The following is a 144179-nucleotide window of genomic DNA, read 5'->3' on the forward strand; positions in this document are numbered from 1 at the left end:
ATTTCTACTATTTTCAATCTAATTAATAATTAGAAATTTAAATAAGAATACAAATACTAGTCAATAATTATGAGACAAAAATACTGCATTAATGTATTATATATTATTAATTTATTTGAGTGAACTAAAAATGCCAAATAAAATATGCACACCTTAACAGTGGCAGATAAATCTGCCAAGTTAAAAGTGGGGACAATTCCCTTGACAGTTATATTATATTTATAAGGCCTAACATTAAGTCCTAAATATTGTATTTACAAAATTATATAATATGAAAAATTTTAGGAACCCCTCTTCCAAAAAAAAAAAGAACATCTTAGATCCGCCACTGCATCTGAATGATAGGTATTCATTGCCCATTGGTTATTCATCAAAAGATGTTCAAATATTGTTTGAGCATTTGGATAACCACAATTTTCCTAGCTACTATGTAACTACACAGTTCAATTTAAACTAAAATTGAGTGCCTATATTCATTTTGAGTGGTTTTTTAATATTTTCTTAACAGTATTTTGAATAATTGGATACTCACACCAAGTTTTTCAGTACTTAACTACTCAATATTATTATTTATTTATTATTATCAATAAAGAGTATAGTAATAGGTAAATACCTATTTCAATGGTATAGTTTTTTTTGAACTAGTGAAAATAACATGGTAATTTTTAAAACAGAATTTGTATGTAGTTATTTCAGTTTTTTATATAATAATAATTTAAAAAATGTAAGTAAGTACTGTACTACTGCTCTGCTGTACATTATGTATGAAGTACTCGAGTAGGCCACTATCATAAATTCATAAGTCTGTTAAATTTGAATTCAATGATATATCATTATTATATACGAAAAACTATTATCATGCTGTGAGCGTAAACGGTCTATCAGCTTAATCTCTCAGATAAATTTTTTAAATAAAGCTTAAAGCTACTATAAAGTCATTTATTTTAATATTTTTACTTTTTGACTTAATTATTATAGTAATAACTAATAAGTAGGGACCCTGGATAAATATATTATCTAGGTTCTACTAATAGATTAATAATTGAAATATTTTTTTCCGAAAATATTGCATTTATTATATTTTTAGTATTTAATTATTATAATACTTAAATACGCAATATATATTAATACTATATTATTTTATCAACTTACATAACTCACTCAAAATGTAAAAACATCTTTCTATAAATACCGTAAAACAATAATAATAGATTCATAGTACCTATAGATAGATAATATATTAAAATAAATAAAAATTGTTATTGCGTAAGTAAAATTCAAATTATAATATAAGATCCATAAAAGTTGTATCTTCCACAAATAATGTTTTTAAATTATAACAAAATAATTAATATATTGTTATTTATCTTTTAAATAAGCAAATAGGTCTAAATTGGAACATAAAATGTCAATAAAAAATAATTGTCCAACTATATTTTTTAGATTTTATGGTTTCAGTATAAAATACTAAGAATCTTGTAAGTTTTTATACATTTTTAATCAAAATCATTTTTATATTGAAATTATAAATATAAAATATTAAAAATAATAATTAATACATTTTAACTTTAAATTCATAAAAAAAATTGTGTCTATATATTTTTATATAGCTATAAGAATAACTTTTGTGGGATCTTTAAATTTTTAAAAAATTTTCATCCATCAAATAATTTTTATCGCCTTTTTTCATAGGAAAAAAACTATAAAAATGAAAAATTTCTCATACCTATAAATAATTAAAAAATAGTTGAAATATTTTGAAATTTCATAATTTATAAATAAAAAAATCTTAATATAAACATTTGGTATTAGTTTTAGGTATCTACAGTTATTGTTTTCGAGTTACAAGTAAAAAATAAAATCAATTTTATTCAAAATTGAATTAGCGTAAAAGTTTCCGTTTTTCCATAATTGTTTGGTTTTTCCGATTTAAAAAAAATAATTTACACAATATAACTTTCTATCCATAATCACACTTGTTAAAGCTTTTTACTGATAACTCATGTACTAATTCACAAAATAAAAAACATGATAAAATCAATACATTCATCACTCCGCTTAGAATCTAAAATTATTATTTAATAGAATTATCAGTTAAGGCAGGATTAATTTGTTAATTATAAAAATTATTAGTATTTAAAGTCTCTTTAATTTTTGCAATACATTAAAAATATCAAATTTAAATAAATAATATATACGTTTATTCACTTTCAAAATTAGGCATATAATATTTAAGGACAGTTTTAAAAGAGAAGAGACAAATAATTCTTATTATAATGAAAAAAATAAATTATTAAATTACAAGAAACAATTGATTGTACATTAATATAATATTTTAATCCATAAATAATTTTAATCTAATAAAAAGCGTGACTACATATGAACACATCAAAACTAAATATTTGAATATGTTTTGTTACAGAACATAGTCTTAGTAAAATTGTATTAGGTTAAATCACAAGGCCCACAAACATAATATAATCACAACTTTAAAAATATAGTTTTAAACAAAAATAAAAATTGTTAAAAAAATATAATGAGCCAATGTAATGGTTCACAATCTACAGATAAATTAATTTTTTGCAGCATTATCTTAAAATGTTCCGAGTATAGAGTTTTATCATAGTTAGTAATTTGCCCAAAACAAAATTTTAATTTTCATTAGATATAAATCAAAATATCAAAAATATTTATAACCCCAATATTTGTAAAGTTATATTTAAACATCATTAATACCATGTCAAATATTATTTAGATTAATTTATTTAATAATTAAGAAAAAGGAACAAAAGTAGACAGATATATTAAATTATTAAACATGAATACTTTGACATTTTTTATTAATTTATCTTATGTAGCTTGTAATTTACATTTGAAATAAAAAAAGTTGTGTTCAATATTAAAAAATTGCTAAAAAAATATATTAGATGGTAGTAATTACTCTTAAACTGTATATATTTAATATTATTTGATTTCCATTTGTATAAAAAAAGAATCTGATACGAGCATTATATAATTATATTATGCTAGAAGTATACATTTAGATGAATCGTTTTATTTACACCGCCTTTTAATTAATTTTCTGAATTTTATGTTTAAAATTAAATACAGGGATAGGTTATGTAATATACTGAAATGTAATAATGAAGCTGATTTTATCACATTTTAATAGATTAAATTAATAATTGCAATTGCGCGTATAAACATATTGAATTATACTGTACAAACCAGCACACCCTGTAATTAACATTGGTACATTTTTTTGGTAAGGTAAAAAAAATAATAATAACATTAAATGTATATTAGTACAAATAGTATAAACAAGTTTAAAAATTGGCAAGAATGGATAATGGAAGACCTCCTATGTATAACCAGTTAGTAATCTCAGTCATTAAACCCTAGTGTTATATTTATAATTTTGCAGTCAATTAAACATACAATACCAATGAATATATTATAAACAATTTTAAACTGTTATTTTCTTATATTTTTTATTTATTTATTAATTTAATTTAATTTTGAACCAACCTAACTTTAGTTTAATTAAGGAATTTTTATTAAGACAAGGCGTCAACATTATACATCAAGTATATCTACCTATATTATACAAAAAATAATTTAAAATTTGATAACTTTACTAATTGTAAAATTTCAAATAGACTAGTATAAAATAATCAGTACTATATTTAATAGTTTGTTTAATTAGATAAATTAACTATAAAAATCAACTAAATTGTTTTATGAATAAAAATTATTTACAGACACGTGTTTGATGTTTAGATAATGTGTATAAATATTTTGAAAAACTATCCCTTACATATTGTGGGTCACTATCAAAATTATTGATGTGGGGTATGACCGTAGTATTTGGACCCCACACAATTGGAGCCATATCTGCTTTAATAACAGCTTCCATATTACTGTCTATATAATAAGCACTTTCGCGCTTAAAGAAATTGTGAAGATAACAGCAGGCTTTAACGATGATTTGTACTTTTTTTGCTTCTAAGTTAACAGGTGTTTGAAGTACACCAAACCTCCATGCCATAATGGCCAGAGTTTTGGCAGCCCTTTGATTGGCTCTGACTAATTGTCTATTAAAAAGTTTATTAGCGTCCCCGCCTTTATCATTCACTGCTCTATAGGGCACCATAAAATTTTCTTGAAGTTTAAAACATTCATCAGCTACAAATACGTAAGGTAACTGATTAGAATTTAGCTGGCATGGTAACTTAGTCATTCTCAATTTGCGTTCTAAAATTGTATTTGGTGGATTATCTTCAGAAAGATGCCCACTTGGGCAAGTATCTACCAAGAGGAACTCATAGTTGGAATCAACTACGGCTGATAGTAAAACACTTGGTCGACGGCGTTCATTAAGATAATCTGAATCTGCTTTAGATGCCTTACGAAGTTCAATATGACGCGCACATGCAGCACCTAAGCATGATGGAAATCTTGTAGTACGTTCAAAAGTTGTTGACACTAGCATCCATTCTTCTTCTGTTTGAGGGCACTAAAAATAAATAAATCATATTAATTTGTTCGTTTGTAACAAAAAAAAAAAACAGTTTTAACTCTATGCAACAATATTAGACAAACAATTTCTAAACAATCTAATAAAAAATAGTAACATTAAAAAAACTGTCAAAAACTACAACACAAATTTTTATTTTATAAACTATTTAACAATAAAAACATAGCAAAAAAAAGTTTAGTCAGCTGAACTTAAGTATGATATGAACTACAATTTGTTTTTGTTCAAGACTTCTATGCAGAATTTAAAATAAGCTCAGGGTAAGTATCAAAGCATATTTTAACATATAAAGTAGGTGGCATGAGTGCCACCTAGTGAAAAATTAGTGCCACCTTGTGGTTTTAATGAATGTGTTTTGTACCCCATGGCCCATGCCCCAAGTCCTGGGGCACATAATTATTATTATTATTTCCTTATGGCTTATGGTGCCACCTAGTAAAAAATTCTTAAAATATGCTCTGGTAAGTATACACTTATTTCATTTGAAATTAAAAAACTCTTGGTTTTATGTAATTTGTAATATTATAATCATTGTAAATTGTGTCATTTTTATGAAGAAAAACATTGTGTAAACCGTTGGGTGCATAAACTGTTAGCAAGCAACAAGACAGTTGCTGAAATGAAGATCCGCAATGACTTCATGTTTCAGTTAGTAATAGCTATACAAGAGGGTATACTCAAATATAATAAAGTTATATATTAATAAGTAGTAAAATATTTTTATTATTTTATCTCATAGTTATATTTAGCTGATATTTTATGCATTTATGATTATTTACTTAAATAGTGGTTTATTCTCTAATTCTGCGACTAAAAACCAACATGAATTGATTTTAAAATTGAGAAATAGATAAAATATAAAACATTAGAATTTACAAATACACTATAAGAACATTCTTTAATGTATATTATGTATACAGTTTTATTTTTAATTAAGCAAATATATTAAAGGGAAGAAAATAGTTGAAAAAACTTTTCAAATACCTATTGTGTTTAAAAGAAGTATAGTGGAGTGAGAGGTGACAACCTTTTCTGCCTTTGTCCTCAAACAATTTATCTATATATGTAACATTAAATAATATATCTTAAAGATTTGTAAAATTGTAAAATTAGTGAAAATATTTTTGAAAAGTTAGAATTATCTATATATTATATATAGATACAACAAGTGTATCAATATGCAAAAATGGGTAATTAAAAAGTTAATTTATTCAGCTTTTAAACTTAACTGGTGGTTAGTTAATTTTTTAATGAACTTAATAACTTAATTTAAAAATGTATAGGTATTACAATTTAAATTAAAAATATATTTATTGTTTATAAAAGTCTATGATGGTGGTTAAAATTACAATTAGTTAACTAATTATTTATTTTATTATAATGTAAAAAACTAATGATTTTAAAGAAAAGTAAACAAAAAATTCTCAATTCAATAATTTAGTAGGTAGATACAAATGTATAATTAACTAAATCATCAGTAGGCAATAAAATGATAGCAGCCAGAAAAATATTAAACAACCAAACAAGTAATGGGCTTATAGTTTTTCATAGTTTAAATTTGGTTAGGTTAGAATGTTAGATTAATAACGTCAAAAGTTTATTAGAACATTTATATGATTTCAACTTAGTAGTCAGAGAATATAGCATAGATATAATTACAAGTTTTAAGTTATTAAATATGTCAATAATTGTTTTCATTAGGTAAATAATACCCTACTGTGATTTGGAAATAAAAAAGTATTAAGAATACCTAAAGGTCTGAAGTAATAATTAAATTATTATTAGTTTTATAAATAAACACAAGGACACTGATCTAGTTTCTAGACACACAATGATACTAAACTTTTTTTAATAAGGGAAAATGGGTAATATTGCTATATAAATATACATATATTTAGTATAGGTATAAGATATGAATAAAAATACCTTAATGTAGTCTTTGAGTGCTTCTATAATACAGTCACAAGTTTCTACAATGATCTTTGCTAACATTTGAGGTGATATGTGGGTATCAACCTTAATTTCTTGTAATGTAGAGCTGGTACCTAGAAATCTAAGAGTTGCTGTCAAACGTCTAGCAGCACTCACTTTTAGTCCGTTTTTAACTTTAGCCATGTATGGGTGCAATTTCGACAATAATTTGTGAAATGTCTGTCTATCAACACGTAACCTTTTGCCACGGTCTTCCTTAGCCAGCCAGTCCAGCTCTTTTTCCAGTAATGCATCTCTAATGTGACCGTCCCGTTGGCCAAAGTATGGACGTTGTTCCATCGACTGATGTGATGATAACGATGAGGAACTACATTCAGATAGTTGATTTTGGGTACTTAACAGCAGCAAAATCGCGGTCCATTCAAGATGGTCAAGTGAGGAGTCTTCAGCTAATAATGCTAGTAATAACAATTCGTTGTTGGTTAACATGTCATCATTGCACCAAGGATCAGTGTTTGTATATGAATAGATCCTTTTTAATTAACAGTATATAATTCAAAATAAAAAGTATAAAATTTAACAATTACATTAAAAAATGAATCACAATTTGTATTTTGTATTTAATTTTACTCTAATAATAAAAATTGAATAAAAAATAAGAAACTTTTTTACTCGGAGAATAATGTATACTCAATACTGTAAATAAGTTACTCTTTCGACGAACTGAACTAGAAACAGGAAAATGCCGAGCTGATGCCGAAAACTGATAATGCCAAAATAATGATTACGCGATATAGTTTACAGTGTTGATATATTCTTAGCTTCACTTAAAAAAATATATTTAGAAAAGGGAAATTTCATATTATTCATCTACATATAGATTTATAAATAAATGTATATTAATTGTAGATTTATAATTAAAAAATAATAATAAAGAAGTAAGTACCTATATGTAGCTGTTATACTGGGTTACACGAAAATACGAAATACGATACGATCCACCACTTCCAGCCTGAGATCAATTATGATTATACAATTGTATGAGGAGATATGGTTTTGAAATCTTGGTTGGTGGTGGATCATCGAATTTAGAGTTGGATCATAGAATGTTCCACTTTCCACTATGTCAACCAAATACGGTTGTAGATGAAACTCTGTTACTCACGGACTAAGATGTGAGTACATGATTTATATCTATTAGTACGTGCTACTACCGAACAATGGTGGTAAACTATAATCCCATAAACCCTAACTGGCCTAACTTACATAATATGTATTTTATTAAAATAAAGTACCGCCACACCGGTCCAATATATGTGACCTAATAAATACCAAGAACAGTACCATGAAAAAAAAAGGTTATGTGGGGAGTTCATCCCTCATATCCTCTTGTGTCAATGCCACCCATGCTTCACATTGTGCAATTTTTGTGTCAGTAAAGTATTTTAAAAATTAAAGTTAATGTCTGAATTATCGTCGTTGATGTTTATAATTAACCTAAATCAATATTAAATCAATTTTATTAAATTATTAAATTTTAGTAATCATAAATATAAAATAGTTCCTAAGTTTGAAAATCAACTGTTCCATATTCTATCACTCGCATACATATATTATTTTCGATCTCCGTTTGTTATGATCAAATGTTGTCTCTCTTATAACTTATAACCACAATATAGAGGTGCCAAAGTATCTGTCTAAAGATCTGTCATCCCACAAGTGGTACACGTGATCTTATTGATATTCGTCAAATGTTTTTATATGCATTAAATATTATATTCTGCCTATTCTGGTATAGAATATAATAATTATAATATATATAAAATATAAAATATAAATTATATAATAACATACATATATAAATACTGCCATACTGCAGCTACCAATTGGCAACTAGTCCTAATTATTTAGTTGTCAGTTGAAACAACCATCAGATTTGACAGTTAAAGTTTATTTAATGATCCAAAAGGAAATACTATAGTTTTTGAATTTGAAATAGTAGACATTATAGTGAAAAAAACGATATGATAAAGAAACTAGATGTGAGAATCCAAGCAGGAAATAGAGCTTGATATTATGAACTTGCAAAGCTATTGCAAGATCGCTGTCAAAAAAGATAAAGAAAACAAAAGATATCTATAATTTACACCACCCCGATACGACCTGTAATACTGTTCAGGTGAAACTTGGACACTGAGGAAATCAGATGAAAATAAATTTATTGTACTAGAAAAAAATACTGCGAATATTTTTTAAGTCGAAAAAATATGAAATAGTAGAAAAGCGGAGACGAAGAAAAACTAGAAATTTAGAAGAAATGTGTAACGGAATAATTTATACAATTATATAATATAGTATAGTAGGTACCATCTGCTATCTAGTTATCTTATCGTTATTATACGGTATATACACCTATACACCTATCACACGGTTATTGATATATCGATCAATATATTATACATATATAGGTAGGTATAGAAATACACAAAAATAGGTAATATACAGAATATGACAGGATATAAATAAGTAACTGAAAAGTTAAATGGCCCCAATTAAATACTATATTCATATCGATAAGACGATAAGACTCCGCATAGCACATACAATAACACCATAGTAGTCGAATACTTAATTGTACTTGTACATTACATTTAAATCGTATAGAAATTACTTTGTGACATATCGGAGAATATAATTATAAACACTATTTTTATAACATCTATTGGAAATCACATAGTAGTAGTTGTGTGATGTCACAATTGAGACATAAAAACACAATCCCTGAGATACTAAAATCATCTTTTTATGCACACTACCACTCAGGGAAAGAACGAAGACCGTGGTAGTCTATAAAAAGAGGAAGATTACGCTGAGCAGGACATAATATAATGAGAAGTCAGTATTATTCTTTACTAAGAGTGGTGTGAAACATATTTAACATAATCTTGTAGGGAAAAACATCCTTGGGAAGACCAAAATTGAGATGGGAAGATACAGTTAAAACTTAAAAAGGCACGTGAAAGCATTAGGAGGTGGGTCAATTTAGAAGGCTCTAGAAATTAGAAATTGATAGATATGGTCCTAGGAACTAGATACCCCCTCACCTCCCATGGCCAAAATAAATAAATAAATAATAATAAAATAATAAATTGTATATTAATTTATTGATATTAAAATATAGCATAAATAAATATCCGAGTAGATTTTTGTTATTTTTTATTTATTATATGATGGAAATTGTACTTGCATGGAATTTATATGCTTTTGGGTTTCAATTTTTCTTTAAACACTACTGGTTCAACATAATTTTCTCCGATTAAACATTAATTTGTTTAAAAGCGTCTTCTATATTTACTCTTCTTTATCTGTCTTCCTTTCTTAACCATAATCCTATATGTTTGAAAATTATATAAATACCTTATACCTATATACATCCATCATAAATATACATAAACATTAATACACAACTTTCTCCCTGTATTTTCCTGATAAAGTCTGTACGACACGAGTCGTATCTTTCTTGACCTACATCTCCAACAAAAAGACGACATTGCAGGACGTCCATTTTTTATTACAACTAAACGAGGTGGTGTATTGTGACCGGTCATAATTTTACATTTGATGCAGTACGAAGGTCGGCTGAACTCTATTATATTTATATTATGACTTTCACGTATGTAACGAGAATTATTTTCAGGGAATGAATTAATGATTTCGTCTGAATCTTCATCAGCTGTATTCATTTTAGTACGAATGTATAGTAAGTCTAGTATAATATATCATAAAATATAATTTTCTGAAGTTAAGATGATATATTTATCGTACATAAATATAAAAAATTAAACAGTAAAATAAGAAGATATCTAAAAACGACTTTTTTTTTAAATTTGATTACGAATAATTATTTAATGGTTAATAGTGTTAATACTTAATACTATAATAACATCATTATAGGTAATGAAGGTAATACATTTTATTTATTTTTTCATTTTTATTATGACTACAGACTAATATATTTACAATTTAAACATAGTTATATAATATAACAGCCAAATACCTTATCTAATAATAACAATATGATGTCCATAATACGTTAAATAAATTCAAAGTTTAAAGACAAAAAACAAAATATTAATAGCATCATCGTGTGGTTTAAAAATGGTGAATTTTTTTAATATTATAATCAATATAACACTAAAATAAGACATACTTAGTAGGTATTCTCTAAAAATGTCAAGTTTCTTAAGAAATTAAAGGGTGTGATTGTGTGAACAAATGAAGTACCTATAATATACAGCTTATCAATAAGTACCTACTTTATGGCTTACGACTTATACTTATCGATCTATACTTTTAATTTATTCAACAAGGGTTTTTCTTAAATAGCAAGTTTTGGTTCAGATGGTAATTATTATAAAATATAAATAATTTTAAAAGAAACGATTTTTCTTTCGTGATTAAAAAAACTAAATTTAATTATTTCACACTTTCGCCATTAATATAGAATTGAATTAATAAAATAATAATTAATTTTCTTTTTTTATATTGTATATTTGTACCAATAGTGTAGGTACTAGATTTGCGTCAGAGAAAAGAGATTTTTACATTACAGGTAGGTACATGTTATTGGCGACTGCAGTCAATTATGATTAGAAATAAAAAATTATTAAATAAAGTCAAATAAATGAAAAAAATGTAATCAATCCTCATCCATATACAAAAGTATATAAATAGATATTTCATACGAATGCAAAAAAACAAAATAAAAAGAGGTCTTTAGAAGCAGGAGCTTTTTTTTTGATTTGATCTTTGTAATAGATGTGATAAATTTCAACTTAATGATAAATCATTGTATATTTGCATTCTGGTATTCAAAAAACGATTTAGCAGAGTCGGTCGTCGGTCGTTGGTCTATAGTCTATCTGTTAGCCTATATTATAATTAAGTATATTTTGTGTTTTGTTTTTTGGTATTGCTAATAGGTAATTTAATAATTTATTTGTTATTATATTTAATTATTTTTTACCAAAAACATTATGTTTGTAAAAATCATTGCGAGTATAACATAATATAATACTATATGTAAAAGTTATGTGTCCATACGAATACGAATAATGTTTTTGATCTATAACAAAGCATTGAATATTGTTATTCATAGTTTAAATAATATGAAATGTACTAATGTAGATACTAGAAAGAATCGGACATACTATGCGAATGTGGCGAATATCAATCGGATGAACGCACTTTCTACAGTGCGTAGTTCTAGCCCCGTCAGGATGCACAACTGACGACTTGACTCTAGCCAACGAAAAAGCAATATCAATTGCTACTGGCTAAAACAAAATATCTAAATATTTATTTTATATTATATTCTATACTTTAACCTACTTTATTTTTAGATTACTTTAATTTTATATGTATTTATTAATTTAATAGCATAATATAGAATTAGTTCCAGCTAGTACGATAAGAAGAATATGTAATCGTTCAAATTTAAACTTAAAATATCCATAAAAAAAATATGCTTAAATATACATTTTTAGATTTTTTAAATTTTAGTATGCACTACTTATGAAGAATCTTGTACGGATTTTTTAATCTTGGTGATATAAAAATAATTTTTTTATATATTTTTAAATTAACATTTTAAGGTTTTAAATTTTAACGATTATAAAAGTATTGTAACCATGTATTTTTAATATTTTTTCAATTGACATATGAATAACTTTTGAAGAACCTTATACTAAATTTTCTAGTGGATACTAACCAAAAAATACATTTTTATCGATATTAATATAAAAACAAAGTAAAAGAAAAATGTTTATAAATAGCTCAAGAAGTCAAGAGGAGTGAAATATTTTATGTACATAGAAAATAATGAAATAAATATTTTGTGAATTTATCAAGTATTTTCAGTTATTCGTTTTTGAGTTACATTAAAAAAAAACGAAATCAAATCTTCAAAAATTGGACTTCCTTTGTTCTTTATTTTTCCCGATCATTTTGAAAAATATTGAACATTTTTAATTTTAATTTTTTTAAAGTACAAATTACTAATTTTAGTACTACACAATTCGAAATTCCGAAACCACCCTCAAAGTTAGAAAATAAAGCATTTTTAACTACTATTATAGTTTACAAAATTGATTGTAAAATCAGTATATTCATTGCATTGCTCAAAAATATTAAAATTAACTAAGCCACGTTATTAAAACTTAATTTTAACTTTAAGTTAATGCCAATAAGTAAAATAGGTCAGGTAGATCAAATGCTAGTAACACACTATTAAAGTTAGAAATTTTAATATTTTAATTGAAAATTATAAAAAACCAGATGAAATATTTTTAAAAGGTACTTATGCCAATCAATTAGTATTTTCTTAATATTATTACTGTAAACAATTCACATTTAAAAATGTATTTTCCACAGAGTTACTAAGGAAGATTAGTTAAAGTATTACAATTCAATATTTGATATATGTATCTTTTATAACCTAAACACACTTGTCAGTAATAAATTATATATTTAATCAATTTTTTACTTAAAAAAAAAAATTACAAATTGTAACTTGTAAGTCAATATTATAAGCAGTCTTAAGCATAATATCTAAGGTTGAGATTGTGAATGGTGTTACAATTGTTGTCGTTAAGTGTTTTTGATATACTTAAAAACGTCTATCATGCTTTTTGACAGAATTTCTTATACTTATAAAAGAACCTATAAATAAATGTGGAGGTCATGGCTATAGTTTATAGTGACTGCAGTAGGATTATGAAAATTTCATAATGGTATTTAATTTATTGGTCGAACTTTTTTCTGTAGAGACGCATGGTTAAATTTAATTGTTTTATTAAAATAGTATAATGAGCACTATGCTCTTCATAACAGCCTTAACATATTTGAATTTATAAATCCTTGATTAATCATGATCCCTTATACCCATACTTTTTTGTATGGGAATTATATATATTTAGTACCATATTATGATAAAAATCTATTAGGTAGGTACTTAAGTTACTTAAATACAAAACTTTTAAGATATACTGTATTTATATATATACATATGTTTTGAAAAAAAAGTGAGGGCTATTCCATGAATTTAAAACCGTTTTAAAATATATCATCATTTACAAAATGTAGTACTGTTATGTAATTAATTGATACATTTTTATTAAAAAAAAACAGAAATCACAAAAAAAATCTTCTTCGACTGGTTTCGATTTTATGTCTTTTATCAGTCATTATCCACCTGTATTCACCGCATTTTGGATCGTATAAACCTTCTTGAAGATATTGTAATCTTAATGTAAACTTAGGTCCCAATTCTCTAAGAAATGGTTTATTTTTCAAAAACTTATATCTGTGATGTCGGAAAAATATGTAATCTCTCTGATTATGCATTGTCACAACATGTCTGCCTTTAAATTCTGCTTCTTGATGAAATACTGCACCCAACATACGTGCTACAGTTTTACCTAATCCTGTTGTAAAATTTGTAGTGATTACTTCTGGCCTATGGTTAGTAAATTCTTTGCGCTGCCTTTTGTTTGGAAATATAACATTACTTAAACGGAAATATGCTGTTGGTCCATCAGGTAAATGTACAAGAATTAAACCATTGGGTTCATTGCGGTCCTCATTTATTATTATTAAATCTGTATATCCTTTATTAATAGCAGCTTGAATTGTTTCTTTTACAGAAGCGTCGCGACGAAAAATTCTAACAGAGTTAGGAATTATTTCAGTTAAAATTTTACCAAATTCTCTAACCTTCCTCAGAGGCTTTTCTTTATATGTAATCAACACTTTAGGTTTATAAAGGTCTGAATAATAATCAGCAAACTCATCATGTTCAAACTCAGTAGCTAGATCTTGTGTTTTTTGATCATAATCTTCATCATCAGAGTGGAATATTGTTGAATCTGGTTCCCTGGTGTTTTCAATTGTTCGAGGCACTTGCTTCGGATCACCACTAGCCTTTCTAAGTTTTCTATCTCTTTTCTGAATTTTTTTTTTATTTTTTAAGTCTTTTAACTTCTCTTGTCTTAGTAATCCTTTAGGTTTCTTTCGAGCTAATTTTGGTAACTCTGGTTCTGCCGGGCCTTCCTAAAAATAAAAACATTTATATTAATTATTTAGATTTGTATAGTAAAAAAATGTAAAACAACTATATTAGTTTTATTTTCCATATTTCAGATATTTAGTTCATATATTAATATATTACAATACAATGTCATGTTGGTAACATACTATGCTATTTGCTATTGGTCACTGAAACAATAGTCAATAAGTGTTGAATTTTTTAAAGTATATAAAACTGTATTATCAAATATAAAAAAGGATTTTAAAGAGCTTTCAGGATACAAATATCAAATAGCCCATTTTGGCTCTGCTTTTGGAACTTATACTGACTAAGTGGGAACTTCTATTAATGCGTTTTTTTATTAAAGTTAAAATTTTGAAATTGAAACAATCTTTGATTTTTTACACAAAAATGAAGTTTGAATATGGAGACACTAAATATTATGTATATTTTTACAATTAAAATGTATTAAAACCAATTTCTCTTTGTTGCCTGATATCATAACTGTTTTTGAAAATGGAAAAGGGGTAATACTTGGTGAAGCAATTTATACTAACACTAGAGAAAAATTAATTTCAATACAAGGTGAAAATTAGTAGAGTTATAATAACAAAAATTGATAACATAATATATAGAATATTTATATAAGATTGAAATTGAAATTTATAAATATTAACTAGCTAAAAAAATAGGTACTGGTTTAGTTGATGCCCGCCAGCACACATATTCTTCCTCCACTCAGGTTTAGTTAATACATGCCACTTATATTTCACATATTTTCGATTTGCTAATTATCTTTTATACAATTTTTTTTTTATACTGCAGATAAAAAAATAAAAAATCTGTGGTATTAAAAATAATAATAATAGCAACACATTAAATACCAAAAGTAAGATAATATACATAATATATATATAATACTGCCATATCAGTATATATTGTATATTTTGTATTTATTGTGCTATTATTATTATTTTTAATACCAGTGGCTTGGTTTTTCATACCTTTTTTATCTGCAGTATAAAAGAAAAATTGTATAAAAGATAATTAGCACATCAAAAATATGAGGAATATAAGAGGCGGGCATCAACTAAACCCAAGTGGTGGAGAATACGCTGGCTGATGAGTATCAACTAAACCAGTATCAAAAAATAATATAGATAGGTTGCCAGAAGCTAAGAACATTATTGCTTAGTTTACTTTAAAAATGCTCAGATAAATTTTGTGAATGTTGAATGTTCATTATCAACCTATAAAAATTTAAAATTTGCTTGTAAACAATCAACAATCATTCAAAATAAACAATTTTCAAAAATGTTTGATTAATTGATGATAAAATGATTTAATAAAATTAATTGTTTGTGTACAATAATTTATATTGATTCAGAAACTAAAATAGATTAATATAAAAAGTGTCATATTTAATATTTTTATTTTTAAAACATAAATTTTGTTTTCTATATTTCAAACAAAATTAAAATAATTTTGTTAGTGCTTAATATAGATAAATTAAGTGCTCAATTTTTGATTTTTAGGGCCAATAATTCCTGAGCTCTAATAATTAAGAAACAGATATTATTAATTAATAAAGTATTTATAAATAGAGAAATCTTTTATTAAAAACTGATTTAGGATTTGAAAGCAAAATCATTAATTATTTAAACTATATACAGATTGCAATTGGCAGAGTATGTTTTACAAAAAAGCACTCATGTATTGGTAGGTACTACTAGATAGTTCAGTGTTTCCCAACTGGTGTTCCGCAGAACCTAAGGATTCCGTCAACTGGTGCCAAAGGTTCTGAGAGAAATTTGGGAAAATATAAATTAGGTAATTAATAATATTTTTGATTTGAATAATGATTCTAACATAGACTACCTCCAAAAATTATAATGGGGGTTCCGCAAAACATTCAAGATCCTGCAAAGGTTCCGCAAGTAAAAGAAGTTGGGAAACACTGAGATAGATAATATTTTACTTTGAATTACATGTTTTCCAATTGAAACCTTTTTAAGCTATTGATATTATATAAACGTATTTAGATTTTATTTTAACTATTGGTAAACACCTATTTAACATGATAATAGTTATTAATTAATACCCATAGTAATAAATAATTGAACAAAAAATATTACTTACATCAACTTCATTTTCTGGATCTATTTCTTTGAAATCCATTTTTGACAAACAAAGTGGCTATTTATTCGTTTAATGCCAATCTGTGGACAATTCAACTACACACTACACAGAGCAATTGACTTTATTGAAAAAATAATCACAGAATAACTAATAAAATAAACGGTTACAAACTTTATATTATGTGTGAATGCCACATGTGACTACTGACATCCAAGTCCATATCAATGTTGTTTTTCAATTTTTCATAGATAACATGATTTAAGATTATCTTAAAACGTGATAGATAATAAAAAAAATGGAAGAGCTCAGCCTATAATCCAGTGTTGCCAGAATGTACACGAAGTTAACAATTTATCATGGACCATTGAACGTTTGTATGATGAATTACCTATAGTATGCCCCTTAAACCAATAATATCCTCTTTTCGATTTTTTTTTTTATATATCAACCCTACCTAAGGTTGGTTTTGCAGTTTTCCGAAATTTCTCCACTCTTCTCTATTCTCAGCTAGCCTCTTCAGCTCCTTATAATTTGCTAGACCCGTATCGGAAATCATCCTTTTTATGTATGACGTTCTTGGTCGTCCTCGTTCTCTTTTGCCATTTATCTTCCCTTCTATTATGATATACCTACAGAAGCTCTTCTTTGTGTCTTAAGACGTGACCAATCATATTCCATCTTCTTTCTTTTATGGTGCTAAGTATCTTCCTGGATTCATTTATTTCGTTCAAAACATGTTCGTTAGTTCTTCTTTCTGTCCAACTTACTCGCAACATTCTTCTCCAGCACCACATCTCGAAACTGTCAAGGAACTTTTGTTCCGCTCTGTTTAGTACCCACGATTCGCATCCGTAAAGGGCGACACTCCACACATACTTTTATCAGCTGTTTCCTTATACTTATATTCATGTTTTTAGAGCACAGTAGGTTTCTTTCGTTTATGAATGCAGTTTTTACTTGAGCGATCCTTGATTTTACTTCCATAGTACATTTTCCATCTTAGCTAATTATACTACCTAGGTATCTAGAGCTTTCCACTTGGTCGAGAGTGTGGTTATCAATTTTAATTCTTAATCTATGAATACGATTCTTTTTTTGACACATTATTACCTTGGTTTTATTCCAGTTGATTTTAAGATGATAGTTTTGGAAGCACCTTGCTATCTCTTCTAACGTTCTTTTGATATCTTTTTCGCTGCTTGCAACAAGTGTTATGTCATCGACGAATCTTAGAAATGATATCGATTCTCCTCCTACTATCACTCCTATTTTGTCTCTGGTGAGTGCTTCTTTAATTTCATTGATAGATTGTTCAACATAAATATTGAATAATTTTGGTGACAGTGGACACCCTTGTTCAGTTGTTTTCCTCTCTTAGATACTTGGATAAAATTATTCAATCATTATTTACTTATTAAAGAATCAAAATTTATGATTTATAAAATTTCAAAGCATAATTTTATTATTACTAGTATTTTTTTTTTATGTTTCGTGTGTCCCACGACTTTTTAGTTGAGCGTGAAAAATATGCGACAAGTTTTAAAACAATGTCAAAATTTGATTTATATTTTGTATTGAAATTTGTAAAAATATTATTTTAGTATTTATTTTTACATTAACATTTTTTGCATTTCTAAAAATATTTAGAAAAAATCCAGATTTTAAATTTTTGAAGGAATAGGAAAAAAAATTCAAAAAATCTTCATTGGGCCAAAATGGTGAGTATGCTTATACTACTGACCTCATTAATTTCAGAAACACCTTGAATAGTGAATAATAATTAGTTTTGACAAGTTATCATTAAAAATATAAAACTACATAATTCACAATTTGATGACTCAAGATACGTAAGAACAAAATGGATATACAAGGAATGGACAGTTTCTACGATACACGTGTATCCTTTTTCCTGCATGGCTGTATCTTTTGACAATTAATAATCGTATCTTCTATTAAACGGTGTGTATATGTTTTTATAAATAATACTTCAGTAACTATAATGTATTAGATATATAGGTCAATAATAGATAATAACACACTTACCTATATACTTATTACTTAAAACAATAATTAATACACTATTCACAAATCACAAGTCACCACTTATTACTTATTAGTATACCTACTAATACTATAGATACATATCTATTTATTATTTTAGTATGTAGACATTTTTTTTCATTTTTACAGAATCTTTATGTAACTTTTTTACATATTATACGTATCATGTATCAAATATTATATTATTGTAAATAGTAGATTATTGTATATTTTTATATTATTTTATATTATATAACTGTACTACCGTCTACCTGACTACCTAAAATTAATCTATCTTTCTATCATTTTCAGTATCATGCTTTAGTTTAAATATATAATTCACAATTACAATAATATTTTTTTATATGATTTTCCACTTTATAATTCTGTACATATTTTTAAAGTAAACACAAACAAATTGAGATATGTTTAACGAATACCTAAAATTATCATTAAGATTAATATTCGTCTTCATGTATTTACATAAAAAATATTTCCAGAATGAACAAAGTAAATTATAAAAGTAATCATTGTAATTGTGTATTTGATTTCAAGATTTGTTTTGGATTTTAAACAGTGTAAAAATTGTGATGTATTGATTTTACAATGATGTGCGTTTATTTTTTTATTTTTGTGTCTGTTAGCTATCACGTTTTTAAATAGTAATAGTGCTTTGATTTTTAACTTCTGCTCCTTTTTGAAAAATAAAGTGAATTAAGTTAGTACTTTTGGTGGTCAAAAGTAAAAAATATCTACTAGTTTTCAAAATCACCAGGAAAAATCCTAAAAAAATAACGGAAGAACAGGAATTTTTACGCATAACCAATTTTTAACAAAATCGATTTTTTTATTTTGAGGTAATTCAAAAAAGATCCATTGTAAATACTTGAATTTTTCACCAAATTTTTACTTAAGCGTTATCTATATACAATTAAATTTTCAAAATATTTTGATTTTTTTTTAAAGCTATTTATAAACTAATGACATTTTTGATTTTTCTAAGTTTTTTTTTTTAAATGCCGATAAAAAAAAATCGGCATTCCAAAAAATCTTTCAAATTTAATACATAGAAGGTTTGTTGTTATAAGTTTCAGTACTTATCGAAGTAAAAAAAAAAATCTAAAAATTGTTAGTCATAATTTTTATTTATAAGCATTTAAAGTTTAAATGTTTACAAAATATGTCAAAATCACAAAAATCACAAAAATTTGCATGTAATTTTGAATTTAAAAATTCATAAAATTTTTGTGAATTCTACTTAAGGTTAAAAAACCCAATTCAAGGTTCTCCATAACTTTTTCTTCAAATAACTGTAACAAAAACTCCAGCGTCAATATAGAAAAAACTTTATGAGCACATGAAATTTAATTTTTTACGAAATCGGGTAAAATAACGATATATTACAATTTACATATAAGTAATAATATAATATATCCTAATAATTATCCTAATATTCTAGACTGACAAATCATCATTCAGAATTTTTCGTATACAATGATACCTGTCATTGCATTAAAATTTAACATATCCATTATATAGTGATCTACTCGGCTACTCCCCATCTCTACTATACAGCAGAGCGATACCCACTTGCCCACCTTTTAAAAAAAATATATACTTGTAAACATTTTTATTTACCATATTTTTACCAATTATAATAGTGATATAATAATGGGCTAATAATGGTAGCAATTTAAATAAACCAAAAAATATTTAATTTTCATTTGTCAAAGATAAATTCGAGTAAGATCCACTCTAAAGCAAAACTTTTAGCATTTAAAAAGAAGCTAAAAACACCATTTAAGTCTCAAGGAATTTATTACGTAAATTGTATTAACAATGGTTTTGTATTTTTTTGAGTCCTTAACGATAAATAAAAAACATTTATTTTTAGGTTTATAAACAATAACTAAATTATTTATTAATTGGCTATATTATTCTATGCACTATGCAGTAAACAAACAAACGTATATTTTAAATGGCTCAAAACAATAAAATTTTAATTTCTAGGTAACAGTCTATAACAAACAGTATAATTCGACAGTAGTCTATTAGAGAAGACATTTTTAAAAACTATTCACTGAAAGCTAATTTTTTAAAAGTTCATTTATCTTTCAATACTCTTCATAATAATATATATTATTTAAAATGGCAAAGAAAGTAGGAGATTCGGCTGAACTCAATTACGACATGAATTACAACTTGTTTTTGTTGAAGACTTCTATGCAGAACTTAAAAACAGCACAGGGTAATTATAATATGTATAGAAGTATTAGAAGTATCTACTTTGTAATATACATATAAAGAAAATTAGTATATTTGATAGAACACATTATGCAATTTTAACACAAACAAATTCTGCTCCTCCTTTTTCAATTTTATAGATCTATTATTTTTTTCAATATTCATTAGAACTTATGTATACATAACCATCATACACCTTTTCCGATGCCGTCACTTATTTTGTATATATAATAATGTATACTCCCATTTACCGCCCTTTTATAATAATCATTTTCGCGTCACAGATAAACATAACGTGAACCGTTGGGTGCACAAATTGTTGGCGAGCAATAAGACAATTGCTGAAATGAAGCTTCGAAACGATTTCATGTTCCACCTGGTGACGGCCGTCCAAGAGGGCGAGCTTCGCCCACCGTTCAATCAGTACCCGCCGTCGTTACCCCTCAACAATCTGACGTACCTACTAACGGGAAGCGCACCCAGTTCTAGTGGCAAGGACGGGAAAAAAGGCGCCGGCGCTTGGGAATGCGATTTAAACAGTGAAGACACGGAAAAGCCCATGTTGTACAGACAGTCACCTGACGGCGGAGCGTTTTTGGCCGCACAACCTATACCAAAGTGTGGAGCGTTCTGCTACTTGGCCGTGGTCAGTAAGCCACCAGCAAAGGACGACAAGCCCAAGTTGTAAACGTAATACGTGGGCCATACCTACCATGTCTGATATACATAAATTTTACATGAAATAAATATGATTATAGTTAAAACATTCGTTTTAGTATATTTTTATAGCTGCATGATATTTTATTATGCATACCTATTTTTGGGTTAGCGTTAGCGGTTAGCCTTTACTATAGGCACAGTGATGTATAAAATGTATGTTTCAGCATTGCTATAATAAAAATTATACCGGGAAGTAATGTTTGTAATAAAAAGTTCCCAACGCTTGTGTATATAACATTTACATTTTGTCCATCAGCAAAATTAGAATCAATCATTACAAGCGACTTCGTTATAACCATTTTAAGTATACCGATGTGTTAGATATCTACTAAAGATAGTGTGTATATTATAGAAAACCGATTGTTTTCGTGTCGCTATCGCCTGTTATATAGTATATAAAATTAATGTTGGTTTTGGTGTGTGACTCATAGGCAAAATCGGGGTGAGGGTGGAGATTTACCTCCTAAATATTTTTATAGACCCTCCAAAAATTGAAGGTAATATATGTTATACTCTTATACTTATAACTTATACATTTATAGAAAGGGGGTGCGAAGGCGAAGCTACTATAGTCCTGTGGGTCACTTTATATTGGATTATTATAGCCCCCTTAAAAGTTCAACCAAATCTCCACCTGTGAAATCCTTTTAGTAAACAATTTTTGTATACGCATGTTTATATCTTTATATATATAATTCTACTGTACGTGTGAATGTCACTGAACTCCTCCCAAACGGCTGGACTGATTTGAATGAATTTTTTTGTATGCGTTTGGGTGACACCCTGAATGGTTTAGACTTACAAATCAGCCCGATAAAGTTAATTATTAGTCCACCCCTACATTGCTTAAGGAACTTCTGTATACAAATTTTCAAGTATTTTTAATTGTTTGTTATTTTTTCTAAGCGGTTGTTAGGATACTAAAAATATCAAAAAATAAAAAACAGACATATTTAAGTGCACATTTAACATATTTATCATTAAAGATTATTAATTTTTAATAGGACATTAGAATATTTAAATGTGAATGCGGATATGGTACCACACATCGTTGTACCTTTTACAGGAGATGGTGCCTATTTATTTAATTCGCTCTTCTATCTTATGTACGAAAAAATTTAATGCTGAGCGGGACAGTTATGTTAAGTTGTTGTGTCAAAAATATCATCTATACACCAAATCAGAAAACCAAAAATAGTTGTTATCCTCACGCTAAATATTAGCAATTTATCTTTAAATACTTTTAAATAAAAATCACTCGTGATATGAATGTTTAAAATTTTTAAATATCTATAATAACAAAATATTAGGGAAACAATCTTGTTGTTAAATTCTCAAGCTTTGTGACCAAACAAAAAAACATTAATATTTATAAAAAATAAAAGGTGCTATAATGTTTATAAATAGTAAAAAATATTTAGAAAATTAAATTGTGTGAAGGAAATCATAAAATAAACATTTGGTGGAAATTTTAAGTATCTACAATAATTTGTAGAATTACAACGAAATGTCAATAATTGATTATGAAGAAACAGTTGTTTTACAAGCAAATATTCAATCTAGAATTTCACACGCTCATAAAAAATGTATGTGACTTTTCAATAAACTTTTATTATTATTGGTAGAAAGATTCTTCACAAAATCGTGTAGTAAATTTTCAAATATTAGATATAAAAAGATAATTTTTTATGAATTTCTAACTGCAAATTATAATTATCAACTGCAGTCATAATAGTATACATTCATTGTTGGCTATATTATTGATTATGTTTTAGAGCTTAAATATTATAAAATAATAATAAAATTAAAAATGGCATACTGCGGTGACGGAAGTATATAATTTTGTACTTATCCAGACTGCAGTATTTTATTTTTACGTAATAATATATAGGTTATTTTAACATTTAATTTGTGGACGCACTGCAAATAAGGCGCCAGCGGGAAATCTAGGAAAACTCACACTCTGCAGACGGGGTAAAGAGGGCTGGAAAAATCGATTTCCATGTCAACCAGCTGATATGGATGATAATTAGAAAGAAAAATTGTGATGTGCTAATATTTAATATTCATTTCACATTTTGGCCCGTTATTTAGTGTTATAGTATGTTATTTTTAGTTATTTTGTCGTTCAGTTATTGTCGTTCGTACAGCAAGGTAAGTACGAATAGTGAAATTACAATATGAACATTAATTCATTAGGTATACATATATAGTTGCTATAGTACACAGTTTATGTACTTATATTATTATTGTTATGTAATATTAAATATTTAAAGTTAGTAAGAAAATAATAATTGTATATATACCTACCTATATTTCTACAGCTAGTTATATCTACATTTTACCAGTTTACAACAAATATTATATACTAATATTGTATTATCATTCGCGCGAATAGGTGTAATAGTACGTTAGTATATATTTACCAACATATATATTATATATTGTTCTTATTTCTTTATAGTATTATAAAATTAATAAAGTTGACATACTACCTATAGTATACTTGTTCTGTACAATATATCAGTGGTGCACACAGTGGGGAAGAGGTGTATGGGACTGAAGCCCTCCAAAAAAATATATTTTATATTAGATTACGTAGTATTATATTTTATTAAAAATATTTTATAATGACAAATGATGATTAATGTAAAAAAATGATTATTAAAAATTAGTGGTAATTATTGAAAAAACTAGTGCGTAAGAAAAGTAACAGAATTTGTATAAGCTTTCCCAAATAAAAATCCTTTGAGCACACCTACCATACGCGTAAATTGTGTTTTAAATGGGTGGGCTACAACTCTTTTTAAATTAAACCCATGGGGGCTACACCTCTCACACAACGTTTGTTCAAATTGTTTAAAAAAAAAATCAAACATATTTTCATTCATCGTATAACATATAAGTACCTAAATAAAATAGTTTTATTCCTGGTTGCAGTAAAAATTGATTAATTTAAAGATTCATTAAAATTTAATAAGCTAATCACGGACCACTAAATCATATTCAAGGAACTATTAGCTTACTGTGAAGTATTGATTCATTAAATATTTATAGTGATTGTTCGTATACCCCGGAAATAGAGTCTGTAATTTATTATAACGACAGTAATATTATTATTATAAAATATACCTTGTTATTACTATTATTATTTCAGAATCTCAGCGATAATTTATAATTAAAAAAAAAAAAACAATATTGTAAAATAGGCGCTAATATTTTATATGAACATTTATTTATACTGAAAAAAATAGCAATAATTAGGGTTGTGAAATTAATGTATTAACATTTTACATTTTCGGAAAATACACTAAAAACCTTTTAAATTGATTAGAGTTTCAAAAAAATTGAATGTAAAATGCACTGTAAGTATAAATTAAAAACCACGATTTTAAAAATGTAAAAATCTACAAAGTACATAATATTTTAGATATAAAACTGAAAGTATTTAAAAAAAATTTACTAAAAATAGTTAGTTATTTGAACAAATGTAGTCAAAGTTTTAACGTCAAATGTATATCAAAAATATTGTGATGACTATATATTTTAACAATTTTTATACAAGTATAAGAAAAATTTATATTGCATGTTATATTCAATTTTAAAAAATTTTGTACCAACGAATATTTTTTTATTAGCATTTATAGAAAAAATACTAAACATTTTCTTATACCTGTAAATAGATCAAAAAGAGCCAAAATATTTTGAAAATTTTATCATAAATAGAAAATGATAATATAAAAATTTGATGAAAATTTTGATTTTGATAAAATTACTAGAAATCATATCCAATAATGAAAATCGAAGTATTTTTACTATCCCAAAAGGTGATTGTAAACAGATAAAACACACATTATTGTAAAATTAATTCTTTCATCCCTCAAAATTTAAAATAATTCATAACATAAGTGTACAAAATTTCAATTGACAGAAAATATTAAAAATATCAAAAAAGTACTTAATATAAATAAAAAATAAACTAATCTAATTTAATAAATTTAAAATCTCAAAAATTGCAAGATAACATTTTCATTATAGAATTTATTAATACCTATTTTAAATGTTGTGATAAAATATCGTTTAAATTTATTTTAAGCTTAAAAAATACATTTTTCTATAAAATCATAGACCAAGTAATAATATAATAAAATAATATACCTATCCAAAATACGTTTTTTTCTTTTTGAGGGAGGGTAGATTTGAGTAGCCTCAAGTATATTAAGTTTATTCTATTATAATATATTGTATTGTATATTAAGTTTAAAAAATAAAAACGAAATATATATATACAGGTTTATATTTAGGTAATACTTTTATATAAATATTAAGAAATTACAAAAGCTTTCAGAAGTGTATATGATATGTCTATATATAAGTTGATATGTATAAATAATCATTTAAGTAGAGTGAAACCAGAAGTGTGTCAATGTCAAAATTGTAAACAATACGGGTTTACATGATACAAGTTTCAACTGCTTACAAGTGCAAAACATACCTGCTGACAAATGTCTAGGTTACGGATTACAAAATGTGGTTAAGATAAAAAATAAAAGTTATCATACACAAAGCTTATAATTATTTTATTTTGAATAAAATTTTAATCAATTTAAAAATATTTTATTATTAGTATTATACATGTATAAATTATATAGTTTGTATTTAAAAAATACGTGTTCTAACAAAATTTCAAAACTTTTTTTGCTTATGTAGTTACATATCATAGATACTTTTTAGAATACTAATATTGCATAAAATGTTGTAAAAAATAAAAGTACCCATTATATATCTACAAAAGATACAATATTCTAATTATTTAAATTATTTAATCTTTTTTCACGTTATGTAATTTTATTTTACAATAGAGCCTTTTAAGTTCTACTAATCATTTAAAATAAATTAATAAGTAAAATACTTAAGTACCTAATATATATGTTTCATATTTTTAAAAAGATGTGGCTTAATTTATTATTATTACTGAACTTTATTTTATGTAGTTTACTATGATTTTAAATAACATCACAAATCTCAATATTAAATTGTTTTACGATTTACTATAATACTTATGTAGTATGTAACATTAACCAAAGTAATGACGTTTTTAAGGTTTTAAATAGAAAATAAAATTGTACGATATAAAATTATTAAACAAGGCGGAAAAAATAAATAAAACATTATCTTAAAAAAAAAAGTTATTTTTAAATAGACATAGGTTGTAATATTAAATACGCATGCATGTAGCTCTCGTAGTTTTATTACTCAACTTTTTTTCTATCTTTTACCTTTATACCCAATAATCTTTTATAGGTAACCTGTAACCTGGTTAACCTTTTCTCTGCCTACATTCTATAATACTAATAAATAGTATAAAATATATAAATAAATATTATAGGTACATTCTATATTTATTGTATTATAGAGTGTAAGTATATTACTAATAGTTGATAGAATAATATTAATCTATAAATCTATTAATATGTTAATATATAGTAAGGTATAATAATCATACTACTAGTTTTAATTAACGTAAAAACAACATTGAACTTAACGTATAGGTATAACAGTAGCAATAAAGTATTGAATAGGTATTCAATGCAATAATCGAGCGCTTATTATTATTTACATACGACAAAACCAATAGATACATTATATATTATCTTATCAAACGAATTAATATTGTTAATAAAAATGTCATACCCATCACATACATGAATTATGAATATTCTAATTTATAATGAATATGATATTATCGAAGTTATATTTCCGTTACTTATGATATAAGTACATTGTATACAAGGCTTAATTTAAATTTTGCACAGTGCCTGTTACTCAGCTAGTTTTACAATATGAAATGACTTATTTGCAGATAACAACATTCACTGTTTTTGTGTAATGCGGCAATTCGTCGGCAATGCCTTATTTATCGGCAACCCGGGAGAACGGCCACAGCGATAGTCGACTCAAGTTGTTCAATGGTCTGTTTCGGTGGAAAAAAACAGAAAAAGAAAAACAAAAAGGTAATTTAAGTATACATATATTAGTTATAATTATTAAATTCTAATTGAATTCATTAATTAATACATTATATATATATATATAGCCAGGCAGCTAAGTAAAAGTGAAGTTTGCATAGCAACATCGATGTCTGTGAAAACAAGAAATTCGTGTCCTGCGTCTCCTGCTCTTTCTATGCCCAGATCTAGAGACGTTTTCCAGGACATGGAAGCGCTTACAATCTCTAGACATGACAATCCATATTTACAGGTAGAAATAAATACTTTTTATGATGTAAGTTATAATTTAATGGAAACAAAATGTTCATTAATAGTGTTTTATTAAATCTAATTAATATAAATGAGTACCTACATACATACATTATACAAATGTATTTTTTTTTTTATTCTTCATACAGCATCAACAAATTAGGTTATAACTTATATAACTTTATATGGCAGAAATTGATAGGGTTTTTTTATAAATTATAAATCAGAATTTTAGATTCCTATGAAAAAAGTTATACGAAGTACGTCATAAGTTTTTTTTCCATGAGTAATTAAAAAATATAAAAATTTACAGTGACAATTTTTTTTTATAAGTTAAAATTATTTTATAATTAAAAATTAATTGGGTTTTTAATTTGATCCAATGCTTGATAATTTAATACAAAACTGTTAGAATTGAAAAAATGAAGTCTAGCGTAAACCTATATATATTTTTTAATGAGTGATTTCAGTTCAAATGTTGTCGTTACCGACTATTCAAATGTGTAGTAATAGCGATTAATCGTCTAACAATAATTGTTGCTATTTTGTCATCATACAAAAAAAATATTAACTGTAAAATCTTGAAACATTTCGCAATTAATTAAATTTAATCGCTCTATATTCTTTCATTCTTTATACACAATAATGAAATTTTCAAAATATTTTGTCATTTTTACCGATATTTACAATTTTCGACTTAAGTATTATCAAAATTATGTTTAAGAGTTAGAAAGCTTAAAAATTGAGTACAATATATTCCTTATCAGTTGTTTTTAAAAAACATAAAAAATACATATCCATATTTTTTAATTTTATACCTATACATTTTAAGTTCAAATTTAGATGAAATAGGGCAATTATATAGTTATTTTTGTTGAGATTAAAACAATATTATTTGTAGAAATTCAAATATTTTTTTGAAAATCATACCTATGTTATTATTTACTAATATAATACAATATTAAGCTATTTATATTTTATATCACCATTATATGTTTATGTTTCTACAATACAACAGTGTATAGTATAAGTGAATAAGAGCATTAAGAGCAAATATCTATAGCAGAGCGTCTACCTATAGGTTTTTAAATACTAATATATAATTATGTGGTTTATATGTTGTACAAAATACTAAAAATATTAATTAGGTATGTAAAATAGAATTAATGTAATATATAAAATATATTTATTAAAATATAAATTACCTTATTTTTAGAAAAAAATTTTAGCAAGCAGAGAGAGCTTATTAGATGATAATATTGTTGTATCAGAGACAGATGACATAGACATGATGGCTCAGGTATTTTAACAAATATATTTAATAGTTCATATTAGCATTGACTATAACGGATCCAATTATTAGGTTTTAAAGTTCATTATAAATTTTATACGTTTGAATAAAGTGAAAATAAATTATCCCTCTCCATTCTTCAAGTTGGATCCGTTTTTGTCTTAAAAATTTTTATATTAAATAAATAAAATTGTTTTTATTTTATGAAAGGAATACTTAGCTGATATGGGTCCAGGTGCTTTAATAGAGCTTCATCAACATATGGTAAGAAGTCCGCCTCCAACTACTTGGCCTCGTATACCTATATTTAAATATGACGAAAAGGACCAATCTCAAGTACTTTTATACTTCCAAATACTAATCAATAAAACAATAATACAGTTTTATTGTATTAAAATATATTTATTTTAGGATCTTTATGGAGATAGATGTAAAAGTCCACATGGCCGGTCGTTCCTCCATAGCTCCTGTTCAAGTATTTATTTTAAATTTTACTTAATGTTACTATATATATTGAAAAAATGTTCAATATTTTTGTACTGTAACTCTTTGTAGGTATTTGTAACTCATATCAGTCATGACTCATGGTTAGAATTCAGATTTAAATGCCTTAAAAATTATACTCCGAAAAAATGTCTTTTCAACGCTATAATGCCCTTTAAAATTACCAAATTTTTTTTTATAGGTACGCAGCTACGTATAAACGATAGAAAACAACAGTTAACTTTTGATATTTTTAGCATTTATTTACCTTAACTAATCAATAATTCCAAAATAAAATATCAAACTTATAGGCATAGGCGCCAAGTTTAAAAAAACTTAATGGGTGCCTTGCCCAGTCTTGGTATCATAGACATACATGCACAATTTGGGGGATGGGACTTAGCCCCTGGTCAATAACAATTTCCCTGTAAAATTTAAAAAATGCACGGAATCGCCATGAGGGCTAGTTACAATCCAATTTTCTAATATTTTAATTTTGGCTCTCCAAATTGCGTCTATTAGTGTTATGATTTTACTACTTAACTAAAAACGTTAACATTTTCTTATGGATTTTATTAGTATATATATAAATTATACAATATAATAATATTAACCATGCTGTACACTGAAAAATGCAATTTCATCATTAATTATAAAATATTATATTAATTAATAATCATACAACAAAATAAATGTATACCAAATTGATAGCTTCTTTATAAATAATAATAAGTTAAACAAAAAAAGATATGATTATGTTTTTAATTTTTAATTGTGCTTCTTGAAAACTTAAAGATATTCTTTGAAAGTTATTGAAACTTGAATATAAATACACGTTATAAATATCCAATATTCTAATGGGTGCCCAGCCCCCCAAAATAATTTCAATAGGTGCCTTAGCACCCGGGGGACTCGTGTACATGGCGCCTATGCTTATAGACACATAAAATAAAAATAATTAAATTTGAAATAAAAAAATGAGATTGAGATGTATCTCCAACTTTCCAATTAGTTATTATTTATTCAAGTCCGGTTAAGACACCACAGACTACGAACTTTATCTAGTTAACCTATACAAAACCCTTTAGGGTTGGTACGTTTTTCAGTTATTGTGAATATTAAGATTTAAGACGATAATACTTTATAAACATTATTGAATGTTAAAGATTATATGATAAAAATTCAATTATAATATAGTGTAAATTGTATACGTTATACAAATATGTGATTTACACAATTGCCATAGTAATTAAAGTATAATTAAGATGAAATTATAATGTTATAACTTATAAAGTAATAATTTAGCGTTATATATCTAGGTTTACCTAACCTAACCGATAAATAATATAATAACGTTATCTTATCATATAGAAACCAAAACAAAAAAAAACCAATTTGGAAAATTTGGTTATAATTTTTTTTTCGTAATCGGTTTTTTTGTTAGGTTGTTTTCTAATAATACTATAGTAACTTCATTTTTTATCATTATTTTAAAAACAAATTTAATGATTTTTCATACAACGGAGTTAATATTAAGTACTACGTTACGTCTTATTTTTATTTATTAAGAATAATTTTTGTTTCTTGTTTTTTGAGTTGTGGGGAGGTCATATTTATCCAATGCTCACTGACTCAAGAGAGAATCTGTTACCGTCGCCCTTCAATTTTCCTAAATCTTACGATAACTCGATCATATTGTCAACAATGTCAACAAAATATCACCATTTACGACACTACGTGCTTGTGTTTTTTTCTTATTTATAAAAATACCTATCTATGAATAAATGTTTTTTTGGACTGTCAAAAATTGTAAAAATAAAAAAGGAAATCAAATTCATTCACAATAATTCCCGCAATTTCGCAAATAAGCCACTATAATCTGGAGGAAAATGAGAAAAGTACTCAATCTCGTACACTACTATAATGATAAGAGTGATAATATCCACTACCAATATTTTCTATTTTTAACATTTATCATACAATTTATTTTAAAATTGTTTTAGTAAGTTCCTATGTAATTTTAAAATTATTTATTTTTAAATAGTGCAGAATGATTATTATCTTACTATTTTTGTATTTTTTAAGAACTTTTCTGTCAACATTCGTAGATTAAATTATTTATGTAATAATTTTACTATACTAACTGACATCTTATTGATATTATTTGGCCTATTATCCATTTTCCATCAATTTTTACAAATTATTTCAATAATTTAAAGAATATAATAAACCGAAAACATTTTTGTTTTATAAATAGGTTTTGTTTATAGTGTTTACTCGATTATTCAAATATATTAACCAGAATCATAAACAAATCTCCGTCGTTGCTGTCGATCGTTACACTTTTATCTTTCTATTTTAACCTTTATAGTTTGTGAACAATCTGGTGCACTATAATATATCCGATGTCGAAATACAACACGCATTGACCCTTCAAGAATTTAGAGCTTTTGTTACTGATTTCGAATCACAATAAAATCCTTTTAAATCACGTTCAAAACTATCTATATTATAAATATTTAAACAATATTTAAAACGTACCCACCTTATTCGTGCCATGTGAATATCTATATAATATTGTTTATATCATTTTCAGTTGCGGATGTGTCATTATTGACTTATTGTTACTGAATAACGAGTTTGAGTTAGGTCTGATGTCCCATATGGCACATGCCATCATATAACTCATGTAACAAATTGTTGTTCATCGCTTAATTGGTTATTTCTTTCATTCAGCAGACTTAATTAAAAAAATATATATATTTCTTTGTAACTATTTCTTCTACGTCAATTTTCTATTCTCTAATAATTATATCATTCTAATTAAAATCTATTTTAAATAATTGCATTATTCATATTATTATAGCTTTTAAATTTAATAACTATTATGAACTTATAATTTTTGTTAACTTAACTGTAATGCTTAATGGTTTAAAAAAAATCCTTGTATTAAAATATTTAAAATTGGTTTTTTATACAAATATAATAATTTAATCAAATATTAAAATTCTAATTTCTGTAGGTGGTTCTTCAAGCTGTGTTGTTTCACCACGATATAACCATCAGTCTAGATGTCACAGATCGGCTAGTGAATCTCGAGGTAAACACGTTTAAACCTTACCTATACACCACGTAAATATTGTACGATTGAATAAATCTTCCATATAATATTGGGTATTTGTGTACAATTACGCAAAATCAATTTCGGACTGGAGATCTAGAAAAACGAAGTATAACCTAGGTTTACTTGTTAACTCATTGTCGCTTCGTTTTAATTAACTAGCATATATTGGCTACATAGCGGTGTATATGAGAAAAATCAAAAGTTCGTGAAAGAGGAATTAAAGTGCTTTTAATATGTATGTATTTCTGGTTTTATCTATAAAATTAAAAACTATTGATAAATGAAATTATAATGTGCAATAAAAATGAAGTAGTAAATTGTTATGTACTTATTCTATAATATTGTATCATTCTATTGATTACAAATCAGTGTTCATAATTGGTATTAATTAATTATCATTATTATTTTTAAAAACATTTTTTTTCTACGTTACATTATATTTTCTATTTAGAAAAGTTTAATTTTTAATACGTTTTTTTTCAAAACTATACTGTCTATACTCTATATTTTGTTTATTATATATATTTATTATTTTTACGATATCATACATTTAGTTTAATTACATAAATTGTAATTCTTGATTATATATCAAAATGTATTTTTTTAAGATTCTTTTATAGATTACATGTATAATGTATACTGTATTTGATATAGAATCAATTTTAAACAACGCATATATAAAAAAATTAGTATCTTCATTTTTCGTAGAATTTATATAAAAAGACATAAATTAAAAATTAAATTTATTAATCAATAATGATTATTTATTACGTATACATAGTTCAAGTGATTTATACTTAATCTTATTTAAATTTTTTTATCATTTTTAATTAATTCAATTTGTTTTGAAATAAGAATAAAAATCAATTTAATAACATTCAAATTTGTTGAAAAATTAAAAAAAATCATAAATAGTAATTATTAATAACATTGTCTTTAATGTATCTACTTAAAGAATAATTATTGTGATGTTACTTATACGTCATTACATAATGTACCTATGACAGCCATAATTTTAAAATTTATATTTACGTACAATGTTATTACAAGTTGCCATTGATTAAATAAAATTGTTTGTTTATTTAATCAATACACGATGTCATATACATTCACGTAATATCGTAAGATTTATAACAATTTATATATAATATGCATTATAACTATAATGTACCTAGTATATCATTTGTACATCTTATAAGTTATATTTTACTAAAAGCGGCCTATAGTAAATTTAAAAAAATTTATTTTTTCGTATCATATTTTAATTTAAATAATATATAAAGCTTAGATTATGAACTTTTTCCAAATAAAAATTTAAAAATAATTTTTACTATTTTAAAAGTTAAATATTTTATATTAATTTATAGTGTTTTGTATATTTGTGCATAAGTTCAAGTTTACTCAAGCTACAGATGAATGATTTATTATAACTTATAAGATTACACAAAACTAACCATTCTTTTTTACTAAATAATGATAGAATAAATCTTTTTTTTTAATATACCAATTTTATTAACATTCACTTATTCTCTAATCAATAGTCATATAAATTAAGTTTCGACCAATAAATAATTATAGCCGAGATATGATTTTATTTTTAATTCGCATATAATATGTAACACATTGAGATCGAGCTTTTAAAACTGTAGATTTTTATATTATAATTTGTGATTAAAAACAAATTAATCTGTTTTAAAATATTTCATTATGAACATTTTGATAGATTTGATATGATAAACTTGTTAATTCGTATATATATATATATATATATGTGTGTATATCTTAAAAGCCTTGTTTGTATATATAGTATATAATATACTGTCTATAGAGTATAGATCAATTAGATAATATTATAAAATTTTAGTTCTATATTACGTTAAAGCCATAAAGGAACGAAAAGGGTTTTTATATATGATTTGTATTGTATTTAATTATCTATATTCTATACAGCATAACTGGTTAATTCATTATGTAGTATATATATATATATATATATATATATTGTCATGATATTTATATATTTTAATTCCATCGTTTTTATGCATATTTTGGAATTTTCTTATTTGTTTACAATGCAAAAAAGTATAGTACTAATAGATACTATTAAATACTAGCTGGTATTTATTTTCTATTATCAGTTGTTGAGTTATATAACCATTGTTACTTAAAATATCAGATTAAATATTATTTTAATTAATTTATAATTTGCTACAACAGTTGTCGACTTTCACTAAAAAAAAAAAAATTCAGATGTAGATTTTGTTGCATATGTTACCCCTATTATACGTATGATTATAATATGATTTATATAGATTATAGCCTATAGATATGTTTAATATATTTTTAGAGTTAAAGTAATGTTTAGTATCGGTCGATTAAATTATATTTTGTTTCCTAAATTTTAGCTATAAATATTGATGATTAAATATTTAAAGTATACACCCACCTAAAACCTAACTAGTATATATTACATAGGTATTTACTCAATATACCTAATATTACATTTTATTATAAATTTAAGTTTTCTCATCTTCACAATCAGTTTGTTATTAAGTAAAAATATGATTATTATTTAAATGCACAATAATAAGTATTATCAAATATGTATTTATAATACTAACATTTTAAGTTTCAAATCATGTTGAAAGGGTTATTTATATTAAATATTGTATCGATAGTTTTTTTGTAGTATTATAGAGGTTTAATTTCTCATTAGAATTGGGCTGTTCAAAATTATTTTCAGAGTTTTTGGTGCTTTGTTTGTTAATTGTTTCAAAATGTTTTATTTAATTGCTGGTGCTTTTGAGTTATTGTTTTATTTTATTTATAAACATGTGATCCAATTTTATTCAATAACAGGTTTTATTTAGTAAATATTAGTTGTTATATATATTTAAAATGTATTAATTATTAAAAATATTTATGCATATCGCATATCTACGTTAATACCTTCTTATAATAATTGAAATTATTCAATAATAATGTGTTACAGTTTATTTTCTCTGAACAACATTTATGGTAAAATGTTTAACCTTTAAAATAAGTAATAAAAACACCAATTTTGAATTACCTACTATATTATAATAATTTTTACTCTTTTTATTTTAGATTTATATAATCTATATAATATTATAGTTCAAATAGGTAAAATGTTTTTTTTTTTTTATATAAACATGTGGTTTTATGTTACCATTATTTTAAATCGGTTACTTTATGAAGTATGAAGTATATTAAATTTATATTAACATATATTATGTATAAAAAAATGTTTTCATTGTGGTATAAAATTTAGAGAAAAAAATTAAAAGTTATCTGTTTATATTTATTTGTTTTTATACAGCATACCTATTTAAATTGTATTCTATAGTTGATTTTTTCAATACAAACGAATAAACATCAAAAATATTATGGTACCTATATTTTGTAATAAATATTTAATATGTTATAAATTATTAAATTATCGCACAAATTGTAGTGTTACATAGAACAATATTGTAGGTTTTCCTTTATTTAATGCCTTGTATATGATATATTGATGTAATGGTTATGATAAGAAGTATAATATGTGAATAAAAATGTTGACCTAAATTCAATTTTGTTGAAATAAACGGTAGAATATAATTTAATTGTGTATTAATGCGATTATATCTGCAAATAGTCCACTTAACAAGTTTAAAACTTTCAACTTTTGCCATTTTTTCTTTTCAAGTATACCGGTAAAAATATTCTAGAAGAATCAGCAGTATAAAAGAACTATGTACTGTGCTACAATAATACAATTAATTCTATTGGAACTATCATGTTGAGATTGAAAAATGTTGGGTGAGTACTGAGTATAGATGAGACTACGGATATGTCTATATATCACTATTGGTGGGTAATAGGTATACATACTTTAGAAATTGTATTTCTAGATAAAACTTTATTTAATGCCGAAATTTTATAAGAAACGAATAATAGTACTAATATATTACTAAATTACTTAACAAAACTGTATACATTTGTTATAGTCAAAGGGTATTGTGTAGGTATTGAATACGATAATGAAGTAAGTATTCCTGTTTCAAATCGATGCAGCATTTTATAAAGTCACGAGTTCACGACAGAAAATAATATTAAAGCTTTCTATTCAAATATTGAACATGTTGCATGCTTGACTGACACATTCTCACTTAGAGTAGCTGAGAGAGTATGAAATTTTTTTCCCAAAAAGATGCATTCAGACGAAAAAAAATTATTTTTAAATCTCGTGCTGAATTGAAATTAAAAAATTACGACAGGAATACCGAATACCAATACTAACTGCAGTATAACTATAGTAACTAGGTAGTGTACATAGTTATAAACTTATAAGTTATAACATCAACTGTATACTATTTAAAAAATTATTGGTTAGTAAAATCTTTTATGGTAAAGTTTGACAAAGAATATGAAAGGAGACGAAACACAAGGTAAGAGTGCAACGAAAATATACCTATCTAATTTTTATATTATTTTAATTTTTAAGATCATATTAAATCACGGTCGTGTGTATAAATTAGTCTATGCTATAGTTTAAATATCGTATGATATTGTAATACAATGTACCTACATTATATATTATATATGTAGTGTAATTTATCAAAACTCTTATACTTGACTTTAGTACCTAATACCTATAATATAATATGTATATATAATTACATTATTAATACTTTTATATAGTTCCTATTTCTTAATAATCAGGATCTTATAGTATTATTGTATTTATATGGCGAATATAGTAATGTTAATATGATTTTTTATCTTTAAGTTTTAAGTCCGAGTATTGGGTAAATACATGTCTTATATGAGTTTTTATTAATTTGTGTATACGTAATTATGTATTATGAACTTTGCATTTAGTAGTGTATTTTCTATTAAATAAGAAGGTTGACGCTTATATAAAAAAAGAAAAAAATACCTTCCGACACATAATTAAAGTAGCGTATAAATTTCATTTTCTATACTATACTATACTATAATATTTTAATAAAATGGGTATAACTTAGAGAACTTATGTAATATTTTATTATTGCATAAAAATTACATTTCGAATAAATTATAAATATTTTAAACAAATTCAATTGTTATGAAAATTAATACAATTATTTTTTTATGAATTTAAAAACGATTTTTAATGAAATTTAAAGATCAAAATAATGTTAAACAATTTCGATACGATATTTTACTATTATAATATGTATTTTATAGATATATTTTTTTTATTTATTAAAAAAATTATATTTACAATCTGAATGCAGCAAAATACAATAAACAACAAATAAAAAAGGTTACATGACTTACCTGCAGCTTGAATGAAGGAGCAGGCGTCCATTGACACTACTTTAACATATATAGATACACTACATAAATATTAAATACCGTATGTTGTATGTATATACCATTATACCTATAATACATCATACATATATTACTTACTGAATATTCTTTTTTAATTTACAAATATGAACATATTATAATTTATAATGTATATATTACATTATTTTTATTCAAATTCGATTTTTTGAATATATTGCAGGTACCATTATATTATTGTCATCACTTTATAGTTTGTTCTTCTACATTTACCGAGTAGAATCTGTAGATATATTTTCATTAATGAATTATTTATTTTCAAAAATTATACAGTGTGCAATACTACTGTAACGATCAATATTTTCATGAGGTATAAGGCTCATCATTAATAATAAAAAAAAAATTTTCAAATAAATAATACTTTTTGGGGGGAATTTTTAATTGTAATTAAATCTTAAATTATTTATTATCCTTATAATTTTCATATTATTTTGTATACTTTGAACTAGTATCTTAATTTTTATACAGAAACCTATTTGTAATTGTACCTTTATTTGTATTGGTTTTTATGCATTCCCTCACAACTGAAGTCAATAAGTCCAGATGGGTTTAAAAATGTAAATTAGTTATAAATTTATATGTATACAAATATGAAGTATTTTTATGTTGGTATAATACTATATAATGTATTATTGTTATTACTCATAAATTCAAGATTCAGATCATATATCAATTGCATATTTTTTATTTATTGTAAAATATATTAGTGTGCAAAATAAATCTATTATTATACGAGGTCATTTAAAATATGAATGTGAAGTATAATTTTACATATCTCATAGATTTTGCTATTACAGTGGTTTTTTTTTTATTTTATGATTTTTTTTTTTGTTGCTCCATATTTTGATAGATTCAACACATTTCAGATTTTAAATTATACAAATTTCCATCGACCAGTAAAAATTAAACAAAGTACCCAATCGAATTAAAAAAAAACGCGAGTAAATCGCTTTGCTGTAGATATGGAAAATGTTGAATGAAACATATCAGAACGCTATAACCCGTATGTGTTGTCTGTTTTACTAACGTAGGTCAACAAATTTGCATTCAGCAAAACACATTTTGTGATGTTAACTTTAATATTAGAGTAAATTTATTTGATATCAAATTTAAAGTTAAGAATATTATCTAGAAAATTACATATGCTTTTATTAATATTATTATTTTAAAGTGAGTTATGAACATCTTAAAGTTTTAATATTTTACATAGCTATAACTCACTTTAAAATTATTATAATAATATAGCTGTGACCCGTGCAAATAATACGTATGAAAGAAAAATAAAAAAAATGATTATTAGTATAAAGATATTGTAATAAAAAATATAATAATGATAAATGTACATTTAAATAAATATAGGAAAATGTTTATACATTTTTTTTACATAGCTACGCTACTTTAATAATATTTTGACTCATCTGATACTACTTCTTTAATAGAAATAATTAAAATTTCAAATCATCATATTATTCTTGATAAAACTATGTATTATGTATTGTTATTACTGTATTAGTAGTTGAATGACTTTAATGACGATATAATACATAAACATATTAATAAGTAGGTAGTAATAAATATTATTATATAAATACATAGTCTAATTGACTACTCAGAATCGTTTTTCTTTGTAAAAATGTAAACAACAATATATTGATATCCCATTGAATTCAAATTTAAATTTAACTCACTATTTAAGGTCCCCAAATACTACTCTTTGACGATGTTAACTCAATATATACCTACTATACAGCAGAGCAAGCTTTATCTCGATTTCCATTACATTGATTATTAATACAATTTACACGATTAATTAAGTTATTAGTTAATAGTTATTAGTTTATTACTTATTATTTTATTATAAATTTATAAATCAAAATATGAAATATATCTAATACATATAGTATACAATAATATCTAGTATTATAATTTTTCACATTTTGGCAACCTGAATTATACAACAATTGCACATCTACTTATCCAGTTACTTCGATCTTTTTTTTCTTGCCAAGGTCAATTTTTAATACGTTGCAGTATATATCGGTTTTACTTTTTTTATTATTCACAATATTCACATGCATTCGCATTAGAAAATCGAAACATCAAATTACATCCGTGTATTTTATTTAGAAAACGTGTATAGATTTTTTTTATAATTTGTAACTATACTTGCATACAAAATTAGTAATCTATACATTATTAAAATATAATACATTTTCGATATCGAGTATATTTTTACACTTCACAACCTTAGAATATTAATGCAGAATGATTGTCTTATTAGTTTTGATAACTATGTATTTTAAATTATTATTTCAATATTTAATAATAACTAATATTATAATGTATCATAATTCATAGATTTTCATTGTATGTGTATAAGCCGTATGTGGTACGTCTATGTATATATAAGCATAAATTAGCAGCTTTATTCAGTAAAATAGTGAATCCAGACTTAAGGTGGGTAATAATATATAGTATCTAGGTACTTACAACCCACACTATAAATTATGATGTAATTGGTAATTTTACCAAGTTCAGTACCTATATCGGCTAAATCATTTTATTTTTACCTATTTAATATACTAATTTATTATTATTTATTAAATGATATACCTAACATAATTACATTTAAAATTATTATACATATTATATTTCTAAATATTTTTTAAGCGACATAGCAGTTGAAACAACAAAACCTATTCGATAAACCATGCAAATATTATTTATGTTATTTATTTATTATCGGGTGTATATCGATATTATAAATTATAGCTTATAAATAATAATTATACACACATAATATAAAATATAGACTAAATGGAGTATATTTATACTGGGTGGTTCATTTAACAAGATATTCATTATACCTATTCAAAAAAATCTTCATTTTTGAAAATATTTTATAGTTTTAATCGTTGTAAAACAACATTTTTATAAAACAAATTATATTTGATTAGTATATTATTATCTCTTTTCAAGATTTTTACTCTTTTTATTGACAACTTACATTTTGAATTTCATATTCTTGAGCTTTGAGCAGATTATTATTCAGAGTACTTTGATTTATAAAAATACAATTTCGGATAAGTAATTATCTAGTAATTTAATTATATTAGTATTAAAAAATTAGATGAGCGGACCAACATTTTGCGGGTTACCTATGTTACGATGTACCATACCACTTCACCAATCTAAATTTATTAACTTAAACTTTATATTTTTTATGTATGAAAGTACTCCAAAAAATATTTTGCTTTGGGACAAGGAACATCGCGATGTTATTAAAAAAACGGTAATGATAAAAATAGTAAAAATATATTTTTTAAATAAGTATGACTTACATTAAATGGATCACCCAATACAATGATAATCGACTACAAATTGCGGTAGATAATAGTTATCAATTATGTTGGTGTATATATTTCCTATAAATACTTGTATATTATATTTCAACATATAAAATATTCAACCATCGCAATATTATAAATTTAAACTTGTTATTATTAGCCAAGAAATTAACTGTTGAACGACGAAATTACTTCAGATCTTCTTTTGTAAAATGGCAAATGTGATGGTAGACTGCGGTAATTAAATTTCGCGAATTGATAGTAAAATTATTCAATGTTTTAATTTTGGTCATAAAATATTAAAATATCAGAATTGGAGTAGAAGTTGTTTGTTTTCTCCCTAATAAAAATGTTAATTTCCACCAAATCTAATTCTTTGGAGATTATACTTTGGTAACCATTTTGAATACCGAATACCTATCCAGTGGCCACCACGAGGAGACGGTCGATTCTTGTTGACACCCAACAATAATTGTTTTACTTGTTTTTAACTATTGATTTAATTTTGTCTTATGAATATCATATTTGTTTATTAGTAATAACTAATAACGTTATTATTATGATATATATCTAATTAAAGAATTTTATAGTTTTTACATACACACAAATATATTATATTGTATTAAAAATGCCATATGTGTAATAGTTATAGATTATGCTTCGTTAATCGTTATTGCAACAGGCGTATTAGTCTGTTTTGCAAATTTTTTCTTGGTTTTTTAATTTAGAGATAGATTATTATCAAGAGTTATAAATTACAATGTAGATATTATCATTGAATACCTATATATATAATAAATTATAATAAATAAATAATGTATTAATTATTAATGATACTATGTGTCTTTTCATCATGACCATGTGATACTAGTCACTAGGAGTTCCGCAATTTCAAAAAAATGTATTTACTTATTGCGTGTATATATTGCATATTTATTTTTATATACTTTTTTGCAATGTTTCCAATATATTTTGTCCTCTATTTTTAACTTTTGAATTTTAAAAACAAAATCCTTGATACAAAATTATTTATTTGTGTGTGAATTAATTATTATAGAATTATTAACATTTTTTTAAATTAATATAATTTAAAAAACCTAGTATAATTAATTTTTATAGATAAGTTTTTTATGTTGCTTTTTTGCTTTGTTCGTAATATTTAGTTAGATGCATATTATACTCGTTTATTCAGTTAAGCTTTAAGCAGTAGATACCTCCTATACACGCCACATTGCTAGACCACGTCGTGTCACGTAGTTGTGCTGTGGGCACCAACGCGATATTATAGACAAATAATAATTATTTTTCTACAATAACGCGTCATTAATTATTAATTAATGTATGTCAACAATTGCGATGACTGATAAAATTACTTATTACAAAATGTCGCGTGTAAACGAGTTATATATATTAAATGTATAAAAAAATTGCTATGGTTATAATATAGCACTGTACAATAATAATAATAATAATAACAACATAAAAAGTAGAAGTATCAAGTACGGCACACGCAGGTACGCTAATACATTAAAATATTATAATATTAATTATAATATATGCAACGGCGGCAGGTTGTCCGAAAGGGCGACAACGAATCGCGATTCGCTATGGTTGACGTGCCGGCGGCTGTTGTTTTTAAACGATAGCGTCAACAGACAACAATAATAACAACATTAACAACAACACCAAAACATTAGTGATGTAGAGTGTATAACACGTTCAAGCACTCGCGCACGCGCCGCGGTCACGGTGTGGTGCCCCTCCGCGTCATCGTATGCAGTGATGACGGTCCGGCGGGGCGGGACGAGATGTTATTTTCTAATACGCACTTTACGCACTTGCGCACGCACACGCACCAAGCACGACGCCGACGCGTCCGAATATTGGAACCTCCTTGTTTCCAGCGCTTGCCGGTACGGAGCGCGGCTGACCTTGATGGATGTACATTGTTATTGTTTACATCGGCACTCACAGCTGTGGCCAATCGGAGCGCCCGTCTCGTCAACTGCGCAATTCCGTCTGGAAGCGGCGGTTTTGCTTTTGCGTATCGGCGGACCCCATCGTTATATCGGCTTTTTTCCCACTGCACACATCGTCGCCACTGTCGGTTCCGAGCATACTCTTTGTCCGCCATCGTTGAATTTACAGTCTACACCGTGTTTATCCCTCACGTATACCCTAACTCTTTGTCTCGAGACAATTATTTTGTCGTCTATATTTTCACAAGCGTTGTTTTATGTTGTGTAATATTTCGTTTTCCGAGCGCGATTCTTGTCTGTTCCGCTAGAAAGACTTATAGAGCACACGTCTAACCTATCCACCACCTCATCCCCACCGAGTACGTGCACACAGCGTGGTGTCACGCCGGTACCTTTTAAAAGTTCGTACGGTGTCGAAAAAAACCGAACCGCCGACGCCATGGCCGAAGTCGACGACGCTGTCATCGACGTGGTAGCATCCGAGGTGATCAATGGTTGTACCATTACCGGCGACAGCGACTATTCGGACAAGGCTGTGGACCCGACCTCCGTGGAGATGCGCGTTAAACGCAAGGCCAAACGGCTGGCCAAGTCCTTGTCTCGGGATAGCGGCATCGTCAACGGGCACGGCGGCACCGCCACCGTGGTGCAGCTCAAGAGACGCTGGAAGAACAACAGGAAATCCAGGAACGGTTTCACCAAGAGAGGAGAAATCAAAAAGGGTAAACCTTTTTTACGTTGTTCGGTTTCCGGGCACGAATGTTATGTGTATTAATATGATATCATTTACACGTCGCGTAGTAATGCACACGTCATGACCATGTGCTTCATGGAGACTCTGCGTCGATTCCCAGACCGTATGAATCGTATGATCCGTCCGTAGGTTTGGATATCGTGTGTTTGGTGTGACCTGTCTCGTCTGCTGTTGGTGTCGAACGTGTGATTTTAAACGACCGTTTGGTATAGTTGGAACTCAAAACTGTTTTTAATATCAGTGGATACTATATATAGTCGCTTAGATATTACATCCATTTGGCATAATTTAACTTTCAAATGTATGTATATATACAATCAGAACTTAAAAATAGACTGACAAAACAATTCTACATACCACACCCCTGAACAAATACATTTAATCTTATTCTTATTATAACACATGTCATACCTTGTAAGTAGCTTTTATAGAATTCATTTCATTGAAAGTGAATTAAATTAATTTTTTTATCAATTAATAGATAGATACTAGATACATAAAAAAAAGTTTATTTTCATACAGTTTATCAACTGTTTTTTTCATTTAATTATTTACTAGTTTTTTAGAGTCAATAAATAAGCTTTAATGACGTCAAATAATTATAGACTTCAATAATTATGATTATTAATAACAATAAATTATTGATAATTTTTATATTCAGATATATTGTGTATTTTAAAGTTGTAATATGGTGAGGGCAGATAAAAAAAATATTAAGTAAAAGTTCAAATAAATGGTTATACTGTAATCTATTAATTATCTCAATTTGTTGAGATAAATAGCTTATAATATATTTATGAATAAAATAAAAAGATAAAAAATATTAAAATACATTTAAATAAAGTTATGACGTAGGTATATTTAATTAGATTTTATTTTTTAAAACAATCTTTTGATCAAAGTTAAAAAGTAAATAAGTTAATTGTTCAATTTATCAAAACATTTTATTAAAACTTATAAAGCATATTCTATTTTAGGATCTAAAATGATGAAATATTTGCAATGACGGAACATTGTTGCATATATTTATTTTAATTTGTTAACATACATTTTTATTTTATCAAACAAGAATAAACATGTTTTTCTATAAATCAATGGTTTCTTAAATCTGTAATTTAATTATTATTAACCTTATGGTAATTCCTGTTTATACTCTATTCATCGAGAAAGCACTCTATAGCCTAACAAATATTGGTTCTTCGGTGCATCCCATTGGAGAACCAATCTCAATAATTGGGTAACAATGCATAGAATTAGCGTGTTGTCTCGCTAGATAGAGTGTAGTGTGGGATATGCTGTAACCACTTATTAGAATAAAGTTCATAATATGTAATAAATGAACAATTTTTTAAAGTCAAAAATTATTTTGTAGATTTAAATAGAAACAAACTATAATTATTGTATTAAAATTCTCTACAATTTATAGCATAATATTTGTTATGTCTGTGTTACTTATAATATATATTAACCTATATTTTTTGTTCTTTTTAGGTGGTGCTGGTGGTAAAGGCGTTTGGGGAAAATTAGGCGAAGAGAGTGATTTAGATGCCGCTATTGATATGAAGGACCCTAATTATGACAGTGATTTATTGGATGATGATAATATTGTGTTGCGAGAGATCACTCCTGAATCTTCTGATGAAGAACTCAAAGTAATTATACTTACCTAACTTACATACAAATTATGTTTAAAATACAGTATTACATTTTCAATTAATATATTATATTATAATTAAAAACTGTTTATATTTTTGACAGTTAATGTTATTTTAATAGCTATATATTAGGCTTCTAATTATGTGTACATGTGTATTAATTTTATTAAATCACTGACAGGGCCATATTTACGCAAGGACATTACGGGTATTTGTCCATGGCCCTTGCCAACTAGGAGGCCCACATACTAGATTTGATTCTTGATCTGTTAATTTAATTTAATACTTATAATAATATGCCCATTTATTATTTTGTCTGGGGCCTCAAAAATCTTATATCAGGCACTGATCACTGAGAATAGTCTAAATGAATATCTTTTTATTTATAATATACTATTTTTTTTTTTTTTAATTTAATGAATTATGAAGCAAATAGTCTCAAAAAGAATATCAACAACCTTTCAACCATTTTGACTTTTACACAATATTTTTACAGAATTCCATTACATTTAATATCCTTGAGTATTATGAACATGGTGATACTGATGAAGCAGCAATGACATTAAGTGAACTGAACATAGTTAGCAAATGGCACTTGGTTAGTGTTATATTTTTCAATAATAAAAAATATGCTTATAAATTTTCATATTTTTTTTTCAGATAACTCAAGTTTCTGTTGAAGTAGCTCTCGAGCACAAACCATCACAGAGAGAGATGACATCTATATTGTTATCTGATTTATATGGGCGTTTAATCAAGCAAAAAGAAATAGCCCAGGGCTTTGATGTAATATTGGCTAATCTTCCTGATCTCATTCTTGACACTCCCGATGCTCCTATAGTTGTTGGCTGTTTCTTAGCCAGAACCATTGCGGATGACTGTCTCCCACCAAAGATTATAGACTTCTTCAAAGAAAAAAACTATAGTGATTTAGCTAAGTAAGTGAATATAGCATAACCAATTTTGTAATATAAATTAACTTATGTATGTTTTTTGTTTTCAGTCAAGCTTTGATCAAGGCCCACAACTTGTTGAATATAAAACATGGACTGACTAGACTTGATAATGTTTGGGGCGTTGGTGGTAGTTTGAGGCCAGTGCAGTATCTTGTGAGACAAATGAACATGCTTTTGGATGAATATTTATGTTCAGGTGATTTACAAGAGGCCATCAGATGTATTTTGGAATTGGAAGTACCACATTTCCATCATGAACTTGTGTATGAGGTCTGTAATATTTGCTTAAATATCGATATTTTAATTCACTTGTAATATATTATCATAATTAATTTTGTGGTCTAAATTTTATTTCTAGGCTGTAGTTGATGTTATTGAAGCTATGAATACTCATACTGAAATCTCTATGTGCAAATTACTTAAAGCTTTATATGATGCTATTATTATAACCCCGGAAATGATGAATAAAGTATGATAAAATAACTTAAAATATTAGCATAAACCTTATTAAAAATATAATTTTTTTAGGGTTTTGATAGAGTATTTGATGTTCTGGATGATATATCTATTGATGTTCCATTAGCATCTGCTGTCCTTGAACGTTTTTTGGACATGTGCATCAATGCTGGATTTTTAGGAAGAGAAGTGTTGCTTAAAATACCAACAAGGTACTAACATTAATATTATATCATTTTCATAGTTACTATATAACAATTATATAATTTTTAGAGCATCATCTCGTAAGCGATATGTATCTGAAGGTGATGGCGGTCGCCTCAAAGAAGCATAAAAACTAAGAAAAGAACCATTAACAAACCTATACTCCTCTTCTCCTCTACCTCTAGAGTACAGTATTTTTTTTTCTCAATGTTTGATTTGATTTAATTTTTTTTTTTTTTTGTCATTGTCATTATTTAATAAGATGTTAATTATAAAATATATAACTATTTCATTACAATTACAATTGTCCTTAGAATTACAGACTAATTTACTTATTCCACTATATTTTTAGTAATGTAAGTACAGATATGTTGACAAATTTATCACTTAGCTGTATTATTATTATTATTATGCCAGCTAAGTTGTTGCTTTATCAATAATATTAATTTAAATTAATATATTGTGCGTTTAGAATTAAATATCAGCAATGTCTGTTTCATAACAATGAGAATAATAAGAATTAATCATTAAATGTAATATTTTATTATATTCATGTTTGACATATTAGTAAATACTGTACTCGTTAGCATCATATGGTCGAACGAATTAGAGAGTTCTTTTATAAATTTAGGTGAAAGTTTTAAGAAAAACTTGCTTATAACATTTTTTATTTTTTTTTTTTGTATAATTTTTTGGCTTATGAGAGTTTATACGGATAAATCATTTCACTACTTTTTCATGTAAATTTTTTTGACATTCTAAATTTACTATTTATGTTACAATGAGTGTATTTCCAAATTAATAGAATCATTTTCCAAAACATTTATATGAAATATTGTGTATTCTGTTCAGTACAAAATTATATAATTTAGATATTATGTATCATTCTTAAGCAATATATTTTAGTATTATACAAATAATACATTATTCCTAGTAACCATTATGTGTATCAATCAAATAACTGTAATTAGTACCAGAATAATATTGACTGTATTCTATTCAAGTTAAAAATCATACTTGACAGACACCAGTGTTTGTCACCTCTACTGAATTAATTGCTCATGTGTCTATCATGTAAGAATACCATTCCTCTGAACACAAATCATTGTCTAAGTACAATTCTTAACTTGAATAGAGTTAACATGTAAACATTATTAATGCTCCCTAAAAGCTAAATTGTCTGTTAAAATTTTCAAAATTAGGTGCATTTTATATATTTGATATTTATGTTATATTGATAATATGATTTACATTTTATATTTTACTATTCAAAAAACAAAAAAAAAATGTTATTTAATTATCAGTTTTATCGACTTAATATAGGTTAGTGATTTTTCTTGAAACATTTTTATAAATGATGCAAATTTTATTTTAAAGCATATGTAACATTTACTAAAATTATTTTTTGAAAGAGAAAGTATTATGAGTTTTGTAATTTGTATTGTATCTCTTGCTCAGTGTAGCACTGCATCTGACTATTTTAATATTTGTTTTTCTTATTTTAGAATAAAGAAAAACTTATATAACTATAATAAAAGTTGACTTACTTACCTAAGTAAAAAGTGAAATAGTATATTCCTTATAATTAATTAAGTATAAAATATAAATTGTTTATTTATATTTTATAGTATTGTTTAAAGTATATATTTTATATTAACCATAATTTTACAATATATCAGATTTTCAAACAAATTACATACTAACACTCTTAAATGAGTCAAAATATTTTAAAGTTGAAATCTTTAAATATCTAGTTATTATCCACAAATAGAGTGTACTTGTCTACTTACAAAATACAAATATGTTCTTATGTTTTTTGTGTTAAGTGTTTAAAATATAATCTCGTACAAAATAATTAGTTTTTATTAAATATATTTCTCTAATTTTATTTTATAAATAATAGACACTAGGTAGTAGGTGTCTAAAAATGTGACAGGTAATTTTATCTTTATATCAGACTATACAAATAATTGTTTGTATCAAACCAATTAAATATTTAAAAGAATATTACATTTTATATAGTTATGTATTTTAATTATTAATTTATCATATATTAACATTCTATTTAAAAATGTATACACCAGTACTGCATGCAAAACTAGTTATTCAAAATGTGAACACTTAAATTTTTTCCTTAATGGCTAAACCTTTATTTTTTCAATCTATAAGATAAAATTAACTAAAAATATTTACCTTAAGATTTATTATTATTTTTATTTAGACGTGTTACAACAATGTTGGGTATAGTATTTTACAACATATTTTTCTTCAAAGAAGCTTGGTATTGCAACAGATTGAATATAATTTTATCTATGCTCAAATTAACTTGGTTGACGATTGACAAGTTTTATTACATATTGTTAGGTATAAATAATTGTGGTTTATTAGATCGCCTGAAAGTAATTAAGTATAATGCCTGTCACCTGCTGTAATATTACAATAGATATGCAAATTATTGATACAATTTACATTCTACACGATTTCCAAATACCTATTGTGTAGGCAGTTATTAAAAACTATAGTAGGCTATAGTACACTATGGTTCTATATCATAAGGCCTAAGGAGTCGCACTTGTATTTACGACTACGGTTGTATAAACATTTGATATTTATTAATAATCATAGAAAGTCATAATATATTTTATTAAGGTAAATAGTACCATTGATTATAGAATAGCAAACTACCTATTCTTTAATCAATGGTAGTAAGTACTTAAAATAAAAATAAATACTTAAAAGTCGTGAAAAAATTACTTACCTACATATTAAATGGTGTATTATTCTATTTACTGTATATTTCCGGTTAAAAATAATTTATTATAGGTACCCGTACTTGGCGTACCTACTATGTATAGTTCTATATATCTCCTATAAGTATCTATAATCTATACTAAAATATCTAATAATAATTGGCATGTTAATTCAGGTTATTAAATATATAATAATACATGAATACAATTATAATAATAATATACATACGATTCAGTCTGTTTAATTTATATAAACAATCAGTATTACTATTTATTGATGATGATTATTGTAACATGTAATAGCTTTTTTAGTGGCAGCTAACTGTTAAATTTATACGTTAGATTCCAAAAAAAAAGCGTTAACCTTGTTACATAAATATAATAAAACATAGCTAAATACTGTTGCAGAATTAATTATTGTAAACGTTAAAAACTATAATAATAAATAAATAACCGTCATGTTATGTTTATTGAAAAATACTAATGGTCTAAATATCACGAAGAATATTACTTTATAATATCAAAGGAAATGAATCCATCCTGTTAGATAAACAAAAAAACCGATTAATGAGTTATCTTTATAAAAAAAAAAAACAGTCTGTCATGACTCGGTTTATCCTATTTTTTTTCCAAACCATAGCGGTACAAAGTATTATAATATATGACAATTATTTTCATGTGTATGTACAATCTAAAATGTGTAGTATATTGTTCAACTATAATGATTTATACAATATAATATGTTACATGTAATATTAGTTCGATAGTGAAATAAAATGTCAAAAACTATAGATAACAATTTATTATAACAAAAAATACACAGATACTTTACGAATTAGGTATTTAACATAAATTACTCATTAAAAATTTCGAAAATTATATGTTTTTGAAAAACTTTTTTTTATATAATTTGAAGTTAAAGATTATAATATTTTTTAAATACAATTATATTATTATATTTATTTATTTTATTGGAATTTTGTTTGTTTTGAATTTTATATTCTAATGAAAAAATATTTTTTGGTGAATTTGTATGTATAAAATCTAATAGGTATATAGTTAATTAGTTCTAACAATAAGTATTTTTGATCAGAGCTGTAGATTATCATTTTGCAATTCGTAAATGTCACAAATGAGTAATGTCAAAACAATTGTCAATTGCTAGTCTAGATAAAAATTTAAAAAAAATGTACAAATAGGAATAAAATTATTTGAATAATATAAATGAATAATTAAAATTCTTAATTCTTAACAAAAATATTAATTACATATAGCACATTATTTTTAATAAAATAAACACCTTCGTATACTTCTCTTATTTTTTTTCATTTCTTTTGTTATTGTTTATATTGACTGTCTCTTCATTTTTTGCATTTTTCTCGAGATATTTTTATGGTAATAAATAGTATTGGTTGTCCCACTTGTCCCAAAAGAACTTAATGAAATTCTATTCATGAAGCTTTTTAAAATACTATTTTGCAATTATAGATACCTAATCGATCTAATGAGAAATCGATTTTTAACAATAGTCCATTAATATTAGTGATTCAAAAAAAAAGTTCCTACCGATGCATTAGTTTAGAGTTCTAAAACAATGAAACATGTTCTAATAGAAAAATCATTCTTTTCTAATGTCTCAAACATTTTGGAATCATTTTTCCAATCTTGTATTTTCTTATTCTGCAATACATTCTTGTATATTTTGTATCCTTCATAACGACCAGCGTTTACCGTCTACCTAGTGATCGGTAGTTACTGTTCAGCAATGGCCATTGTAATTTCGGCAAACACCAGGCAGCGAAATGTCAAATGTGACTAGACTCAATCTGATATGCTCTGTATGGTTCGGAGCCATTGGCTCTATTAAATGAAATTAAAATTAATTTTAAAATGTTTTCGACCTAATGCTAATAATATAATATTACCTATAGTTTTTTTTTTTTTTTTATTATGTTTATGTTTAACTCTTATGTATTATTGTGGACTGTGGTAGGTATAATTTGTAAATTTAATAGTTACTATAATCACAATAATACGTGCATTCATAAAGCGTTGTGACTTGTGAGATAATATTATGTATGTGGAAAAAAAATTGGCCAACGGCTGATACTTTATAAATTGATTAGTATAGGTATTCTATAGAAATTTGTACGGTTTCCTATGTTCGGGAACTTTAAAGATATTATTTTGTATTCCATTGAACGTGAAGGTAGACGATGTACATAAATGTTATAACGTAAATGGATTCCAACGTACGAGATAAATATTAAACTCGGTGTTGTTCAAATAATTGTTTAAGCGCAATAGCGTCGGCGTATCGGTTTTCAGGGGGGGGAAGGGGTAATAGCAGCGAGATCTACCGGTGCGGGCTCTCGTTAAGACCATCGACAATTCGTCAGTGGAGCGCCGAACGGACGACGGTAGATGGCTCTGTCGCGAAACGTCCTTTGCGACGCGACAACGGAACGCGGCGCGTCGACGTTTTCCGGTAGGACGAAACGTTTTCCCGGTACGGATGTTACGCCGGAACAGCATTGGACCGAAAAGCGCGTGCGGCCCATCGCTCTGGTCATCCGAACGCGGTACCGCGACGCCGCTACCTCGTGTTTCGAAGGGACGGGCCTACCACTTTTTACCGGTATCAGGACTGCACATATATGGGTTGATTTGCAGTGGAAAATTTAAGATCATACTTCACAGGATCATTTCTGTAGTATGCATCGTCCCCTCCAGGTGCAAATCTGGAGTCGTCATTGGCCACGATGATGAGACTTAGTCCATGTATCGGAGCGTGAGGCGGTTGGCGAGGTCTTAGCTCTATGAGTCTAGGCCTCCCAGCAACGATGATCGCAACTAGCTCTCGAGCTAGGAGGTACATGGACAGTCTGAGTGGTCCACTTTTATCAACTGAATGTTTCCTTCTACTGCAATAACCATACTTAAATGGTATATCTCTAGCCATCATTGTTTGTTAATTGGGTTATGCCTATCGTATGATTCTTTTGCAATATTTTAGAAATCTAAAATTGACCTCATGTATATTGCCCATTTAATTTATTATATTTCACATAATTATTATTAATTTTGTATTGATTTACTACTCGTTTGACTGTTAAATTAATGATATTAATTTTTATTATTATTTATTGTAAATTATACTCGTATCTATATTTATAGTACGTATAAATGACGTTGGTATTTCACAAAAAAATATTATTTACAAACGTATTTATAACGCATTATTGTTGTTAATTTGCAACCGGTGATTTGAGGTTATAATTAGATTAGGTCATTAAATGACTAATAAAACAATATGCCTTGGTTGATGAAATATTTTAATTTTATCAAATACAATTAAAAATGAATTATGAATATTTTATGAGAAGTACAATGTTTGTATTGACATGTTGCTAGGTGCTTACAAAATACGTTCTTATGCGATATTATTGAAGTCTAAAATTCAAATTTTGAAATTAAAAAATAAAACCTGTTATTAGTTTAGTTGTGTTACCTACTTAAAATATGACATTTATATTATTTAATTACATAATATTTTTGTCTTACTACTCATTCGGCTAATAAATTTATTCATTCAGATTTTTTTTTTAACATTCAATCGTTATTATCATTTTTAAAGGAAATATATGCATTCAATTAAGATAATTTGATTAAAATTTCGATTAGACTTGTCTTATTCAAAATATTAAGGGGCCTCGCTACGGTTATTATTTAAGACCTTAAGGGACAACATTTAGACAATTCATAATCATGTCTTAGCCGCCCGAGATCTATGTGTTAGTTGTAAATGATTATTGGTTTAAGTAAAATTCAATGCGGGTACCGACTGGAGTCACCGGCGGTTGCCACTCTCGATTATGCGCGTGCAAATGTCAATAACTCCATAACAATAAAAATTCATTATACGAATTTTACGACAACTTACTTATTGATTTGACAAAATTAAAGTTAGTGTTGTCTGATCTTAATTCTGAAAAAATATTTAAATCCAGCAGAAAATGACTGTAGATCGTACGAAACTTTCCGTTTTTAATTTTAAATTTAATATTATGATTTGAAAAAAATCATGTTTTTATGACCACTTCATTAGAATATAAGATTTAATTGTTACAAAGTATTCCGTACGATCTATAGACAATTTTTTGCCGAGCTTAGAATTTTTTTCAGAATCAAATTCGGACATCTTAAACTAGTTTTAATTTTGTCAAAACAACGTCTTTTAAGCTCAAATTGACGGCAGTAGCGTAGTCCCTAATGTTTAGAACTCCATCAGGTCCATGTACCGGAAATATTCTCCAATTTTAAAATATAAAACAGGTGAGCCTTCCTCCATAAAACTGACCCAGAGAGTCGTATAATTACGGAAATACAGAATATCTTTGATGTCGTATATTATTTGGGAGATAGATAGAGAAAACAAATGTTGTAGCGATGCAGTACCTATACAAACTTTTCAAGGCTACTTAGAATACTATTCTAATCGTTAAAACTGTTTTAGCGTAATCAATATATTATAATGACCAATCGAATAATGTATAACACGTCTAATGTACTAATTAATTCAATTTTAAAACATACATTTCATATTTTAGGTCTGTTTTGGTCTTAAGTCATTTTGGTTATATTTTTATATTTTTTTAAATTTTCATTTTTTAGTTATTTTTTCAGGATTTAAGTGCATTTCGACATTTTAAATACATATTTAAGGTTTAATTATACAGCAAATTGATTGCCTTACATTCTACTTATAAGTAGGTGTAAATGTGAGGGACGTTCATTGGTGCGTTCAGGAATTATAAAACTTGTACTTAAATGAGGTAAACACAAATCAATCATTTATTTAAAATAAACTAATTTAATACCGTGACAACATAATAATTATTGTATTTTACTAAACGGAAACAAAATGTCCTTTTGCAAGTTTTTGCGTAATTCTATTTGTTTTAACAATTTTTTTTGAAGGTCGTGTGTCTAAACTTAAACAGGGTTTCAATAGAAATTACAAATAAAATTAAGCTTATTTATACTTCATTGTTTGAACTATTTTCCTAACCTCGAGCTTTTTTGACTCAATGCCAGCGCTAGTTAACTTTTTATAAATGCACACAATAGCTTGCAAATTAGTACGGTAAATCAGTAGGTATAAGGTTGTAATAGGTATAGTTCTATAGTATTATAATTAGTGAGTAATTAGTAGGGAATATCCGTATAATTAGTAATTATACACAGTGGTATAGATATAAGTATCCACTATATCCTCATTTGACCATTTTAGTATACGGACTTAAAGTTTATAATTTTATATGTATACTTGCATGGTACACAGTACTGAAAATACTGGCCTTGATAAATGTCCGAAGTAAATATACATAATATAATATTATACGAGCGATGATCATTTAAAACTTAAAACAATTGTCTAATATATTATTTGTTCATGCTTTTATGTATATAAGGTACTTATATACATATATAACCAAAGTACTGGTTTTAACAGAATGAAAAAAGCTGCTATCACATTTATTATAATTTTAAAGAATTTAGACGCAAGAGATCTTATCGACATAGCCTCATAGGTAGGTACTTAAAATAGATTTAATGTTAATAGATTGTAGGAAAAAAATAATTTCGTTTTTTTTTCAATTATAAGAAACAATCACAATAATATCATTTCGATAAATAAATATTTATGTACGTATGTTACATTATCACGTTTAAAAATATAAATACCAAATACCGCAGGTATATCTAATCAGTAAAACGCGGTAATTAGTAATGATAAACATTAAACAATTTAGTATCAAAAATTTAAATTTCACTATAACTGAACAGTTTATAATGATTTAACTTTGTCGTTTGATCCTCTTTCAGTTACATATTTGCCAATTTTTTGAAATGGGATATCGACGGCCAACGTCAGAAAAACTGATAAACCAGCAATCAGTATCATTTGACCAACGTCGAACTGAAAAAAAAAATAATATAAAAATAGTGAATACATCTACACATTAGTGTAAACTTATAAGAAAAAACTTCAAACATAGTGTTAGTATAATGTAATTATTGCAGAAATTTAGAGCATCTGGTGTCCCGCAGCCAATTTTGAGTTGAAATAAAATACAATTATTTCTAAGATATTTAAACTTCATTTTTCAATTATTATATACATATTTGATTTTTAAAATACATAATTATTCAAATAGGAAATTAATAAATAATTATACTTATTTTATTACACTATACCATAAACAAATGTCTACTATCGTTACTGCGTTAAACGAGTATAATGTAATATTATAATGCAATATATTAATAATTTATTAAATTGTATTTATTTCTTTATTACCATCGTAGCTGTAGTGTGTAAGGACGGACCTCTGGTTGATCCAACGAAATAGAAGAACACAGGATATTGCACCAGGTAAACGGCATAAGATATTTTTGAAAGCATCGTAAACGGCCTACAACACAATAGTCTTCCAAACCAACCTATAAATACGATACAACGTATAAAGTATATATATTACTTTTTATACAGTATTTTGGACGTCATAAAATTAATAACCAATATACATAATATCGTTGAAAGTGTCTGTAATATGTTTTGTCAAATGTTGCGCCAATAAAATCCACTTATGAGCACTTTTATGTAGGTTATAGTTATAGTTATCCAGTTATAGGATATGTAGTGAAGAAAGTCCTAGTGTGGGGGCAGAAAGTGTTTCAACCCATCACCATCGCTTTATAATATATACACTATCGTTACTCACCTCCGTGACCATTGTCGGTGGCAATGATGCACCACAGTATGAAAACAGACCATAGGATGGGTGCGATTGCGTTAAAAATCGCTAAGTGAATATTGTTGTACACATAGTTCATGTTGGACAGTTGATAAGGGCCAAACACCGCCAACAGTCCACAAGCAGTCGCTACGAGCCATGTCTTTTTCACTTGTGCCTGAAATTAAAACGGAATGTCAAGTATGATGATGTGAGAAAGCCGTAAAGCTTACAGCATATAAGTATGACCTATATATCCTATAGTAGATATATACTTACACTAGAAATATTTAAACGACCGCGTTGCTGCATCCAATAACCAACCAAAAAGCCCATTAGATAAACGGTTGCTCGGTGTGTCGGTAAAGTATACGTTAAATCAAAAGTACGATTCAATTGTGAAATGCTATTAAAAAAAAAAAAAAAAAAAAAAACATTTCAGTAGTTTTAAAAAAAATATTAATATTGTTTTAGGTGACAGTCTTGTGTTCATACAAAAATGGTAATATAAAAACAGGCATGTTTAATATATTTTTAAGCTAATGAAATATTGGAGAAATTGAATCTAATGTTTAGAAAGAGACGTCTGACTAACACATTAGAATCATTCTCTATCTATACACATCTAAATCTATTAAATATATTTTTTTGGCATATTTCATTTTTTAGTTAAATTTTGAGTAAGTAGAGTAAGTAATAATACAATTTAGATGCATACTTTGATCCAAAATAGACAACCGTGGCCAAATTATTATTTTTGACTGCTTGATAACGTAGTATTGTTGATGTAGACATGATTGCCGTGATAACGAACAATGCAACAGCTTTACTTTTTTTAAATAAATACATTAATGGAATAGCCATAATGAACAATTGAAAGTCTATAGCAAGTTGATGAGTGTGCGTTAAACACTGAAAATAAAAACTATACATTGATTTTGACAGAATATTAACATTTTAAAATGGTATATGTAATATGTTTACCATATTTTTAAAACCAAATAAGTTTTGAATATACAGTAAGTTTCTCCACCAGTTCTTGTAACAAAGGTCAGAGTGTCGTGTGATGACCATATTCCACATAGGCCCATAATTCATTTCGGGTAAGTATTTAGCACAAATAAGCATTACAGTTACTAGAGTTGCAGTCAATCTAAAACATAACGTTTTTCCTATAAATTAAATTATAACAAAATAATTAAAGTTAACTATATTTTTATTGTTTATTCCACATTTATTTTTTAATTTATTTTACAATATTATGTATTTTACCTGTACTTAGTCTAAAATTATAATATCTAGGTACTTCCTAAATAGATAAAATAGAGCAATCATTGGTAATATTATAGTTTATTTTGTATTTAATTATTTTTTAGAAGGTTAGGTATAGGTAAGTAAGACCTAACAATTGCACATTTAATCGATATCTCAGAAAAATAAATTCCATTGATAAAATAATTATAATGATGTATTTCGGATGAATAAGAAATAATTTAAGGAAAAAAAAATGTTTTCGAGCGGACAAAAACCTATTTTTTAAATTATTTCTATTGCCGATTTTCTATTCATTAGTGATATAAAAAATAAGACTATAAAACAAGTATTTAAACTAACCGTATATAACGTGAAATAACACTCTTGACCGGTGAAAATTTACTTAATGTATATGCTGCCAATAAGCCACTAATGACCAAGAAAGAATCCGTGTATAAATAAGCCACTCTTCCTGTGATGAGCCATGGTTTTGACATATTCTATGATATAAGGATAAAATAATGATACTAGACAAAAATGTGTCAAGTAGAAGTGTTATCTGCAAAAATATTTTATAAACTCACTTCGGACATTTCGGTTTTGTTTAAGTATGGCAAAAACATTTTGGCCATGACCATGTGACACAATAGCAAGGCAACCATGTTAAGAGCTCGAATTCCTTGTATGCTCTTGAATCCGTCTCTAGTAGGGGAAACAAATAGAGATTTAAAGTTCGTCTTGATTGCAAACGATTTCCTCAGTACACGCGTTATTCGAAGCATAAGAGGTGCGGTTCGTTCCACGTCGGCTATTATATTTTATATAAAATATAAAACGCAATTTTATAAAGTTATTATGCACAAAACAAACGAGCGACTTATCTGGTTAAAATAAAAATTGTACATACGATCGAGTTCGTCGGGGGTGCATATTGTTCCTTGTCCAAACATTGACATACTTAAAATGAAAATTGCCACGCCAAACCGTACCCAATCGAAATCTGTTGATTTTTTCGGTATGCGTTTCACCTGACACATGTCATTTTCAACGAGAACTTCGACATGTTGGAACTTTAGAGCAGTCGATCCCACAGCAGAGGCCACGTCATCCGGACCGCAAGAGGACGGCACACAAACACCCCAGTATACCGTAGAAAACTTTGGTAAGCGATGGCCAGGCTGAAAATAAAACAAATTATATGAACGAAAATTAAGGTGGATTTGAAATGTGTCGAAAACTTACGTCGGTCAAATTATTTTTCACTTGGTGGTAAGCACTGATGTAGTTGCTGAAAATAGGGTGTTTTAATTGGATCGCGACCAAACAATATTGTCCCGACATCCCATTGTTGTCGATGGCGTTAATACACTCGTCGAAATCACCATACTGATTCAAATTGCCTCTTAATATTCCCGATGGCATCTTGGCTGATGAATCCATCACTGAAATTTTGCGGCAATAAATAAACGACCGACGCTATAAATTAAAACTATAGGTTTATAATATGCGTATTGAAATAAAAACCAACTTTCCAATGCCCATTTGTCTAGATTTTTCACTCCGTCCAACATATTTTTCACGTCTGCGCTACATTTTTCGTGCTCGCTGTTCTTGAGCTCCTCGTAAAATCCAAAAGGAATTGATTCGAGGCCCGCAGCCCACGCTGCAGAGGCCAGCGAAAAAAGAACGAGCAATGTTAATTCTTTCATCGTCGATTGCTACCATTCAACTAAGACGTGTATACGCTGAACGGAGTTAGTTATATTATAAAGACGGGAAGTTTAGAGGTGACAAAAGTAAAACACATGTTACTGCGGACAATGTAACTTCCTTTTAATGTAAATTTACTATTGTTACATTTTTGTTAACATATAATTTTCTTGTATATCTATATCCGAATTCTATATTTTATAAATTAAACTGTTATGCAATTTGACTGGGCAGTTCGGGAAGGCCAATCGCATACCAATTCCTCTTGATTCCAATAAGTGCCGGGTTGACAAATGAAAGGCATCAATTTCCCATGATCACACATGAAATACTAAAAATAAATATATAGAAACATTTTTAATATATTCATTGTAAATAAAAACAAAATTAAACTTTAATATAATATAATATGTTTTTAATTTACCTCACTAAATATATATTATAATAATATACCTATATGAATAAAATTAGAAGCATGACTAAAACATTTCGTTAGCTCAGAACCAAAAGCTAACTAATAATTTTTTTTTTATATATATACATAATAGAGGTTATTAGTTGTCAATGCTCTAAAATTATTAATTCAAATTTTAAATGGAAATGTTGACGTATTATTTAAAAAGTTATTGAGAAATAAAAAGTTCTAAATTAACACGCAAACTGTTTATTTATAGTGATTTAAATAGAACCTTTTGATTCTTATGATTATAGTGTTGAAACTTGAAAGTTAAAACCAGTATTTTCTTACAGGATAAGATAAATTAATGATCTAAAATATTATACTTATAAATGACAGTACTATCATAAACATCATACTTTTGTTTTAGATTTAACATTACATCAACGTTATTATATCATTTTTCTAACTAAATAAAAAAATATATGCATGTCTAACCATGAAAGTTTTATTTATAGAACTTTTTGGACCACAACTGAAATGTTTTACATCATGTCATTATCGCGGTTTCATTTATTACAAGATAATATAACAGCTAGTTTGAAATATAAATATTATCTCCTGGGATATTTGATATTTTGAGATGGATAGCACTTTTTTTGTTTTAGCTCAAAATCTTTAAAATCTCGCAATAATTATAAATTACGATAAAAATATATTTAAGCTATTAAATAGAATAATCTAGAGAATAGATACATATGTATAATCTATTTGTGCATAGTACATATTATGGTGATTATTTTTTCGAACACTTATTATTTTAAAATTTATCAACGTTTTTGAAAATACTTTTTTTATACGATTTTAAGTCAAAATAAAATCATTTTTTTTTTTTTTATTAAGTTTTCCTTTTTTGAATGAAAACATATATTTTTAATTTAATATTCTGAAGCAGAATATTTTTCAGAGTATTTCGATGGATAAAAATCGGAATTCGAACGAGTAGTTTTTGAGTTATAGTATTTAAAGTTTAAATAAGCGAAGTGAAATGGTACGAGGATACCTCGCAAAATGTTGACCTCCTATTCAGCTCACCTAAACTTTAAATACTTATAATTCATAAGCTATTCGTAGTTTTATTTTGACTGGAAGTTATGTAAAAAGTATTTTCAAAAACATTAATATATTTTGAAATAATGAATGTTGTTCAATAAAAGAATCACTCAGTATACTTTATATTTATATATTATATAGATAATATGTTTATGTTTATAAATATTAACATATTACATTTATAATAAACTTACTATCGCACGAAAATAATAAATAAAAAGCATAAGTATCTAAATATAAATAAAATGAAAAAGGTATATAATGTTAATTATGTATCGAATTAAGAAACATGTTGAGTACTTTGGTGGACCATTAGGGATTGGTAATAAAATATTGAAGTTATAGTTGAAAAACAATTCAAAATTTAATTTACTTAAAATGTTTTCTAAAATAATAACAATTAAAACAATTATTATAATAGATACGTACATAACACAGAGTATATTAGTATAGAATAGATATTATATATTACACATATTATACTCTAAAACAATAGTTGACTAATTTTCATATTAACTTTCTCTTAATTATAATTCATCATTGTTTAATGAGTTGCTTAAAATATTTTCAATTAGGCTAAAGCCCCTTTTAAAAATAAAAATTATTATATTAAACTACCTAATACTAAATGGATTATAGAATTTAAATAATAGGTAAGTATGTCTGTATGACAATTGACTTTCGGTCTCATAATTGGAAAGTTACTTTTACGTAATAGTGGATTGGGAAATAAATATTTTTAAGATTGTTTTTGGAAACTTATAAATTTGATTACAGAAAATATTTGAGTATATATTAATACACTTTTCAAAATTCAAATAATTGATTTTAAAATAAAAACTTTTTTCTGTGTTTTATTAAAAACTTTATTAAATTTCATTGCATTTCGATTGTACGTAATACAAATTAGAGTATTTAATCAATTTTCTAATAATAAAAAAAAAATCTTATTTGAGCAAATTAACAAAAATTTAATTCAATATTTAATAGTTAGAGAAACATTGGAAATAGAAAATAATTTTATTAAAAAGAGTTAAAAAATTATTAAGAAAAAAACATTAGTACTTGTTGGCGATACGCCCGTCACTATTTTTCGGTACTGGATTTCCTTTTAAATACAAACTTTTTTATGATTTATAAACGTTTAAATACAAATTATTGAAAAAAAAAAAACAAATTTGCTACTGCTGTTTTGTGATTACTCTACATATTCATACCAAACCTTTGAACACACAGTAATAGCAAGTTGTTTGTAGTGAATCGTGTACGTACATAATAAAAGTTAATTTACGTATATTATTTAGTGATGAATCAGCTGTTCTAATTTTACAACAAAATAAAATGATTTACCTACTTAAACATTTAGCACCTACTAGTCCTACCGTCATGACGACGGGTATATGATTTGAAATTATGTCTACTAATTATAAAGTAATGACATTATTATTAGTTTTTGAATTTTTCAATAAACACCTTAACTGAATAAAAAGTGATTACAATTACTTATTTTTGTTATATAATATTATCAGTTATTATTTTAGTTATTGCAGTTTACTGCAATTATAAAGGCATATATTGCATTAAGTAGTTATATAGTATATTAGTATAGAGATTATATAATATAATATATGTCTTTGTTATGAATAAAATAAAATAATATTTAAACTCCAAAAAAAGGGATTTGTGTTTGTTTTGGATTTGAATAACACAATATGTAGTATATTTACTATTCAGTCAATAACTTACTTTATTACAATAATTACTAGGCGAATATTCTCCTTGTTTGCATCCTATTGATTTTTGACCATATGTTTTTACAACTTTATTTGTTTCTTTAACTGATATAGTTGTAGGTTCAGTAGGTGCTTGCATGGTAGTGTCTTTCTTATTTTGAGTGGTTATCTCTGGAGGTATCAACCAATCGGGCTAATGGAATAGCAATTATACAATACTTAAAAAATAAATAATAACACAAATATAATAAAGTCATTCTAGATTTTATACCGTAGGAGTAGTTGTTATTTGTACAACTGGAGGGGTGTATGTTTCCATAGAGTCTCGTAGAACTCGAATGAGAGGATTTTTGAGACCACAAATACTATGAAAGTCGTCCATATCTACAGCCCAAGTCATTGCACCGCCGTAGCCTTTGTTTTTAATATGTTCCATCTTATATGATAAACTTATGGCATTTTCATAGCCGATCCACTGTGTACCTATTTTTTTTTTTTTTTATCGCGTATGTAGTACAAATTACCATTATATTATTAAGTATATCAAAATAATTCTTAAAGTATCTGGTAATTATATACAATAATAGTACCTTTATATGTATACGGACAAAGGCCAATTGGATCCCACATTTGAGTCCAACCATCGTCGTCTTGTAAATATTCACATATCTCGTAGTAAGCCAAAAATCCGACAGCTTGTGTGTAATTTCCAGGTTCACCACCTCCTGCTTCTTTGTTGATGTATGTGCCAATATTGTAATTTTTATTACTAGCGCTCAATGTAAATGTTCGGCCATAGAATGGTACACCCATAACTAATTTATTTGGTGGACAACCAAGATCCACCCATAATTGCATTCCATCTGCCTACAATTCATAAAATGCATAACACTAAGACTAAGGGTATGACACGATACAAATTTAAAATTTAACTTAAGTTACACACAACATTTAGTTTTTCATAAGCATACTGATCAGAAGGTCTTCTAAACAATGGACTATGGACATCCGCAAACCCAGCCCAATTTCCTCTTAAATCGTAAGCCATTACGTGTACAGCATCGGTTAAACTATATTAAAAATACAGTAATACATAAATAAATAATATTTGATAATTCTCATGTTCTAAAACAGACACGATATTTTTAACTAAATGTTTGTATACATTTTATATTATCAAATTTATTTTTTTTATTTATTATTATGGTTTAAACAATAAAATTGTTAACCGATATTAAATTTATTATTAATACCTACTTTATATTTAACAAAATTGTAAGTTATAAATAGGTAACAATTGTATAAAGAATAGTTTACCGACATAAACCTGGAACGTAATAACCTTCCATTAATCGGAATTTGGCTAATGGCACTGCCATTGTTAATTGCCATGAAGTATTTTGATTTTCAAATTCAGCTCTTAGTTCTTGTACAAAATAATAAAAATTATTGCGATCTGAATAAGCTCCGTCTCGGTCCACAGCACCAGGATATTCCCAATCGAGGTCTAAGCCATCAAATTCGTATTTTTTAAGAAATTCTAAAATCATAAAAATATGTATATTATATAAATATTTAGGTATAATCCTTAAAGCGACTAACCTATTACACTTTTGATAAATATTGCTCTTTTCTCCGCAGAAGACACTAATGTAGAATACTTCTTGCCCCCCTCTCCCCAACCACCAAGAGCTACCATGAACTTAACGTCTGGGTTCGTTATTCGAAGATCTGTGAAATTCTTGAAACCATTTCTATTTACATCGATCTAAAATGTATTAACAAAACTCAAGCAATAAGTATTTATAGTACATATATATATTATACATATGTATAAATAATAATTTAATAAGAAAAAAAAATGTTAATTACTTCAGGTTCAAGAACACTTATACTCCAAGTCGAATTGTCTACTCCGACAAAAGAATAAATAACATGGGTACAATCTTTGACCGGTATATCGTCTACGGTATATTTTCCAATGCCCGGTCGATAAATGGCCCAATTGCTGAAGTAGCAAACGACTTTCGCACAATCTACAATAGAACAACAATTAGATAATTATACAACTTGCAACCATAGGTGTTTGTATATATTGATATATCGCACTTGAAAAATACATTTAAACATGTATAAATATTAAACCGAAATGGATTACCTAGAATTGGCGTCGCACTCAAAATCAACAATACTAAAAAAGATAATGTTCTTTGCAGCATCATCATTATAGTAATTATTATATCTATATGTTTTTGAAATAATATTCGATGACTCCAAGTATAATATTGTGTGTTATATAATTCAATTGTGTTTCCACTGGCAGTCCTCTCGGTAATGATGTCGTCGGTTGTATCAAAAACTAATTTATAGTCTGGTCGACACTCAACAGACAACAGTCAATATACCATTCCAATGTCAATGTACGTCCACCACATCACATTGCAGAACAAATACGCGCACACGCTCACACTAGAAATGCACTCGCACACATTAACTAGTAAACAGGTAATATAATATTTCGACTTCTTCCTTCGTAAGGCACTAAGGTCGCGTTGGATGAGGCTACGGTTAGGCTGATTAGGGACGGTTGTTGAATAGTAACGAATTAGCGGAGAAAGCCTTCCGGAACAATAGAGAATTATTGAAACCGTAGACAAATGATTAATAATCTAGATTTTCATATATATTATAATTTGAATCGTTTACTAGAAGTAATATATATACTTTTTTTTCACTACCGACTCATCGATACATTAAATTGATGAGAGAAATAGAAAACATTGTGCCATTTGTACTTAAATAGTGCGCATTACATTTAATTTTGATATATTATGATGAATATATAACATAATAATATGTTATCGGCTCGTGCATATGTGCGATGGTGCGGTTGCACTCCCTACAGAAATTAACAATTTATAGTACAAATATATTTACAAAATAAATAGGTACATATTTTAGTACATATATAGTATATTATACATTAAAAAATTAACAATTAAATATATTTTTAATTATTATTAAAATTATTTTCATAGTTTATTAATTTATTATAATATTGTTACGAACTCGCTATGTTATTATACAGGTATATGGATAGCTATATACGCCTATGCAACGCTGCAGCTTGTGCGATATTGTGAATCGCATATAAAAATACCAGTTTCTCCTATAAACTGTAGGTTTAATAATGTTATACGAGTAATAATATCATCACGACGACGCAGCGGCTATAGAAGCTTATGATGTGCGGCGAATTTTGTCGCTCAAATCGGACGGTAACGACGTGTTTAATTTTTTATATGATTTATTATAGTTCTTTAATTTTTTCATCGCATTCCTGTGCTAAACTACTATGAGCCACCATTGGTATACAGTAACTTATTATAGATATACCTAAGTGTCCTAAGTTACTAATAGATATGATGAACTTTGAAAGTGTTTATCTTATATTTAATATACTTAAAAATATGGCTTCAAATTGTTATATTAGTGCATTATAAGTATACATATTTTACCTACAATCATTTATGAGTTGTACACTTTGAGCATTACATACATTATTGATTGCTATTCACAACTATTACAGGGATATAATGAAATTTGAGTGGATGTTTATGTGTTTTATATAATATATATTTATATTTTTTTACGTTCTTGATTTTTAATCAAATAAGTACGGTAATTGAAATGAAAAAAGTCAGAATTTTTAAAACTTCAAGAATTTGTGTTAAATAGAAAAATGATAAAAATGTAACTCAGTTTTAATGAGTTAGTAGATAATTAAGCTAACTTTAACATAAAATATTAATGAGAAAGATCAATTTGAATCCACAAAAATGTCGGCGGCGTGAACAGCCTCAAAATTTCTATTTTTTTAACTTTTCTCCAAAATTATTATAGCTAAAAAGTTGGTTGATAGGCTCATTAAAAAGGGATTATCAAGTAGATATAAAATGTAAGATTACAAATTTTCAAAAAAAATTATTTAATTTTTCACAGTTAAAAAAATAGTTATTTTTGCTAGATTTTCATTTAGTGTGGTAAATTACTGAAACTAGAGAACAGATTTTGATATTTGGGGTCTTGTTAGATTCGCATTGTCTAGGAGAATTGCTATGCAGATTTTTAGAACTTTATCTTCAATTGTTAACTCACTACAAAGCTATAAAGCTGAAAAACATAAAAACGCCCTATAAAATGTGTTTTAATTTTTTTTGAAGTTCTGTAGTGAATTAACCATAAAAGATAAAGTTCTGAAAATCTTCATTGCACTTCTAGCCAATGTGAATCTAACAAGACCCCAAACAACAAAATCCGCTCCTCGGTTTCAGAGATCTATCTCACTAAATGAAAATGAAAATAAAATAAATTATACATACATATAACATATTGCATACAATTGATACATTTCTAAAAATTGAAAACCAAGAAAGTTTACATGCGATCTCTGGCTTGACAAACGTTTTTTTTAAAAGTAGGATAGAAATATAATTACTGTTTTTTATTTGTTTACAAATATTATGTTTTTATATTGCATCTTTTAAAGAATTTACACTTTAAAAGCATATTTTTGTTGTATTAGGTAAAATTTTATTAGTGCAAATTAAAATTTATTTTTGTGAAATTTAACGTGGAATTATTACACATCATAAATAAGTGAAAACAACTAAATTTTGTATTCCCTTATTAAGAAAAACAATATTATTATTAATATCATTTTATCTAGCTTAAATTAACAATGAAAAAAGAACTTATGTTGTGTAATTTATAAATTTATAATTATTGAGTCTTTAATAGGTGAATGTGTATACCAACATACCGATTTGTTATTTAAAATAATTTTGATATTTAAATCTAAAAACAGTTTTAGTACACTTATTTGATATTTTGATGTTTTATAGGGCATATTTAACATTTTATAGTGAGTATATGTATATTAAATTTTTTAGTGGATTAAAATCCACCATTTAATTTTTATAGATGTAAATAATACTATATAACATACATATGTATTAAAACAAATTAACTTTTTATTCATATATACTAGAGCCTTGAGGTTTCCTACTATAAGTATACTCGTATAATAAGTAAACAAGTTATTAGTTTATTACATTTTAATTTTTAAGTCTTTTTTTTTAAATTTATTTTATTTTACTAACAGATTCACATAATATAACATACAATTTATTAATATAAAACAAAATTACCTAAGTACCCTTTTAAGCTGAGCTTAAGATGGGGTATGGAATTACAACATACTTATTACTATATAATAGTATATATTTGAATCTATATATAGACAGGTTTAAGTATAATATTAATGCCGGGTATCACATATCAATCATTAAACTTTTAATGAATCAACAGTGAGCTTAATAGTCCCTTAAGTATGATTTAGTGACCATGATTGGACCATTAAATGTAACTATGTAATATTTTTTTTAACGACCCGGCATGCCAAAAATGAGTTAAAATAAAAAAAAATACATATATACTACATAGGTAACATAGTATGTAACTACTACTTACGAGTAACAACTTGTTTATAATGTACAATGATATAACTGATATAGGTACTTATAACATGACATAAATTAAACACGAATGAAAACAAAACAATAAAAACGTAATTAACTCATAGATCATAGACCATAGTATTTTAGTTGATACAAATAAACAAAAATAATGATGAAAAATAACAAAAAAAAAAAATAGTCCATACTGCAATAAATTAATACAACTGACGTAGGTGCAGGTACCTAAAATATATTTTTAAATTTTTAACAAAATATCTAGGTAATACTGTTCTTTAATTCTGCCATACCTACCCATACGTATAAAAATATTTATTTTTTTTTAACGCAGGTCACGTACTAATAGAGTATGATAAATGCCTATAATGTTAAATTTATTGATAGGTAGGTAAAAAATAACGATATCTGACTTGTATAAGAATGAATTGATGAGCCATCGAGAAAATATCACAGCAAATAATTTTTTTATTTGTATTTTAAGGAAAAAGGAATTTGATTTAATTCAGTATTTAATTATGAAAAATAATCTACGAGGTTATAATTGTTAACATGAATACGAAAAGGATATTATTTTTTTTTTTACCTGAAGACAGCAACATTTCTACAACAAATAATATAATTAAAAATAAATTTTTGGTTAGGTGTAAAACTGTGTAACTTTATATCTACGTAACAAAACTCATCCCTCACTATATTTTTTAATTTAATATAAACCACCAAGCATTTTTAAGGGTCATATTGGAAAAAAATGTATTTTTCAGTATGCATGTATAGGCAATTTGTAAAATCTGTAGATTTACTACCTATTGACCTGCCATTTATGGGCAATATGAATAATTATCTTAGTATTATATTGTACACTACACTGCTTGGTAATTTAAATTATGACACAACTAGATCACTGTTAAACTAATATATTAAATGTCTATTCAAGATTAATATACTTATATGTATATATATATATATATATATATAACCCTATAAATACAAAGTTACTATACAAATCTAAATATATTATATATATTATTATTTAACTAAATTAAATTAATTTATTTTTACTACCTTGTTATTATGTTAAGAAAATAATTTACTACCTACTAATTAACTATTGAGTATTGGATATTGGAATACCGAAGTCTTATTGAATGTGCTTACATTATTATTACTTCTCGTTTGTTATTATATTGTATATATATATATATATTTCTTTATATTTTTCTATGACACATACTAAACAGCATTCTTCTTATTGTGTATCACACATTTTCTGAACGCTTTTCATTATTTAATAGAATAATAATAGTACATGTAGAGCTTATATTTTACGCTTATAAATTTGTATTATTCCACTTGAGATGGTTTTACTAGCCCTTGTTGTACTAGATTTTGCAATGAAGCTGCTATGATGTTCGCAGTTGACTTACGATAGCCACCGGACGTCAACATAACTAAAGGAATATTATTTTGTTGAGCTAATTTGAACACCATTTCATCTCTTTGTATTATTCCCTAAAATTAACGTTATGACATTTTTTATTTGAGAAGAATAAAATATTAAAAATTTGTTAACTGTTGTTAAAATACACGTGGCCTTATTAAGTCAGACTCAGACTTTACATATAATATGTATATTGTCATATAACATATGTGTTTGATATTGTAGATTGTTCTATGTTTCTGATTTCTCCTCATTATCGAAAACGTAATTAAATTATGTAGGAACTGTCAAAAACATATGTTATATGACAATGTATGCTAAGTCTGGACTAGGTTTATATTTGCTTATAAATAAATGGTTTTAAAATTAAAATAAATATTTAAATTACTATACAGTGTTCACGCTAAGAGGTACCACGAAATTTTTCAGTTGGATGACCTTGTATTGAAATGGGGTTTTCGGGGAAAGAAAAGGGCTACCAAAATACACAATTTCAGATAAATTTCAAATTTTACAGAATCGATTAAAGTATTTTTTTTTAAACAGTTTTTGTATAAAAAGTTTTTTTATAGCTACAAAATTGTCAAAGTTATTTATAGTATGTTGAATTTTAAATTTACGAATAATCTGTTTTTGACAAAATTTGAACTAAATTCAACTTTATGTTATTTTAAAATCGAAATAATATTTCCGATATTGTTAAATGCCTATTTATAGATAAATAAGATAATAAAAAGAACTTGGCGACATTCGCTGGTAATTAAAATAGTGAATCCGGTTCGTTATACATTATTTTATAAATAATTGTTGATAAATTATTTTCACTGAGACACTGACTTGTAATAATTGTGTTAATAATTTAAAACTAGTCTTATGACAATTGCTATTCACATAACGTTGTGTTTTTAAACATTTATTAAAATGAATAACAGTGAAAAAGTCGAACTTATTATAATTTTTGGCGAATATAATCGTAATTCTCGACAAGCAGCTCGGGTGTACGCAGATCGATATCCAGATATGTTTCACCCACATCATAATTATGTCCATAGACTTCCAAGTGGATTAAATGAAAACGGTCAATTTCCTAATAATCAAAATAGACAACGGCAGCCTAGACCAAATAATTTTGATGAAGACACTGAATTGCAGGTAATGGCTTACATACGACCTTATCCACGTTTATCAATAAGACATGTATCTCGACAAATTGGTGTATCATTGGGGGCAGTACATAATATTTTGAAAAAATACAAAATGCATGCGTATAAACTTGAGTTTATCCAACATTTACGAATCGGAGATCCTGAACGTAGATTACAATTTTTGACATGGTTTAGTGTTCAATTTGAAATCTACAATTTATTTTATAATCGTATTTTGTGGAGTGATGAATCTAAGTTTACAAACAACGGAATAATAAATAAACAAAACAATAGATTTTGGGACGATACAAATCCACACTGGTCTCGAAAAACTAACTTTCAGACAGTTTGGGGTATAAATGTGTGGTGTGGATTAATCGGTGGAAAACTTATAGGTCCTTATTTTTATGATAAGGTAGATATCTAGATTTTCTTGCCAATCAGTTACCATTACTGTTAGAAAGTGTTCCATTAGCCACGCGGAGTAATATGTATTTTCAACAAGATGGTGCACCAGCACACAACGCCAATATTTAAATGACATTTTTCCCAACCGATGGATTGATACCTATGGAGTAATTCCATGGCCGGCAAGATCTCCAGATTTGACCCCATTGGATTTTTTTTTATGGGGCATTTAAAAAATTTTGTATATGTGGACCCATCTATTAATGTACAAGATTTAAAAAACAAAATTAGTCTGGCTTGTAATATTTTAGGAGAAGAAGAAATAAATGCTAGCACATCAAGGGAATTTTTAAAACGTTTGGAATCATGATTGGAACATCAAGGTGGAAACTTCGAATAATTTATTAAATAGAACTGTTATTGCAAATAAATACATTTTAATTTCAAATTCAAAGTGTGTAAACTTTTATAATTTTCATTACCTTCAATTAGCTAACTTATTTCAGATGTATGAAAGGAAAAAAATGAGAGTAAATTACGATAAAAAATTGTTCATTTTATCTTATTGTTTATAAATAGGCATTTAACAATATCGGAAATATTATTTCGATTTTAAAGTAACATAAAGTTGAATTTAGTTCAAATTTTGTCAAAAACTAGATTATTTGTAAATTTAAAATTCAACATACAATAACTTTGCCAATTTTGTAGTCGTATAAAACTTTTTATACAAAACCTGTTTAAAAAAAAATACTCTAATCGAATATGTAGGAAAAAATGGTATTGTCATTTAAAAGAAAAAGTAAATTTTATTGCGCATGCGCGTACCGACAGGGTTAAAAATTTGAAATTTATCTGAAATTGTGTATTTTGGTAGTCCTTTTCTTTCCCCGAAAACCCCATTTCTGTACAAGGTCATCCAACTGAAATATTTCGTGGTACCTCTTAGCCATGAACACACTGTATTATTTTACAATTTTTACATGACCAATATTATTAGACTATACGGGAGCATAAAAATAACTGCATTTTTTTTTAGTTTAACTGAAATCTGTGATATAATATTAGAAATAATAATCACAAGTGTTCAACTTTAATATGAATATTTTAGATTCTAATTAGAGCGACGATTTATTGGTCTATTAGTATTTGGTACCTATTGGTTTTAGGATGATTAATTTTATTTATATATTTTTTTTATGCCGTCATCTGTCATTATTTTTTGAAGCAGTAAAATTATCTTCAACTTTGAGAGCAGTTTCTGATATAAAATTCAATCTATTTGATACTTGGGGTCATAAGTAATTCTTACTAGTCTAACTAGTCTAAGTACAAAGTACTTTTCAAATAATTAGGTAAAATTTAAAAAAGAAAACAGAAATTTGAATAACTAGAGACTCTAATTTTCTACCAAATCGTAATATTTTCAATTATTATGCATTAGTATGGTAATTTAAAGAATATTTTGGCTTATTTGTACTATTTATAAATATTTAAATTTTTCAAATATTTTCAACTTATGTATGAAAAATTCTTGTTTATGACTTTCTGAGTAAATAATTTGAAAATAAAATACAAGATTTCTTGTAATATTTTTTTAGCCGATTTAAACAAAATATATCGAAAATACACAACTAAAACACAAAAATCACAATTTACTTTTATAAGCGTTTAAGTTCAAATACCTATAAATAGTGGCGTTGCCAGGATTTTAAAATGGGGAGAGGGGACTAAACTCAAAATACTAAAAAAAAAAACATAATCAAACAATTAACAATAACAGTTCATTTTTAAATCAAGTTGATATAGTCAATGAGGTGCATACCCCTCATACTGCTCCTTCCATAGCTACGCCATTGCTAGTGAAATTCATCAAAATTATGAAAATATTTGAATAATTATATTGAAAGTTATTCTACGTAAATTTTATTTATTAAAAAAAAAAAAAAATATGGGCGAAAAGTTAAAATGTTGGTTATTTTGTTACTATTAATACTATTCATAAAAGTTTGAAATTTAAAACTAAATACTTCATAAGTTATATCTACATGTAGCAATTTAAAAATATATGGTTATAATTTTTTTAAAAGCATTTAATTTATTAAAAACTAAAATTTGGTATAATCTAAGTTAGAATTTCTAAAAAAATCTATGGTCTAGTTTTAGTTATTACAATTGAAAAATTTACAAAATAATTTGTAAATATTTGCAATTTTAACGATGTATTTTCAATATTTTTTAAGGGGCCGCTACACCAATATTTGTTTTCTCTGTCTTTTTCCTACATAAAAATAAATTAAAAGATATTAAAAAGATTTTCTGTATTTCCACGATTATGACTTTCATCTGGTTCAGTTTAAGGCAAAGGAACTTATTATAAATTTTTTAAAGAAGAATATTATCTGTGCTTTGACCAGATAGATTTTTAATATTTACATTTTTTATAAATATAGCATGTTTTAATTTAAAATAATTTCGATTAGTTTTAATCATTAATAACTTATTCAAAAATGTAAATATTAAAGATCTACTCGAACAATGCACAGGAAATATTCTTCTTTATAAAATATATTATAGGGGTTTTGCCCTAAACTGAATCTGAGAGTCGTAATTGTGGAAATACGGAATATCTTTGTACTTTGTTCTGATATTATGTGAGAGATGGACAGAAAATAAATGTTACTGCAGCGGCTTTTTAATTTCTGGACGTACACTTTAAAATAAATATTTTTATAAAGCCTTTTCATTTATGAACAAAAATGATATTACACATAATATGTAAATCGACTATTTATTTTGTGATGGTGGCTGATCCTATGGTATTGTAGGAAAAAGGGACCGATCTAATATCGGTCGTGAGACTCTGGGAATGAAGGAAAGTACGAAGATGTATGCTTTTTAATTTTTAATAATGTCTCATTGTATATTTATACTTACCAAGACTTAATTGAATATAAAATAAAAGAACTATTTACTCATGGACCTTAGTATAAGCTATAAAATCTGAATATATAATATTTTAATATTAACAAAGAACACACCTATGGTTTATATATTTTTTATTAATTTTAGTTTCAAAACAAAGAAAGATATTAATTCACTGAACAATGTAGGTATTGCAGTGCACACATAAATTATGTATAAAAATATTTTTGGAATGAAGAACTCAAAAAGATCATAGTAATAATATAGTATAAATCCTTTTTTTTATAAATTGAAAGCGGGTCTCAGATAGTAAGAAACAGTTTTTTAATACCGTATTATTTTTTTGCCAAAATTACACACAATAATGTACAAAGCTAAAACATTAAAAAAATTTTAATTTGATGTGATTATGTGAATACAACTTAAATACAAGCATAAATTGTGATAATCTATTTAAATGGATGCTATACTAGCGTGTGTTGTCTCCGTCTTACAAATGTAAAACATAGCAAAAACTTTTTTGCGCTGAAAAGAATCGCGAAGATTACAGTCATAACCAAGAAACGAAATTTTCACTACATAACAAGGAGAACTTTGGCTGAGAAATATCGTTTCTATTTTTTCGATATCAGAATTACATAAAATGTTATTCAAATTTGAAAAACGCAAAAATAATGGATTTTGAAACAATAAAAACTTTTTTCATATAAGTGATAAAAAATAAAAACAATATTTCAAAGATAATGTTCTTAACTATAATATATATCAATTTTGAGTCTTAACTATCACTACAGCCTGAATGATTTTATCCCTCAAAAAACAGTTTTTGCTATGTTTTATACATTTGTAAGACGGAGACAATACATCTGGGTGTAGCGTCCTCTCAATTCTTGAAATTAGGTATATTAAAAATTAAAGATTACCCAACTAACATATTTTAATACATAGTTTAAATATAATTTTTACCTATTTTACTAATAATATAATTAATTCAATTTTATAACTTAATCTAATATTATCATTGACATGAATAGTATTATGAAAAATATCAAATAAAACTTGCCTCTGGAGTAATAGAGAGCAACCCCAACTTATCTCCTTTTAAAATGTCTGTCCCCGCGTTATAAATAATGAAATCTGGTGTAACTTTTATGAGCGATTCAATCAAAGCACTAAAAATAAAAATAAAATCTATATATTTGTATTCATTATTAAGATGAAAACAATTAATAGTTTTTAATAAAAGTGCACAATGACTAACATCATACATTATAGTAAATGAATAAAAGCATCAGATCAACAAATACATTATTTAAAGTCTGGTATCATTAATTTGAGCTGGCTTGAGAATTATCGTATCAGTATCACTATGTATAATTTATATTATATATTTTTTTTTATTTAAAAGAATATTTAAATCGATTGCTAAAACGTCACGAGCCACATCTCACATATTTTATGAAATTGAGATATTAGTAAAAATATGTACTATTGTCATGTGTTTCTATGCGTTGAGTGTAAAAACATCTTTAGTTATACTTTTTTTTTATGTATAAAATTACAACCGAAAAATCTGGTTGAGAGTGAAACAGTCTTTAGTCAATGACTTGTGGCGTTTTTACTCTCTTCTGATCCTTATACTCATACTAGGTTTTATTTTTAAAACATATTTTGAAAGTAAGGCAAATACTAATAATGTACCTAGTATAAACTGAATGTAGTATAGCCAGTATAGGTCGATTATTTCGAAGACATTTCAGTTTACTAATAATTTGGTGAGAAAGGAAACAGTAGCTTTTAATGTATAGTTTTTTTCACTGCTATGCTTATAAAAAACGGATGATAACAACTAGTGAAAATATTAATAGCGCCAATAATTTCTGGTAGATACTACCCGGAACAAACCATATTAAATTACCGATAGATAAAGACATTTTACCGATAAATTTAAATAAAATGAAAGAAATAAAAAAATCTGCACCTCTTTTTAAAATAATAAATTCATTTTGGAATGAAATTTTCAAGGCGTACTATGGAAAAATAAAATATGAAAAACGTGTGAAAATTAGTAATTTAATGTTGTAATATCACGAATCAAAATATACTTAATACTTAATATATTTTAATTCGTGTGTAATACTATTCAAATGTAATAATTTACTTGATGTTTATAATATAATACTGGCACAATGTAATAATATGAACTTTTTATCCTTAATAAAGTTATTTCCTATGTGTTAAATCAAATTTTGGTTTGTCATATTTTCATTGATTGGAAAAACGTTACAATTCATAAAACTTTAAAAGTTAATTATAAGCATAAGCATAAATTAATTTTTTTTACGCAAAAATTATTTATAATTAGTATATGATATGTTTTAATAAGTAATTTATTCTTAAATTCATTTTTTTTCAAAATTATTTATATTATATAGTTTTTATCAACTATCTAAAAGTTTTAAATAATTGACTCATTTGCAATCTATATTAAATATTAATATTAACTTTGTACATATTTTCAGTATACCCTTACAACAATAATTAATATTATTATTAAAAGTATTTTAAATAAATATAAGTAGTATTTTTTAGTATAATAATATGAGTTTTATTTTAATTGTATTCATTGTCTTTTTCAGTTACAAATAAAAATTAATTTCAAATTAAATTGTAAGAAAATTGATATTTTTATATCATAAGTAATCCGAACAACTCTTTTTCGCAAACCTGTTCAGATTAACATAATTCTACTGTACCTACTAGTTTTTTCTGCAAAATCTATTTGCTATTTACTAGATATTAGATATTTGAATTTAAATAAATATTTATGATTTTTACTGCTTATAAATTATAATAATTCTATTAACTATTTAGTTTTCACAACACATACATAGTCATTTAAATAATACATAACCTGGTGGCTGGTTATTTGATTAATTTAAACAAATGCATAACAATACGGTAGTTAGTTTCTTAGGTAAATGTATCTATTACCTACAATACTATTATTACCATTATTCATTACAATAATTTTTAAGTGCAATTTTAATTCTAAAATTGTTGTTTACTGTAAAAAAACTATTGGTGGTAACTAATAATCATACGCCTATATAATACATGTAATAAACTGACCATGCAGAGTTAAGTGTAACAAGGTTATAAACATATTAATATATTATGACAAATGTAAATTGCAAAATAATACAGGTGCATACTATTTCATATGGATATTAGAATTAGGAAGGGGTAAAAATGTAGTATGAAAAATGTACAAAATACAAATGTTATTCATATGCATACATTAAGAATTTCATGTTTAGTGAATTACACTAGGTACTTACTAATAAAATACTATACAATACATTGTGCTTATAACACTAATAGAACAATTTATATTAAATGTAATATTCATTTATTTACAAACTTATATATTTGCTTTAAATATTTTAAATATAATTTTATTTTATTAACTAATAGGTTTTTACCTTTCAACAGTGGTTAAATATTCATAATCTTGAACAAAGTAATCTAATTTTACAGCTTTGAAATCGCGGTTTCTGCATATGTATCTTTAGGGTATATATTTTTATTAAATACATCAATAATAAATACTTTTGAGTTACCAATAAAATCCCTTTCGTATCCATTACCCTTTGAAAAATGTACATTTTTGAAAACAAAACTAATGGTTTTTTTTTTTAGTGTTTTGACTAACCTGATGAGCATCTAAATCAATAATCATCACCAATTTACAGTCATTTTCTTGTAATGCATCATTCACAACCAATGATATATCAGCATATGGACAAAACCCTCCACCACGATCTTTACTACAGTGATGAAAACCTCCTCCTAAATTAATAGCAACTCCTTCTTTTCGAGCTATTTTTCCAGCTAACCTTGTGCCTCCAACCTGAAATCTAAAAAAATCTAAAAATAATTATTATGAAGTAATTTGAATCTAAGTTTGTTTACCTAAGGGGTCTTAAATATTGTCTTTGAACCAAAAAATTAGGAAATAAGACAATCACGGGAATTTCTGATATACGTGCAGCAACATAACTCCACTATTAATTAAACAATCGTAGAATATAATATATTATAAAAACTTATTTTTTTACACTAAAAATTTTAATTGATACATCATATTGTTAATATAAAATTATTATTGAAATAAAATAATTTTATTACAATAGGTACCTATTTACTTTTAAACTTTTAAGATATTTTCCACTATGAATCGTAAGCAGTTCATCTTCAGTAATTTCATCAGGAACATAGATATTATTTTGATTTAAACCCAAGGTATTTTTTAGTATCTAAACAAATATTGATGGATTATTAATTAATAAATATGTATTGGTATTAAATATTAAGTACCTGAATATTAAAAATATTAATTTTTTGAATAAGATATATAATTGGTTATCATACCATTATAGTTTTAATAAATAATAATTCACACATTGATTATTAATTAAATGAGATACAGGAAAGCTATAAGCTGCAAAACAAGTCCAAAGCCATTCAAGAGAAATTCACCATTTTATAATTATTAAAAAAAATTTTTTTATTTTTTTTTAACTATAATATTTTAATCAAATGTACCAACTCTTCTTTTTTTAATTCTAAATTCTACTTGTTAATTAAAAATCAAAAGAATTTTAAGTTACTCATCAAAACGTATTCAATAAATACTTAATACTTAATAACTATCTAATCTTTTGCATAATTATTTATAAATTAAAATTAACAATTAAATAATATATTATATTATTGTATTGTCTTCTTTTGAAAACTAAGAGCAATAAAAACTACACAGGATCAAGGTTTAATTCAAGTGAAAGGTTCAGATACTATATTAAAGTAAGTTTTAGTAAGTTTTAGTAGCTTACTTTGTAAATGTGTGCCCATTTTTTCGAATCAAAGGGATGTAAATTTTCAAGACCAAAAAATGTAACATTATATTCTTTTCTATACACTATTGGCCAACATTCTTTGGATTTTATTTCAACCATTACAAAATACTGTCTTCAAAAGTTTAGGTACCAACCTAGATAAATCATTTCTCAGTTTATTATAAATATTATGAATTATATTATTTTGTGACTAATATAACAAGTCACTATCATTATTTGTTAATAAATTCAAAGAAAAGAGTGCCTAACAGTAAACAAAGTTTTCAATATTTGCTATATTATATACTATAGAATTTATATATGACCACTGAAGTATATAAATACATAATATAATATATTTATTTCAATAACTATAATAAAACAGGACTACTGAGTATACTGATTACTGTAATACATACTTAAGTACTTAACTTCCTCAAATTTAAATTCCAATGACAAATCTATAATTAATTAAGGTAAATCAAAGTTTTTTACTTATATCGATTATTGATAACCTAATGGCTAATACCATTGGTTATAAATAGTACTATTTATAGTCAATACTTAAGGCTAATACCTACTGAAATTAATTAACAATTAATTATGAATTATGAATAATAAATTTTAATTTAATTTATTTTGTGATAACGATTTAGTTTTAAAAATATATGAAGATAATAAGTTAACTATCATAGAGTTACTCTATGATAACTATTGACTTGATAATAGAAAATATATTTTATACTTTAACCATGATTCAAACATTATTACACATTATACCATGGTTATATGTGTTAGGTTATACCATAAATCAAGTTTGTTCAATAGGAAATCTGAAATAGTTGAATTTAAAATGTTCAGAGGGAATATCAATGTATCATTGTGTAAGTATGTCATTACAAACATTTCGGCAAAATCATATATTTGGATTATATTATATCGCCAAGGAGGGGGAGGCGTTTTGGTGTTTAAACAAGGTGTTTTAATATTCAAAACGCTCTTGGTTACGCGACCGAGGCCTGAGTACATTTATTACTTATTAAAAGGTTAAATTAAATTGTATACCCTTTAAAACAAGATAAGTCACTACCTAACTCATTTGACTATAATACTTACATGACAAATTTACTGATTGAATGAAGAATTCCATGTTAATATTATATATTTTCTCTAGGTTAAGCTAATTACAATTATTTATTATGGTGAGTAAAATATTGATAGAAATATCATTCCAACCATATTTTATTCATTTATTCTCCCATCCATACTCAAATTATTAATAATTAAACAATTGAAAAACATTCCGTCGTTTCCCGTTTAATACCAAACAGTTATTTGGTTAGGTAGTCGCGATAACCAAAAAATACCATTAAATACATTTTTAGTTTTTGTCTGTATGCATATAATTTTTAATTGTTTCACATTTTAAAGTTATTCTAAATTAATAATATTATTATGTTATTTTAAAATTAATATTGCTTATATTTTAATGTGATATAATTAAATAGTAAATACCCAAGCTTCATACAACTAATTTTTTATTGAAAATACTAACCCCTTTCCCAAAAAAATGGATAATAGTTTCTAAAAAATAAAAACCAATCAACTCATTAATGAGCGATTATTATAATGTATTACAGTAGAATCCCTCTTGTTTGCAATTCCAATTGATCTGACTACAATATTATCAATATTTAGTAAATTGTTTTAAAAATACATTTGAATTTACCAATTTATATTAACAATTTAAAGTCTATAATAATTACAATCACGTTTATTATTATATATTTTTTTTATGACAAAAAACAATACCTAATTTTCGATTATTTAATTCCCATTCAGTAGATTTTTTTACAAAACTTTTATTACAAAATATTTTAATACATTTAAAAGTAAAAATAATATAATAAACATTTAATCATCCATCCCTTTATTATCATCAATTTCACTGCAACTAACCCAATGACCAATTGTTTTCTCTTTCCATAATGATACTTTATTAGTTTCAGCAGATACTGCAAGTACATTCCCAATTTTTGACCAGCTTACAGTCCAAACACGGCTATCAAACAAATGCATTCGTACAGAAGACCATTTGGAATAATCATCACTATGTGACACTACAACAGTCTTATCTTCGGAACAACTAGCAATTAATTGACGATTATCACCAATAGTACATGTCCATGCCACATCTCGAACCCAATCTGTATGACAATTTATTTCACCAACTTGTATCCATTGATCATTTTCAGCAGTCCATATTTTAACTAAATTATCGCAGCCACCACTTGCCAATACTAGCTTTTTTCCAAAGTCTGTTTGATCAGATCCAAATAGTAATTCTTTGTATGGAGCCCAAGCTACAGTATTACATCCATTATGGTGGGCACTAAATGATTTAGAAGACCATTCTTTGTTGAACACATGTACTCCAACAGACCCATCTGAACTAGCACTCGCTAGAATTGTGCCATGTTGATGGGGTGCCCAAGCAATAGCATTAACTGAAGATTCATGAGTAAATTCAAATATATTAAACCAATCATTTGATTCTTTCCACACAACAACACGTTTGTCGTAAGAACAAGAGGCTAATAAATGTCCAGACACAGGATGGGACCAACAAATTTGCCATACAGGTCCATGATGGCCCTTAATGTTGGCCAATAATGTCTTATTACCATTGTTAATACTGTATATTTTAATTGTTTTATCACTTGAGCATGTAGCTAAACGCTGACCATAATAATCCAGTTCAGCATCATGAACTTCGCCTTCATGTTCATTCAAAATTAAGCCAGTCATAGGTACCATTTTCATATTAATCCTCTAAATAAAAACAAATGTATACCTGAAATAAGATGTAAAATATAATTAATTTAAATTCAAATTTAGCAAAATAAATAAGCAAGTATGAAATAATAGTAGTTTTATTAAAAACTTTACGTTAAAAAAATGTATAAAATATGTTTGATATTTGTAATTAAAATTTTATCTCGTATTCTAGGTGGTTGTTTAATCCATTATAACACATAATGGTTTGGATTATATTTGTACAAAGTTAATATTTTATAATAAATAGATATATTCTATATTTTTTATTATTTACCTAATGTTATTTTTATTTCAATAATTTATTGTATTATAAATAACAATCAAGCATGAAATATAAAGTTGAAAATTAATCAATTCAATAATAATTAATTTATATAAAAGTTGCAGTAGTATAACTTAAATTTTTCTTTTTCTATTTTACAAAAACAATATTTATGTTGAAATTATAAAAATGAACTTAATGTTATTATTTGTTAATAAATATTCACTTTTAAAGTTGTTTATTGCATTTATGAAATATTAAGTTAAATTTTAAATTTTATTGGAGAAAGCAATTTTAATGCTACAAAACAATCACATAACACACGAAGAATTACAAATCAAACTATTTGTCAAGTCTGCCAAGGAAGATATTCAATAGTAACAACTAAAAAGTCCAGTTTAAATTTACTAACAAATTTAACTTAATACCTAAGTACCTACTCATTTCTTATTTCTTATTTTGTAGTGCTAGGCTTGAGATAATACAAATGAAAATTTATCATATTCATAAATTTAAATACACAACTATTTACATATTGACATATTAAAGTGATTACTTTTAAATATATAATGAACAAATACCAATTAAAAATAAATGTATTGAATAGACCTTATCAAAATAACTAATTTTTAATGAAAGTTACAATAACATTGCTCACGATAGACGGCGTCGGAATAATAAATAAACGAAATTACCTTTGTTAGCGGTTTAATAAATCCAACAATGCGTTAATGAATTTCGAACTGTTTAGAGATCGAATTTGATAGTTTTTAAAACATAAATCACATCATAACTCACACTACACATCAGTCACTTGTAAAGTTGCAACTTTTAAATTACAGATAATACACAAAACTATGCATAATTATTATTATTATATGTTATTTATTTTGTATCTGATAAGAAAATAAAAATGTCAATCTGTCAACGCGGCAGAATGATAAAACGCGATAAGTGTTATCACTTTCTTATGGCCCGATCGCCGTGCAGTTTCACCGGATGATAATAATTATGCACATGATTCATATTGAAAACTGCGAATTTGTGTCTGATGACTAAAACTTGTATTGATGCCATTTAGTATTAGTACTAACACTAAATAAAACCACAGTCTACTTCAACTGTGCAGTTCTAAGACTTACAGAATTTTGATTTATACGTGTTTACGTAAGTACCTGCTTGTTTATCATCTAATAGCCTACTTCAATTGGTAATATTTATATGACGTTGACGTGTTTAGAAACAATATTTGTTGTTACTTTTGTGACAACGTGCGTTCGTTGCAAATATTATATAAACAAGTATTAGACGTTATAATATTGTTGACAATATTACACGTGTACAATAGTTTTGTTTGATATCGTCGAGTCAATATTAATCCTCTATTCCTCTGGAGACAGTCTGACAGTTGATATCTGAAACACACAGTATCATTATGGCCACTGCTAAGCGAAGTCAACCAGCATGGTCTTGTGACAAATTGTCTGATACACCTCGCTTAAAGTTGTACAACAGCTTGACAAGAAAGAAAGAAGTATTCATCCCAAAAAATGAGAATAAGGTACATTGGTATAGCTGTGGACCTACAGTGTATGATGCTTCACACATGGGACATGCTAGGTAAATACATAGGTATATTGTCTACTTTTTTTTCATCATAATTTATTTTTTTTTTTTACTTTTCTAGGAGTTACATTACATTTGATATACTACGTCGAGTGTTAAAGGATTATTTCCATTATGATGTTGAATATGTTATGAATATCACAGACATTGATGACAAAATAATCAAACGAGCACGACAGTTACATTTGTTTGAAGAGTATGTAAAGACAGCTACCGATAAACAAATTGTGCAAAAAGATATTCTTCTGGCTCTAGGTGACCTAAAAAAAGATATTGAACAGATGGACCCTGATAAAAAAGTAATGACATTAAAATCTATAGAGAAAATGACTTCTGTTTCTCAACTAATCGAGGGTTCATCATTAGATGATATAAAAGTATGTAAAAATTAATAATTTTTTAATTTTAAAGAATTTATAAGAAAAGTTTTATTTTAGTTGGCATTAAATGAAATCAAAGATTCATTTGGTGCTTATTTAGATATTTTAAATAGTGCAGATGTTCCTGATAACAGTATATTTGAATCTCTACCCAGATTTTGGGAATCAAATTTCCACTCTAATATGGCTTCTTTAAATGTTGAGTATAATAATTGTTTTTGAAGTTAAGTATTAATGACACAATTTACAAAGTATGTATGTAATTTTTTTCGTTAACAGATTTTACCACCGGATAAACTTTCTAGGGTGAGCGAGTATATCCCTGAAATCATAGCTTACATAGAAACAATAATAAAAAATGGTTATGCTTATGAATCTAATGGTTCAGTATATTTTGATGTCGCTGCATTTGATTCTCAACCTATTCACCATTATGCTAAGTTAGTTCCAGAAGCATATGGAGATTCAAAATCACTACAAGACGGAGAAGGTAAATAATATTATTTTTAGAATTCATTACTAATTATAATATTAAATTATGTATTTAGATTCTAATTTTAAAGTATTTATGAAAATAAATATTCTTGTCTAATTCTAACATTACATTATTTAAAATTTAAAATTATCTCTGAACCATTTTTTCTTTATTTTCAATTGTTTAAATTAACAATGTGTATTCTTTAATTATTAAAAAACTTGTTCAGTGAGATCTATTATTTTCTTGGTGAAATAATTGTAAATGTATCAAGTTTTGATAAAATAACAAAAAAAAAAAAAACTTATTAAATTCAATAGTTTAGTAGATACTAATCTTCTAATTACACAATAAAAATTGTAAAAAATGTTGGAAAATTGTGTTCTTATAGCTTGAAAATGTAAATAAAATATGTAACATTTTAGGTGATCTAACTACAAGTGCAGTGAATGAAAAACGTTCTCCTAATGATTTTGCACTTTGGAAAAAATCAAAAAAAGGTGAACCCTGGTGGGACTCTTCTTGGGGAAAAGGTAGACCTGGCTGGCATATTGAATGCTCTGTTATGGCTTCTTGTATATTAGGTCAAACATTAGATATTCATACTGGTGGCATTGATCTAAAATTTCCACATCATGATAACGAAATTGCTCAAGCAGAAGTAATTATTAGTATAAATCAATACATCTATTTTCTTAAAATTAACTAATACGGCTATTCTGTGTTTTGTAGGCCTATTACAATAATGAAGAATGGGTTCGGTACTTTTTGCATTCTGGTCATTTAACAATTTCAGGATGTAAGATGTCAAAATCATTGAAAAACTTTATTACTATTGAAGATGCTCTCAAAAAGAATACATCAAGGCAGTTGAGACTTGCCTTTTTGCTACATTCATGGAAGGATACTTTAGATTATAGCGAAAGTACTATGGAGTCAGCAATGGCTTGTGAAAAACTTCTTAATGTAAGTCTCATATGACTAATTATGTTTTGTAAGTAATATTTATTATGATAAGTTAAATTTTTTAGGAATTCTTTTTAAATGTAAAACATATAACTAGAAAAACTGATGTTAATGCATTAGCTATTGGATATTCAAAGTGGTTATCTTCTGAAATAGAATTAAGCAAGAAGTTCAATTTATGCAAATCAAATGTTCATGCAGCACTGTGTGGTAAATTTTAGTTGTAAATTGAAAAGTAATAGACAACATTTTTTTAATCAATTAACAATTTTCTTAGATAATATTGATACAAAGACAGTATTAGAAGCAATCAGAGAATGTATATCTGCGTGTAATGTATATTTAAGAGACTGTGATTCTTCTGCTGTAAATCATACCTTATTATTGGATATAGCTAAATACATCACCAAGATATTGAAAGTATTTGGGATTAAAACAGCTGATGAAATTGGATTCCCAGTAAGCGAAGGGAGTTCTTCAGGCGATGTAAGTATTAGAATTATTTATTATTCGTTTATACTCCATTTGTGTTAAGAAACCTCGGCAACAACAAGTGTTTGTAACTGTTTGTACATAGTAAAGCTATCCTTCTGCATACAAATGTTCTATAGAGGTCCTTTCTTAGCATCAATGGTTTATAGAATTATAGAATTGTTTATACTCAGCAAATAATAAAAAGATTAACATTAATAAAACAATACTGTTTTTAGGTTGAGACTATTGTCACTCCATACCTAAACATTTTATCAGATTTTCGTGACTCTGTTCGTGGTATTGCTCGATCAATAGGTTCTAAGGATATACTAATCTTGTGTGATAAACTCAGAGATGAAATTCTTCCTGATAATGGAGTACGTTTAGAAGATATTGATGGAAAACCTACTGCCATTAAATTTGTGGGGCGAGAAGCAATTTTACGTGAAAGAAAAGCTAAAGCTAAAGCAGAAGCAGACAAACTTGCAGAAAAAGAAAAAAAGAAAAAAGAACAAGATCTGGCACGGGCAAAAAAAGAAGAACTTAAAAAAATACACCCCAAGGATTTGTTTAAATTAGAAACTGACAAATATTCAGAATTTGATGAAAACGTAAATTATATTTTTATATTTTAGATATTAATAATTTTTTTTAACTGATAAGTATATATATATATTTTTAATTATAATAGGGTCTACCAACTATTGACAGTCAAGGTAACAAAATTAGTAAGGGATTGACTAAGAAGTTACAAAAAATTCAATCAACTCATGCAACATTACATAAGGAGTATCTAGAAAGTATTGAAAAAATTTGATATAAAAATAAAAATTGAAATCATGTTTTGTGTTTTATTTTATATCAATAATAGATTTTATTCTTTGACTTTAAATTTATTTTCAATCATTATTTTTAATATACTGTGTCTAAAAAGTTAAAAAGCTCTGTATAATATGCATATTGTTTACTTGTTTTTAAGCTTTTTGGACACTTAAAAACAATACAGTATTTATTTTACATTATTAGTGACAGTATTATTGAAATAATTTAAAAATAGGTATACTTAAATAGTAATATCTTCAATTTATATTATATTGACGTTAACAAATGTAAGAAATGGAATTACACTAATCCACGGTTGAAAAATAATTTTGCCTTATAATAATTATAAAATGAACATTTTTTTAATACATTTTTTAAACTATGAATAATATTTGTATATGTTTATTATTTAATGTTTTATTTTCATTTTAAATCTAAGATGATTACTATAATTTATGATGAAAATTTAAAATTATTATTGATGCTACACGCCAACACTACATACATAATATTATGTATATATTCTTTCATTCCCAATATATATAATAAGTAGTTTATTTCAATTAATATTAATTTACTTTAAACCTAAAAATATTTTTTTTATCCAAAGAAGATCTAAAAAGCCAGTATGATTTAATTTTTATATTAAACAATTAAAATTGTTTTTGGCACTCTTGTTGAGTTTTCATTAAATCCTGAACCTTACTAATCTATAGTCTTAAAAATATTCTTTAATTTTTTCTTTAAAGATGTAGTATTATTTTTAAAGTTAATTTAACAATAGTAATTTATATTTCTGTTTTTGTGCCAAATATCTTTAAATTTAATTTACATAAATTAGAATATAATTTTGTTATTCTATTATTATTCCCAATTCCCATTTACTTAAAATGTGTATACATCTTTAATAAAAAACCTCTGTGAATTTAGCTGTACATGTTTTATCCATGAAGTCTAATAATATTTGTGATCTGAATAATAATACTGGAGGTTATCTAAAATTAAATTTAATAATCACAAACAATAATTAAATTCTGAAAATACTTTTTGTGTATCAAACATATCAACAAATAATTGATTAAAAAACTAATTGCATATTTCAATGATAATTTTTTTTTTCATTTATGTACTTATTAATGCTATACCCATGGGCATAACTAGAGGGGGTTTAGCCCCCCTATAAGGTTTTACTTTTTAGCCTCAATTAGCCTTCAAATTATTTTTAACTTTGGTTTTTTAGGACCCCAGATATTTTATTTTCTTAATTATTATGAAAAGTACTGGGAATTTTTAATTTTAACCTCCGTGAAGTATCAGTTAGATTCATGCTCTTAAAAAAGAACATTGAAGTTTAAATCCTAAGCATTTTTCTATTACTTATTATAAATAAATAATATATAAATAAAAAAAAATAAAATATATTCATTGCTTTGTCTAAAAATCATTACTAATGCTTAATATTTGTGTGTTGTAAATTCAATACATTCATCGCTCCTCTCAGAACCTAAAAATTAACACTAAATGTATATTGCAGTTACGTAAAATAAAGTATAAACTTAATTTTCTAACAAAAATATCAATTTTGTTTCGTACAGGGACACTAGTAAGTACATACACACTACACAGTAACTATTTTGCCGCTAACATTGAAATTTCAGTATAAATAACTTTATCCGGGATAACTTATCCTAACATTGTTTAGTTTTTTGGGTTTAACAAGTGTTCAAAATCTCGATAACTCGCAAATTATTAATTGTGTATTTAAAATTTCATCACATTTTCAGTTAGATACTTTACGTATGGTTTGTAAATATGAGGCTATGTCTCTCGAATGAAGTTGTTTTTATTTTTTATAGCAATTTAAAAATATCAAAAAGACATGTGTATGCACAATTTTATTTGATAAATGTTGTAAGTTCAAATTGTTCGTCTGCTTCGCTTAAAATCGTTTTTTTTTCGTTTGAGTAGTATTAACCATTTTTAGGTAGATATAGTACCTACAAATATTTATTGAAATTATTTAGCTTTTAACAGATTATTTTACTTTTGAAATATTTTGCTATTGTTAAAAATCAATATAATATTTTATATTTTTATTAATACCACGGATTTCTAAGATAAAATAAACTATTTTTTTTAAATACAATTTACTCAGATAGAACTTAATTAATTATAATAAATAATTATTTAAATAAAAAATAATGAATATCATCAACCGGCGAATTAATTATGTCAAAATAGTTTTTTTTAAATCTAACTGAAAAATTAAATATTAAAAATTTTAATTTAATTAAAAATTATCTGGTTGTATTTTTTTTACCAAATTAATTGATTAAGTAATAAAGCGATTAAGTTCCAAGAATGGCATGTAAATTTAATTAAACCGAATAAAAATATTCTTTGGAAAAAAACGTTTAAAATTACCAAGAAAGTGACAGTGAAAATATTCGCTATTATAATATATTATGTAAATTATTAAAATGTTCCCCTAAAAAAGGTTTATCTGCAGCTTTGTTAAAGCTTTGAAAACAAAGCACTGAATTAAGGCGATTTGGTAATCAGTGTATACCGTATGCATATGAAGGTAAAATTAAACAGTGTTTTATGTCTATACTGGTTTACAATGATTATTTATTTGTTTTAAGATTTAAATAAAGTAGTTATAGAATTATTTGCGAGAACGCGTGCACTCGTAATTTTTATTACATAAAATTAGATGCACGATTTAGTCGGAATACTAAAGCGGCAGTGGCGTGTTTAGGGGGGCGGGCCTGGTAGGCAAGTGCGCACCCACATTTGTATATAAGTACTAGACTAGTATAATTCCGATGCTCAATGAAAATATGATTTATAGTAAGAGAAAAATTGTTTTGATTAGGTTAGGTATTTTAATAAAAATGTAAGATTTGAATATTTAAAGAGTTTATGTTTTAATAAAAGGTAAGCTACCGTTTATTATAAAAATATAAAAATTAGTCATTTAGAATAAAAATATTAATACCTAAATAGATCAAATTATAATATGAGGATCTTAACTTAATTTTTGTGGCCCATCCACAAAAACAGTTCTGGACACAGGACACGCCACTGTAAAGCGGGTTAAGACGTAGTAGTCGTACTGTTATTTATTTGTTTCCGAGAATCGTGGATATATCATATAAATATATAATTCAGTTATTTCAATTATTACGTCACATATTGCTTGCCCACAGGCTACAACGTTGTGATTGCACAGTGATTTTGTGTTTGTACGATGTAGCAGACGTCGTCGAATAATATATTATATTAGGACAGACAATAAGTGTACATATTTGTTCAATTACCTATTGGTCGTTTGTGTGTGTCGTGTGGCGTATGGGTATCTGTTATTGTTGTATATTTTTGTAATAATACAATTTTTCACAAAAATTAAGGAGATTTTTACTATTTTTTTTTTATTTGGAGACGAAATTCCCCGGACAAGTCTCGTATAGTTATACCTATGTAGTATATATTTGTAAAATGTTAACTGTTTATAGTCAGTGCGATGCCAATGATGTCAAGTTTCAAACGGTATTGCATAAAAATAAAACTGAGATAGGAGGTTCCAGTAAACAGTGATTTTTTTACATTTAAGTACGAGACTAATTGTACACACTTATATCCACATAATAGATACGATATACGTATATAACTTTTATATTTATATCCTGCGGACTACCATCGCCCGCTACGGCGCCACCCACCTAAATTAGGTATTGTATATCCAATACACATACATACGGAGATCGGCGCCACTGACGGTAGTGGGTACTCATATATTGCGTAATACGACGAAATTTTTGTAGGTAACCATATAATAATATATTACATGGGCCGCGGTTTTCTCACAGTCATAAATAATTCTCCAAGTCCAATAAAAAAAAAAAAAAACCAACTCTCCCCCCCCCCCCCGAACTATCCTCATTTTCGCAAAAACGATTTGTCGAAGTTAGCGCGACGCATTCTATAAAAGAAATAACAACAATCCCGTACATATCCGGACGGCATATTAATAGTATAATAACCAAAAATACGATGATTCGGTACACGTATACCTATAAATGCAACGAAATCGTAAATATAATACAAAAAAATGGTTTTTTAGGGGACGGACGACGTACACGGCGGGCGCATAGGATTTTGCATAATATTAATAATATAATATTATAATACTATACACGACGAGCGTGTCGAAAATACGCGTTTACGTATGTTACACATATTATTGTGCGTGTATTATCATCGCGAGAATCTTCGCGGGACGAGTCGATGTGGCGAGGTCGGCGGGTCGTCGGTGCCGGACGATAAAACAAATTCGTCACGGACTCGACAAAATTTGAATAAAATATCGGCGCGGGATAAATTTGAATGCGTCCGCATGTAGCGTGTACACAATATTATATATGTACACGGTATGTATATATTAGTGACGGTTCCGCCGCGTACCTTATACGAACCTTTATGATATGATGTTATACATATTATATAGGTACGTGCGAACATATTATTTTCATGTGTATAAAACACAATTTATATAATAAATATAACGCGTACGCGTAGTATATCATGCATCGGGGTTACGGATATCCGGATTCGGATTGAACACTATTCCCATCGCACTCGTATATTATTATTGTTGCGATTGAAAAAAAAATGAATTTATGTATTATATAGTTTTTTTTTTTGTTTTTTTTTTTTTAAATACGCTGCAGCACATCACGTCATGCGCAGGCTCGACGTTTTCGCAACAATGTGCGATTATTATTAATTCGTCGACATGTGTGCGTGTGTATAAGAGACGCGTTCGAGCCATATATATATATATACTCTATGTACTATTGGTAGGTATCTATATATATATATATATATATATACATAATACCTATAAATGTTATATATTATTATTATATTTGCGAATCTCACCTGGAAACGATTTTATTTGATTGACAAGTGACGAATAAACACACTCACACACGCACACACATACGCGTATATATTATGTGCATGAAGTCACGGTCGAATAAATCAAAAAGGTGCGATAAGTGTCGGTTATAGACAAAAGCTGCTGCAGATTCTGGTGGCGGCACGGCGCGGCTCCGGCGAGGGAGGGTGACGGGCTATTGTGACCGCGTTACGTACGTCCGGATTGACTTGTTGCTAAATAACGATTGTTTTGCGGTTATCCGGTCATGCGTCGTCGATTTCTTTTCCACCGATCACTCCGTCATATATAATAAATAAACTACATAATACAATATTGTCGTAGACAGTAATCAGTAAAATATGTCGTATAGGTTATACGCGCATAATAATACAACATATAATATAAAGATCGTTATTCGTTATTTTTACTGCTGTACATATTTTGTTTGCGTTTAAAGTACCTATGTATTCTAAAACGTAGAGGCTTTTTAACTATAATAGGTATATACATATAAATAGGAACTTCATTAAATAAAAAACGAAACACGGAATGTAGAATATTTACTATTTAAAAATAATGAGAAAGCACATCTCATATTATAATTAAATCAGTAATAATAGATTTTTTTAAATTTAACTTTAAAAAATTAAATCTCATAATTCATATTTTAAAAATAAATATAAGCAATGTTTATATTTTTGGGTGGTTAGGGGGTGTATTACACTAATACACTGATACATTGTTCAATCGGTAAAAATGTAATTAAATAAAGAATCTTAAATATAATAAATAATTAATTTAAAATATTTCTTATTGATAATATAGCATATGCGGGGTAAGAGCAATAATTCCCACAAAAATGGTGGATTTTAACTTAAACTATTATTATGAGTTATCGATCTAATTTAATGTCTATGTCAGTAGTTAGGTTAGGCTTCGAATGTACAACATTACATATAAATCTATAATTACCGGGCGAAGTCGTTCGCGACGAAACTTTACTGTCGATATTACTCATAGAAATTACGCACTGCCGACAAAGTTTGGTGATCGACGAGATATCAATATATCATAATATTAACTTGATAATGTAGGACGTAGGTATAGGAATTTCTAAAGCACAAATACAAATAAATTAATATTATTATTACATACCTACTTTTATCTCAAATAGTAGTAAATATACAACATACATGTTATTATAAGTGCACTTAAATGTTTTGTATCATTATTTTAATTTTAATTTACTACAGGTACCTACTGTAAAATAAGAAACAGCGATCTTACATACAGTCATACAGTATTGTATAGTAAAATGTATTTAACAACTGTTTATAATAAGTCGAAATTAACTAAATAATTAACTGAAAATAACAGTAATTAATGTTTTTATTTTTAAATGTCACAGTTTTCTTTTTTTTTATTATTACTCAAAATGTTACTTGTGTATATTTTTACATGAGCTCTTTACTATATATAATATGCAAACAAAGAATGACATTTCACGCATCAAAGTAATCAAATAATAGATACATAAAAAACGTTTGCTTTTTAATACAACAATAATCATTAAGTTAAATGATATGAATCACTGTATAATATAATATACGTCTTGTCATTTATATTACTTAATGTGTGTGAACGCTTGTGTACGCCGACACACTAATACAGTTAACTGTCGATAAATCGATTTATTAATCGATAATACAGGTAAGTAACAACAGGAGAATGGGTGTTTTTACGTAAAAACTTTAACCTACTCAAAACCCTGCATGTCAGAGGTGTGACTGATATACAGAGTTACAGACAGTAGCGTAGCTGGAGCTCAATATATAGGGTGGGGGAGCTATATTCAAAGATTGTTACCACAAAATATCGTGAGGAATTAGGCTATAACCGTGATTATCATCAATAAAAAATTCAAGAGGGGGGGCATACACCCATGACCACCCACAGCTACGCCATCACGCCAATGTATATAGAGTTCTTATAAAATACAAACCGAACATTTCAAACGGTGTATCGATGTTACCACGAGTGGCCATTAGTACCTATAATAATTTATAGTATATTATACAAATACAGCGCTGTATAGGATCAGGATGGTATTCATCTCCCGACTCCGGTAGGTATTATATAAACGTCGACTTCAAACGATTTTGCGACCGATCGAATACCTAAAGAGTTCAGGTTCGTAATTCCACCAGTTTTTCAATTGTTGGTAGAAAAATGTTTGCAGAAAAATTTTTAATCATTACTATAGTATGACATAGTCGTTTATAATTATAGCAGGTTACAGAAGTAGTAGTTTATATGCATAATATATATACTTTATTACTTTGTAAATTATATATATATATATATATATGTGTAGCTGGTAGGATAAAAGTTCAAAGTATAAACAACTAGAAATACAATTTTTAGAACTGTCGAATACGCCGATTACTTTGAGGCACACGAATAAAAATCGAACACACAATTTAAAATGAATAAAGTACCTACTTTATTAAACCACAGTGTTCTGAACAGCGATCGTATAGACTGTGGAGCGACCCCCCCGAAGAACCGCTTTACGTCTTCTCTTATTTCTTATATATCTATTATCATAGCTTACGTACTTTCCTATGCCGATAAACATAATTATTATTATCCTATTAATATTTACTAAGACTTATTGCTAAACTCGGTAACTTATTACATAATTGTAATAAACATGGTTTAACGATTACAATTATTTTCTGTCCGGTGGTAGTAATTATTGTTACAAATTACAACATTGTGCCATGTAAAAATAATTTTTTATTCGTTCTTTACAATGATATATGTGTACAAATTTCACGTCTTGCGCAATCCAAGGTCCAAATACGATTCACCGGGATAAGACTTGCATCGTTTACTGCAAGCATATTATTATATAGATTATAGAATATACAAACGGTGCTCGATCTTTATTATCGTGTACTCGTTATATTACAGCTGTTTCTATAATAGGTAGTACCGTTACCCTGCCTATAATATTACTAATACGAATATTAGGTATTTAGGTATTATTTTTATTTCGATTCCGTGTATGTTACGATTACCAAATCAACGTCAATTATGGTTAATAACAATAAAATAGTTATACAATATTTAAAATGTTGACACCGAAATGTATACACTCCAATGTATTATGTAAGTTTTCACTGGCATATTCATAATTTTCTGGCCCAGATTCTGTATCATGTTTTTCCCTTGGCTCCCTCCCATCATACTTATTATGAATGTCAATATTTTTCTATATACCAAGAAACACGATCACAGCACTAAGAACACTGCAGTGCTTTTCCGTTTGTCGTTGTACGATTGGTTGATGAATAATAACGGAGTTAGTAAAAAAAAGTTTCCCAACAAGATAACGATATTTGTTACAAAATGTATAAACGAAAATATGCATATAATGCCCATGGGGGCATATAAAAAAACGCCACTCATGACGATCGGCTCCCTCTCTCTAGAACTTCATAAATATGTATCTAGTACACTGTGTAAAATTCTTGTTTTGAGTGATTTTTTTTACTTATGCCAAATAAATAATTACTATACCTAAACCATACATTTATCATAATTCTAATTTTGCAAGTTTTAAGTATATAGTACTTAGTCTTGAGACAAAGTTTTTTAAAAATATTGTACGGTGTTTAAGGATTTAGCGATTATAGGTGACTATAATATTATCACGGTTTTTATTTGGATTTTACAAACCTATATTGTACGATATACGCACTTAAATATGTGTAACTATGTAATACATTGCAAATAACGGTCTTAAAAGTGCTCTAATGCGAGAAACGTGTGAATAATATACATATATTTGATTGTTGATGTGTGTCTTACGTTGACACACTACCTCGGAAAGTTGATAGATGAATGACGTGGACCGGAAGTGCAATGAGGCTAACAAAGTAACAAATAAATATATAAGTACAGGCACATTGCACAATACGCTTAACGAACTCACGAATGATGGCGATCTGAAAACGGTTTGATTAGGAATCTAACGCTAAAGTGGACGAGAATAAAATGGCCGCCGACAACCCCGTTTACCTTAAATCGACTTACCGACAACGTGAACATTATTATGGTTAGGTATGCCACGACCCGTGAATTTACAATGCAGGGTGATCGGCCAAGTATACCTTAATTTAATTTTTTCCTTTAATAATAAATTTATTCAAATTCTGGTTTTTGGAATTTTTAAGTGTACAGTACTTGAGGATATTACTTTTCATTCTATAGATTTCTACAGCATCTATGAAATGTCCTGTGGTGATTCAGTTTATATATTTTTAAATGATAACCATCCTTTTTCTCCGTGAATTATTTAAAAGATGTTGATGAATCTAAATCAAAATGTAGATAACAATTTTTACGTTATTTAACTTTATGTATTAAGGATAATCATATATTTATAATTATTATAAGCCTGGATAATATAGGATGTTGCAGATTTGAAAACGCTATTATAATTATTATTAATATATTTAAATCTTGTATATTTTAATGAAATACCATTGTCATTTTTAGTATAAAAATATTATTAATAAATTTAGAGCTATTAGCTCTAATTTGAATTAGATCAACATTTTTAAAGCAATAATGGCTTAAATCCTTAACAACATTATGAGAGTGTAACGTTGTAATTCACTAATCCTTCCCGATATACCCCTTATGAATTGTAAATAACTCTAATGAATTTGTTTATTGTTGCATAAACTTGTGTGTGTGTGTGTGAAATGTTAACATACACTCTAAAAGTCATTTTCCAAGACGTATTTAATATATTATAATTTATAGTAATAAGTGTACTCTATACGTCTATATAATATACTGTTTTGGGTAAAGGATACTTGTGTGCGGCGGATTTATTAGAGTAGGTTGTACAGTCGTTTTAAACGCGAAATCGATGGATTATTTTCATTGAAAAAAAAACGTTTTTTTAACGGAGTTTGCGGTTTTGTTTCAATAAATAAATCACATTTAACGTACTAAATTAGATAAACTTTTTTACATACAAAAAACATCATACGTAACGTCGATACGTCTTCAGCCAAAACTATACCTATTTAAAATGATTAATTTCTTAACATCTATAACGACACGCAATGCCTATTTATAAATCTTAAATTTGAATGTAAGGTATACCTTACACATTTAAACATTGGCTTATACAATCATTTTTTAAATAATAATCCAATTTTAGAATAAGTGTAAAAGGTTATTTAAATATTTTACTGCCATTAAATTCATACAGACAAATAACTATGATAACAGCGACTAAATCGTTTAAATATTTCTATAATTATAATTTATGTATAGGTATCCAGGGATAGGTAATTCTCATACCACGATTAGGGAATTTTAGTATTTAATTTTAATTTATCAACATTTATAATTTGTAAGAATGGCCCTGCAAGCATAATAATCGTAAATGTATTCTATATTAAAATATTAATATTCAATAACATGTATTTTATATTATTCTATGACCATTTTTAAGTACAATTATCCTTAGTATAATATTAAAAAAACAGAGAATATATATTTATTAAGATTTTGAATTCAGTAAATTAACATTTAAAAAAATAATTTACAGTGAAAACGGGTTAAAAATTAAATATTTGCAGAAGTTTATATCACTATTATAGTTACAGAGTACTTTTTAAGGGGTATAATAGGTATTACAAAGTAATACAAAACAACCCACTTTGAGTATATTTAATGGTTAGGTATATAACTTATAATTAATTATCTTTTAAAATATTTATATACTTTATTATAATATATGTATAATGTATAAAACTATATACATTTATTGAAATAACAAGGGTTCATGTTTATTGTATTATAATGTATAAAAAGGTATAAATTGATTTCAAAATTTTATCTGCTTATGACATTAGTTGGTTTGTAAATAACTTACATTGGTTTTTTTTTTTTGTTGACTTAATTATAACTTAGCTTTTTATGAATATTGAAGAAATACACTTTAATGTTGGGTAAAAAAAGCAGAAAAAAATACACGATGAATAATAAAAGCACCCAGAGATACTGCAGCAGTGCTCGTCATCCCTCTATACCACGCTTACTCGCCCGCCTCTTCATCTATATAACAGCGAGTTCCATTAGCAATGGGGCTTTTTTTTTTGTTTCAGCACTGAAAATTAATTTAGCCACCCGAGAGGGTTGAAGGAAAAACCACCCCTCTGACGATGCTTTGCATACACAACGACCCTCGGGGAAGTTATCCTTTCTCTCTCTGTCTCTTTCTTTTTCTTTTTTTTTTTTTTTTCGGCAGCAATGGGTATAGAAGCCTTTTTTTTTACCGCTTTTGCTGCCAGAACTTTCTTACATTTTTTACTGCACCCTCAGGCTTTCCAAAAGAGAATGGCTAATTAAAGTGAGCTGGGCCAAGGCGGGGAAATAGACGGCTTGCTGTACCGGAATTTTCCAACGGGTTATAAATCACGAAGAGGGAGAGTTTTTAATAAAATATATCTCTGTTGTTTGGGATGGAAAAAAAGAAAAAAAGGAAACGAAAAAACCATGGTAGCACAGTTTTAATCGGCACACCCACTTTGTATATATACTAAAGCACCTCGAGGGCTACAGCAGAACTTAACGATTTCGAAGTTCTTATACGCTTAAACTTCCCCGAGCTACCATTCATTAAATCCAAATTTATTATTTATTTATTCAAATCATACTATTATAAATGTAAAAGTAAAAATACATAAAAAAAAATGTATGTAATTAATTTTCCAAGTTACCAACAATGTTGAATTTTTTAATCAAAATTATGTTTAAATAAAATCAAAATAATAAATATTTTAAATACATAAATATTGGCATTTTTACTTAAAATTAAATGACGTTCGTTATTAAAATATTAATTATGAATTTCTATTAATTTTGGACTTTAATTGAATGATATTTTTAAATATGTACCTATAACCAATAAGCCAATTATACGCCGTCAGTCTGTAATAACTAATAATAACTAATAATGTTCATTATAACAAGTCCAATTAGCAATTATTTTCAATTACACTTTTTCAAGAAAAATATATATTTCATATAAAAATAAATCTTTTTACTAAATAAAAGAATAATTATTCAAAAAAAGGGAGTTAAAAGTAAAAATATAAGTCTAAAATATTTGAGTATACTATATTGTACCTATATATACATATAATTATTTTAGTTGATAATTACATTTTAATATTTGATATAAAATAAAATGAATATGTCTATATGATTTTATTAATGAATATAAAAATATATATTGTATCTTTGTAAGGTGATGTATGATGTATATTGTATATGTTATATATCTAGTGACTAGATTGGTTTTTGTATAATAACGATGGTCGATGTATTTAATGATTTGTCACTCTTAAGTTTACTTGAAGCATTTATTATATAGGTCAATATTAATCACCGATACTCGATAGGTACAATTGTAGATATTCGCTATGTTTGATAAATTTCATAAAAAACAGCTCAATCAAAGCTACATCAGAAATTAAACAGTATGTCAATTTTTACTCTTGCATAAATATTATAGAAATTTTATAATCTTAACAACCATTAATCAGTAAATAGTTTTGTCAAAATTTAGTTAGGAACTGTTTTTGTTATGCACTTATGCACCATGCATCGATTATTATAGTCAAAATATACCTTTCAATTGCTAATTTCTACCAACAAATTATACACAAATATGTTTTTGAATTTAAAATAAATATAATATTTGTCTTATGCTGTACCATCGATGGTTATTATATCATAATTTTTCGTAAGATAACATATAACTGTATCTATATACGAGTATATATGTGTGTGTAATGTGTATATTTAAAAACGATTACATATTGTGTATAGCACTCTAAGTATACACTTTTCATATGACTGTATACATTAGGTATATCATATATAATATACCTCTGCTGAGCACATTTCGTATAGCAATATTTTTGAAAGTATTTCAGCCCCTAGGCATTTCCGGGTTGATCGGCGCCCGCGCGTACCACCGCGGTATATAGCGGTATTATACTTCACACACATATATACACGACGTATACGCACAGGTCCGCAATCGCACTCAGGTAGCCCGTAAAAAATAATAAAATAACGGGCACTTTTTTTTTCCGCGTGCATACTTTTTTTTTTTTTATCTCTTATTGTAAATATAATATACACTGTACACATCACATACAGAGAAGGGTTCGAGAGGGTGCTCCAGGTGTTGTTTCTTATTTTTAACACTGTTATTACGCGTAGCCCCTTCGTTTTTTTTTTATACGTTTTTTACAATGATCACCCCCGTATAACGCCACATACACACATACACATACACATACACAAGCACATACGCATTAGCCGCGCGCGAAAGAGTGCAGCAGATATTCGGCGGAGGGTGAGACGAGGGTAGAGGAGACGTCGGCGCACACGTCGTCGGTGTGTGCGATGTATATATATATATATACTATGCCTATATATATGTGCGTTGTTAAAAAATACGCGTGCGACGAGCACGAGCTCGTTATTATATTGTCTCGTGCCCCGCGAAGGGGTTTGTGTTGCCGCAGCAACCGGTTCCCCCACGTGGACTCTGCGGTATACTATATTATTACGATTATTATCACTATATATATATATATATATATACGTGTGTTTGCCTACTTGTACTCGTATTATTTATCATGTGCGTGTGTACGGTTTACCACCAATGCCGCAGTATAATATACCGTTGTATATCATAGTAACAAATGACTATGTGTGTGCAGCATTACGCGAACCGGTTGCGCGCGCGCGTGCGTCGAAGAAGGCGTGACCCGAAAGCTACCGGTGCCGAGCACCAAGACGATACGATACACCGGTAGAACGAGATGATATTATGTTGGGCGTGTCTTTGGTTCGCTTAAAAAAGTAAAAAACAACACACGCGTGCGCGGTATATGTGTGTGTGTGTGACTTAGGTACACATAATATAGTACTTATGGTATAAGTAGTAATAATACACATAGGTATATAATACACACTTATTTTTTATTATGCACCCGAGTATGTATATAAGTACATCGTGTAAATACAATATATATTTATATATATATATATCGGTATATGGAAATGTGTATATATGTTATTATATTTATATAATTGATTAACGCGTGGGATTGTATATACCTATGTATATATATTTGTAATAGCATAGGTACAGTGTACACATATGAAACTGCGGATGTTTGTCTGCTGCACGTGCGATAATCGGTAAATATATATTCATGTATTATGTATATCGACATCATGTGATATAATATGCGCGTTGTAGAAATTTTTGCGAATTACGACCGGATAAACAAATTCAATCGAATCTTTAAAAAAACGTATAACTGTTTATAGCGAAATATAATAGTATTATACGCGTAAACGACGTAATATATAGCATAGCTGATTTTTCTCGTGTGCGGGGGGTTCACCGGAATGAGCGATTGCATATCATATCTACACATGCATGATTTCATGAAAGTGATACGGAATTCGCGCGTGCAACAAACATTAAAGACGTTTTAGGCTGATTATATAGTGTTCTACACATAGTCCTATTATGTATTTATAATTTATCGACCTTGTTCGCAGTAAACCGCATGCTGTTATATTATATACCATTGCAGTTATTACACAAGAAAAAACTGATTATTTAAATTTCATTTTTCAAATGCTCTGTAAAAAGTTGTTGCAAATATGCGAAAACATTTGAGCAAACGGTATACATATACTACACAGGGTATATATCATACATCTGCAGAGAAAGAGGGAAGAGTTTTTATTTTTTATTTGATATGTATAACGTCATGTTTTATAAACGACATAAACCATCATATTGAGCCAGATTGCACATAGCCGACGCAAGTAGATATGTACATAATATATATTATAATATAGTGTATTATTATTTTATTTTATTTTATTTTTTTACTTTTATTGTAATATTTTTATTTCATTGTAACATGCATCTTGTTGTGAAAACAGAAATCATCATAACAATATTAAGCCGTGGTTTGTGATGTCTGTGTATATTGTATATATATGACTATATGAGGGTAGGATATATTTATGCCAAAATGCAGTTATGTGCAAACTTACATACAGCAGCAATAAATTCAAAGGATTTACATATTATGTCTGTTGACTGTTATTATTCTAATATAAAGGTTTTTATATAAAAAAGAAGTATCGGAATGAAGTTAATAATAAAATATATTATATGTCCAAGTTTAGCGGAGAACTTGATTACGCTCAGATTTATAACGTATAAACAAGCCCGGCTCAAGTGTTTAAACACACACAGGTAAACTGGAGTTTTTCCGCCTCTGAAAAATACCGCCCTAGACGTGGGCTTATGTCACCTATTCTCTTTAAGTCGGGCCTGTATATAAATACCTATTATAAGTAGAAATGCCACACTTTTACTAGTAGGTATATACACAATCGAGTTACAAATATATACTCAATCCAAATGTTCTTTTACTGGGATGGAACTGATAAATTATGGTTTAAACTTAAAAAATACAGCAGTATTAAATACAAATTCATATTATAATTTATAAATTAAAATTGTTGTAGTTATATTAAATAATTTATACACTGTCTTTTGTGAAAATTAATTCGCGTTGATATTTTGTGTACACTTAGCCCTGCAGTATCTTCAAATAAAGTATCGATAAGTAACTGTAAACAGCATTAGTTAAATTGTGTTAAATTTAACACAATTTTTAACGACCTAGATGGCTAGATGTAGCCTTTAGATTTCATAACATTATATGTTATGACTCAGTTATGTGTGTGCTTAGTTCAAAAAATAAAAATGTATGTATATTAACGGAAAATAATGATAATCGTTTTTTTTCACGTGTTATATTGTATGTTTAATACAATCAACATGAAATGTATTCCAAACATAATGGTAAAACGAATATATATAGTTTACCTGTATTGTTAATCTGAAGAATCAAGTTTTGCAGTTTGGAGTGTAAAAGATGTCATTTACGGACGTGCAGGCGTTGCAGCACAAATAATATTAATATATCATCAATCAATATATTTTGTATTTATGCGAGTCATCATCACTTCTGTAATTGAAGTAAGTGTATAAAGATTTTCAAAAATGACAATATTGCTGGGATTTAAAAAGAAACTTCCTATTTAAAACGTCCAGATGTTATGAAAGATGATTAATGATGGCACCTATACTAGCAAAACACATTTTTTTTTTAAAGTATAATTCAAATTTTCCATAAGCAATAAACTGATAAATCTGGCGCGATTCTCGATTAGTTTAAGAACATTTATATCCTAATATTATTTTAAATCTATAGCTGTATAAATTGAAGTCATAACATTAAGGAATTATTTTTTAATAAATTATAAATATATATATATATATAGTTAATTAATAATATTATATTATTATTTATTACACTATATTATGTTATAAACATTTAAAATTATACGGCATAAATCATATTGTTTCGGATGATTTTAATTGTTTTTTCTTATTTTCATAACAGTGTTATGAATTACATTGAGTAATTTGCTTAAATTGTCAACACCAAGAAACACCACACTATGTAACAATATTGTTTTTATCGTGAGATAACAACTATATGACCTAATTTATTTATCTTTTACTACGCTTTTCAACACGATTATACGAAATCGATTCTATACACTTGTACCTGCTGTTTGGGTATATCTGTGGTGAGTGTTTTTTTAACATTCCCAAAAGTTAAAAAGACTCATGAAATACATTTCTATAGAGGCTCTCTGTTTATCAAACGCCGTTCTATTATATTATGTGCAGCCTACATCGCGGGCAATAATATATAATATATGGAGACATCGCGACGGAAAACAACCGTGCATCACCGATTGACTTTACAATTCACGTAGCATACGTATGGTAGTATTGTGAGTGGTGTATGTCAAACCACAGGCAAAGCAAAATATATATTTATATTTGCATCCACAATATATTAAATAACTCTATAATTTACGTAAAAAAATATTTCACGGAATAACCAACAAAATCCAGATTTTTCTTTTTAATAAGAGCTCCGGGAAAGCGCTCATTTAGACTTTATATTATCGTGCTGTTTTATTATGTTCACCGCGCGAAAACTGTGTACGGATACAAACGATTAATCGACCTATATAGCGCGTGCAGGTGCACACAAGACACAATACTCGCCAAAAAACGGAGGCTACATAGCGGCGACTTACATAATTATATGCATTATTTATTTGTTATAATTATATTTAATGTGTTTTTAATTCATAAATGTAATATTAATTCGATGCTCTGCGTGCGTGTGAGTGAATATATACTAAGGGATATAGCGATCGAGTCTGACCTCGAAGCAGATGAGACGAACGAGTCTTGCAGCAACAGCAGCCTGCAGGGCAATCAGTAGCGTTCACTCTCCTCGACGACATAATAATAATAATAATAATAATAATAATAATAAAATACTAAGAAAACCGTTGCCCGGAATCCGTGGTGTTTAAAAAACAACAGATCAATAAAGAGTGGAAGTTTTTCGTTTTTCGTTTTTTTTTTTTTTTTTACTTCTCTTTTCCCGCACCCACTTCCTTCCCCACCTCGTCATCACGGATCTTCGTCGCGCGTCGACTCTGCTGCTGCTGCTTCTGCTTGGCTGTTACTACTACTACTCCTCGTATTCTCTCTCCCGGTCGTTTGTTTAATAAGAAAAGTTCGTAATTTCCGCGCGATTGTGTGTGTCCTTCCGCGAGCTGTTACTATAGTAACGTCGGTGGATTCACCCTTTTATATTTCCTTCTCTTTTTTCGCTTTCCCTCTCACTCTCTTTTATTATTATTATTATTATTTTTTTTTACACACGGCCTTGTGCGCCTCTGTACACGCCGAGGAGTCTAAAAACCGCGCTCGTGAGGGTGGTGATAGGCAGCGTGTGGGTGAAGCCTACCCGAGAGTGAGAGAGAGCGATAAAGAGGAAAAAAAGGGTGACCGGACCCAAATGTAGCTAAAAAAAATTATGCGATCGATAACTACTGTTGTTTTTATATATAACCCTCTTTTTTTCCCTTGTAATTTATAATTATTGTCTTTTTCTTTCCGACTGTTCGTAAAAAAAAAGTACGGAAATTTAAACGGTAATTTATGAACAATGGGGGGCTCTTTGATAAACGTATGGCGTGGCACACACGCGATCAAAAAACTATACGTTTGCCCGATGCAGTTTTAATAATTAGTTTTCTATATATATATATTATAAATATATTAGGTAAACTTCTGCTATATAACTGTTTATGCGAGTTCATTATATGTTATTGCGATGTTCACACTCTTATTCATCGAATCGCTTCAGATTATATCAATCATACTATAATGTATGTAAAATCGATCGTACTCATTTATATTATAGTTGATGAATACAATATTTGTACGAACTGTGTACGCTATTTTGGGCAAGCACATTGTCTATATGTATATATTGACAAAACTGCGGATAATCCTTCGACAATGGACGATAAGTATTGAAAGAAAAAAAAGCAAATTACCACGTACGTATCGTATTTAAGTTTCCAATCGTTTACTAAACCAAACTAAATCGACCGATTGGCGTAAATGGCAGGATAATTTTTTTGATTTATATATTTGATATACTGCCTATAGTCCTATTTCCTATACGTAATCTTTTACTGCGCTGAGGAAAGTTAAATTAGCGTTTATTATGATTGAAGACTTTAAATAACATAAATATTATTGAATGATGACAGCCACCTGTTATAACATGTTCGGTACATAGGTATTATATATTTTTATAGAATTTAATGTGTGCTTTTGTTTTTCTGACGAGTGTTATAATACAATAACAATATATATTTGTTACGGTTGTAAAAACTTTTTAACAATAGCAGAACGACCATAATGTATGAAAATATGATATTATGCGTATAGGTACACTTATAACGATTGACGATGACGATGAACGAAACAAAGTATAATATTATATATATATATGCGAGACCGTATTCGTATATACCGCCGCACCGCTCGACATAATAATAATAATGTACAGACGTGCGGTATACGTAATATTATATATATGAAACACTCGTATAGATGGTTGTGGGGAGAGGCGCATCGTTTATGCACCCACAGGCCAGTTGTCGAGGGGTAAGCTCTTAAAGCATGCGACGGTGGTGGCAGCCACGTATATATATATATATATATGTGTATAAACTTCAAACAGTTCGACCACAGTCGGTTGCGTCCAGTCGATTAACGCCGCTACTCGTATATATATTATTATTATTACACCGAACAAACAGTCGGTTAATCAATTGTAATTTTATTCGTTTCCGTCCAATGCAATAATTACATGACTGCAGTAATAATATTATAAAGGATCAGCTCACCCATAAATGTTTACGCAAAAAAAAAAAACATAAATAACTACACGAACGTATTACGTGCACGATAGTATACAAAAATATACATTAAAGTATACGGATCCTAAGAATATCTAACACACCTATATACACGACGAGTACACGGGCGTCAAAAAGTTCAATTTAATTTTAGGGGGGGGGGTATAAAAAATACTCTATGTTTAAGCTAAGTAATAGTTTTATGTTGTTTATACCATTATGAATTTATGTTAGGTATTGAATGTGTTTATTGTTATATTCATAAAATTAAATTTGTTTTAATAAGTACAGTAAAAAAAAATAGTGAATAAAATGTGATCATAGGTATTTATCATTTGGTATCGGTAAGCATTAGAATTGCAAATGTCTTCGCTCTATTTCAAACTTAATATTTTCATTTATATTGACATCCTGAAACCATGTTACTTGTACAAGTTTATCCTTTTACGATGAACGTTCATCAAATTATAAGTTATCATATTATTTTCCAAAAAGGCGGAGGCAAGTTTCCGGTTTTGCCATCAAGCTCAAATGTGAGTCCATAGACGAGTGTATACAAAGTGATGTCACGGAGCATGTCGATTGATGTTCATAATATTGTTGTAGGCATACAATGTGGAGTAAGTACACAAAATATTATTACAGTATATCATATATATATATATATATAAGTTTATATGTTTATTATATATGTATTTGTATTATGTGTGCTATAAATACACTATACCCTTGTTATACATGTGTCTATTGTGTGTTTTGTTTTATTGCAAAACTTGAATCGTATATAATAATAATATATATTCTATAAGATGGTTTGACAATAATATGGTCGAATAAACATTTTGAAGTACATTCGATAAGAATTAACAGTACTCGTATCGAGGTCTTTCCTTTGTTCGTCGAAAAAAGCAACTGTCCAAATATAGTATACATAAAACATAACCCATACATACGTATATATATATATTATTATCGGTTATGAATTTTAACAAAAAAACTAAACCCTATTTAGCCTTTTTTCGAAGTATATAGCAGCGGCGGCACGGCGGTCCGTCTATATTATTTTTGGAATTGTATATGCACGTAAAAAAAAAAAAATAAAAATGTTTTCATCGGAAAAAACGGGTTCTCGTTTTATATGTACAGTTAGGTTTTTTTTACGTATTTTTTTACACCAGTTTCGCTATACCACCCACCTTTTTACCCCGAGGTCTCGTTTCCCGGGGCGGGGGAAACAATTCAGCACATGGCCCACTTCAGAGCCATCAGAGACAACAGACATTATACGTTTCCTGGTTGGGAATAGAAAAAAAATATAGAATTTTTGTTGATAAAACCCCTTTATTACTCTTTCAATTGTCGTGTGCCCACCTCGCGGATCACAATGCATTTCACATTTCAGGAAACGGGTTTTAACAAAAAAAAAAAAAAAATCGCTATTCGCTATTCGCTCTATTCCCCAAAACGATATAAAGGGGTTGATTAACTCCGGTTAATCCGCAACAAAGGATTGTTACTATACCAGTGAATACCTAGTTTTTTTTATTTTTTGGCGCATAACGTGTCACCACTGCATATAGTACGTCGGCACCGGCGGAGTTTCCTCAGTCGTGAAATGGTTACAAATCATTTAGGAGATTACGCCGTTTCCCTATATAATATTATTATATATACCTGTGTGTGTGCGCGCGCGTGTGCGTATAAAAGAAGGGACACGCGCGAGCGATAATATATATATTTAAACGTATATACGGAAACGTCGGTCACAATCATTTTTCAGCCGTTTTTCATTTTTGGCTCACTAGGTATGCTTTAAAGGATAGTCACCCTTTTTTTAATACATACGAACCGCAAAATATATTGCGTTTTAAACTTCTCATTTAGTTCAAAATAAACCCGAAATAAAATTGTATTGTGACGTACGTTTATAAATCGTGTGTGTAATAAATATTCGATTTTGTTTAACGACGAGAATTTATCAATAAATCATCAAATTACAAATAATTTCGTGTCGTATTATTTTAATATATAAATTGAATATTACACACACATATACTTACCAATAAATATCGCATTAAGGTCGCCGCGTGAAACTTTGTAGTATATCGATTATTATTTACTGAAGTTTAATTTTCCAGATTTATGTTTGAGTGCACGCACGCATTACTGCAGTGCTCCAAAAATTTGAAGGGCTCTATAACCTAAATTGTTTTTTAAACTTGAGAATCTACATAATGAGAAAAGTTGAAATATTTTGAAATTTAATCTTCACGATGGCTGTTATATATTTAAGGAAGTATATTATATAAAAAACTGTACTCGACCTTTATTTTTACTTCTTTGTTGGTTTCATTATACAGAGATGAATATAATAATAAGCTGCATCACAAGCTATATGAACTCAATTTTATTTCGCACCGGACCTTTAAATTCTACTGTAAATACCTATACTAAAAACAATTACGTGGTTTTCTTTTTCGGTAAAATATTATTATTTTGTATTGTCCGTGAATAAGTTATATCTATATTTATAGTGAAGTGCATCAAAAAAAAAATTATAAAAAAGCACCTATGAGAAAAAACTGCATCATATTTTCAACTATATTAAGGTATAATTACTCCTTTCTAAAAAATAGCTGAGAATGAAATTATATTTTATAGTTCTTATAATTATGATTTTAGTTCACCTGCGATAAAGCGTGGGGCCGGATGACATTGAATCTTTGCGGTTATCGTATTTTCCGATGGTGCTCGGATACAGCTTTCCGGCGGAGATGTTTTCCATTACGACGTGGCAGCGTAGGCGTTGTTTATCTTTATCTTTCCGTTTCACCGTGAATGCGTGGCCGGCACGAGGACAACGCGTGTAGTTTTGCCATAGGACGTGTCTAGACAGAATCACCTGTTTCTCTTATGTATAATAATAAAATATATTTGTATATATACCTTATAATTGTATAGCCGTTGAGTTCAAGTCGTACCGAATGGCGACTTGACGTTCTCATCGTTCGAGTGGAAAATGCAATTGACAAAAAAAAAACCTTTTGCACTACGGATTATCGTCGTTGTCCACGTAAAAGCTACAATACCTAACTGCAGAAATCGATTTAATATAAATATTATTATACAACCGGGGGCGTTATTTTCAAAATGAAAGGGTGTGCATTTGCATTTCATTCATCATCACGTTCTTTATATTTTACAGTTTTTTTTAATAAATTATAATTCTCTATAGTTGTTTAACGATGAAACAATGAACAATATAAATTTATATAAATACTATTCTTAACATTAACTATAGGTGTTTTAAATTGTCTTTTGAATTTATATCTACTCAATCTGTAGGCTTTTTGCAAGGTGCAGTAGGAAATATAAAATGTGCAGTATAGACTTAACGGATATGTGCAATTGTAAAATATATAAAATACTAATAAGTCACTCTGCTGCATTAGCAATTACATATGTAAAAAAACCAATCTTATTTCAAGAAAAAAAAATAATAATCTATCAAATACTAAAAACAGTTTATTATAACTATTATAACTTTGTAAAGGTACCGAATATTTTCTATGGTAAAAAAATAAGTATAAATAAATACAAACAAAAATATTAATGCTACTAATGCTGCCGATTGTTTCCTATTCACCATTCAATTTCTAAAAACAGCAGACATAATATAGATATGTTTTGCTTTTATTTTTCTATTTTTCTATTTACGTAATTATATTTTATTTACAATAAAACATCCTCGTCAAGTAATCATCCACGCAATTACATTATTTTTATTTAATATTATATTTATTATTATCAACTATATAGACTAAACATGCAATAGATATATAACTCACCCATAGTTTATCTAAAATGTATGCACTTAAAATAATTTGTTTTTGTATAGGTACAAATTTTTAGTTTAAAATAGAGTATGCTAAGCCCTCTCAAGTAGCTCTAACATAAAATCTATTTGTTCAGTTGTAAAAAATCCTTACAATGTTAACATTAAACCTGTGCTTAATCATTTTTTATTGGATGAAATATCAAAAATATTTTTGTATTACTTACGTATATTTTTTATTCATTCCCACTTGTATTTAAAAAAAAAAACGATAAAATTATTACAATTAATAAAATAAAATGTTGTGATAATTAATACTATTTTTTAAGAGTTTAAAGTAAGTACCTATTTTGAGAGCAGCTCTAATTAGCTCTATACATTGTATTGTAACGTATTAGGTATTAATATCACTATAATTGCTTCATATAAGTCGTTTATCTAACCAATTTTCGGTTTATGAATAAGAATTATTAAACCTGATATCACATAGAAAAAAATTAATAGTTTATAATTGAGTGTACACAGTGTACCTAAATATTTTAACGACATTTTGTCAGATTGATTTTAATCTATGTCAGTTTATTCGATTTGCATTCCAATTTTTAAAATATTCCATTTCTGCACCTGCGATTTTTCATCGTGCAATCGAGAGACGTACATAATGCAAGGTCTCCTCTACACAGTGTTTTATTTTATTAATTTTAAAATGTTTACTAAAATATATTTTTAAATAAAAATAAAAAAATTATTTATTAAGAACTGTTCATCGTTTTCTAGCAGATGCGAAGATATTTTTGAAATTTGAACAAGTTTCCGATCATATACGTACGTACTTATATAATAATCGTGTGGTTCAGATAATCGGTGTTGTTACATTTTATATACTTAATTACATAATTATACATTATGAAAATTTGAACAAGAGAATGAGAATAATAATGAGATAAAACTTCATAGTTTTGGTAGATTACAATGCGTTTAATAATAATTGTAACATTACACCGTACAATCAGAATCTATTAGTAAAAAATTATAATATAATAATAATAATAATTATAATAATTTTTCCACGCAAAAATGCAATAATTTTTCACTCGGTATACGCAAATAAAGACGCATTATTGATTGCCTTATACTCAATTATCGTAATAAAAATTAATTTAAAAAAGTTTATATTAATTATTTTGAAGAATCATTTTTTAAACAAAAAAAAAAAACAATTTAAACATTTTTATCAAATACTTTACTTATATTTTATACAACCAATTCTCGGTCGGTATACATTTGTACCTGCTGTGAAAAGGTCATCTACTCCTCTCGCAAACAACCCCAACATAACGGGATTCTTTTTCTTCTTTTTTTATTATTAATTTGGCAAAGAAACCGTTCTTTACGAGGGGTTTTATTCGGTTTGTTTGAACCCTCAAGTATTATTTTTTTATTTTTCATTATTTTTTCGCAACGCATTAACCCATTTTTGTGAGATTTCTCTCCATTTTCCATTAAAATGAAAAAAAAAAAGAACAAGGGCCTTCAAAAGGAAACACACATGCCTCTATAACTAATGCTGATATAACGGCAGATTTTTGTAAAAAAAAAATAAGAACAGCAAACAAACGAAGAAATTCGAGAATTTCACCAGTTACAGGAATAGGCCGATTGGAAGGTAAACATAAATTCAAAACAGTGATATATTTTTTTTAAAGACTTGAGCACATTTATTCAGACCATAACTCAAAATGCTTTAACAATATAATATACCTAAATAATAAGTTTATAAATGGCACAATGATTAATGAAAATCCAATATTGTTGATAGTAATAGTATAATTAATAATAATGAGTAAATAATCCTCCCATTTTAAAAATTCATTTTTCTAATAGTTGTATATTACAAAGAAAAAATGTTGAAATATTTTACAACAGTTAAAATAGAAAACTGGGAAACAAAACAAATACCAACTGGCTATATTATTAATAAATAATAAAATAATTACTTAATGAGCCAACATTTGTTTCCAATGTTATCCTTCACAAAATTCAGTCTTAATTTTACAATAATTTGTACAACATGTTAATATTATGATAGGTAAACGAATAAATAATATTATATATATATCAATACATTATAATATTGTTACAGGAATAAAAAAAATTGACAAAAAAATAATAAATATAAAAACAAATATAATATCACATACGCACTTGTACTTTACATACGAATAACGAAATGGGAATGTCACGAAAGTTAAAACAAAAATATTGAGTAATAGTATTTAATGTATTGATTACATTTGTTTTTTTTTTTTTTTTACGAATGGCAGACAATTTTTATGTACATACAAATTCCATATCCTGACTTAGCGGCCCATCGTTTCTCTTATTATCATAAATAATACAACTAGCACCGACTCAAATTGTTTGCCTATTTATAATAAAAAGGTTAGGGGACAAATCAGCGGTATTAAAATTCTGAATTAAAAAATGTTATACATAATACATATAATAATCGATTATAACTTAAAGTAGTAACTGTACATTTTTTGTATAATATGTATTGCACAATAATTTTGATTAACGTCAAAAAAAAAAACAAATTATTATTTTTTAAAAAACCTTTTGATATTAATGAGAAAAAATTGAGCTTATGACTATGATGACATGACTACATATCCACAAAAAAAAAAAATATTAATAATTGTTAATTGTAATTCAAATTGGTGATTTTTGGCTGATGGACATAAAATAAACATATTGTATATACAATATGTGTGGTTATATTGTTTATTTTCGCTATTTGATTGTTTTTTTTTTTCATTACTTTCCTGAAATTTATAATAATAAAAGCTATTTACACGTGAGATCCATGGCGACGTCGACGATCATCTTGTTATCGGATTTGACGGAAAGGTCTTCGGGTTCGGTCTGTTCCGGCGACTCGAACTTGACGAAGGGTTCGCCGCTCCGTTCGGGCGATTGAAACCGCGCGATGAACTGTAGATAGTGATACGGTTCGATGGACGGGGCCGTGGGCGGCGAGACGGCTCGCGGTTGACTTTGTTGCGCGTACACCGCCTGTGGTTGGGGCGGCGGCGAAGACCAGCATTTTTTGCTGGGCACGGACGGCGGTGGAGACGACGGCGGCGGCGGCGAATCGTGCGTGGCCGGTGTCCACGACGGTACCGAAGTACACGGATCGGTGGTCGGCGTCACGGTCGGGGCGGCGCCGCGGCACCGCTTTTTCACGACTCCGCGGGGCTTGCTGTTCTCCTTGTGCTGTCGCTTGTGGTCTTTTAGCTCGGAGGCCGTTTCGAAGAACGCGACACAGTACTCGCACGGGTAGGTCGTCTCGCCGGTGTGGGTCTTGAGATGTCTGCGCAAGTTGGCCACCTGCACGAAAAACCTATTGCAGTGCGGACACCAAAACGGCTTTTCGCCGGTGTGCAGTCTGACGTGGGTCTTGAGATGATGGTCGCGGGTGAAACACTTGTTACACACGGAACACACGAACGGTTTTTCGCCGGTGTGCGTGCGCTCGTGGTTCTGGAGCACATGCTTGTAGCCGAACTCTTTGCCGCAAACCGTGCACTTGAACGGCCGCGTTTGGCGCGGGCGCGACGAGGACGGCGGGTTGGACGAGGACGCGGACGACGCCACGGAAGACGTCTCGTCGTCGCCGCCGCCGCCACCGCCGCCGTTGCTGGTCGGGGCTATTGCTGGCGGTTGATTGTTGTTACGCTGGTCCAGCCATTCGGGATGTAAGTCGAACACTTGATGCATGATCTGCATGAGGACTGCGTCTGTTGTCGAGGTGGTGCCCGTCTCCTGCTGATCACGGGCGATGGAGAACTGTAGACGGCTATAACTTTTGAGAAACAGCGTACGTAATTCGTGTTCGTCTCTGGGCACTTCACGGATTTTGTATCGCTCGAGAATTGCGTTCAGCGCGAAATGTACCCAATAATCACCTACATTTACTGCTAAAAACAAAACAAAACGGAACAATTAATTATACTGCCGATAATATTTTATTTACACGATTGAGATAGGGATATAACAATCTTTCTCTAAATTATTTTTTATCAACTAATTAGGTAAACGTTCTTACAAAGAACTTATTATTATATGGCTGGAAAATAATTATATACCTGATCAGGTAAACTAAAAACTATAAAAATAAACGATCGATTGTTTATTATAAAAACAGTGGTTGAAGAAAATCGAATACAAATTGTCAAATACGATATTATAATATTTGTACAATATTCATAGGTATCCAAACATAATACAATTAATTTATTAATTTTCCAAACCAGTGTTATTTATAGCTTTAAATAACCAGGGACGAAATTAAGTTATATAAATATTTAAAACAAATATAATATTTAATATAGTTTTTAATTCTAACATTATAAACCTACCTAGGTAATTAATTAATTATTGTAGTAGATTAAATTCATTATTTTCGTGAGTATAATTAATAGAAAAATAATATAGTTATTGCTTGCCAAAGAGTATTAATATCATGAAGAAGTGCTCACTATTTACCTATACAAAAATTAACCCTTTTTTTTAGATAATTACGTAATTCATAAAAATAATACCTAATTTATTCAATAACAGTATATACAATAGTATGACTAAAAAGGCTTGATTATTTTAAATGTATATCAACATTTCTATTTAGATATTAATTGGATACAAACATTAATTATTGGTGAAATTATTAATTAGTGTATTTCTTTAATAAAATTAACAATATTATCATGGATAATAAATGTAAAATAATATCAACCAATATATTTTATATAACATTCAACAGTAGATTACCTACGAAATAATTTAATAATTCAAATTATTACTTATCAATTTAAGTTTTTATTGCATAATCGACGATTAATGAATAATAATTTTTAAACAACTACCGTGTTATAAATACTATTTCGAAATTCGATAATCTTGGTTTACTTTATCGAACATATTTACATATCTACCTAGGTCAACACAGATTTTATTGAGAAACGTTACACGTGTTTAATATTTAATTTACCATTGGTATAAGTTGTTATTTAATACTTAATAGTTACCTATTAGTTATTAATTATTTTACACGTGACATTTTTATTTTTTTTAACGTTATGGTATATTCGATTAGTTGTATAATTTGTATACATAATTAAATTAACTAACATAAACTAAACATAATATTATTTTCATAGATAAAAAGCCAGTACATTCAAATTAATAAATAAAACTAGTATTCTTAGTGTAACGACATAATTGGCCATTGCAGTTAATGAGTAATGAAATCAAATATAAAAATATATAGCTTTCTAATCCTTGTAATAATAATACAATTACAGTTAAAATTATCGTTTAAACACGTTTTTTGAATGGAAATATATTCAACATTTGTTAATAGATTTGTGGTAAAATACAAAATCAAAGCTGTCAAGCGATTCATTAAGTGCATGTTAAAGTTTAAACATTATTACATAACGACCATACAATATAAATAGGTTTCGAGAACATCCGATAAATCTGATAATATTCTTTTGGGTTTTTCGAAAATATTTTTAGTTTATCGTCGGAGAAAATTAGGCAAACCCCTTTTGCAACGCTATTGTTTTTAGGTCGTTGATCACAGCACCTTTATCAATAACGTAAACAATACTACAATATTTATATTACGTTAACCTTGTCGTCGGACCTTTGGACTAGTAGGACAATATTCCGTGGCAGCGCGCACAAACTTGTGCGCCGGTGTGTGACATTGGCGCGACAATTTAAAAGTAAAACGTTTTAAACGAGAAAATCGGTACGATCTACCCAGCACAACGCATACCATTTCATGAATCAAACTAATTCCGTTCGATCGGAATCGCAACGACTACGATAGATATATCTCTTAATGTAATTACAATACGGAACTACAATATTATTAACGTTACATAATAATAATAACAATAATAATAATAATAATAAATACCCTTCATGTCCATTTCTTCGACGTGTTCGGACTTGAAAGGCTCCGAAGAGTCGAGGTTGTTGGTCCCCAATACGTGCGCCATCGGACTTTCATAGGACACCATGTAAATGTGCGTTAAAAACGGCTGGTCAAAAACCCGACAATATGATATATCGTATAGTATTAATATATAATATTATGTACGATTGTATTATTACGACGATGACGATAATAATAATAACAATTACGATAATATACAGTAATAATAATATACGACAAAATATCGCGTGTAATAAATGTCGAAATAAAAGTACGGCCGACGCTGCGTGCGACCGGCGAGTCGCGGGACTGATCGGCGAACGAGAGACAGTGCGAGTGGAGTGCAAGCAGTGCAACTGTGCAAGTCGAAGTTCGGCCGGCGTGGCGCGGCGTGTGATCAATTTATATTCTCGACGGGGGAACGAAACGACGACGACGACGACGATAACGACGATTGCGGCGTTTAAAGGTTACTCTTTCTCAAGTGTTTATTTATTTTTTTTTTCACGACGGTAGCGGAGAAGAAATGTGCGCACGGCCGACGCGTACGGATGGCACTGCGATAATATTATTATTTTTGCCCGATTTTCGGAAACCGGCTCGGCGGCTCGCGGCTCGTCCAACGGTGGGCGGGCGGGCGCGAGGGGGTCCGGTAGCCCCGCCTAATTCGTTCCCACCACCGGCGGACTCCCGCAAATGGGGTGGAAGTACGGAACGGACGGTCGCGGCAACGGCCGATTGCTGTTGATTGCCGCCGCCGCTGTATGTCGTCGCGTCGGTGGTAGAATATTTTACGATATACCTACTAATGAGTAATAATGAACTAATATTAATTATCGTTTACCGGCGGCGTTTTAATTGAACGGATAAACGTCTCGTCGAGTTCTGAATTTTTTTTCGGCCTGTTGTTTACATTGTTTTTCAGCAGCCTACAGGTGTGTGTGTGTGTGTTGCATATATGCCGACTATGTTTAAAGAATGCACTAATAGGATACCTATGTATATAGGTACTTTGCCACTTAGGCCTGACTGTGACAATTTATCACTCTATATGCTGAAAGAATTAGGTCCGTAGAAAATATTGTTTTTACATCGTATTTGGCGTATTTATATATTTTTAATCCACCGATGTTCGATGCAAAATGTATTCAAATGCACAATGAACGATCAATCGTCAAACGCATTAAACTCGCACGTCGAGTAATAAATTATAGTTTACCGATATATGCATATAACATACGTATAAAAGAGCAATTTATACATTAATTATTGCTAAGTCATTTTATGAAATGTCTTTATTATATAGGTATAAAATTTAATAAAAAATTTCTGATTTTTGTCGAAAAAAATCTTTTCTACATATACACATATAATAGTTTACTGTAAATAAATTTTTCAAGTATAAACTGTTTTAATCTGCATTACAGTCTTGCGTAACTTGAGCTTCGCGGACTTGTTCGCTAAAACCTATTATACATTATACATTATACATATGTATGTCATATATTATATTATTATATTAAAGAGATCAATGAAATAAAAATTTGTTTTTTTGTGATTCCGAAATCCAAAATCATCGATATCGTCGTATCGGTTCTAATCACAGTTTATAAATGTCTATCCATATTAATGCTGTTAAATAAAAGTACGGAACACCATTATCTTCGCTACAATAATAACCTAAATTACAACTGCTGGGTATCTATTTTGTGTAGTTAATTTATTGCTCTGTAGCCTACCAATAGAATAATATAATTAAATAACTACATTATGGTACAGATAAAGTGTGTGTTTATGGACAGGATGAAAAGAAGAATTTTTTGAAAAAAAAAACACCATTATTGAGTAGCAAATAATAAGTGTCTCTAACAATAATTTACTTAGGTATCTTACTACCTTAAGTAACCTTTTAAGAGAAATACAAATGAAAAAAAAAGAATCGAAAACGCGTCTGACAAGTGTCGTCTGGAACGGCCGGAAACGACTTATAGAAACCGTGTGGTATTGTAAATTCGGCAAAATACAATTGACATCTGAATTTATTTATGTAAACACTATAATGAAGTGTTTTTTTTTATATATACCTAACAAATGCTATTTATGTATAATTGTCGTATAGGTATAGTAAATAAACCTAAATGAAACTCGTAGATTAACAGTACCTAGGTGGCTACTAACTTAAATTGTAACATGGATAATGTGAATTAACTTAACACCATACGTGGTACACGCAGCTAAAAGGTGGTGTACTGGCGTATATGGTATATACGAAATTAAAGTCAGTAGGTTTATATTATGTTTAAAATAAATTATGTAGAAACTTATACTTTTTTGAAAATTATTGAAACGTTAATAATTGCACTCCGTAAAATCTATTTGGAGGATATACCGAATCGATTTAAATGATATCACTTGTTCTCGGTATAAATTTATAATATGATAATTATTATTGATGGACTATATAACTGATGGGTACTTAACTTATTTTGGTCAATCATCGTAATCTATTACCAAAATAACAACAATTATAGGTAATTTATAATGTCCTAGGTTATGTAATATATTATAGTTAACAACAACAAAAGATAAAAATACACTATTGACTTTGAAAATACAATTTTTTTCATAGTTTTTCAAAGTGCTTGGATTATTTAGGTGAATAAATTTAAAAAAAGAAACATTTAATACATAACTGTTGCTCTCGTTAGTATTTGATAACTTTTCTGAAGACGATTATTCTTTCGTAATATTTTTTAGGTTTAGGTACATTTTTTCCTACTTATCGGTGTCCGAATACTTTGATATGGGTTAAAAAATCCGATTCGCTATTATTTGTTGCACAATTAAGTTGAAACGTAGAATTTTGCGAACAAAAGGAATATAACTGTAAATCGTAATGGTTATTCTTATTATTGGTTTTTATTTTTTGTGAGACGACGTTTTATATACGAAATACCTAATTCCAATGGTTCATTACCTAAGCCATCTCCGCAGGAAGTAAGTGAAAACTCAAGGAAAGAAGTGGGTAAAAAAAAAGGTCGTTGCCAATTTCATTGACCATGTTTACGAAAGAATATAAATCGAGACCACACAACGTACCACAAGAAGAGTCATCGTTGCTTTGTGTTAATAATAATAATAGTAATAAAAAAGATCTCCTTTTGCCGTGTAAAAAGGAAAACAGACACACACGCGATACGGTTCGTTTTTATAGACATGACAACGGGTGTTGGGCGTTAGCGTCGTAATAATAATATCGGTAACGTTGTGTAAACAATATTATATACCAGCACACGTATATATTATTATGGTTTCGTATAAAAACTATTATACTATAAATGGGTCTAAAGTTCTTGATTATTTTTTTTTACAAATTTTGTGTTCCTAGTATTAATATTTTTGTACGTGTTCAGTAGTATAAATTACTATTTACTGGTATATATTGATTCCAATCGGAGAATAACAAAAAACAAAACATTTTAATTACCTGCCTAACCCAAGGCAATTGCGATATAAACCATTATTATGTATTAAATATTGTGGAGTGCATGCTATGTATAATATACTAGGTATACATCAAATATGTATTATGTTGTTTACTGCTTTAAAGGACTATACTCAATAACAATGTTATATCGATGCATTATATATAAAATAAATAAAATATAAGTGAACCATTACTATTATAAAAACGTTTAAATTGACTAATAAGTGTACTTTTATATATTGTGATGTACAGTTTCATATTTTTATATCCAGACCCATTATTGCAAACGATTATAAACTTTCATATCGTTTGGCCATGTATACACCTATAACGATTAGAGGTAATCGCCATATTATATCAACAGTAATCACACGCCATGAAAGAGAGCAGTTAACAAATATTATTCTACATTTTTGTAATAAAAGTCGCGTAGTCGTAAATGTTAACAAATTAATTGACAGTACGGCGAGAGATGTACGCAGACTATAGACCAATCAATTAAAACTTAAATTTCCATAATAAAAAAAAAAAAATACTCCTGTACCTATAAATGTATCGTTGGACTAGAATTAATCACGCTTAAAAAATTAAAATATTAAAATCAATGTCTTTTTATAGAAATCTTAATCTGCATACTTATATTATTATTATTAAAAATTGTATTTACTACCAATCATGTGATACAAATCATCAATATTGTATAAACAATTTTTAATACTATGCATTAAAAATTCTTATAATCAATAAATAATACGCCGTTAAAATTAAAAAAAAAACAACAGAATAAATATTTGCTCTAAAAAATAAAAACTTTTGAATTTTATTATGAACTACCTTCATTTTTTGTATCTTTACCTAAAAAAAATTATTTACAACGAACCTAACAACATGTAAATTCAATTTTATAAATTCGAGCCTAATTTAGTATTTAGGACTATTGACAATATCGTCATCGATTTCAGTCTCGTAATCACATGCAGTCACGGGTAATCGTTTATTATTATTACTTATTATGCACCCATAATATAAACTTTATAGTACAGCCGTTTAATGATAATGAACAGGATAACCCGATAACGATACGTTTATACGTATAATAATTATTCCGACGTTTCACGTATATTATACATGTACGTACGTATTAATATTATATAAGTACATACGCGATACGCCCTGTGAATTATTAGGTGCACCGCTATTTATACAGTATACAACACATTATCTACTACGTGGTTCTAGAACTATAGGTGTCATGACAATAATATAATATATTTTTATACGTTTTAATCTTATTAATTATCTGTATGCTGACTGTAATATACCGTTACGACCGTCGTCAAAATAACTGTCTTGATATTATACATTTTACATAATAATATTATAATTGTGTAAATACTAAATAGTAATATAAAATAATAGTAAATAATAATATTGGTAATTATTCGGTCAAAACATCCAATGTCAAATATCTATGATGAACAACATATCGAAACATTCGAAACCAATATAATTTTTTCCTAGTATAACAATTTTACGTCGACATTGACTTGTATAATAGATTAAAATAATCATAATAACTATAATATATTACATCAAAATTATATTATTTCATTATGAAATAATTTAAGTACCTATAACTAAAACTCACTAACCTCTGCTCGGATATTATACAATGTATGTAAATATGTAATGGTACTATTCTGGGGCTTGGAATTTAATGCAGTCCACACATATTATTTGAAAGAAATTAGTAGGGTGCCTATATGTAGTAAAAATCAAGTATGATATAAATGTGTTTTAATTTTATTGGAAAATTGTATTCTGTATTGACTCGAACGACATTTTAAAATGTCTTTTCTTTGTTTTAATTATTGTTTTTTGTCATTATATTTAATACGAGTAACATAAAAAATTAAAAATATAAAAATGATATTTCCATATTTGTTTAAATTAGTTGGTTTACCTTTGAATAATTTGACTTGGAAACAATAATCTTATCCATTATACGTATATATTAAGTCCTAATATTACAATTTAATTGTCCGTATGTACGAGTACATCGCGCACGGTAAGCGTATATTCTACTACTTTATGATTATAATTATATGGTGTTTAAAATGTTTACAATTATTGTTATTAAAGTATGGTCGGTCAGAAATGAGATTGTCATAATATTATATTTGTATTAGACATTTAGACGGTTATTGCTGTGTGGCCTGTGTGGGCCGGCCAGACACAAAAGCCGACATCAAGACATTATCGACAAATGCAACAACTCTGCACAGCAGCTGTTGCTGCATTCAATAATAATATTATATTGTATTTATCTAAGATAACTTTTATCTCTTGGGTCAGAGGGATAGCCAGATAGGTCACGGACCTGCTACATACACGTACTCCGGTGACTAGGTGGTGTAGTTCGTACATGATTATATTATATTATTGTTTTATGTTTATCTAGATTTTGTCTGTTTACACCGCGAGTCTCTGTAGGTATCTAAATAAGCAAGGTGACAGTTTTTTTGCCTTCTACATTTTCACACTTACACATACAAATATAAAATATATTTAATTTCTCTAAGACTTTTACCTATGCAAAATACTAAAACTTTAGTTATTGACTTTTTATTTTAAAAAAATACTAAGAGATAATGAGAAGGATTTTAACTATTTTACATTTAAAAAAATCACTGTGGTACAAACTAAAGCGTAATACGTAAATTCAATTTATTTTAGGATATTAAGTATTTGTTTACAAAATATCAAGTATTTTTTTATTAAAATTCTCTTAATTTTGTTATTAGCAATTTATTGTTTTAAGTTTTTAAGTATATTTTACAATGAATATAAAATATATTTTATTTATCTGAGACTTGCAAATTATTAGAATTGTTAGTTTATTGACGACACTAAGACATCATCGTTGATAGTTAATGCATCTGCAGAGAAATTTGGATAATTCCAAATATTATAATGTATAATGGTCTATACATTATAGAGTGTATAATATAGACTATAGTAATTATATAATGTGATGTTTCCGATAAGATATAAGTATTTAACACTCAGTGTTCAATGTTATCCTTTTGATAATTAATCAATCAATAACTAAATTGGTAGTTGGTAGTTGGTACCCATATAATAGTGGCTAACACCCATACAGCATAATACACTAGGACCTTAAAATGTAATATTGAAAAATAAATGTATTCTATTTACACCCTCAGTGTGTTTTGTGAAAAATTATAAACATAATGTGCCATATAAAGATATATAATGTATTCGTCATAATATAATGTGTACGAGTAGTATGTTGTGTGAATAAATCTAGGGAAAAACTGACTTTATTATCTATATCAGGGATTCTCAAACTTTTATAAGCACTGTACCCCTTTTAATCAATAATTTTTTTTGGGTACCCCTTCTTAGTTACTAACCTAAAATATATATAAAAAAATTTAAAGACTTACATACATGTTGGCAAGACTTTTACCTCTTAAAAAATTTCGAATACCGCCAAGGGGTACGCGTACCACAGTTTGAGAAACACTATAGATTCTATACAAATAAATTGTATTTAGTTTTGTTGATTATACTAATAAAGTGATATCATATTAATAATTCTGTAGTAATCGAGTCATATACCTTGTATCAAAGACTATACTTTGGAATCCAAAAGTTATAACTTTTAAGTTTTGATTAATAAAAAATAGTTTAGGTAGTGAATGACTAAATGTTTATTAACTAGTGTTCAGTGGCGTATTTATGGTGAGAGGGGTTGAGGAGGCTTCAGGAAATCTAAGAAATATTTATTAAGTCTGTTAATTATGTCCTATCATATATGAATTATAGAAGTTCAATAAAATTAAAAATACCTTAGTCCCTCCCAAAAAAAATAATTTTAGTACGCCCCTGCTAGTGTTACATTTTATGGTAGCATATAGACTGCACCATGTATAAAGTCAGGGGCGGACAGGGTAGGTGATAGGCCAGTCAGTAATTTTAAAGCTTCGGCCCATATTTTACTAAAAATTAATAATTATAATAAAATACTTATTTTTATTAAAATAATATTAATTTATTTCAATACCACAGTAATTGTTGACTATTTATTCTCTTATATAAGTCTAATAATACTAAACGATAATGTATAAATTTTAATAATTTTTACTATACCAGGGCCTCGAATATAACTGTGTTAAACGGCTACTTCTTACAGACTACAAATCAGGCAGGTTACCTTGCATGCAGTTAGAAAACAAGACTTATAATAAGAATTAAAACTACATCATACAGAACTATTTAATTTAAATCTATAAATATTTGTGATGTCTATCTGTTTTTTTTACTACGTTTCAATTTCACTGGGTATTTATTACTGTTGAAATCACCACTATGCTATCTGTTTTAAAATTTGCGTATGTTATTTATCTAAAATCTAAATACCGAATATTATTGAGTTAATATATTTTATAGTATGATACTAATATTTAGTTTTAATCCGTTGCAATTAAATTTAATGAAGAAGTATTTTTGTTAATATTTTTAAATTTATAATTTGTATTACACTGAAATACAAATTGTGTATTGTTCAATTTTTTATATATAAAATAATATTATTACAATATTTTATAATATTAATTACAATTTAAAAATTCAATATAAAGATAAATTCAGTTTTTCAAATTATTGATATTATGTAACAAAATCCGATAATCATAACCTAAGTCTAAAAAAACTTAGAGTATAATATACATGTGTATACAAAGAAAATACTTGGTCGTCCTGCCGTTAAAAATACTACTTACTTGGAAACAAAATTATTTCACTATATGGCAATAATTGTGTCGTTTAGTAGGTATATAAGTTAAAATAACCACTAGCATTAAAACGGGTGACAGGCAAGTTTGCGTTCGCTGGCTAGCTGACCGGCCCAGTTCTCCGCGGTAAAAATTTTAAAACCTAAAACGGAAGTACACTTTTACCTATGCGAAATACTGAAATTTTAGTTATTGACTTTTTATTTTGAAAAATATAAAGAGATTTTAAAATAATGAGAAGGATTTTAATTATTTTACGTTAAAAAAAAACACTCTGTAGTACAAACTAAAGTGTAAGACGTAAATTAAATTTATTTTAGGATATTATGTATTTGTTTACAAAATATCAAGTATTTTTTTATTAAAATTCTCTTAGTTTTGTTATTGGTAATTTATTGTTTTAAGATTTTAAGTATATTTTACAATGAAAATTTTAACTCCATTAAATATAATTGTTAATTGTATAACGAATATTTAACTACATAAATTAAAAAACTAGAAAATAATGTTTGTATTTTTACCGAGGCTTTTTTCTATGGCTTTTGAATATAAACCTTATTATTTATATTATGTAAAATATTTATAATGTTACATTGAAGTACTCATGTATAATGAGTAATGACGTACTCACTTATTTTATCTATATGTTCTTAGACACGGTAGTTCATTTTAAAACATACTCATTAACCATAATTATTTACTTTTATTTTATAAATGGTAATAGGTAAGTCCTAAGTCAACCTTTTATAATGTGATTTATTAGATACTGTAGGTTCAAATATCAGTTAAAAGACTTAAACGTGTAGTGTAACGTATAAAAAAAACTTTCTGGCGAAAAAAAAAATTTAATTGATAGTTAATATCAAAGGTCTGAGATGAATTAATAAGAGTCAAATCGTATGTCTGCACGTGTTATAAATTGTCGTTGATCCTTAATCGGATGGTTCTTAATAATAGTAAGTATATACAACGGAATTTGGGATTCGATGAATGAATGAATTCTTCGACTGATTTAAGTCAAACACATACCTACCCCATTCAATAAAATTTCAAATGAAAATGGCAGTGTATTGCAATTTCGATTACTATTATACATAGTAATATGAGAAAAAAGAGAGACGCTATAAATCATGACATTTCACGGAGCGTTTCTAATCATGTCCAGCCACAGAGTTTCGGGTTTCGATGAAAATAACAAACAATTAAATCACGTTTTTATTTACACCAAAAAGTAAGCAACGGGTGGTTTACGTCGCGTCACGTATACGGTGTCTACAAACCTTCGTTATACATTTTTATTTCATCATTGTACAGTTAGGTATCCAAAAGGTTCATCTAAATCTAAAGAACTATTTACCCGGATGGCCGTTTTTAAATATGTATGTGTATGTAGTATATATATAAAAAAGAGAAACCGGTATAACACTATTTGTAATAAAACATCTACCTTGTTATTCCGAGTAAAACCCATCACTTTCGTAAGGGATGATGTAAACAATGCCAAATGGTTTGTAGGCTAGTTAATAGCTTCCAAGGAAGTTAAAAACACAATTATATAATGTTATAATAGCATAAAAAATAATAATAATGAAACCAACTGATAATGGTCGTCTCTGGACCTTGTCTCCCAACCAAAACATTGTTGTATTATTTATTATGGAACCCATGGACCCAAGATTTTGAGCTCGAACACTTAATATAATCGTATGTTATGTTAAACAGTTATCAACAACATTATATTTTATTTAAATTTAACTCTGAGTTTAACGAAACGATTATAATAATAGTTATTTTTAATGTATATTTTATTATCGACCCGAATAAATTACTAATGAATACAATATTGTTATCGTATAAACTATAAGTAAATATGAAATTATTTCCAACGATGTAGATATAAATAATATCATACAAAATATTTAAACCGAATGTACTATATACGCATTTAAATGATAGTATCTAAGTATATTATTTTTATACTCTTGTAATTAATAAAATATTGCCGAAATCAATCGTTTCACATTATTGTATAATATAAACTATAGAGTATAGACGGATTGTTTTATGTAGATAAAATATTTTATAAGCTCGAAATAACTAATACGACTGGTCCGTGCAACTTTACTATACCTATGGAAAATGATAAATGGTAATAGGAGCTCGTGCGTGTATTTAATATTATATTACATTTAATTGTATTGTACCTACGTCTTATGTAAGTTATGTTAACCTATAGTTATGTTTTTGTTTGTGTATAACAACTTTATAACGATAACAATATTGTATATTTATTAATTATTGTTATTGAATATTGACTCATCATTAATAATGTATACTTACGCAGTAGGCTAACGGTTAATAACATTATATAGTATTCTTATGCGTGCCTGTGAAAGAGTAAAATCAAATTACCAACTACATAGTACATAATATAATGTTAAATGACAACATTGTGTACATGTATGATAAAACTATATGACCTAGGTCAATATACGACCATATACTGTGTACCTTAAACGGTTAAGTGAGTAACAAGGTGTATATTTGCATAAGGCGGCGCCGTACCATGTTTATATCCGATCGTCGTCTCTTATATTCGTTTAACGTATATATGCGACTAAATATTATTATGTGTTCATTGAGTTTTAGCGGAGTTCAAAATATTTGTATTATATACAGTAAAAAGAAAAACTAATTTTTTTCATTAGTCGCAGTCGATTTTAAAAATTTATAAAATACAAATAGCATGGGCTTGACCAGGTTGGGGGCATTGAAAATACATATAAATGTATCACGTATAATACATAGTCACATAACCCCACATAGGTGATAGGTATCATTGGTGGCTGGCGGTAATTAGGCGTTGTAGTGATAGGTATAGAGTTTTAGTAATTCCCCCTCCTACCAATATTAAAAAATAACTATACAAAATCATTAGCCGAACCAGAACTTACAGACAGTGTATAGTAACAATATACTATACCTATATACTTAATGGATTTAAAGCCACAAAAAATAGTCAAATTTTTTATAGGTAATTATTTTATAAATATTTTTTTACAATTCAATAAGCATCTATTTATATACTATATTTAAATATTGCTTCATTTGTCAGTTAAATAAAGTTTAAATCAAGTTTTCTAAATTGTAGTGTTCAATGTTTTTCATTTATTCCCGTGTATAGTACCTATATTATATCATAGAATTCTAGAATATTCTATATACTATAATCATTATATTAGTATTCTATGCTATAATATTGTAACCCTAGGATAACATAGGATATACATAGGTAAAAATGTAATATATAGTTCGTAAGTTATACACCAATTATTATTACAGCTATTAGCTAGACATCAGTGCGAATGGAAATGTTTGATAATAGTATTGGACGTTGAATAAATTGTAAATCGTTTTGTAAAATAAACGGGGGCTGCGGTTTTGAAGCATAAGAAAACTCACTGCAATAGACGGTCATTATTATAGTGACGTTGTAATTAAAAAAAAAACTTCTTATTACATATTCAGTCTGAAACTCTGAACGCTTTTTACTGTTTTAATTATTATTACTTGAATCGTTTGCCGTCAAAGTATTACGAATGTGTTTGTACAAAATTTATGTATATATATCCATGAAAACGTTTATATAAATGTATTATTTAAACATTGTGTCATTCAATGTTAATTTTCATTCGAATTCGGGAATCGGGCGACCGGCTGGACATCTTTGAATAATAGGGTGTGCGAAAAAAAATCAAAGCAGCTGCGTTTTTGTGGGGACCCTTTGCATACAAACACCGTTTTTTTCCCCTTTTTCGGGGTTTTTTTTTTTGTCAAAAGAATTATTCATAAAAATGTAAATTCGGGACCGGACGCCATCTTTTTTTTTTCGCGACAAAAAACCCCTTTTTACCCAATGCATAATAACAAAGTATAAATAATTGAATCGGACTCGGTTGCCCCCACCACTTTCTTCTAACGAGGGCAAATAATAAAGGTTTTGCTTTCAACGTACTTTTTCCCTTTTTTTTCACCCGGTAAATTTTCCATTCTGTCATTCCCGCCAATGACTTTCCACTTTAATCAATCAACGGTAGCCAACATACTTTGGTTGAAAGTTTTATATTTTAGTTTTTATGATATAAGTAGCCACATGCGCCCGCGTCGTCTACTGATAAATTATTATTTTTAATTAATCATTCTCAATTCATCGAAATCATTATGATGACTCAAACTCTCTTTTATAACTGCTTATCTTAATTAAAAAGTTTTTTTGACGAAATTAAGATTTATTGTTACTGAACATTAACGTGAAATTAAAATTAGTGCTTATAAACAAAAATTTTATTCTCGGATAGATTTTGCTGACGATCCAAATTATTCATTAATGATAAAAAAAAAACACCTGGTTATAAGAGTTTTTAAAAATCAGCAATATTTATTATGTGGTTTAGTATAGGTGTACCGTGTACCTAACTGTATTTCATTCTTATTTTCAGAAGTTTTGAAAAATTTCGTATGAAGCATTCCTGTTTACTATAATATATTATATGAACACATATTTGTTAAATATCACCTTATGAGACTGCAAACTATATAGGTTTTAAAATGTGGCTTAATGATACGATGGGTGAGTATAAATAATAGACACATTTTACATAATATCGTATAGTATTATTTTACTTTTTAATATGGGATAACTTATGATGTCATTATATACATTTTACTAATACTCTTTCAAATTTAAGAAATATATATTCCTATATAATAAAGAACTAATATACACAATTTAAGCTCTTGTAGAGGTCAATTAATCGATTGTTTTTAAATTAATTTCTATATTTAAATATACCTATAGTTTACTTGAAGTTATACTGATGTATATACATGTATACACCAGTCGAAAATAATTTTACAATAAATAAAAAATGTAGTTAATAATTTTACATTTTTTTTTTTATTTCACGATCCTGTTTTATGAATACAAAGTATAAAAGAATGTATTTATGCCTACTGGGCATATACACTGGCGATTTATACCATACGATTTAGCCATATACTCAGTACCCATACGAGCACATAAGAAAGTATTTGCATCGAAAGGGAGAATTGACAGTTTTAACAAGAATACGTGTCAATTTGAAGCGTTTCGAGAGCGCATAACTATTATACGAGTGTATATTATAATAATAGACGGATTGAAAAAAAAAATGTTTCACATATGTAAATAATAATAATGAAAAAAATTGTTACAAAGAAGTGTATTAACGTGCCCCAAATATGTATGTATTGCTGAGGTATACCCCCCGGGTGTGTGAATTAATTTTTTTATTTTTTTATACGATAGGTCGTGTGTATAGGATACAAATTGCGCATAACACTCCGCGCCCGGAATAAACTCTCGTGTCCGGTACCTACACGCGCATGTATGGGGAAGAAAAAAAACATGCATATTTTGGAAACATATTATAATAAATATTATTTATTAATAATATGGGAAAGTGATTTTCAAGATCAGCCGGCTCTCGTGCATATGAATATAAGATGCGTATATATGTATATATACATATATGTGTGTGTGTGTGCACATATATAGGCGGTATAGTTACATAATACCTGCTAAGGGGTGCGGATGTGGCGGCGGCGGCGGTCCACTATATTATAATATTATATTATACTTGGGTTTCCGGGTACAGGATACATAATACATATAGGTACGCGCGGACGACGACGACCGATCTTGATTGCGTGAGAACTGTGCGGATATATCGGGTGATTGACATGTGTTCGGGGGCGCATTTATATATACACACGAGGTTTTTGCGCAAAAACAACTTCCTCGTGTCGCGTACCCACTACTACCCACCGCACGTATTCGTATATATTATTATATATAATATTCCGATAGGTACCTAAGAGCGATAAAGGATCGAAAAAAAAATATATATAAATAAAGAAGAAAATGTCGATTCGTCCTTTCAACATTATGCAACGGACACAGCACCTGCCGCGGGTCTTTCGGGTAAACAGCAGCGACGCTTGACGCAGCAGTCTTCGCGGGTTATATTATTTTTATTATTATTACACAAATATATATAGGTACGGCTCCGGCCGTTTCGATTTCTTTTCAGCTTGTATATTATATTATTATATTACGCGACGGCGGTAAGAAAACGAGAGTGGGTGCGCGTTTGCGGTTTCCTCGGATAAATAAATATGTTGTCTCGTATAGTCGCGCGCCACCCTCAGATTTCGCGGAAAAACGCATCGATTATTGCTTCGGGTATGCAGCTATTGAGCTATATAATACATTATACACATTCATACATCATAGACACAAATACCGTTTCAAATTTGAGACCTGAACTCAGCCCAGTGTATTATACTAGAGACTAACCGATGGAATTTATAAAAACGTTTTGACGCACAACAATTTTATAATTTACATAGGTAGGTATTAGGTACTCATAAGTCATAGTTTATATTATGTAACTATAATATTTAAAACAAATAATATAAGAAAACAATTGACACGACCGAGTTGTTTATAAACTCAATAATATAAAAATACGTATATAATAATATTTATATTTAGATATTTAATTCTAAACCATAAGTTACGTATGACACACATAATAAAAATATGGTTAACATACAATGATTGGTAGACAATTATATCCATCGTTTACAATATACGATTCTAGGTCAAAATATCTAAATTCAGAAATTCGTTTTTTATTTTTTAAATTGAAATAGTATATAAATACTTATAATAATAATTTAAATATGGTACAGACATTTTGAAATTTGTTGTAGTCAATAGATTATACATGTTCTAATAAAATTAACAATGACATTTAATAAATTGGAAATATCCCTATTACCATAATTGAATTCTAAGCAGAAATATTTTAATTTATTTTTTCTACTAACTATTTTTTGATCCGTGAAGGACGATGGTCCAATGACCAATGGTACCCAGTCCACGCTACGCTATTTTTATCTTGTTAGCCGAATTTTCTAGTCACATTTTCATAATTAATGTTTAAATTTTCGGATGTTTGCGATTAACATAAATGTATATTAACCTAATTTATTGAGTTATTGGATTTTCAAATAATAATATGAAATACTAATCTGTGTACATTATAATAATACATATATTTTGTATCGGAATAGATTTTAAATATATTAATTTCTTACAAGATATGTTTACTGCACAAATATTTGTTATTGTTCCGACTGTTCCGAGTATCTAAGCCCCAATTATTTATGATTATTATTACACACGTAATATTTTGTATACTCCGCCGTGACTTGAACTTGGTAAACTTTGTTAATATCATTATTAATATTAAATTGTAACTCAATATCGACGTAAAATTGTCAGAGGAAAAATTTATTTTGATTTGGGTATATTGACCTAATACCAAAATACACATAAGTATGTTTAATATATTTTTTCTTTCTCTATACACTAGCTGTTCTATAAAATAATTGTTTTGATTACTTTAATTCGTATACATTTTAATTTCTTACTGAAATATTAACAAGAGCCAAGAGGATTGTTAAGTTGTTTGAGCGAATATTGAGTCCTCAATGCTTTCCGTTTCTATTATTTTCCTATGACACACATTTATTCACAATATGTCTACGTATATACACTATAATACACTCGTAGTAACTCTTCATTAATTAGCACCTGATTCGTATTTATTTTATAATGGTAATCACTTGGATCAGGTGCGAAATTGTCAATTTAATGTCATTATAATATATTAAATTATCAACGATCGTTAAGCGTGCGAGTGTCGTGCACGTGTAACATAAAGAGGAAAGCAATTGTTTGAAATTATATTTATTACGCGCGAAAGCGATATTCGTTGACTGGATTTTAATCTGTTAATAGGTAGCTTCTGTCTGCAGCTTGCGTATACAATGTATACATACGATGGACACTATTATTTTAACGAATCGTTGTAGCGTACAAGCGTGTTCTTTAATTTTATACTCTAATGAAGTCATTAAAATGTTTAATATATACCATGTTAAGTAATTGCTATAATTTATGCTTACATACAATGTGTAATACACATACAATAGAAATGTGTAGTATAGACAATTTTATAGAAACGTTTCGGAGCGTTTTTTTTTTAATCGTCTAGTTTAATTTTCACTGTTCATAATATATTTGTTTTCAGTAGGCTTGTAATGCAATACGATTTTTTTTTTGTATAGGTATTACCTACTAGATGTTTAGGTACTTAAGAACACTCGATGTGCATTAATATAATTATAAATTAGTTGTTATTAAATATACATCGCTTAGTTCATTAAATTTGTTGGCATGATTGATTTTTAAAAAAGAACTTGTGGTATAAGGTTTATCGACTGGAAGGACGTTTATAACACTTTAACAATGACTTCCCTGAAAAAACTAGGGGAGCAGGTACAAAAGGATTGTCTAGAAAAAACGTTGTTTTGACACAGATAATGTGATAATGGAAATGCTTTAGTGTTAAAAAAAATGTATTGCGCATTAGTATTTTATGAGTTATAAAATTGGCATCAATAGACGTAGCCATTACAGTAATATGTGGCATATATTTTCAAACATTGCTATTGGTAAAGGTTGAGGAAAATGCAGACAAAATTATTATTTTAAAAGAAAATTAATACAGTATCCATTCTCTAAATATAAATATTTAATAGTTTTCTGTAAATAATATAATTTAATGAGATAAATTGTATATACGACTATTAACATAAAATAACTAAAATACAAAATATATTAGGTAATATACAAGATATAAAAGAGTTTAACATAAAATATGTTCTCAACTTATATAATTAATAAAAAAAAATGTGTGTGTGAACATATTATTTCCACAAGTGAAAGGTCAGAACAATAAGTCAATTATTCAAGAGGGTCAAATAGTTATGATTTGTTACCCTAAAAAGCTAACAGTCACATTTTTGCTGGGAATCGTTTTAAATATTAATTCCAGTTCATTTGATTTATACAAATGAAATAAGGCCTAAGGGCTGCTATTCACAAGTCAGAATATTAATAATATACGAATAGGAAATATTAATGTATTTATTTAAAACTACTATACAAATTAAACAGGATTGTTAGTAAAATCTTAAAATCATTATGAAATTTTTTGGTAACAAATTATAAAAGTTAATATTCAAACAAACTTATCAAATAATTTTATATGTTCTATATTTGTTAACATTTATAAACAACAAAATGTATTTTAACCGAGAAAGTTTTTTGAAAAAAAAAACATTTAATAAATAAGAAAATGTTACTATAATAATATTGTGTATGGAATAATGACGTATACAATATATATTATATATGTACCTTGAAAGTTTAATATATATATATATATATACACTTAAAAAGTTTAACTTAGAAATTGAAAAAAAATGAATATTGTAAAACGAACAATTGATAATTGTACCATCTATTGGATACGTATTCAAAACCCTCATTGGGTGGGATTATGTGTTTACAATGCTTGCATTATTGCGATAATCTAAGCAAAAACCGATTGAAAAAAGAGAATGTAAAACCAACTGCACTAGGTTAAAAAATGTGTTTTTTTACCTCTTAAATATTTTTATTTTGAAGTAAATATTGTTCATCTGATTGGAAAAAAATACCAAGAATCGATTCATACATCCCTTTTTACCCTAACAATGAATACTGTACATATAAGGATACCCGTTTTGCGAATACCTTATTATTATTATTATTATTCACAAAAATGTCCGTCACACTCGAACGGTCTGTTGCCATTGCATAAGAAAGTATAAGGAAAAAAAATCATACACAATCTGGATCTAGATCACGCCTTTTTTTTTCATTTTAGCACAATGAAAGCAGCTGGTCCTCGAAAATTAAGCCAGATTTACATACAATCATTGTTATTCACAAAATGTCGGATTTCCCTCGTGCAGCGAGAGAGAGAGAAAGAGACATAGAAACTTAGAGAGAGTAGTCCCCCATGGACAGTATTTTTTTTTAAACACTGAAAAAAATTATTGGCAATAATCAGCATGCATATAATAAATGTATTATGTACTTTTAAAATTTTTTTTGCAAATATGTTTCCGGGCGGGAAGGTACTTGGTTATTATATTTTTTTATTATTTTGATTGTCAACAAATTGTTCACTGGTTGACCCGACAACGAGTTTGACCCAATATTGAATAAATGTACAACATCTGCTGCGGAGACATTTTATATAAGTACTTTTGATTTTCGAATTGTATACACATCGATGTTCACTACGTGTGTACATAATATATATAAAATCTGTCTCAGAGAGTTTTATGTAGCTAGTTTAATCCTCACGGCACCGAAACTCTCTCTCTCTCTCTCTCTTTCTCACACACACACATATATACTGAAAGCGTGCTCGGGTTAATTAAAGTGTTCGTAGTGATTAGTAACACACCCTGTACGTATATATACACACGTGTGTATAGTGGTCACGATACGCGAGTAAGTACGAGTGCGTATGAGGGGGGGAAACTAGGAGAGTGTAATATATATAGTAGTGGGGAAGATTCATGATGGCAGCGTCCGGCTGGGGTTGAATATTGATTGCTAAGCGGATTGCTCATTGGTCGACGGACGCGAAAGGGGTGCAAACGCCGCCGGCCCTTCATTAGCGAGAATTCCACCCTCGCCCCGCCGCCACCTCGTCTCTAGAACCCTTTTAACTGATGAAACGATGGACTTTTTCCCCGTTTCCATCACCCCTATACACACACACTTTTGTATATATATATATACACGCGAGTTCTATTCCCTTTGCAGCTCTATTCCTCCCACCGCCCCCGCACTAGGACGCGTATTCCCTAGGTCTACACCCCACATAGCAGTCGGTTGCACCGCACAGCTTCCATGTTGCCCGTATTTTTTGCCGAGGCCAACCGTCAGATATTAAACAATGGGGGCCAAGAATGATGAAGGGGTGTGCGTGTGCATGTGGGCGCATGTATGTATGTATGTATGCGGGGGGAGACAAGGAGTTAACGGCATTAGATGATTCACGATGCAGGCGCGTGTGCGCAAAGTCGTTCTGTGGAAGAAACAAAGGCAACGTTGCACTTGACCTTGTGCAGTGAGGGTTCCAAGAAGGGGCAATGGCTAAAATTGTCCACGCCATTTTATGACCCTCTCTCTTCATTGGCGGCGAGAATTTGTGTCCGGAAGTTGTGAGCAAGAACTAGGAAGTTTCTGCAGAAATATGTTTCCGGTTAGGATTTTTCAATTACAAACGTAAGCGTGATTTTGTAACAATTTTTTTCAATGTATATTTATATTTTAGCTGAACAATTCACAAACATTGACACGACAATTTACCATTTAATGGTGAATAAATTGCAATATTGGGAGGATAAATACATGTACCTATTAAAGTTATACAGCAATCGGCTTGCTTTACAATTGGTAATAATATATACGATCATAGGCTATGTAGCTCGATCAATTATAGACATTATCGTATGGTAGGTACTAGGTTGGTATTGAAATATTTATTTAATTCAAAATATATTCGTAATTTCTGATTTCTAAGATTTCAAAAGAAATATTATTGGTATTTATCAATACTAGAAAAGTATACTTAAGATATTGTCGGCTAGTTAAGCTATTATATTCACGAGTTTATATTAATTATTTATATTTATACTTTTTCTACCTATCGATATAAATGCGGCGCATTGTGGATGTGTCGAGAAATATTCTATAGCTGTATATGCGCCAAATATAAGTTTGTAAAATTGTAGGTGTAAAGTTACGCCTCCGTGCGATGCTATGTAACAACTACTCCTACGAATCTTGATATTTTCGAAATTCACTTCGTGTGGGACGCTTTATTTCGGATTCAAAGCAAAAAGTAGACAACACAGTTTGTCCCACGTCAATCGGTATACGTAGTTTATTTTTTTTATATCTTAATCACATCGGTTACGTCACGTTAATATGTATGTCATATCGATAAAAAAACACACATACACAACAACAACAACAACAACAACAACAACAACACATAATAGGAAAAATAAAACGGGTTGCGGGGAACAGGTTTTTTTGAGTTGTGTACTCAGTCTAGCAGTACTTGGTCGTCGATAAACCGCGGTGTGATCGTTTATGTTTATAGAGATCCCATTTAAAAGGGGTATTGAATGGTTGCGTTACACATAATGCAATACAGTAGTAAAAAAAAATCATACAAGACTAACACAATAATTGAATACCTGTCGAACCCTTTTCCCAACCCCTTTAGGCGCCCCACATAATGACTTATTAAACGGTGTTTAAACCCGACTAATTTTTTTTTTAGGGTAGACACCCGGTTTTTTTATTATTATTATTATTTACACGCGCGCTTAATGAAGACGTACGCGGGGCGCGAAGGGGTTTATAAAAACGTATACACACACACACACACACACACACACACACAATATACATACATACATACGCAATCATTGTGGTACCCCTTTTCCGCGTCGGCACGAGTCTTACCCGTCTCTATAATAGGAAACTCATCCGCGTAAAAAATAAATAAAGGGATTTCGAATTCCTTCGCCGCGCGCCGCAACAGCAGTGTTCTCGTCGTATTATATGGTGCCCGTTACACTATATATATATATATAGGTACACCTATCTATGCTATATAATGTTATATAGGTACGCGCGTACACGTGTATACAATATGTACTCCGCAGTGTATATATAAGTATATATTATATAGTGTACGAATATACACGAGATATACGTCCGTCAATCACCGCGTGTAGACCAACAAAAGGGTTCGCTATCATAACATGTCATCGGTGTTTGTTGCTTTTGGAGACGCTCAGTCCATTGTCCGGAGGACCTGGGCGGAGTGTTTGTGTGTCGTATCATTACGAACCGCGTACACACATTATATACGTATACACGGCGGTGTCGCCGCGCGAAATTAGGTTAGGTTTATTTTTACTGAAACGCACCTGTTTTCGTGTACGGTGATGGATTCTTCTCGTACATGTATCATACACATCATACACGCACGCACACACACACGACATTGTGCACGTATTATAAACCCTTTGAAACGTCCAGAACACGTACGGGGTTTGCCGCGTGGGGGTAATATGCCGTGGATATACCGGGCGAGATCGTTGTCTGTCGGACTGCTTTTGTACGTGGGTAGTAGTAGTGTTAGTAGAGTAGTGTTGTAGTGGTAGATACCAATAATAATAATAATATAATACATACATCGGCGTCGCGTCGGCACAACGGCACTCGTAATTGCCGCCGCCGTATATACGCGAAAACAGAACGCCGAGAAAAAACAACTTTTTTTTTCCAACAGATACCGGCCGGTGTGTCTGAAGGATGATCGCGTTCGGTTCAGTAATTTTGAATTAAACTCGATGTTGTGTATAATGTCTTAATGGCGCCCTGTATAATGATAACATGATATATACTGCAGCGTCTGTGTATGGGGTGTAGATTAAAAACACGATATTATAAAAACTAAAAACTTTCAAACAACAATTTGTTTCCTATAGTACATCATCATCCATTATAAAACTATTAAAACTCTTCATTTTATATTATTGTTAGAGTATTTCGTTTTCGTCCCTGCCGCTATATTTCTATACAATTTTAATTCATTACATTATTATTATTATTAATAAGTATATATTTAAAAAAAAACATGTGAAGTAAATATAATACATCATGTTTCAGTTGTAACAGTTTTCCACTGTTAATGTAGGTAATATACTAATATACGATTTTATTTATGAAATATAATTTTATATATACAAATAAAACTAATTTTAGGTGGTCATTAGATACGTAGTAGTTAATATTGTTCATGGTCACCGGTCAGTACAATTTACAAATATTATTTGTTAAAATTTACAAACGCTACTAAAACTCATTACACTGAATTGCACTGTTTACACAGACGTTAGAATAATTATTTTGTAGAACTTTTTTTATGTTGAACCACGTATAAACATAATAATATTAAAATATGGTAAAATAAATATATAAAATGGTATTAGCTATTGTAGTTCAGTCGAAGTTCTGTGACTCGTACTAGCCGTACATATGATATGGCTATACGTATACTTTAAATTATAAATATACATAAGCAGTAAGCACACTATATAATTATATGAAACATGTGAAACTTCTAAATAAAATTTAGTCCACTACTCGGAGGTGTTCATTACTTAGAAGAGTGTCCGTTAGGGGAGGTTTCACTGACTCATCGTTTATTATTGTATTGTATTCGCAGAAATATTATAAAAATCACTATAATTCGTTATAACTCATAATGATAGTTTTTCGGTAAAAATGAAAAAAACTATAGTTTAATTGGCACTTTTGCGTGATGTGTAATCCGTCTAATTTGTCACGGGTCGTTTTGTAATTATTTCGGACCAAGGAGATATGTTTCATTATCTCACCTATACAACAGTGAGATCGGTTTCTAATTCAGACACACGCACATACCCAATATAATATATCATATACAACACGCCAAATATTCGGTGAATCAAAGAAACGAGTATTATATATATATATATATATATATATACAAAACCGTCTGAATCTCGATCCCTCGACGAAGGTCCCTTATACGAGCTACGACGGCCGTTGCAATAATTAAAGGGCTAACGTGTGCCCGCACGAGGGGTTAAAGTAGTTTTCTGCGCTGTGTTCGTTTAGCCGTGTGCTTGTGTTGCAATACTATATACACTATACAGTCTCAACGCACGGGATTGGTATATACAGAGTGCTTGTATATACTAATGAGAATGTTTAGATTATATACAACTCTAGAAATATACATATTTGTTTGCAATATTTATTTTTCAAACCTATAACTTTAACTTTTAATTCCAACAGTAAATATTTTTAGAAATATTTATAAACCTAATATCAGAAAAATATGGTCTATCTTTTTGATAATCTTTAAGTCGTTCGGCAAAACGCTGAAATCTTTACTATAATACTTACTATGTATTTGTGTAGCAACTATAACATTATATATTATAGGAAAAATGTATAGCTTACATTTAATGAAGAGAACACTTCTGTACTCGTCCCATTCAATCCAAGATTTAAATTATAGAATCAAACCATTTCTACCTTACAATACGTAATATAATTGCATATTCTATAAACAAGATTGTCATTTAAAATTCTAAATTCGGTACTAAAAATTCACCAAAAAAGGTGGCTTGTACAATACGTGTTCACCTATTATAATATAAAGGTAATTATTATAGTTATTATTGAAAAATATTATATCTTTAGCGTATATATTATAGTGTAATATATAACACTGATGAAATAACGAATTTTTACTGAAAGGATCACTGTATCACTGTGTATACAGGACAGCCAAACGGCCTCCTGCCAAGCGATGACCAACTACGCGACGATGACCACCGAATTCCATCTGCTCCAGACCCCCATATATATATATATATATATATATAAATTACGTGAATCCCAAAGACCGACCCGTTGGCGCCCGAGTTTATCCCTCGCGATGAAATTAATTTTTATTCGATGCATCGTCGTAGTGGTATCCTAATACGAAACATATATATATATATATATATACATATGAGGGAGCACGATGGCCATCATCAAAAATAAAAAGGTTCGAAACACCGCCGTGGCTATGATATTATCCATAATTAGTTTTCACTTTCGCACGCGCGCACGCTTCTGTTCGAATATATATATATATATATATAATATACGTGCGAGTAATCGATAATATACTGCAGACGCGGGCCGGTACGTTCGACACGTATGAACTTTTGTCATCGATGAGAACTTTGATTTTTCAAAAAGTATAGAGAATCAACGCGAATTTATTACATTTGTGCACTGGTTTTCTAAGTTTTTTAAATTTCTATATATTATCCACCTATAATGTTCCCACGACTAGTGCATTTGACAAGTACATATGATACTTAAATTATCGTTAATTTGCACGATAAGTATTATAGACCATAATTACCACGAACCAACGAATATCTGTTTTTGGTAATATGATATTTTACATTTTTAGACTCTTGTCATTTTTCCCGATAATCCGCGAGAAAATAGTGAATAACGATTACTAAACACCGAATATTCGTTTACGTGATCTGCTACCGCTACATGGCGAGTATTTGTTTGTAAGTTACTCGAAGAAATCAGACTTAATTTAATTTTATAAAAACTGATATTTGTTAGACATATTTTTTTTTTCAAATGTTGGAATTTGGTACGTACCTTTTTAATATGACTATAATCGGTTACCGTCTAATGATTGTATAAAAGTATTTTATCATTATAGTTTATTTGTTATGTTTGTACAAATCAACAAATCACTATAAATATATCAATTAATAATCACTTAAAAATCGAACGACTAATGGTATAACGTCAAGAATTCGTCAAAACGTTGTCGTGTGTCTAAACAATTTTAACAATGCTGTATTAGTGTGATACATCAATCGTAAAACATTTCCTATAATCCTGGAATTTTAAAACTAATAATGTATTTTATTAGTTATAATCCTGTTAAATATAATTAAATAATGGACAATATTTTATAACTTAACAGATTTTTAATTGTTGAAACTATTATCGTTTAACCGTTGATCTTAGTTCATAAAGGTGTTTTCATATTTAGTCGCCATTCATTTCATTCGTTTTAAAATATTATGTTCTTGACATTTATACGTCAAAGTAAAATGAAAAAAAAAAACATCATTTAACAATAAGAAATAACGAGGTATTGTCAAGATACCTTCTAGTTCAAATATATTATAAGCCCACGGACGATCCATCTGTAACCGTCTGATACCAGAAATGAAAATTAACTCGAATCGCGTTATCACGTCACTGTCAATTACTATACATTATGACGTTTCGTATAGGCCCTTTGATGTGTAGCCCCTTTGTAATAATAACTTCACCACGTTTTAGTATAGACGTGCTTTGGCTTCAACTCGTTGTTTAATATCCTAGACCAAAGCGGTCGAATAGTTGCCCTTCTTCAGTTCTCTGTGTGTTATGCACCCGCGACGACAAAAATGGCCTGCAGATTGATTTAGCCGTCGTATATATAAATATATGCAGGGAATATGGGAGCATATTCGTTCTTTTTTTCGTGAACTGAGGGGGACCCGGAAGAGTGAATAAAATTGGCAACAGCGTCGGATTACTTCTGGTTTCCAGAAATACGTTTATATATATATATATATATATTCATTGGCCATCTGCCACCCCATAACGTTACGCAACCCTTAAAAACCGACACACTCGCACCCAAAAATCTCTCGGCCAGGGTTGTAGTTGTATGTGAACCGCGCGATGTATTCAGGTGAGTTCGACGGTTTCTGGTCATGACGTCAGTTATACCGTGTCCAGTGCGGGCAGATGTGCATATTCTAAATGCGTATCTATAGGAAAGGACATATGTGCGTGTGTTTAATATGCGCAACCGATAATCCCTTTCATGTATAAGAGCTAAAATTTCGTATAACATTATAAAAACGAATTTACTCGATCTGTTTTTTTTTATACGAGTGGTTGACAATAACCGTTTTAAGTTTGATAAAAATTAACAATTGCATTTTTGACGCAATACACAATTTAGGTTAATTTTATTTTACTTTATATTAATACCATTATGCTGGTGGCACGCTATTACTAAACAATACAATCAAGGTCTTAGGGGTCTTAGCCCCCACATAAACTAATGGAGGCCAAAGGGTATGTATAGTTCGTTAAAACTAAATGTAATACATACAGGGACTCCCCCAAGTAATAATTCGTTACATTTTCACTGTTTTTATTAAGTAAAAAATGTTCTTTGGTCACCGTATATTCGTGTTGATAATAGTCAAATAAAACTCAGAGTAAACTAATACACCCATATAATTGTTAATACAGTGAAATCTCTAAGTGCTAGGCATTCTCGGTCATTGATACTATGACAGCTATTAGGATATGTCCGTTATTCAGAGTGGTGTTCAGATTTGAGATCGATAAAAAACGGTTCGATGTATAGAGGTGTTCATTAAGGGAGAAGTTTCACATATATATTATATATATATATATATATATATATATATATAAACATGAGTAATGTTTATAAATAATAGAAGGTATAGGTCAATTAATTATTGCGCGAGCAAACTGTTTCAATAAACAGTAAGCATTTGGTTTCTGCCTATTTACACACTGACATCGAACACGAAGAACTTAAAAAAAAAAAAGTATTGCCATGCGTTATTAAAACGCATTTTATACACATGTCGTATTATACTGAAGCCAGAAGGACGTTAACGTCAATACATCTACAAGTCAAAACCAGCTTCGAACGTTGTACGGAATTTTTTTTATCGTTACTATTATTTACTGTATGGGGGGAATGTATCCCGAGCTCGTGCCACTCAACTACATTTTATGCGCACGAAAGCAGTGGCGACGGCGGCGCGCGCGATGCTGGTGGTGGGGAAACCGAATGAATGGTGTTTGCGTGTACGTGTTTTTTACCACCTAGATTTTTTTTTTTAAAACGTCCCCCATTCTTGTACACGAGCCGAGACAGGCTCGTGCTTGGTTGTGGCGTCGGGTACTGTTTTTTTTTTTTTTTAAGCGACAGTAAAAAAACAACCATCACCTGCAGATATTATGCGCGTGCGCGCACTATACCCGACGAACCCCTAAATCTGGAAAATAATATAACAGATTTGAATACCTCCCACAGAAGAATGTACCCCCCTACCACCACCATGTACGAGGGAGTCCGCACTGAACTAGCCGTTTGGAAAACTACTTAGTACGGGAGGTAAACAGTTTATGTGTAGGGACATGTACAGCTCCGTATTATAATAATATTATAACATATGACATTTTGTGTAATGTTATAATTAGCGTCATAATTTAATGGATCGAAAAACCATAA

The 144179-nt window shown here is 28.0% G+C and overlaps 11 protein-coding genes and 1 non-coding gene across 15 annotated transcripts; 5 read left to right on the top strand and 7 right to left on the bottom strand.

Annotated features, from left to right (window-relative positions):
* Nucleotides 1-2980: 2980 nt before the first annotated feature.
* Nucleotides 2981-7204, bottom strand: LOC113553418. The gene is made up of 2 exons (XM_026956741.1): nucleotides 6464-7204; nucleotides 2981-4516 (listed from the first exon to the last, which is right to left on the bottom strand). Exons 1-2 carry the CDS (start codon nucleotides 6956-6958, stop codon nucleotides 3752-3754), a joined length of 1260 nt encoding a protein of 419 aa, XP_026812542.1. The 5' UTR covers nucleotides 6959-7204; the 3' UTR covers nucleotides 2981-3751.
* A 6299-nt stretch (nucleotides 7205-13503) lies between these two features.
* On the bottom strand, nucleotides 13504-16903 carry LOC113553108 (probable ribosome production factor 1). The gene is made up of 2 exons (XM_026956263.1): nucleotides 16695-16903; nucleotides 13504-14578 (listed from the first exon to the last, which is right to left on the bottom strand). The coding sequence occupies exons 1-2, from the start codon at nucleotides 16731-16733 to the stop codon at nucleotides 13661-13663; spliced, it is 957 nt and encodes a 318-aa protein (XP_026812064.1). The 5' UTR covers nucleotides 16734-16903; the 3' UTR covers nucleotides 13504-13660.
* A 3979-nt stretch (nucleotides 16904-20882) lies between these two features.
* LOC113554674 lies at nucleotides 20883-21666 on the top strand. The gene is made up of 2 exons (XM_026958625.1): nucleotides 20883-20982; nucleotides 21263-21666. Exons 1-2 carry the CDS (start codon nucleotides 20883-20885, stop codon nucleotides 21664-21666), a joined length of 504 nt encoding a protein of 167 aa, XP_026814426.1.
* Nucleotides 21667-23721: 2055 nt separating this feature from the next.
* Nucleotides 23722-33342, top strand: LOC113553096. 2 transcript variants are annotated; one of them, XM_026956243.1, is made up of 7 exons: nucleotides 23722-23852; nucleotides 27562-27712; nucleotides 27796-27959; nucleotides 29175-29258; nucleotides 29460-29585; nucleotides 29661-29724; nucleotides 32755-33342. In XM_026956243.1, exons 2-7 carry the CDS (start codon nucleotides 27607-27609, stop codon nucleotides 32844-32846), a joined length of 636 nt encoding a protein of 211 aa, XP_026812044.1. In that variant the 5' UTR covers nucleotides 23722-23852; nucleotides 27562-27606; the 3' UTR covers nucleotides 32847-33342. The 2 variants fall into 2 exon arrangements, with proteins under 2 accessions (XP_026812044.1, XP_026812045.1); XM_026956244.1 differs by lacking the exon at nucleotides 32755-33342 and adding an exon at nucleotides 32329-32580.
* A 10347-nt stretch (nucleotides 33343-43689) lies between these two features.
* LOC113553322 (programmed cell death protein 4) lies at nucleotides 43690-48907 on the top strand. Its single transcript, XM_026956601.1, has 8 exons — nucleotides 43690-44301; nucleotides 45825-45985; nucleotides 46485-46586; nucleotides 46649-46926; nucleotides 46992-47214; nucleotides 47303-47413; nucleotides 47473-47612; nucleotides 47674-48907. The coding sequence occupies exons 1-8, from the start codon at nucleotides 44019-44021 to the stop codon at nucleotides 47732-47734; spliced, it is 1359 nt and encodes a 452-aa protein (XP_026812402.1). The 5' UTR covers nucleotides 43690-44018; the 3' UTR covers nucleotides 47735-48907.
* Nucleotides 48908-53037: 4130 nt separating this feature from the next.
* LOC113555330 lies at nucleotides 53038-53248 on the top strand. Its single transcript, XR_003405354.1, has one exon. It is a non-coding gene; the product is annotated as a small nucleolar RNA U3 (small nucleolar RNA).
* A 2789-nt stretch (nucleotides 53249-56037) lies between these two features.
* LOC113551109 (nose resistant to fluoxetine protein 6-like) lies at nucleotides 56038-60157 on the bottom strand. The gene is made up of 11 exons (XM_026953149.1): nucleotides 59937-60157; nucleotides 59651-59850; nucleotides 59316-59586; nucleotides 58993-59216; nucleotides 58769-58908; nucleotides 58139-58307; nucleotides 57873-58066; nucleotides 57434-57560; nucleotides 57143-57332; nucleotides 56719-56861; nucleotides 56038-56337 (listed from the first exon to the last, which is right to left on the bottom strand). Exons 1-11 carry the CDS (start codon nucleotides 60115-60117, stop codon nucleotides 56206-56208), a joined length of 1971 nt encoding a protein of 656 aa, XP_026808950.1. The 5' UTR covers nucleotides 60118-60157; the 3' UTR covers nucleotides 56038-56205.
* A 59-nt stretch (nucleotides 60158-60216) lies between these two features.
* Nucleotides 60217-65860, bottom strand: LOC113551110 (endochitinase). The gene is made up of 9 exons (XM_026953150.1): nucleotides 65520-65860; nucleotides 65234-65397; nucleotides 64964-65129; nucleotides 64679-64901; nucleotides 64308-64431; nucleotides 63952-64228; nucleotides 63633-63844; nucleotides 63375-63554; nucleotides 60217-60449 (listed from the first exon to the last, which is right to left on the bottom strand). Exons 1-9 carry the CDS (start codon nucleotides 65584-65586, stop codon nucleotides 60324-60326), a joined length of 1539 nt encoding a protein of 512 aa, XP_026808951.1. The 5' UTR covers nucleotides 65587-65860; the 3' UTR covers nucleotides 60217-60323.
* A 4109-nt stretch (nucleotides 65861-69969) lies between these two features.
* LOC113551940 (histone deacetylase 11) lies at nucleotides 69970-80388 on the bottom strand. Its single transcript, XM_026954532.1, is given in 9 exon segments — nucleotides 69970-70407; nucleotides 75878-75986; nucleotides 78300-78360; nucleotides 78363-78465; nucleotides 78530-78734; nucleotides 78790-78881; nucleotides 79023-79133; nucleotides 79710-79867; nucleotides 80132-80388. Coding segments are annotated over 8 exon segments (972 nt in total). The 5' UTR covers nucleotides 79833-79867; nucleotides 80132-80388; the 3' UTR covers nucleotides 69970-70239.
* Nucleotides 80389-81470: 1082 nt separating this feature from the next.
* On the bottom strand, nucleotides 81471-83686 carry LOC113553019 (protein SEC13 homolog). Its single transcript, XM_026956120.1, has 2 exons — nucleotides 83508-83686; nucleotides 81471-82566 (listed from the first exon to the last, which is right to left on the bottom strand). The coding sequence occupies exon 2, from the start codon at nucleotides 82533-82535 to the stop codon at nucleotides 81627-81629; it is 909 nt and encodes a 302-aa protein (XP_026811921.1). The 5' UTR covers nucleotides 82536-82566; nucleotides 83508-83686; the 3' UTR covers nucleotides 81471-81626.
* Nucleotides 83687-83789: 103 nt separating this feature from the next.
* LOC113553018 (cysteine--tRNA ligase, cytoplasmic) lies at nucleotides 83790-87625 on the top strand. 2 transcript variants are annotated; one of them, XM_026956118.1, is made up of 11 exons: nucleotides 83790-83979; nucleotides 84053-84432; nucleotides 84500-84815; nucleotides 84876-85016; nucleotides 85098-85308; nucleotides 85719-85954; nucleotides 86026-86259; nucleotides 86325-86469; nucleotides 86537-86745; nucleotides 86970-87344; nucleotides 87425-87625. In XM_026956118.1, the coding sequence occupies exons 2-11, from the start codon at nucleotides 84248-84250 to the stop codon at nucleotides 87548-87550; spliced, it is 2178 nt and encodes a 725-aa protein (XP_026811919.1). In that variant the 5' UTR covers nucleotides 83790-83979; nucleotides 84053-84247; the 3' UTR covers nucleotides 87551-87625. The 2 variants fall into 2 exon arrangements, with proteins under 2 accessions (XP_026811919.1, XP_026811920.1); XM_026956119.1 differs by lacking the exons at nucleotides 83790-83979; nucleotides 84053-84432 and having other exon boundaries at nucleotides 84508-84634; nucleotides 84694-84815.
* A 25509-nt stretch (nucleotides 87626-113134) lies between these two features.
* LOC113551750 (protein krueppel-like) lies at nucleotides 113135-117446 on the bottom strand. Of its 2 annotated transcripts, none has more exons than XM_026954198.1 (2): nucleotides 116842-117446; nucleotides 113135-114829 (listed from the first exon to the last, which is right to left on the bottom strand). In XM_026954198.1, the coding sequence occupies exons 1-2, from the start codon at nucleotides 116942-116944 to the stop codon at nucleotides 113700-113702; spliced, it is 1233 nt and encodes a 410-aa protein (XP_026809999.1). In that variant the 5' UTR covers nucleotides 116945-117446; the 3' UTR covers nucleotides 113135-113699. The 2 variants fall into 2 exon arrangements, with proteins under 2 accessions (XP_026809999.1, XP_026809998.1); XM_026954197.1 differs by having other exon boundaries at nucleotides 113135-114832; nucleotides 116842-117442.
* Between the last annotated feature and the right edge of the window lie 26733 nt (nucleotides 117447-144179).

Source organism: Rhopalosiphum maidis, chromosome 2 (genome assembly GCF_003676215.2).
Source record: "Rhopalosiphum maidis isolate BTI-1 chromosome 2, ASM367621v3, whole genome shotgun sequence".
Taxonomy (NCBI): Eukaryota; Metazoa; Arthropoda; class Insecta; order Hemiptera; family Aphididae; genus Rhopalosiphum; species Rhopalosiphum maidis.

Coding starts and splice junctions, on each gene's coding strand:
- LOC113553418 (XM_026956741.1), bottom strand. CDS start 6,958: ATGTTAACCAACAACGAATTGTTATTACTAGCATTATTAGCTGAAGAC. Junction 4,517..6,463: donor CACTCAAAGACTACATTAAG/GTATTTTTATTC, acceptor ATTTATTTTTAG/TGCCCTCAAACAGAAGAAGA.
- LOC113553108 (XM_026956263.1), bottom strand. CDS start 16,733: ATGGATTTCAAAGAAATAGATCCAGAAAATGAAGTTGAT. Junction 14,579..16,694: donor ATCCAGAAAATGAAGTTGAT/GTAAGTAATATT, acceptor TTTTATTTTTAG/GAAGGCCCGGCAGAACCAGA.
- LOC113554674 (XM_026958625.1), top strand. CDS start 20,883: ATGGCAAAGAAAGTAGGAGATTCGGCTGAACTCAATTACGACATGAAT. Junction 20,983..21,262: donor GAACTTAAAAACAGCACAGG/GTAATTATAATA, acceptor TTCGCGTCACAG/ATAAACATAACGTGAACCGT.
- LOC113553096 (XM_026956243.1), top strand. CDS start 27,607: ATGCCTTATTTATCGGCAACCCGGGAGAACGGCCACAGCGATAGTCGA. Junction 27,960..29,174: donor ATGACAATCCATATTTACAG/GTAGAAATAAAT, acceptor CCTTATTTTTAG/AAAAAAATTTTAGCAAGCAG. Junction 29,586..29,660: donor ACGAAAAGGACCAATCTCAA/GTACTTTTATAC, acceptor TATTTATTTTAG/GATCTTTATGGAGATAGATG.
- LOC113553322 (XM_026956601.1), top strand. CDS start 44,019: ATGGCCGAAGTCGACGACGCTGTCATCGACGTGGTAGCATCCGAGGTG. Junction 46,587..46,648: donor TAGTTAGCAAATGGCACTTG/GTTAGTGTTATA, acceptor TTTTTTTTTCAG/ATAACTCAAGTTTCTGTTGA. Junction 47,215..47,302: donor ATCATGAACTTGTGTATGAG/GTCTGTAATATT, acceptor TTTTATTTCTAG/GCTGTAGTTGATGTTATTGA.
- LOC113551109 (XM_026953149.1), bottom strand. CDS start 60,117: ATGAAAGAATTAACATTGCTCGTTCTTTTTTCGCTGGCCTCTGCAGCG. Junction 58,067..58,138: donor TATTTGGTTTTAAAAATATG/GTAAACATATTA, acceptor TTTTATTTTCAG/TGTTTAACGCACACTCATCA. Junction 57,333..57,433: donor GTCGTTTAAATATTTCTAGT/GTAAGTATATAT, acceptor TTTTAATTTCAG/GCACAAGTGAAAAAGACATG.
- LOC113551110 (XM_026953150.1), bottom strand. CDS start 65,586: ATGATGATGCTGCAAAGAACATTATCTTTTTTAGTATTGTTGATTTTG. Junction 64,229..64,307: donor CTTATGAAAAACTAAATGTT/GTGTGTAACTTA, acceptor TATGAATTGTAG/GCAGATGGAATGCAATTATG. Junction 60,450..63,374: donor CTAGTAATTATTGTAATAAA/GTAAGTTATTGA, acceptor ATTTATTTTTAG/TATTTCATGTGTGATCATGG.
- LOC113553019 (XM_026956120.1), bottom strand. CDS start 82,535: ATGAAAATGGTACCTATGACTGGCTTAATTTTGAATGAACATGAAGGC.
- LOC113553018 (XM_026956118.1), top strand. CDS start 84,248: ATGGCCACTGCTAAGCGAAGTCAACCAGCATGGTCTTGTGACAAATTG. Junction 85,017..85,097: donor CTAATATGGCTTCTTTAAAT/GTTGAGTATAAT, acceptor TTTCGTTAACAG/ATTTTACCACCGGATAAACT. Junction 86,746..86,969: donor AAGGGAGTTCTTCAGGCGAT/GTAAGTATTAGA, acceptor TACTGTTTTTAG/GTTGAGACTATTGTCACTCC.
- LOC113551750 (XM_026954197.1), bottom strand. CDS start 116,944: ATGGTGTCCTATGAAAGTCCGATGGCGCACGTATTGGGGACCAACAAC. Junction 114,833..116,841: donor CGAAGAAATGGACATGAAGG/GTATTTATTATT, acceptor TTTTGTTTTTAG/CAGTAAATGTAGGTGATTAT.